The sequence below is a fragment of the Trachurus japonicus genome, chromosome 1 (genome assembly GCF_045865225.1).
Source record: "Trachurus japonicus isolate A0001 chromosome 1, Traja_1.0".
NCBI classification, from domain to species: Eukaryota; Metazoa; Chordata; class Actinopteri; order Carangiformes; family Carangidae; genus Trachurus; species Trachurus japonicus.
In genome coordinates, this window is record NC_140907.1 from 34,843,691 (window position 1) to 34,987,869 (window position 144,179).

At 41.1% G+C, this 144,179-nt stretch overlaps 4 protein-coding genes across 8 annotated transcripts in view; 2 read left to right on the forward strand and 2 right to left on the reverse strand.

The window, feature by feature from the left end:
• The window catches only part of dla (deltaA), a 9,780-nt gene extending 138 nt beyond the window's left edge, over positions 1-9,642 (forward strand). The window contains exons 1-11 of the mRNA XM_085785919.1: positions 1-3; positions 179-526; positions 893-953; positions 1,232-1,489; positions 3,199-3,259; positions 4,002-4,132; positions 5,198-5,367; positions 6,076-6,292; positions 7,130-8,009; positions 8,743-8,851; positions 9,412-9,642. The exon at positions 1-3 is cut by the window's left edge and continues 138 nt beyond it. Coding sequence (XP_085642045.1) covers positions 1-3; positions 179-526; positions 893-953; positions 1,232-1,489; positions 3,199-3,259; positions 4,002-4,132; positions 5,198-5,367; positions 6,076-6,292; positions 7,130-8,009; positions 8,743-8,851; positions 9,412-9,417 — 2,244 coding nt within the window. The 3' untranslated portion in view covers positions 9,418-9,642. The remainder of the gene's footprint in view (positions 4-178; positions 527-892; positions 954-1,231; positions 1,490-3,198; positions 3,260-4,001; positions 4,133-5,197; positions 5,368-6,075; positions 6,293-7,129; positions 8,010-8,742; positions 8,852-9,411) is intronic.
• A 7,374-nt stretch (positions 9,643-17,016) lies between these two features.
• Positions 17,017-50,281, reverse strand: zbtb45 (zinc finger and BTB domain containing 45). 2 transcript variants are annotated; one of them, XM_085785940.1, is made up of 7 exons: positions 50,137-50,281; positions 47,309-48,702; positions 46,641-46,775; positions 34,174-34,314; positions 26,401-26,683; positions 21,735-22,106; positions 17,017-19,507 (listed from the first exon to the last, which is right to left on the reverse strand). In XM_085785940.1, exons 2-7 carry the CDS (start codon positions 48,377-48,379, stop codon positions 19,500-19,502), a joined length of 2,010 nt encoding a protein of 669 aa, XP_085642066.1. In that variant the 5' UTR covers positions 48,380-48,702; positions 50,137-50,281; the 3' UTR covers positions 17,017-19,499. The 2 variants fall into 2 exon arrangements, with proteins under 2 accessions (XP_085642066.1, XP_085642058.1); XM_085785932.1 differs by lacking the exon at positions 17,017-19,507 and having other exon boundaries at positions 21,521-22,106.
• Positions 50,282-60,069: 9,788 nt separating this feature from the next.
• LOC146992390 (hexokinase-1-like) lies at positions 60,070-106,301 on the reverse strand. The gene is made up of 18 exons (XM_085785990.1): positions 105,844-106,301; positions 101,339-101,501; positions 91,139-91,287; positions 88,168-88,287; positions 87,839-87,934; positions 87,271-87,370; positions 86,263-86,446; positions 85,424-85,579; positions 84,407-84,640; positions 82,728-83,032; positions 77,022-77,170; positions 76,800-76,919; positions 75,019-75,114; positions 69,995-70,094; positions 68,807-68,990; positions 66,477-66,632; positions 63,015-63,248; positions 60,070-60,497 (listed from the first exon to the last, which is right to left on the reverse strand). Exons 1-18 carry the CDS (start codon positions 105,904-105,906, stop codon positions 60,347-60,349), a joined length of 2,760 nt encoding a protein of 919 aa, XP_085642116.1. The 5' UTR covers positions 105,907-106,301; the 3' UTR covers positions 60,070-60,346.
• Positions 106,302-117,505: 11,204 nt separating this feature from the next.
• The window catches only part of myom2a (myomesin 2a), an 83,827-nt gene continuing 57,153 nt past the window's right edge, over positions 117,506-144,179 (forward strand). For 3 of the 4 annotated variants that reach the window (XM_085785979.1, XM_085785970.1, XM_085785960.1), the window contains exons 1-9: positions 117,833-117,907; positions 119,291-119,416; positions 122,227-122,319; positions 123,359-123,494; positions 130,910-131,064; positions 132,457-132,549; positions 138,505-138,593; positions 138,702-138,740; positions 140,268-140,432. In XM_085785979.1, coding sequence (XP_085642105.1) covers positions 119,313-119,416; positions 122,227-122,319; positions 123,359-123,494; positions 130,910-131,064; positions 132,457-132,549; positions 138,505-138,593; positions 138,702-138,740; positions 140,268-140,432 — 874 coding nt within the window. In that variant the 5' untranslated portion in view covers positions 117,833-117,907; positions 119,291-119,312. Of the gene's footprint in view, positions 117,908-119,290; positions 119,417-122,226; positions 122,320-123,358; positions 123,495-130,909; positions 131,065-132,456; positions 132,550-138,504; positions 138,594-138,701; positions 138,741-140,267; positions 140,433-144,179 lie in introns of all 4 variants that reach the window. The other variant, XM_085785952.1, reaches the window with a different exon arrangement.

Here is a 144,179-nt window from a genome sequence, read left to right on the forward strand (position 1 = left end):
CAGGTAAGAAAAACTCCCAACTCTTACTACTACTAGTTTCTTTCTTCCAAACAATGAACCATCACCTCCTCCTCCTCCTCCTCCTCCTCCTCCTCCTCCTCCTCCATCACTCCATCACAACACGCTCAGTCAGCTCCATCATGTGTGTGTGTCTGTGTGTGTCTGTGTGTGTGTTCAGGGTTCCTGCTCCGGAGTGTTTGAGCTGAAGCTGCAGGAGTTCCTCAACAAGAAGGGCGTGCAGGGCAACAAGAACTGCTGCCGGGGCGGGGGGGGCGGTGGTGGTGGTGGTGGTGGTCTGGGTCAGCAGCAGCAGCAGCAGCAGCAGCAGCAGCAGCAGTGTGAGTGTCAGACTTTCTTCCGCATCTGTCTGAAGCACTACCAGCCCAACGCGTCGCCCGAGCCGCCCTGCACCTACGGCGGCGCCGCGACGCCGGTGCTCGGGTCCAACTCCTTCCAGGTGCCGGACGTCATCCCGGAGAGCGGCTTCACCAACCCCGTCAGGATCAACTTCGGCTTCACGTGGCCGGTGAGTTAGGACCCCCAACGCCTAATGGACAGTATGAATGAATGAACATGAATGAATGAATGAATGAAAGGCAGAGAGAGAGAAAGAGAGAGAAAGATCGCGCCATTTTCTTGGGTATAAACTCGTGCGTAAAGACGCGCAGCTCCAAGCAGCAGCAGAGCGCGCAGACAGTTTGAGTGCAGGTGTAAAGTTTCAGCTTTGTGAGTCAGTGTGTGTGTGTGTGTGTGTGTGTGTGTGTGTGTGTGTGTGTGTGTGTGTGTGTGTAAAGGGCTCCTCACGCGCCTCGGGCCCCAGCTTGATGTTATCTCCGCTGGCCACCTGTCCCCTGTCTCTGTCTCTGTCTCATGAAGCCATTTGTCTTCCCAGGGGACGTTCTCCCTGATCATCGAGGCCTTACACGCAGACTCCAAAGACGACCTCTCCACAGGTAGGACACACACACACACACACACACACACACACACACACACACACGGACACACACACTCAATATAACACACACACACACACATTTACACACACACACAACCACACACTTTTTCCTAGACAAATAACAAATAAGTCCAGTTGCTTTCGATTGAACCTCCTTAGAGATACTATGACCTGGACAAATGAGAATATTCACACAACCACACACACTTTCTCTCCATCTCCATCCATTAACCCCTTCCCTCGCTCCCTCCCTCCCTCCCTCCCTCCCTGCAGAGAACCCGGACCGTGTGATCAGCACCATGACGACGCAGCGGCACCTGACCGTGGGGGAGGAGTGGTCCCAGGACCTGCACACGGGGGGCAAGACCGAGCTCAAGTACTCGTACCGGTTCGTGTGCGACGAGCACTACTACGGCGACGGCTGCTCGGTCTTCTGCCGGCCCCGGGACGACGCCTTCGGCCACTTCACCTGCGGAGAGCGCGGAGAGATCGTGTGCGACGCCGGATGGAAGGGACAGTACTGCACCGAGCGTGAGTTAGGAAGGAAGGAATGAATGAATGAATGAATGAATGAGTCTGTGTATGTGTGTGTGTGTGTGTGTGTGTGTGTGTGTGTGTGTGTGTGTGTGCTTGTATATTATACATGTGAGCACCAGTTTGAGTTTTAACCATCAAAGTGGGGACATTTTGGCCGGTTCTGTTTGAAGGTTAAGACTTTATAATAACTAGGTTATTATTATAATTAGGTTTAAGTGAGGTTAAGAGTGATGGTTAAGGTTATAGGCATCTGTTTTGGATGGTTAAGGTTAGGTTGAGGGTAATAGCGGCTAAAGGAAATACATTATGTCAATGAGTTTCCTCACAATTAGCCATACAAACATGTGTATGTGTATGTGTGTGTGTTTGGGTAAGGAAAAACAATATCTTTATCTATTATTATATTATTATCTATTATTTTAGTGAGAGTAGTGAGAGAGTAGGAAGGTCCATGTGTGTGTGTGTGTGTGTGTGTGTGTGTGTGTTGGGTTTATATTCAGACCCTGTGAGTACCGTTAGAAGGAAACTTACGCGCCTCCTCCCCCCCATGCTTTTCCCTCTCTCTCTCTCACACACACACACACACACACACACACACACACACACACACACACACACACACACACACACACACACACACACACACACACACACACACACACACACACACACACGACCACTTGATTTATTCTAAGGAAAGTTTTTTGGGGGAATAATCTCACGCGTGCCATAAATTTACATGCTACCTTCCAATTCGTTACTGTGGGAGTGGGCCGGCCGCTGATTGGTCGAGGCGGGGGAGGTATTGTTTGAAGTGGGCAGCTGCCGGCAGAGAGGAGACAATGGAGCAGCTGTCGCGCGCTGGCAACACACTCGCCAGCTGTCCACTCTTATCTGCCCCAATCCGAGACATTAAGGGGAGTGTGTGTGTGTGTGTGTGTGTGTGTGTGAGTGTGTGTGTGAGCGCACAGAATGAATAAAAGAGTTTTGACCCGCAGCGAAGAAGGAGAAGAAAAAAAAAGAGGGTGGTGGTGTGTGGTGGGGTCTCTCTCTGCAGCACACACACATTCACACACTCCCTCCTTTGTCTCTAAACTATGTTAAGCAGAAAATTCTTCCATGGTGATTTGATTGAGTTTTAGGGAACAGCCAACGTCTTCACTGCAAAAACTCTAAATCTTACCAAGAATATTTGTCTTATTTCTAGTCAAAATGTCATTTCTAGTCAAAACTAATCTCATTCTACTTAAAATAAGACTCATCACATTAAAAAAGTAGCTTGTTTTCAGACACTTTTTACTTTCTTCAAGCATATTTTCACTTGAAATAAGTAGAAAAATCTGACAGTGGATCAAGTTTTTCTTTCTTATTATAAGCACAAACAACTTGCTTTCACTGGCATTGGATTTTTCTACTTATTTCAATTGAAAATTAGTTTGAAACAAGTAAAAAATATCTAAAAACAAATTCATTTTTAGGTGATGAGTCTTATTTTAAGTGCAGTTTTGACTAAAATTGAGACATTTTGACAAGAAATAAGACAAATATTCTTGGAAAGACTTTGAGTTTTTGCAGTGCTCCATCCCTTTTTCTGTTATTTATTTTTTTGGAGTTTGTAAGAAGTTGAACTTGTTGAAACAAAAGACTTCCTGTTGTGTTTCTTCAGTCTCACTAACAACAACATGTTTTCTCTCTCTGTGCAGCGATCTGTCTGCCCGGCTGCGACGACGAACACGGCTTCTGCGAGAAACCAGGAGAGTGCAAGTGAGTTTTCGATTGATTCAATTTATTGTCATTTCACATGTTAAAAAACAAGGCGATGAAATGCAGTTTGCATCCGACCAGAGTGCATGTGCAGTATGATGAAAAAAAACATACATACAAAGTGCATGGGGGATTATAAATATATGTAAGTTACTATACAGATGTGCTATATGAATGTACAGTAGTGCATTGAGGTGGATGTGGTTGGTTCAGTGAAATGAGTGCACTGCAAAAACTCAAAATCATACCAAGAATATTTGTCTTATTTCTAGTCAAAACAAATCAAATTATACTCGCCACATAAAAAGTAGCTTGTTTTTAGACACTTTTTACTTCTTTCAAGCCTATTTTCACTTAAAATTAGTAGAAAAATCTGATAGTGGAGCAAGTTTTTCTTTCTTATTAGAAGCACAAACAACTTGCTTTCACTGGCATTGGATTTTCCTACTTATTTCAAGTGAAAGTTTATCTGAAACAAGTGAAAATGACCTAAAAACAAGTACATTTTTAGGTGATGAGTCTTATTTTAAGTAGAAAAAAGATTAGTTTTGACTAGAAATGCGACATTTTGACAAGAAATAAGACAAATATTCTTGGAAAGATTTTGCAGTGTGTACTGTATGTGTGAGGGGAGTTAACCCCCTCGTTAACTCATTAGTTCATTCATTAATTAGTGTGATGCACAAGTTCTGACCGGTGCTCTTTCTCTCTCTCTCCCTCTCAATAACAACAACAACAACAGGTGCAGAGTGGGGTTCAAAGGACGCTACTGCGACGAGTGCATCCGCTACCCGGGCTGCCTGCACGGGACCTGCCAGCAGCCGTGGCAGTGCAACTGTCAGGAGGGCTGGGGGGGGCTCTTCTGCAACCAAGGTGAGAGACTAGAGTCTACATCTACATCTAGAGCTGGTTTAAGGTGTTTTGTTTTGTAGAACTTAATCTGGTGCCAGCAGCTGGACTGGTTTGAGATCCAGCTGGTCGAAGTCGAAGCAGCTGCAGATGTTTAATGGGCTCTATGCACACAGCTCCACTACTTCCTGAACTTAATGCTTAGATTATTGGATTATTGTCACAATGGCCAGACACACTTGGATTAATCAGTTTGTCCAATAATCTAAGACAGGAAACAAAGGAGCAGCATTAAGTTCAGGAAGTAGTGGAGCTGTGTGCATGGAGCCCATTGGTCTCAGTGAAAAGTTAAATAGAAACGTAGAGCGGCATCATGCAAAACGTTTGGACACCCCTGGTCCAAAATGTCTGTTGATGTGAACAGTCGAGCAGCAAGATGATCTCCAAAAGACTTGAAGTTACAGATGATACATTCCCTTCACATTTTAAACTATATTATATTATATATTCATCAAAATGACAGAAAAGGAAAAGGTTTGTCCACCCTGCATAGTCTGATACCTTGGTCAAAGTTATCTGAGAGCTCCAGTCTCCTGGGTTTCCCATTCTTTTGCAGGCTGCTGCTTTGTTTCTCTTTTTTCACTCTAAAACTGTAGAAAACTAAAATAATTCACTGATATTGATTGAAATATTGAAGAAGAGTGTTTCATGTTTAACTTTCTGCCTTTGGGAGATCGTTTCTTCTTCCACTTACTTGGCTGCTGAGCTGTTCACATTAACAGACATTTGGACAAAGGGGTGCATGGCCAAACTTTTAGCATGATGCCACTGTATGATGATGATGATGTGTGTGAGAGGAAGAAAGAGAGAGAGAGAAAGAGTTACCAAGACGCCAAAATAAAAGCATCAACACTCCAGAGCAGCAGCTGTTTCCAGATAAACAGCAAGAAGAGAGAGGGAGAGAGGAGGGAGGGAGGGGAGGAGGACACAAAGACATCCTGTCGCTGCTGCTGCTGCTGTCGTCCATTCGCCATGTGTTGTTGTTGAGCTGTAGCTAATCCACATGTGCCGCCACATGTGTCTCTCCAGATCTCAACTACTGCACCCACCACAAGCCCTGCATGAATGGAGCCACTTGTAGCAACACTGGCCAGGGCAGCTACACCTGTTCCTGCCGGCCCGGCTTCACCGGCGCCAGCTGTGAGATCCAGGTCAACGAATGCGCTGGAAACCCCTGTCGCAACGGAGGAAGCTGCACCGTGAGTGTTTTCATTACGCATTTCGCTCTCCTTTTTTTTTTTTTGCACAAATTTCCAAATTCCAGACTTTTCCCAGACCCTAATCTCCAGACTTCTCGGTAAAAGAAGTAAATAGATGTGCATAATATAAAAAAAAAGCATGCAATTTATCTTGTTTTCATCATTCTGAATGTGTATGCCATTATGCAACCAAATAATTTCCAGGATATTGTAGACAAAATAGTTAACCCAAATAACCAAGATAAGATAAATAAAATAAATATATTTCCATTATCACTTTTATGTTATGTGTAGGGACTACAGATGGAAATTAGCTGGGAGCTAAATCTGGTGCAACCATCTTTTCATTTTTTTCCTTTAAATGATTAATGTAATTGCACATTGTCCCTTATTAAACTAATAAACTAAACTAAACTAAACTAAACATACAATAGTTTCCATTTTCCATACTTACCAGACCTGGAAATGTATAAAATCAAATTCCATACTTTTCCTATACTTGCGTAGGAAACCTGTTTATATATAGATGCTTGGAAGTAGAGATGAGCCGTGTCCAGATGTTGTTTTGGGGGCAGATGTTTGATGTTTGAGCCACAGATTTCAACAAACCTCTGTCACATCACATCATGTTCAGCTCAGACTGAGAGAAAAGACAGAAAGAAAAAAGAAAAAACGCCAACGCTTGTTCTATTTCCCTCCCCTCCCAAGGATTTGGAGAACACATATACCTGCACTTGCCCTCACGGTTTCTATGGCAACAACTGCGAGCTGAGCGCCATGACGTGCGCCGACGGGCCCTGCTCCAACGGCGGCCGCTGCGCTGACAACCCCGAGGGAGGCTACTTCTGCCAGTGCCCGACCGGCTACGCAGGGTTCAACTGCGAGAAGAAGATCGACCACTGCACCTCCGCCCCCTGCTCCAACGGTAACACACACACACACACACACACACACACACACACACACACACACACACACACACACACACACACACACACACACACACACACACACACACAGACCGAATCTCCTTGTTGTTTACAACTACTTCCGGGTAGAAAACCAGCACGTAATTTGAATGAGAACAGTAGTAACGAACGAGAGTTTAGCTATATATATCATATTTTTCACGCCCTATCACCGTTTAGACAAATCTGAAATGATCTAAGAAACATTACTATTTCTGTGTGTGTGTTTTGTGTTGCTATGTGTTGTATTTATTCAGTTTGGGGGAATCACGGTGTCTAGAAAGCATCGGTGGCTCAGCTGACAGGGACAGCTAACGGTAGCTAAGCTAACGGCAGTAGCTAAGCTAACACCAGGACGTCAGCTGTTAAAACCCTCCCGTTGTCGGACACGACATGAAACTACTCCAGTTAGCTCAGTCATGTTGTAACTCAGATATCCGCTGGAAAAAAATGTTTTTCTCATGGACCATTTATTGAGTCAGTGAGTTATTAAAGTTAAACAGGAAGCTAACGGTTAGCCCGGCTAATCTATGATAACAAAAATGTGCACACAGAAATAGTAACGTCTGTCCAATCGTTGGTTTTATAAACTTTACAAACATCAGATTAGTCTAAACGGTGATATAGTGACATGAAAAATGAGATATAGAACGAAACTCTTGTCCGCTACTATTGTTCTCATGCTAGTTTTCTACCCGAAAGTAGTTGTAAACAAGTTGGCGATTTGTTCTTTACACACACACACACACACACTGAGCTGTTGGACCAATCACGAGCCTCCCTCTGTCCTTCAGGCGCTCGCTGCGTGGACCTGGTCAACTCCTACCTGTGCCAGTGTCCGGACGGCTTCAGCGGGATGAACTGCGACCAACGCGCCGGCGACGACGAGTGCTCCCTCTACCCGTGTCAGAACGGCGGCACATGTCAGCAGGGAGGCGGCGGCGGTGTTGGCGTCGGCGGCGTCGCCACCGGCTACACCTGCACCTGCCCGCCCGGCTACACCGGCCGCAACTGCAGCTCGCCGATCAGCCGCTGCGAACACAACCCGTGCCACAACGGCGCCACGTGCCACGAGAGGAACAGCCGCTACGTGTGCGCCTGCGTGCCGGGCTACGGCGGCAGAAACTGCCAGTTCCTGCTGCCCGAGCACGCCGCCATCCGGGGGACGGAGGTGCCGTGGATGGCGGTGGGCTCGGGCGTGGCGCTGGTGCTCCTCTTGCTAGCGGGCTGCGCCGTGCTGGTCGGGTTTTTCCGCTCCAAAGCCGGCCAGCGCGGCGGCGGCGGCCCGATCGACGCGGCCGGCGGCGAGGGAGAGACGATAAACAACCTGACGAACAACTGTCACCGCGGCGGCGACAGAGACCGAGACCTGGCGGTGAGCGTGATGATGCCGCCGCCGATGACGCCGGGCGTGAAAAACATCAACAAGAAGATGGACTTGTGCAGCAGCATCATTGGCGGCGGCCTTGGCGACCACGATGAAGGGTCGTCACCGGGGAGAAGCAGCAGCTACAAGAGCCACCGCCGCCACGCGCCCGCGGACTACAACCTCGTACAGGAGGTGAACTACGAGCAGGCGGCGAAGGAGGCCATGCTAGAGGCGGCGTGCGAGGACAAGTGCCAGTCGCTGGACTCGTTTGAGTTCGAGGAGAAACGCAGCAAACGTTTAAAATGGTGAATATTTAAAAAAAAAAAACAGAAAAAAAAAACAGTAACACTTTACTTGAGTAGGTATTCATTCATAAGATTGACATAAAACTGTCATAACCATGACATAATAACATCTGTCATAAACATCAATGAATACTTATGACAAAGTTAAAGTTTGGCAATTAGGTCTGCTATGATAGGTTATGTCGTCTTTATGTCAAGTTGTCAGAACAAAAACATCTCAAACAATGTCAGCTTTGCATTAAAAGGCAAGGCAAGGCAATTTTATTTGTATAGCCCATTTTTACAAACAGTTTGTCTCAAAGGGCTTTACATGGCATCGTAACAACATCCTCTGTCCTTAGACCCTCACATCCACTGAGGAAAAACTCCATGGAAAACCCTTTTAACAGGGAAAAATCTGAGAAACCTCAGGGTGAGCAACAGAGGAGGGATCCCTCACCCAGGACGGACAGACGTGCAATAGATGTTGTTACAGACAAGACAGTTTACAGTTTAAAAAGTTTTAAAAGTGACATAACTTACCGAATGACACGTAACGACAGCTGTCATAAGTATTCATTGATGTTTATGACAGCTGTCATGTCATGGTTTTATGTCAATCTTATGAATACCTATTCAAGTAAAGTGTTACCAAAAAAACATAAGAAAAAACAAAAGTTGAGGTTGAGTTTTGCGACGTGTGAGCGATGTCACTGACGTTTCTCTGTTTCTGTTTCTGTTTCTCTCCTTGAAGCGACGCGTCAGAAAAGAAAGCTCCAGAAATGTCTGCATGTGCGGACACAAAGTACAAATCTGTGTTTGTGATGTCAGAAGAGAAGGACGAATGTATAATTGCAACTGAGGTGAGTTCACTGACCTCTGGAAAACCCCACACTGCAAAATCTCAAAATCCTTCCAAGTATATTTGTCGTATTTCTTGTCAAAATGTCTCATTTCTAGTCAAAACTAATCTCTTTTCACTTAAAATAAGACTCATCACCTAAAAATTTACTTGTTTTTAGATAATTTCCATTTGTTTCAAAGAAATTTTCACTTGAAATAAGTAGAAAAATCTGCCAGTGAAACAAGTTTTTTCTGCTTGTAATAAGAAAGAAAAACTTGATCCACTATCAGATTTGTCTACTTACGTATTTCAAGTGAAAATAGGCTTGAAAGAAGTAAAAACTGTTAGTCTTAAGTCTTAAAACAAGCTACTTTTTAATGTGATTAGTCTTATTTTAATTATAATGAGATTTGTTTTGACTAGAAATGACATTTTGACTAGAAATAAGACAAATATTCCTGGTAAGATTTTGAGTTTTTGCAGTGCACTCTCGGTCTCTTTCTTAATAATAATAATGTGACGAAGAAAAAAAACCACACTCTAACCTGTTGTTTCTCTCTCTCTGTGTGTGTGTTGCAGGTGTAACGAGCAGCGCTGGGCTGCCCGTTGCTCATTTGCTCTATGGGAGAGTTTTTATGCTCCTTCAGATGCTGCTCTAACCCTGGGGGGGAGGTGTCCCGCCTTGAGACTGCTGCTGATACTGAGACGTTTAACTGATATTCAGAGTGAGCTGGTTCTCTACTGGAAACTTAAAAAAGGCGCAAGGCAGCGGCGGCCTGTGGGATGAGAAGAACTGGCGGGTTTTTTATATTGTTTTTTTTATGATTATTTTATTAAAAAAAAGAGGAAACGGTTTAAAGTAAACCGGCCACTTAGCTTTCTGTTCTGCCTTCTGTCGGGGAAAAATGAAATAAAAGTATATGATGAAAGGAAGGAACGTGGTCGTCGGTGACACACGATGCTACGATTTCAAGTTGTTGGTTTTTTTGTTTGTTTTTTTTTGCAACATTTGCACCCGGGCCTTTTCTCTAACCCACACGCCGTTGCTGAGCGCAGGAACTGCATCAAACGGTGGATGTTTGGCCATACTGGCCTGTTCACATGGGCGACATGTGGAGACTGTATGTATACTTGATCACTGTGTTTAAACTGAAGTGCGTTTTCTTCTTCCCCCCTAAAGCCCTCCAAAACCATTTATAAATGATGATGATGATGATGATGATGATGATGACATAGTATTGTTCATTATTTTATTATTTTTTCCGTTTTCTTTAATGTTTTTTTTTTTTTTTTTAATTAGGACATATATTTTTGTCTTGATTTAAAAAAAGAAAGAAAAAAAAACACATTGGTTTTTGATACGGATTGTCCTTTTTGTAAAATAAAGAAAAAAGAAAAACAAGAAAAAAGTTATGATTTAAAATTATGATTTAATTTAAGTTAATTTAATGACTTTGTGTTATTTTTATTTCGTATTGTATATTTGTGATTGTTTGTTATTATGATTATTTAAGTTGCTTTTTTTATATGATATTTGCAAAGGCACTTCAGGTCGATGGGACTTTTTTTTTGTTTTTGTTCTGTTTTTTTTTTTTTATAAGAAAATGTTATTTAAGAGGGATTGTACTGTACAAATTGTTATGTTACTGTCTCCTTTACCATTTTTGAATGAAGGAATTAGCCAAGACTATTTTTCCAAATAAAAATATTGCTAAACATGAACTTTTAATCTCGTCCAACTTTTTTTTTTTTTTTACATTGTTGTTGTTGTGTGGAAACCCCGTCTCTTTCCTTTTCGGGGTCCGTGAGCAAAGTTAATCAGTAACATCTGTTGTCTTCCCCTGGCGACCCCATAGTGGGGCTTTTTCTATGCCCACACTGTTGGCTACTGCCAGAAGTTGAAAGTGTCTCCCTGGAGACGAGAAAGAGAGGGATGAGGGAGGAGGATTGGGGGTTGGGGGGGGGCGAGGGGTCTCTCTCCATTCAGAAAAACAACAATGTCCCTTTGCTAGATTTACCACCAACACCACCTCCTATTTTTTCCTTCCTAAAGAACGAGTCAGGTAATTCATGGCTCTGTGGATTTTCACTTCCTGTTTTCACAAGTAGAAGAGGCGACGACGTCTTTAGTGGCTTTTTTTTGCTAATAAACCGAAGCAACTGGAGCTTTTTTTATCTTCTTACAAACAAAACAAACTTTACATTAGTGGATTTACATCTCACTATTATCATCGCCTCTTTAAATCCCCCTCAGCTTTTATTCTTCTTCTTTTTTTTACCTCCTTAATTGCCCCCCCAACAAAGACGCCGATTGTGTTTTTAGACGACAAATAACTGTAAATCATCAGTCGGCCTCTGTGCTCGCCTGCTTGGGGTTTATAACCCCGTGGCATTATGGGAACAGACTTCGGCAGGGCAGACAATGATGGAATTGACAATGGGGCACACAAAAGGGCCACCCTTGGGAGAAGCCTGCGTGTCCCTCGGCATGCTGGGAGAAAAAAGAGAGTAACAGGAACAGATGTTGTTGAGTAACAGATGCCTTCTGGCCAGAGTTCAGCCACGAAGCAGCAGCCAGACCTTCAAAGGCTCAGGGGCTGCAGGACAAAACAAAACATTAAAAAAGATTATCAATGGGCTTTCAGGAAAATACAGCTTTTATATGTATGTATATATATTGTCCTTCTGATGAATCTGTGGTGGAGTTTGAGAAATGGCGAGGAGATACAAGAGAGAGACATGAATACAGACAAAGAAGCTACAGTGAGAAGGAGAAGAGTTCAATCAATCTGAGGGAATAAAAGATGGAGGAAGTACAAGCAGCGTCTCAGGGATCAATAAAAAACATTGTTCAACATGACATCACTCAGCGTCTGTGTTGCAGCTGCCACAACAACACAGTGCTGCTAACACAAAGGCTGTGTCACAACACACACACAGTCTGGTCTCTATGACTTCAGGGGACATTATATTGATTTACGTTTCCATATGTTACACCTTGTGAGAGCGTTGATCCATGAGACGATCTATTTGAGGTTTTATGAATTAAAAACCCATCTCAGTGTAGTTTGCCATCTCCTCTCTCGGCTTCTCTCTGGAGCTCTAGTAACAACAGGTTGGTGTCAGCCAATCGGAATAAAAAATAAATAAAAAAGCAAAAAAGTTCAGATAAAAACACTCTGAGAAACCAGATTGTTCAAGTTGTTGTTGGATGGTGGGTCCAGGTGGTGAGGGGGCGGGGCTTTGGGTGACTGCTTTGTTGTAACATCACAAAGTGACAGGAAGTCCTAGGCCCAGTTTCTGAATACAGGCTGTGTGCATTTCTCTGTGGACTGAGGCTTTGATACTTTCACAGTATTAATATAGAACCTAGAGCTGCTTTATAATCACACTACACATGGACATCTACCTTTATACTGTATGGAGCTTTAACACAAACATCTACCTTTATACTGTATGGAGCTTTAATACAAACATCTACCTTTATACTGTATGGAGCTTTAATACAAACATCTACCTTTATACTGTATGGAGCTTTAATACAAACATCTACCTTTATACTGTATGGAGCTTTAACACAAACATCTACCTTTAAACTGTATGGAGCTTTAATACAAACATCTACCTTTATACTGTATGGAGCTTTAACACAAACATCTACCTTTATACTGTATGGAGCTTTAACACAAACATCTACCTTTATACTGTATGGAGCTCCACCAGGGATGCCCAGACTTCCCTCTCACCGGACACTTCCTCCAGCTCTTCCGGGAGCATCCCAAGGCGTTCCCAGGCCAGCCGAGTTTCTCGTCCAGGAGGCATCTGATAGAGATGCCCAAGTCACCTCAACTGGCTCCTTTTGATGTGGACGAGCAGCGGCTCTCCTCCGAGCTCCTCCCGAGTGACAGAGCTCCTCACCCTATCTCTAAGGGAACGTCTCACCACCCCGCAGAGGAAACCCATTTCGGCCACTCGTGTCCGAGGTGTAGTTCTTTCGGTCATGACCCGAAGTTCATGACCATAGGTGAAGGTATAGGAACATAGGCTGACCAGTAAATCGAGAGCTTCGCCTTTTGGCTCAGCTCCTTCTTCACCACGACAGACCAGTGCACTGACCGAATTACTGCGGCCTCAGCACTGATCCATCTGCCAATCTCTCGCTCCTCCTTCCCTCACTCGTGAACAAGACTTCCTCTACTTGAGGCAAGAGCTCTCCTCCGACCTGGAGGGGGTAAGCCACCTTTTTTCGGTCGAGAACCATGGCCTCAACCTTGGAGGTGCTGATTCTCATTCCAGCTGCCTCACGCCCCAAGTACATGCTGAAGGTCCTAGCTGGATGGAGCCAAGAGGGCGACATCATCTGCAAAAAGCAGAGATGAAATCCTGAACCGGACCCCCTCTGGCCCCTGGCTGCGCCCTGAAATTCTGTACATAAAGATAATGAACAGAACTGGTGACAAAGGGCAGCTATTCCAGGGTCCAACATGCACTGGGAACAGGTCTTACTTACTGCCGGCAATGTGAACCAAGCTCCTGCTCCTGTCGTACAGGGACCGTACAGCCCTTAGCAGAGAGTCTCGGACCCCATACTTCAGAATACCACGAAGGACACGGTCGAATGCCCTCTCCAGGTCCACAAAACACATGTGGACTAGTTGGGCAAACTCCCACAAACCCTCAAGTACCCTGTGGAGGGTACAGAGCTGGTCCAGTGGACAGTGGAAGTAAGGGATGCTGTCGAGCTGAAGGAGGAGTCCTACTGAGCCTGGTTGGCTCATGGGACCCCTGAGGCAGCTGGCGGTTGTAGAAGCCACAGAGGAGGACTACCGCTCAGCCTCTAAGAAATTCTGGCTAACCGTCCGGCGCCTCAGAAGGGCAAGACAAGACAAGGCAAGGCAATTTTATTTGTATAGCCCGTTTTTACAAACAGTTTGTCTCAGGGCAGGGGGGAATCGGGAAGCAGTTCTCCGCCAACACCATTTACTGTATCAAATCAAATCAAATCAAATCAATCTTTATTTATAGAGCACCTTTCATACATGGAAAATGCAACACAAAGTGCTTTACACACATAGAAAATAAAACAATTACAAGTAAAAACCCCTCCCTCCCACACTCCATACTACACACACACACACACACACACACACACACACACACACACTCTCTCACTACTGACGCTAGGGAGACATGGCATGACACTGAAGATTGAGGAAGCGCTATCTTTGGGGCCGTCCACACTGGGAGGAGTCGCAGGCCGTGCCACAGGGGGCACCAGTGCCCAGGCCCCCCGACCCCGGCAGACCACAGCCAGCCGAGCCGAAGGGACCCAGGGACAGCAGCGCCCCCAGCAGCAGCCCAGACACAGCTCCCAGCGTGGAAGACCCCCCTGAGGAAACACTGGAGTTAAAAACTAAAAACATAAGATAGGATAAAAACCCTGAAAAAATAAGTTAACAGGGTAAACAGTTTAAAAAGATAAAAAGTAAATAAACAAATAAATAAATAAAAATATGTAAGATAATAAATAAAATAAGTAAAACAAGTAAAATTATTTAAGGTTAATAACAACTTTAAAAGCCAGATGGAAGCAGAAACATAAAATAAGATAGAACCATGAGAAGAATTTAAAATCTAGTTAAAAGCCTGACTAAAAAGGTGTGTTTTTAACCTTCCCTTAAAAATATCAACTGTCTCTGCGGCCCTGAGGCTCTCCGGCAGGCTGTTCCACAGGTGGGGGCCATAATAGCTAAATGCCGCCTCACCATGGGTTTTGGTTCTGGGTTTTGGTATGGATAAAAGGCCGGTGCCGGAGGACCTCAGGGTCCGCGAGGGTTGATATGGTAAAAGCAGGTCAGATAAATAAGAGGGCGCAAGGCCGTTAAGACATTTAAAAACTAGTAAAAGAACCTTAAAATCGATCCTGAAGCGTACGGGGAGCCAATGCAGCGACTCTAAAACTGGTGTAATATGCTCCCGCCCTCTGGTCCTCGTCAGCACTCGTGCGGCTGAGTTCTGTAATAATTGGAGATTAAAAATACTCTTTTTGGGAAGACCAGAGAGCAGGGCATTGCAATAATCTAATCGACAGGTGATAAAAGCATGCATCAGCACCTCCGTACTGGCCTGAGAGAGAAACGGGCGGACTCTGGCTATGTTTTTAAGATGATAAAAACCTATTTTTGTCATATTTTTGATATGTGGAAGAAAATTCAGCTCAGAGTCAAAAATCACGCCCAGATTTTTTACTGACTGTGTTGGCTTAAGATCCTGTAGTTTTGGTAAAAGTTTCTCTCTCTGGCCTTCAGGACCAATGACTAAAACCTCAGTTTTGTCCTGGTTGAGCTGTAGGAAATTCACTGCCATCCATGACTTGATGTCTAAAATGCAGTTAAAAAGGGCATCAATTGGCCCTGTGTCATCAGGAGACACGGCGATGTACAGTTGCGTATCGTCAGCATAACTATGGAAGCTGATGCCGTGCCTCCTGATGACGTCCCCAAGGGGCAGCATGTACAGATTAAAAAGAAGTGGACCTAAAATTGACCCTTGGGGAACCCCACATCCAATTTCATGGATTTCCGAGGAACATGTATCCATACTTACATAAAAGCATCGGTCTGTGAGATAAGAACAAAACCAGTTAAAAACAGTACCAGAGAGGCCCACCAGGTGTCTAAGCCTATTTAATAAAATGTGATGGTCTACTGTATCAAAAGCAGCGCTTAGATCCAGTAGAACCAACACTGTGAGCTTTTTATTATCTAAATTCCACCTGATGTCGTTTAAAATCTTTAAAAGTGCTGTCTCGGTACTGTGGTATTTCCTAAAACCAGACTGATGCTTTTCTGAAATGTTCTTTCTGTTTAAAAAGTCATTAACTTGGTTAAAAACCAGTTTTTCTAAAACTTTACTTAAAAATGGTAAGTTGGATACAGGTCGGTAGTTATTAAAAATACTTGGATCTAAATTGCTCTTCTTCAGAAGGGGCTTCACCACCGCCGTTTTAAAGGCGGTGGGGAAGACACCCGTTTGAAGAGAGCAATTCATGATGTTTAAAAACTGTTCCTCAAAGAATCCATAAAATGATTTTAAGAGTGATGTGGGAATGGGATCTAAAAGGCAGGTTGTTGGGTTTACTTGGGAGAAAACTCGACCAAGCGTCCTTGCATCAACCAGGGCAAAACTCTCCAGTGTTTCCTCAGGCAAGGACAACAGTTCAGTGTCAACAGATAAAACCTGATGGGATAAAAGGCAGGATCTGATGTCCTTGATTTTGGTTCTGAAGTGGTCTGCAAAGTTCTCACAAAGATCATCTGTATGACAGAGTCGGGGAGCTGTTGACTTCAACTGGGGAACTAGTGGTGGAAGGAATACTTCAAGGAACTCCTCAATCCCACTGACATGACTTCCACAGAGGAAGCAGAGGCTGAGGACCCAGAGGCTGATTCATCCACCACCCAGGCTGAAGTCACTGAGGTAGTTTGGAAGCTCCTCAGTGGCAAGGCTCTGGGGGGTGGTGGTCTCTGGACCGGCAGACCGGGGTGGTAGTCCCTCTATTCAAGAAGGGGGACCCAAGGGTGTGTTCTACCATCTATCTATCCTCAGCCTCCCTGGGACAGTCTATTCAAGGGTACTGGAGAGGTGAAATCAACTGATAGTCGACCCTCGGATTCAGGAGGAACAATGCGGTTTTCGTCCCAGTCGTGGAGCACTGCCCCTTATGGGGTCTTTTCTGGGCAAATTGAATCGTAGGCAACTGGACTTGTATTTGTCTGGGTGGGAAGACGTTTCGCCTCATATCCAAGGGGCTTCATCAGTTCGTACGCAACAAGTCTCACTAGTTGGTCCAACTAGTGCGGACTAGTGAAACATCTTTCCAGACAAATAGTCAAGTCAAGTCAAGTCAAGCAGTTTATTTGTCCCAACTTGGGCAATTCGGTTGCAGTCTAGGTGTTAAAAACATAAAAACATACATTCCAACATATACATACATACATACAACACCTCAAAATACAATACAAGTCCAGTTGCCTACAATTCAATTTGCCCAGAAAAGAACGATGACCTGGATGAATGAGAATATCCATAGACCTTATGGGGTCTTCTATTATAAAAAACAGTAATCACACACTCGCTCTCACGCACACGGTCAATGAAAAAATGAGATCAGGGACAAGAAGCTGGCCTGGTGCCATAGAAGACTTTTTATTTGGAGAAAGAAATCTTTGAAATCACTCATTTTTAAAATTCAATTAATTCATTGAGTACGACATCTAAGTTCTCAGAAAAAAGTTAAAATCATGCCTTTTAGTCTTTTTTGTTTGTTTTTTTTATACATAAAAGATGCGGTTTTACGATGACAAGTGATTTTTTTTCTAAATTTTTTTTTTATAAAATGACAGTTTTTTTTTTTATTCTTCTGACATATTTAACATCTGTTAAAGAAATATTAATGTAGAAAAAACAATTATCAACTTCCCTCCCAGTAAAACAACAGGAAACAAAAAACAAAAAAACAAAAAAAGCATAACACAGTACGTTACAATGCGCTGACATGGCTTCAAAGCACACATATTACAGTACTGTACAAGGGTCCGCCTCAGACAAAATGCACCAAAACCACTTCCACTTTCTGAGGATAGATCAAACCTCTGAAACAGCTCAACACCGCTTATTTACCAAAACAAAAAACACACAGGCCGCAGCGCGTCGTCGTTGTTGGCAACTGGCAACATGAGGTAAAGATTTCCATAAAAGCACCAAAGGTTTGGCGTTAACACTTTTTTTTTTGTTGTTTTTTCTTTTTTTTTTTATTATAATATAGCTTATAACCAACCAACCAACCGACCGACCGACTGCCGGTGAGTTGGAGAAGTTTCTGTCCACTTCCTCCTGGACAGAAAACAAAAACTACTGAGTCAGCAAATCTGTGTGTGTGTGTTGTGTGTGTGATGTTCAGAGGCCAACGGACTGAACGCGCTGGCGGACCTGCTGCTCCTGTGTAAATAAGCAGTTTTTTTTTAATTCCACATTTTAAAAATGGGACATTTATAATGTCAATATTTATAGTGAAGTCCGGACTGAAGGGGATGTGAATCCATCCTACACCTTTTTTTTCCTGGATTCACTCTTTTTTTAAAAGAAAAAGAAAAAAGAAAGTCTTGATTAAAGTGATTTTTCCTCCTCATTTTGTTATATCTAATTATCTCATCACTCGCAAAGTTCTCAAGCTCATTAAAAATTATCTCTGGCTCCTTTTTAAGGGGGACGTCCACTTCTGAAGTCATGTCAATTTGAGAAGGCTCTTTACAAAAAGCTCAATAAGTAGCTACACTGCTTTGATAATAATAATAATCATTTAATGCTTTCGACTGACAAACAGTTTAAAAGGAGAATGAGCAGAAAGCTGGGGACACAAAACGTCTTTTTTAAAGATCACCTTTTAGGCGCTGACGTGAAAAGAAAGAAAGAAAAGAAACACAAAAAAACAGTAGAACATAAACAATCTTAGGCCAAATACTCGAGGGGGGGACGACAACATCTAGGTCTAAGTAACAGGATGTGCAAACTTAATTGTGCATAGAGATCAAATTGTAATAAATATTATTGTGATAAATCAACATTATCACGAGTTTGACTTGGTCAAAACTTGTAGTAGGGGTGATTGTACGTTTTCTTGATTAATTTAGTTTTACTAAAATGTTAAAAAGTTTTTCTTTTTTCTTCAATAGTGCTGCGAGAAAAGCTTTTTTTTTTGTTTTTTTTAAGCAACAAACACTTTTTTTTTTTTTACCCACTTATTGTTATATAACCAGATCCCCGAAAAAGACAAACACAACCAAACACTCAATAATAAAAATCCTGATAAAAGTTACTGATTTGTCATAGTTATTCCAACCAAGTTTAACTTCCTGTGAATGGCTCTTTCACTTTAAAAGTTTTTTTTTTATCGTTTTTTTTTTAATGTTCTGCCGTAATTTCTGCATCAAAGAATCACATGAGCAACAAATAACAAACTGAGCGTCATAGCGATGTACAGGAACTTTACATAGAAGTACTTTAGTAAGCTTTCAAAAAAGTAAATGGATCTATCGTAGCTTTTTAGTTTTTCACTGTTTCTTCGTTTGATGTAGCTTAAAAGATGTGAAGCATAATGCCTGTCTTTGGACCACCGAGGTAATTGTAGGTGTGTGTGTTTGTGTATATATATATGTGTGCGAGGGTTTTTTTTTTTCTTGTTGTTGTTTTTGTATATATACATATATATATTTAAATATATATATAGTATATTTGTGTGCGTGTGTTTGTGTGTATGTGTGTAAAACATGCTGAAACATTTTCCAATGAGTAAAGAGTAATAGTGTCCCTCCGAGCCGCCGGGGGCTCGTCCTGGTTCGAGGTATATATGATCCTGGGGCCGAGCGGTGGCGCCTGTGGAAAATGTTACAAAGCTGTCTGATGGATGATGGTGAAATTCATTCACACTGCTGTGCGTCGCGCCTCCTCTTCCTCCTCCTCCTCCTCCTCCTCTTCCTCCCTCTGTAGTAGTCCCACTCTGCTCTGACTACTCTTCTTCATCGAATCGTTCATCATCATCATCAACAACAACAACAACAACCCTCTGCTCTGCTCTCTCCTGAATGGCTCTGGGCTCCGTTCACTCGTCAATTCACTTAATTCAGAAAAAAAGACTTTATAATCATCTTTGTTATCATTATTATTATTATTATGATTATCATAATTATTCAACAACAAACAAAGTGGGAGGGAGTGAGAAGCTGAAGGAATCTCCTCTCGTGCCGTCGTCAAAACTACGACTTTAATAATGAGAACTTATTTATTCATAGTTTTGAATATTAACGAGTTGTTACTTCATTTTTATCAACATTAATATTCATATTAATATCAACACTTTGGATTTGAAGCACTGAACTGAACTCATGGAGCTGAATTCAGTGAACTGACGGTGAATCCGACCCTTCAAACTTCCCCCACCCCATACCCCCCCATTTCCACTCATTTATTTCCCTAACTTGCATCTCCATAAAACCCCACCCCCCCTCCCCTCCGCCTTGCAGCCCCCCTCCCCTCTCTCCTCTTGTCTTCCTAACCTCTTTGGTGACTCTTTGAACAGGGTTCCTCCTCCTCCTCCTTCTACACCTTCTTGGATTTAAACTCTTTTAAAAAAAAGAAATGGCCGCTCATCGACGTGAATTGATGTTGTCGCTCTGTCGGCTTGTGATTGGTTGTCATGGCAAACCCATAGATATACGTATATACTGACTAGATGCCGCCTTCTGCTTCTCAGCGCACGTCAATAGCGCCGCCATCTTGATACGGGGTTTCTGACCGTAGACATAGTGTATATACGTCTGACAAGCAGTCAGACCCGGTCAGACCCTTGTAGAACAAATGTCAGTGTATTTATGCATGTGGGTGTGTGTCTGAGTATCTAAGTGTATGTTTAATACATAAAAAAAATTGTTGTTGTATCATCAAATATCATGTATCATGTCTGACATTTATAATAAAAAGCAGGGTAGTTGTGCGCACATCCAATGCCTATTTTAGGCCAGGTGCCGGACAGTCAGGATAATTGCAAAGAAAAAATTCTTTGACATTTATAATAAACCAAACGGCTTGAAAATCGGTTGAATATTCAGCGAGTTATAGACGTATTCCACTCAATAGAGCTGTCTGGGAATGCGGCATCTAGTCAGTATATATTATAAATCTATGTGGCAAACCATGCGATGACAGGAAGGGTCTGTGGCTCACGGCCACAGTAAAAAAAAAAGAGTTAAAGGTCCCATATTATACTCTTTTTAATCAATTTCACACAGCTGTCAGACGTCCAACTAAACTGTATTCGAAATGTATTGCCCCAAACTGATCCGTGGTCCTGAAAGTCGCTCAAATGAGCTCTACTGAGAACAAGCTGTTTCTGTACCTGCACCTTTAAGTAACATGGTGACTGTACACGGCAAAGATTATTACCACTTTATGATTTAAAATTGGTCTGTATTTCATCAATTTATAGCTCAGGAGTTTCTTGCTGTGCACTGCAGCCATAGAAACAGACGTGGTAGGCGTTTTATCGCGCTGAGGGGCCGGCCTCGCTCCCGTCGTGACATCACCACAGGAGCTGAGTCTGAACAGCCTGTTTTAGCACCGTTTTACCAGTCGCTGGGCTGCAGAGTTAGCCTGACAAGCCAGACTATATCACTAAAATGTCTAGTCTGGAAACGACCGGTCGACCTCGGCTCAATCCAGGGGGCGGGATGAAGGCTGTCTTTCAAACTGCCTCTGCAGCGCTATGACCAGATCAGAGCAAAGAGCAGGATGTCCTTAGCCTGACAAACCAATTAAAATGTCATCGCGTTAAGCCGCCCAACGACTCTCTAAACAGATAGAGCGCTGTGATTGGTGAACACAAACGGTGTTCGAGACTCAAAAAGTTCCTATGGCTCGTTTCTAGACCCACCTACGGAGCAAATATATTTGCTGCCGCTAGGGTGCAGCTAGATTTCTAGGCTACTGCAGAGTGGATGCAGGACCCGTTTGCTTTCCCTATTCTAGGAGTTGGTCGGCTCAGGGAGGACCAGTTTATGTGTGTAGAGACCAGAAAAAACCTGTTTTTCATAATATGGGACCTTTAAAAAAAAAGGTAAAACCACTTTTCTTTTTGTGTAGGAACCCTGGTTAAAGGCTGAATCGCTGTTCCCTTGATAACTAAAAACATCAACAAGGCTGTTAGGAGGACCGCCTGCCTGAGGAGTGGGCTCTCCCCCCTCCCCCTCCCCTCTCCCCCCCCCCCCCTCTCTCTCTCTAGTTGGAGGAGGCCCCGTGGCTGGGCATGTTGGCCATGCTGCCCACCATGCCAGCCGCGGCGGCCATACCTGAGGGTCCTCCCAGCGCCGGAGGACTGTGCTTGGTAGGTGAGGTCATGTCGGCTCCGCGCCCCTGGCCCGGGCCCGGGGTCGGGGGGGCGTGGGGGTGGGGGTGGGGGTGGGGGTGGTGGGCGTGCTGCAGGGCGTGGCGCTCCAGCAAGGTGCGGTGCGTGAAGGCCCGGTGGCACACGTTGCACTGGAAGGTGCGCTCGGCCCGGTGGGTGCGCATGTGCACGTTGAGCGAGCTCTTCTGCGTGAAGCGCTTGCCGCACATGGAGCACTGGAAGGCCCTGACGCCGGTGTGCACCACCATGTGTTTGAGGAGGTAGTCGCGCAGGGAGAAGGAGCGCCAGCAGATGGAGCACTGATGAGGTTTCTGACCTGCAGAGACACAGACACACACGGGTTAGTACATGACCTTTACTTTCATGTAGGGATGTCACGATTATACATTTTCTTGGTACGATTATTGTCAGAGAAACAATCACGATTATTACGATTATTATGCATTAATTAATTTCACAACACTATGAATTAGGGCTGTTCGATTAATTGATTTAAAATCGTAATCGCGATTATTTGGAATTGTAAAAATCGATTTTTTGAAATCGTAAAAATCGATTTTAAGAACGAAAGTTTTTATTTTTTATTTTTGTTTTTTACTGATCTTTTATTCCCTGAAATACATTTAACCCTCCTGTCGTCCTTCTGGGTCAAATGTGACCCAATCTGTTCCCTTCCTCCATCCTTCCTTCTTTCCTTCCTTCTCTCCACAACCCTTTTCCCCTTCCTTCCTTCCTTCCTTCCTTCCTTCCCTTCGTCTTTACTTCTTCTTCCTTCCTCTTTTGATCCAATTGACCTGATCTGTTCCCTATCCCTCCATCTTTCCAGTCCTTTTCCCTTCCTTCTTACTTTCTTCATTCCTTGAACGAATCTGTTCCCTCCCTCCACTTTTCTTTCCTTCCTTCTTTCCACAATTTTCCCTTCCTTCATCCTCACTTCTTCCTTCCTTTTCGACCCAGTTGACCCAATCTGTTCTCTCCCTCCCTCCATCTATCTTTCCTTCTTTTTTCCCTTCCTTCTCTCCTCACATCTTCCCCTTTGTCCTTCCTTCCTTCCTTTCCTTCGTCCTTACTTCTTCTTCCTTCCTCTTTTGATCCAATTGACCTGATCTGTTCCCTATCCCTCCATCTTTCCCTTCCTTCTTTCCAGTCCTTTTCCCCTTCCTTCTTTCTTTCTTCCTTCCTCTTCCGTCCTTGAACAAATCTGTTCCCTCCCTCCACTTTTCTTTCCTTCCTTTTTCCCTTCCTTCTTTCCACAATTTTTCCTTCCTTCCTTCCTTCCCTTCATCCTTACTTCTTCCTTCCTTTTCGACCCAGTTGACCCAATCTGTTCCCTCCATCTATCTATCTTTCCTTCCCTTTTCCCTTCCTTCTCTCCTCACATCTTCCCCTTCGTCCGTCCGTCTGTCCGTCCTTCCTTCCCTCCTTCCTTCCTTCCTTCTTTAACTGTTTAAGACATCTTTAACTGACGGTGACAGTTTGTACAATACAATACAAAAACAAAACAATACACATAAAAAAGATTCACCATTTGTGTGAAATCTTGTCATAATGAGTTTTGATTAATGACGAAAGAAAAAAGTGTTTTGTCACGTCAAACACACACACATTGACCTTTGACCTTTAACCTGTGACCTTCACAATCTAACCTGCTCCTGTTTGAGACTGAAAACTGCTGACGAACGATGTGAATCCTCCACAACGAGCCGACACAGACAGACAGACCCCTAATTACACATTATTACACATTTCACACCTGAGGCTGAACACAACTCTGGTATTTTAGTACAAGTATTTACTGACCATGTTTCTTTTTTTTTTTCCTTCTCTGCAGCTCGTTTTGCTGTTCTTCATTTTTAGAATTTTTTTTTTAATTGCCAGTAATCATCACACTTATTATGTCTGTGTGTGTGAGTGACAGTCTAGACAGAGGTTGAAATGAAAATGTAGTCAAACCACATCACATGATCCCCTGTTTCTATTAATAACGGCATCTGGAGCCTGGAGACGATCAATTGTGTCAATCTTCCCCCCAAACCAGATTTGAATTTCTAACGCTTCTTATATTAAAGGTACATTGTGTAGGAATTCCTCCCATCTAGCGTTGTGGTTGTGTATCGCAAGCAACTCAATCATTTTTCTTTTTTCATGCTGCATTCACGTGAAATCGGGCAGACGGCAGACGGACAACGGCATAAACAAGCCTCTATGTAAACAAGTGGTCCGTCAGCACGAGGCAAAACAATACACGTGACGATATGTTGTCATGGCGATGTCGTATTGTTTACCCGACCCACGTTTTACCGGCTTTCTCTGGACTTCTGTGACTAAAATGACTAAAATCTGGTTTGTTAGCGACGGCCGTCTGCCCGACTGCAGGTGAATGCAGCGTCAGTGTAACGCTCCGTTCCTCCTCACTGCACCGAGCTTACCCGCTCCATGTAGATATGAATGATATGGACGGCTCATTCAGAGCTGAAAGGAACACTTCAGTTTGTTGATGGGGGGGATTACTGGTGAATGAAAAACAGACTTTTGAACCAAATTATCGATTTTCGTGAATAGATAACAGGAGAAGTTACACAATGTCCCTTTAAATATTCAAATTATAATCAAAATTTTAATGTTTTTTGTTTTTTTTAGCTCATAATATACACCTATACCAGTTTATTATTACGTCCCGCGTCCACTAAAGGGCATTCCAACTAAATCTGTTATGTAATATTTGCACACACACTTAGTTTTTACCAACTCAATATAAAACGCCAAGAAGGGAAATCAAAATATTATAAGTAGTGGTGCAACGGATCACAGTTGATCTGGTCTGATCGCTCTCCACGGATCGGCACGCAAGGGGTGTGCAGATCGATTGATAGATTTAAAAAAAAAAGAAAAAAGGTGGTGTGTGTGTCGTGTGGGAATAAACAGGCAATTAAAAAAAAAACTCTGCTCGTAAATTTGAAGCTGCAGCTCTTCGGGGGTTAAAATTGTTTACATCTCGATGCACGATAAATCCACTTCTCTTCGAATAGCGAAGTTCATTATGACAGCCCTAATCTAAGAAGTCATCTAGCAACAATGGCGGACTACAGCCTTGTGTTCGTGCTGCAGAAGCTACTGCAGCAAAAACTTCAGTAACCCTTTAATTTACAGGCTGCTAATTACGTGACAATGTCAAGAATCGTAATAGATCTTGTCTGTCAATGGAATGTAGAGAAGAACTTGTTCAGGCCATTTTCTTATCTGCACTTGATTACGGTGAAGTCATTTACATGCTGCTCCTCTCTCTACATTGAAACCCCTGGATGCACTTTATCACTCTGCTCTTCGTTTTATTACTGGAGATGTTCCGAACCCATCACTGTGTTCTTTATAACAAGGTTGGCTGGCCATCCTTAAGTGTAAGGAGGGAACAACATTGCATGGTTTTTATTTACAAAGCTTTACTTGAAATTTTTACCTGTTTATCTTACCAGCTTAATCTCACTTAGAATCTGTAACTTACACACTCGTTCACAGGACACCTTGGTTTTACAAATTCCCAGTATCAGGACAGAATTGGGGAAGACTGCCTTTCAGTTTTATGCCCCCCAAAAGTGGAATAACCTACAAAACTGTCTGAAACTGGATCATCTTATTTCTTTAGATAGTTTTAAAAACGTATTATCGAATGTTTTACAACCTGTATGTAATTGTGAATCATGACCTTGTATATTGTATAATTGTGTTTTTTGTAATCAGGGCGTCATTGAAAAAGAGAGCTCGCTCTCAATTGACCTTCCCTGAATAAATAAAGGAGAAATGAAAATGAAAATGAAATGAAGAAATAGCAAAAATAACAATTAATTGCGTCATAATGCCTAGAAATAACCTTCGATTTCAGGCCCTAATACTCCGTCGCAGCTCTCAGAGTCGTTTTCATTTCTGGAGACGATGCTGTAAAAACAAAGAGGATGGCAGCAGAGGGAAGCACGTCACGGTCCGGGGTCACGGGTCACACCGGCAGACAACCGGAACTGTTGATACACTGCAAAAACTCAAAATCTTACCAAGACTATTTATCTTATTTCTAGTCAAAACAAATCTCATTATACCTAAAATAAGTATATTTATACATATACATACATAAAAAGTAGCTTGTTTTTAGATACTTTTTACTTATTTCAAGCATATTTTCACTTGAAATAGTGGAGCAAGTTTTTCTTTCTTATTTTTTCTACTTATTTCAAGTGAGAATTTGTTTGAAACAAGTGAGAATGATCTAAAAATAAGTTAATTTTTAGGTGATGAGTCTTATTTAAAGTGGAAAGAGATTAGTTTTGACTAGAAATGAGACATTTTGACAAGAAATAAGACAAATATTCTTGGAAAGATTTTGAGTTTTTGCAGTGTACGAGTCAGTTTGCTGCTAATTACATGACAATGTCAAGAAATAGCAAAAATAACAATTAATTGCGTCATTATGCCTAGAAATAACGGTCGATTCCAGGCCCTAATACTCCGTCGCAGCTCTCAGAGTCGTTTTCATTTCTGGAAACGATGCTGTGTTGTAGGTAAAACTTTTCAGGAAGTAAAAACAAAGAGGATGGCAGCGGAGGGAAGCGGCATCTTACCGGAGTGGATGAACATGTGCTTGCTGTAGTTCTTCCTGGAACGTAAAGATTTGCCACAGTGCGTGCAGTCGAACGAGGTCTCGGATCCCTGGGAGGAGGGGGAGGGGCCGGCGGAGCAGGAGGAGGAGGGGGGCGGCGGCGGCGGGGCCGGGGTCATCGGCGCCGGGGGCGGCTGCTGCTGCTGCTGCTGCTGCTGACTGGGCTCCGTCCCCGCCATGCTGTCGATCCCGCCCATGTAGAACGGCGCCGGCTGCGACTGGCTCACCGGGTACTGGAACAGGAGCTGAGGACGGAGGAGGAGAAGGAGAAGGAGAAGGAGAAGGAGAAGAAAAATAATTATTGTTGAAGTCAAGAAATAAACGGCTCAGCTCATCAGCAAATGTTCACTGGCCTCATCTATTGGTTTTGTCTGGATATTTATGGAGATGGATAGGGTAACAGTTTTAAATAACAGATATCACCATGAAACTTCCTAAGTTTATCACTGACATTAAGACAAATATTTTTTGTATTAGAAGTCTTGTCAAATTTTATTTTTAAATATGTAAATGAGGCAATATCTGATGAAATATGCGCTAATTTGCATACATTTCCAGAACCGAAATCTGAAAAATGGATAAAGCCACATGTTAGAGTCAGAAGTTTTTACAGAGGAGGGTTTTGGATATCTCTTTTTATTACTTTGTAAATGAGAAAATACTGTCACCAGCCCTAAAAAATCCAATTCAGCCCTGTTTTTAGGAATAAAATGTTGTATAAATGAGGCTGTGAATGATATATCAACAATCCCCTCTGTAAAAACATTCAGAATATAGACAGGGATCAAACTGGAAGGTTTGGTGTCTGTAAGTGCTGCTGAAGTGGAGATTTCGGGTTCAGAGTCTGAGGAAAAACTCATTTTGAGAAAACGGCCTTTAAAGACTTGTACTGTAAAATTCCATAGATTGTTAATGTAAATCACACGTTTACGATTGGTTGCGGATACGGAGGAAATGACCATTTTTGAAGCCTACATCATTGTTCAGGAGAGAGAGCTTTACAATGAGACCTGACATGACATGGGTCAGACAACAAGCACAGCACAGTATGTCACAATAGCATGTTAACTTTTGGCAAATTTAGGAGAAATCTACCAACAAAAGAGACAGAATTATGTAAAATAAAAACCTTAATGTGGATTTTCTACCATTTCGTTTGACTTTTATGAAAGAATACATGTTAAGGAAGAAAAATAGCCAAAAATCTCAAAATTGACCAGTGCATGAAAAAACAGTGTTTTTGCCTGTTGGTGTCTCGCCTTATATCTTGAAAAAATAAATTTCTTCAAACTCTTAAAGGGATAGTTCAACATTTTGGCACAGTGGCCCATTGCCATAATCCCTATAATCTTAGCAGTAGGTTTGTTACCTTTAATTGTCGGTGCAAGCTATTTTTAGAGCGGTTTACTGTGGCCTCAAGGCAACATTGCAATTGTCTATAATGGTACGTTGTTGCCTTCTGATAACAGGTGCATTTTAACACGTTTCCATTATTTAAAAAGGGATACTTCACCCAAAATCAATAATAATTCACCAATTTTCTATTCACCATCATGCCAAGGAAGGGTTGGGAGAAGTGGCTCTGGTGATGTTTGTGTGCATGCTGCAAGATGTTTGTTTGTCGTTTGTAAACCATTGGATGTTGGATGTAAACATGGAGGAAGCCACTGGGAGCTACTGCTACAACAGTAGTCAGTACAGACGAGCAGTATGGAGGTATCTGGATGTTTCATAGTGTGTGTTTTGGACGATTGAGTTCCCCCTGGAAGTCCTAACGCGTCTGACTTCTCCAAACACTTCTCTGGCATGACGGTGAGTAGAAAACTGGTGAATTATTGATTTTGGGTGAAGTATCCCTTTAATAACCAGATAAATTGCATAGAATTATTAAAAATTAAACTTTACCAATCTATTAGTGCAAATATATTTATAGGAAGTTATGTTTTTAGACTGTTTTAGTGGAGCAAAATGGCAAACCTGTTTCTTTACCCGTTTCAGTATGGCTTCCTGGAAGTCATGTGATAAATTAAATCATTGTTATTAGTGCATTGTTATTAGTTCCCTATGGTAAAGTATTACAGCATTAAAAGAAATGCATTGTGGAGATGTGACAGGCCACAAACTGGTATGTTGCTGCCTGAGGGCAACACTGTACCATAGCCAGATAAATGCGAACATACTTGCTGCACAACAGTTGTCATTTAGTTTCAAATTAACAGGTTTCCTTTGTCTCTGCTGACAAACTGAGTGATATGACGACTCTCTGACACATTTCTTACATACAGCTCCTCGACGTTTTAGACTTGCTAGCATAACTCAGCAGCAAGCAAACAATGAACACTGATTATATGTCAATAAAATTATTTTTGTTTTATTATTTCCAAACTAAAATATCTAAATCAGGCCTGCATGATTTCAGCAAACGTCCGATGTGCGAAGTGTGCGGTGTGACAACTGAATAAAAATATGAAAAAAAAAAAAAATATATATATATATATATATACAACTCAAGAGACCACTGCCAAAATGATCAGTTTCTCTGGTTTTACTATTTATAGGTATGTGTTTGAGTAAATTTTTTGTTTTATTCTATCAACTACCGACAACATTTCTCCCAAAATTGAAAAAAAAAAAAAAATTGTCATTTAGAGCTTTTATTGGCTAATGACTAAACTAGTCTAAATAACAAAAATATCAAGTCTTTTCAGACCTTGAATAATAATAATAATGCAAAGAAAACATGTTCATGTTTATTCCTAAAGAACACAGCAAGAATATTTTAACTCAGGAAGAGTTTATAAATCAGTTTTTGTGGGATAATGTCGATGTTTAATCCCAGCAGTGGTTTTTATAATCTTCCTATAAAACCAGATGTGGTCCAGGTGATCATCTCATCAGTGTCTCATTAAGTAGAATGAGTTGTGTTTGTGTTGGTATTTAAAAAAGAAAAGAAAAGAATGACTGTCATACATGTAGAGATGCTTTTTTCTTTTTTTCTTTTCTTTATTAGGATCCCCATTAGCACCTGCCACAGCATCGGCTATTCTTCCTGGGGTCCGAAGAAACTGGGGTCCGAAGAAACATTTTGTGAAAGTGGTCTCTTATTTTTTTCCGAAAAATATGAGTTAAAATATTCTTGCTGTGTTGTTTAGGAATAAACATGAACATGTTTTCTTTGCATTATTATTATTATTCAAGGTCTGAAAAGACTTGATATTTTGTTATTTAGACTAGTTTAGTCATTAGCCAATAAAAGCTCTAAATGACAATATTTGTATAAATGTTGTCGGTAGTTGATAGAATAGAACAAAAACAAATTAATTTAATTTTACTCAAACACATACCTATAAAAAGTAAAACCAGAGAAACTGATCATTTTGGGAGTGGTCTCTTAATTTTTTCCATATATATATGTATATGAATTTTTCAATATGTTTTGAACATTACAACTCCGCCCCAACAAACACAATAACTGTTTTTTTCCCCCTGAAAAATACTTTGTCTTGAAAATTCACCCTAGGGACAGAAAAACCATGGACACAAAAGTCAAGTTAACATGGTCATTAATACACGTATCCATCCATCCATCCATCTATTACTATTTCATTTATTTTTATTGTCTTTTAAATATCTTTTCTCCGATTTCATCATGTTCTCTCTCATTTTTTTTGTTTTAGAAAAAGGTAAATTGCTACACCTGTTTCTATATATAAATAAAATACATAGTTTATTTTCCCTGTCCAGTCCATTTTGAAGTGAAAACATAACTCACAGTCGAATGTACGGTAAATTAACTCATCACATGAGTCCGATGTGACACTTTAAGTTCCTCAGGTGTTGTCAAACAAGGGCAGGACTGTGTGTTCGTGGCTCAGGGTCACACAAACCTTCAAACAAATCACGCACCTGTCATTCAATCACCCTGGTTAAGTGGTAGTTAGAGACTCGTCAGGTACGACTCGTCACGCAACATCATGTGTTAACAGATTTATTGGATCGGTTAAGTGAACGCCTAGAAGTGTGTGTGGGTGTGTGTTGTGTGTGTGTGTGTGGGCGTCAGAAACTCATGATTTAATTCAAATAAAACGTATAAAATGTTCACATTTGTGAAGCCGAAATCAGAAAATGTGTGGTTTTTTTCTCATGTCCCCGCTCTTTGTCATCAAACGAGAGTGAAATGAATTTTTAAAAAAATCCTTTATAATCCTATACACATAAATATACACATGTGGGAGGCTAATTAGATAAATAACCAGATTTAATATTAATAATAACAAAAAAAAGCAATAAACATGTCTGTCTATCTATCTATCTATCTATCTATCTATCTATCTATCTATCTATCTATCTATCTATCTATCTATCTATCTATAGGGTTTCCCGCAGCAGAAAGGGTGCGTTTGATTTCAGCTTCGGGCCATAAGATGACGTTGGCACGCTGCTTGTGTGCCCGCGGGCCTCATAGGCTCTAAATGACAATATTTTTATTTCAATTTTGGGAGAAATGTTGTCGGTAGTTGATAGAATAAAACAATTTTTTTTTTTTAATTCAGGGTTCCTACAGCTTAAGCCAACTTAAATTTAAGACTTTTTAAGACGTTTTTAATGCCACTTGAAATGAAATTTAAGACCGACTTCACAATAAACACAAATGCAAAAAAAAAACAAAAAAAAAAAAAACGTCACCACATCTATTACATAGGGTTAGGGACAATTTTACCCACTTTCCTATGTGGTCCAAGGTAAAGTGACTGCTACATGAATGATTGGGGGGGAAAAAAAACTGATTTGGGAGCTGGTGGCGGTGAGAAATGTAGCCTTGACGACCGCCACTAACTTCTCTATGTCAGAATGTTAACAATTATTTTGAGATTTGAGACTAATTATAATCATAAAACCCCACTTACCAAGTGTTAACATTTTCAAGACCTTTGAAAAATGTATTTAAAGGGATAGTAGCATTTTTTTAAAGTGTGGTTGTATGATCTACAAATAGCCCCTAAGTACTTTAATTGCAGTAGAAGACTCTCTGCACTCCTCCCGTTAGCAACGCCAGCCCATAATAGCCCTGCCCAGGATTTACAACATACAGTGTTATGAACAGACCCAAAGAAACGGCCTATTTTCGCAGCCTAAAAGAGGTTTTACCTGAAAAAAAATACACAGTTCCATTGTTCGCTATAATATAATTTTTTCAATCCCCTCAAAGTGCAGGAAAAACACAGTTTTTATTTGGACCTAACCACTGCTGATCGGCGGGCGCTAACCCTGGGCGGAGGGATACGTGAGTTGGTTAGGTCCAAATAAAAACTGTGTTTTTCCTGCACTTTGAAGGGCTGGAAAAAATTATATTATAGTGAACAATGGAACTGTGTATTTTTTTTCAGGTAAAACCTCTTTTAGGCCGCGAAAATAGGCTGTTTCTTTGGGTCCATTCACAACACTGTATGTTGTAAATCTCTGGGCAGGGCTATTATGGGCTGGCGTTGCTAACGGGAGGAGTGCAGAGAGTCTTCTACTGCAATTAAAGTACTTAGGGGCTATTTGTAGATCATACAACCCCACTTTAAAAAAATGATACTATCCCTTTAAGACATTTTAATGCCAATTAAGGCCTTGTTTTTAGATGAATGAATTCAATGCCTTTCCGTAAGGATCCGTAAGAACCCTTTAACTCAAACACATACCTATAAATAGTAAAACCAGAAAAACTGATCATTTTGGGAGTGGTCTCTTAATTTTTTCCAGAGCTGTATATATATAAATATATATATATATATATATACACTGTATATATATATATACACACTATATACACACATACACACATACACACCTATACATCTGTCCTCCTTTCCCTCACATATACACATGACCTATATGTTGTATTGTTTGGAGCTGTATTGTATATATATTATGCAAATAGGTTATATATTCTGTTGGCATGATGCCATGTAGGCATCGCTCAAAGCACCGACTGTGACGCTGTGACGAATGACGATCATTCCGCCCTTTGTCTCTTTTCACCGTCCTTATAAAGGCATAATAAACATGTACCGTAAATAATAATTACAATATAATGAGATAAATGAAAACCTGCTCGGTGCGTGTGTGTAACTCTGTCTGGAAACTCCTAGAAACAAAGACAGAACCAGAACCAGTGGAGTCAAACCAGAAAGTCCAGTTAACAGTTTCTTGTCCACATGTTTTCATCCAAACGTTGCCAACTCATCTCACTCAAGAACTAAGAAGAGATGTCAGAGTAAAAACAACGTATTGTCTCTATTGTCTTCCGCCTTTGAACCCTTCGCCAATTAAAAAGATGTCAAACAGAATCTGAACTACTGTCACAACTTTCTCCAGTTTGATTTCCTCCTGACGGTCCGTACCATCCTGAAACACATCGATGGAAACTTCTGATACACAAAAGTCACATAAAACTCTCTCCAAAGTAGAGACGATGCATTTTTCTATTGCTCTAAATTCAGTTTTTTTTGTTTTTTTTTTGCCCCACCTCTACCTGGACTGTGATGTTTCTCTCTCTTTCCCATTCCTGCTTCATATAAACGTACAGTACATCATCGGATTGTGAATATCCCTCACAATAATGTGGCTGCTTGATTGCAATGCTTTTACAGTAAATGAGTTAAAAAGACTAACTTTTTTTGTTTTTTTTTACTACAGGCACAGTTTTAGAAGCACAAGTAGAAAATGTAAGGGTGTGTGTACACTGTAAATCGACTTTTCGCAAGGAAATATTCACATTTACTTTTTCATTCATGATCCTCACACACACACAGGTCACAGACACCTGTAACGACAGATGCCAGATTCTTCTGAGTCGCCCCTTACATGTTTAAAATAAACAAAGAAACCCCCCCCCCCACAGCAAAGTTACTGGTTGCACATGCACAAGTAGATGAAAAATGTACTTGCACTGTCGATCGATCACTTCTGATGATTTAAAACAGAAACGTTTGGAGACAAAAACAGCAGAGAAACTGAAGACCTACTTTTTTTAGCCTGGCTTTTAACTGATTCTTATTATTTTTATCGTTATAAAACATTCAATTTAATTTATTATTATTATTATCTTTTTTATTCTATTTTAATTCATCCATTTTTATTCTATTCTATATTCTATCCTACTCCACCTGTCTATTTGACTTCATTTTATCTAGTGTCTTTCTCATCTTCTCATTTTATCTATTTTACTTCATTTTATCTGGTGTGTTCCCCTTTGCAAATGATTAAGTGTAAAATAGAGTTTCCTCGATGTCTCTAAAATACAATGTTATAAAATGATTGTGTATGTGAATGTGAATGTATGTGTGTCTCCAAATATGTTCCTTGTTTTTATCATGTTTTATCATGTGACACACTGCCGTGGGCATGAAAAATGCTCTACAAATAAAGCCTGATTGATTGATTGACTGATTGAAAAATACACAAACTGCCAGGAATAATGATTGTCCATACGCTTTATATTCTTGCTCCCCCATTGATCCACCTCTGTCAGTGTCTAATCATACATTACATTACAGCCCTGCGTGAGCTGCACACATCAGCCCACATCTGGCTGTGAACCAGCGCCGACAGACACCTCTCTGCCTGTCGGTACAGGCTCTCAGCTCTCGGAGATAAACTGTGCACATGAATGAATCACTTCTCCACCTCCACAGTCTGAAGTGAACCCCCAATAATGACGATAGCGAAGGGGGAAGAGGAAACCCACCTGGTTGTTGATGGACTGCGTGGTCGGCGGCGGCGTCAGGGGCTTGTTGACGCGTCCTCTGGGGTTGAACGCCATGGCTCTGGGGGGTTCGCTCTGGGGCCAGAAGTTCTCAGTGAAAACCCCTTGCTCATCGTAGAAATCCTGCAAACAAAAACACACAAACACACAAATAGAGGCTCGGTTAAGAAATCTAGAAACACAAGAAGTCGAACCCTGCAGCGCTTCTCTCCCGCCGCTCACCTGCTGCACGGTTCTGAACCCCCCCTGCGCCTGCTGAAGCACACTGAACGGCCGCAGCTCGGTGAGCGTGCGCATGTTAGAGGAGCTGTAGTCCAACTGTGCGTTCATCCTTTTCTCTCTCTCTCTCTCTATCTCTCTCTCCGCTGCGTCTCGCTTCGTTTCATGTGCTGATACGAAACAAACCACGTCTCCCTCATTATATGAAGCATCACAACTGGATATGCAAATATCTCATAACACACACCTATACATGACAGCAAAGACATAACGCACAGAGGCGTCCAACCGGTCCGACTACATCATGTCTGCGCTGCACACGATCGACGGCGCTGTTTGAAGTGCGATGGGAAGTTAAAAGCAGCTCTCTGTAACCTCGGTAACCTCTGTTATGCACCTCGCAGACACGAAACCAGACGGAGTGGTTTGAAGTATCTCTTTGTAAAAAAAAAGTTCTGCAAATCAAAATGAAAAGTCTCTACTTTTTTATTTTTATTTTTTTATTGACTGTATCAAATAACTGAATAATCAAAAGGTTACCTCTTGTCACAACACTACACAGATGTGATCGACATCTGGGCACAGTTGTTCAAAAGGTAATTTAATTGGATTTTGGATAATGGATAGGAGCAAATCTTGAAAATGGGTGGTTTCAAAACCAAAAAACGGATTCTGAGATTGGATTGGATCACGTAATCCAATCTTGGTTTTAATCTGGATCAGAATCTCAATTTTTTAGTGGGATCGGGAAAACTTTGATCCAAAAAAAAACAACCAAAACAGCAGTTTGATGAATTTCAGGAACAAAATGTCATTTGAATTCAATTCAAATTGGTCAAATAAGCAATGTAGTATATAAACATAGATATTGTGCATCTGAAAATGTTAGTGTCAAAGTAAATAAAGTTATCTTTTGGTTATTTAGAAAAAAATAACTTTTCTCCAACTACTGGATAATTAAATTTTAAAAAAATGAAATTGGTATTTTGAATTTTTAAGTTTGACTTTTGAAAAACATCGAAAAATATTCACAATGTATTTGACTAATGTACTGCAAATTTGTTTTTTTTTAAATTCATTTGTTGTGGGTCAGATCAGGTCTGGCTGTTTAAAAGACCAGATTTGGTAATCTTGAAAAGTTTGGATCAGGATCAGACTGATCCAATCCAACAACTGGGATAAAAGTAAAGACGGATTACGTGATCCTGGATAACAAAAAAAAAAAAAAAAGGGATTTCAAAATCTGGATAATTTTGATCCAGATTACACCTTTACTGGGCCCTGACCTTACAGTAACAAAGCTGCAGCGCTTTCACAGTCTACAAGAAAAATGTGTTGGATTTATATACATTAATTACTTATGTTTTAGTATTTAATGATAAAAGTGCTTTAAAATCTGTACTATAACTGTGTAGTTACTGGCATGTCATATTCATTTTATTGATGTGTCTTTTTAAAAAGAGACAGAGCATGTTAATGAACATTCATTTAGTAAAGATTGGTAGCACTTCTGGACTTCAATCTTTATCTTTCATTTTCTATGTAAATTGTTTATTTCTCCAATTTTTTGATGTTATGAATTTCTGTATTATCTTTTTTTTTTTTACTATGAAGACCACCGCTGTTGTTTAATTTCATTAATTTCATTGTTTTTATGTAGGCTATATAATATGCAAATAAACTAAACTAAACTAAACTAAATGTCAGATTTAGCCCCTATTTATTTTTGTTAATTATTCATATATCCACTTTTACCAGATGACATGCAGGTGTGCCGTACATATTGTAGCCATAGCGATATATGTGTAGTGTATATAAGATATTTTCTTTTATTTTCAGTTTCCAAAGTATCAAAGTATCATTGTTTTCTTAGACCGATGGCTCTGAGTTTTGGGTTGGGTGGATGGAGGGAAGTTGTTGAGAGATTTGAAAGATGTGACAAATCATTTTGGACCAAGTATGAAAATCAATAAAATATATGTGTTCAAAAAAGAGAAAGAAAAAAAGTCAGATTTAGCACAAAAGACTAGTTTTTATATCCGTTGTCCCTGTCCAGGTCTTACAAAGGCTTCCGAAAATGAAACCCACATCCATATCTCTCCGAGAACATTAATCAACAGGCTCTGGTAATTAAAATGATGACGATCCTACACCAACCAACAATTTCCCTAACTTTTTCTTCCTTAAAGGTTGACTATGTAGAATTACAAGAACAACAACAGAAAAAGAATTCCAGCAGTCGATTGCCAGACCGTTGCTAGGGACTCCGCCCTGATCAGAGGACAGCAGAGGAGGAGAACTAAGCAGGATATTTACCTTATGTTTCATTTTTACCGTCTTTAACAGCATAATAAATGACTTGTAGCTTGTTACAGGGACAGTGGAGGCTCTCTGCTTCCACACCGCTGCTGCTCAGAGCATCAGAGCCTCCGCTGTCACTGCTCTCGTCAAGTTGGAAAAAAAAAAAAAAAAAGGAGCTCCGTGGCACCGAAAGTCCGTGACGATAAACGTGTTTATGACAGATAAGACTACACAAATACACCCATCCTAACAAGTATATGATAATCCATTGATCCACCGATTGATTATTAAAAAGGCTTGGTTGAAAACAAACGCGTAGGACCGGGAGGAGGCAGGAAAACAGCGGAGAACTGAGCCACATGTCGGCTACAGGCAGGTACGAATGTAAACAGAACGTTGACAGATAGTCAGTTGTCGAGCCCGTCAGAAAAATTAAAAATAATAATTCAGACTAAAGATTTTTTTTTTTGTGGAAAAGCAATACTTTCATTCTGTACCCCTCTAAAGGCCCCATGGATGTATTATTTTTGAAAAAATATAGCTTTTAATAAATATTCTACATATTCAACCTTTAAGTTATTGTCGTGACTCATGTGCTGTGACATTTAAACAATGGTTTAACATTGGCATCGACTGTGCGACCTCTCTGGTACGCTGCCGCTGTCAACAGCCAAAACTAAGAAAGGTTAATGGGCGTTAATGCACAGCTCTACGACTTCCTGAAATAAGCCAGCTCCTTTATTTCCTGTTTTACATCATTGGACTAATAGATTAATCCAGGTGTACCGAGAATTAACGCGCCGGGTCCGGGTGTCGGACCGCATCTGTCAGGGTCCGCGGTCCCATGCAAACCAATCACCGGACATATTCATGATTTCATTAAAAAAAAAAAAAAAAACGGACGCGTCGGGGACACCCCGGCCAGGACGTGAAAAGTGGACGTGTCTGGGCAAAAGAGGACGTTTGTCCACCTGCCTGATAACGTTGTTAAAGTTATAACGTCGGCTTTTAACCGCTAGCTGCGGCTAACGGCTAATAATAAGACAGTAGTGATGAGGGAGAGGGTGTGTAAGTTAGTGACCTGCCTGCTGCTGTGTGCGTGAAGGGAGAGGGAGAGAGAGAGTGGCGGCAGGGGGGTAACGGCTTTCAGTTGTTCTGGGTGGTTTGCTGGCAGTAACAGTAATTTGGATCCACCGTGGTGCGATTGATATAACAGGGAGTGTCGCCACTCTGTTACTGTATCAATGGCTCTGCCGCGGTTGCCCTCTTCATGTCTTCATTCCATTGATCCATTCGAAGGCAGTCGTGGACGCGCTGACGTCAGGTCCGCCGGCCAGCGCGCAAAATTCACTCCCTGAATTGCAGCGCATTTTGCAGCACAGACCCCGTTCAGGGCAATGGAGAGATACGCGGATGGGCTCGTTCTTTTTGGTTTTGAACGCTTCCTCACCCATTATTATTTAAAATACGTAAAACGCATGGGTATTTTCTCACAAATCCTGCCCTATGATCCTTTAATGGGTCCATTTTCGATAAATACTGTATATCGTTTTGTTTCTATCGTTATTATGTTATTATTAGTGGTGACGGAAATGCTGGGGGAGCCGACCAGCGTTTCCTTACTTTCGGTTTCGCAGCGAGTCATGAGAATAACGCAGTCGAATCTACGACGGTATGTGATCGTCTTCGAACCTCTGACTTTAATTCTTGATGAATGAAAACATGAGTCTGTCTTGCGCCGGTCAAAGAATTTCACGGTGCGCGCGGAGGCTCATAAATGTAGTGTGAAAACGCTTTGCTTTTCCAAAACTCCTTGTTGTACCTTTAAATGTATTCAAAGCAAGTTTATTATTGTAGTTTAGTTTTTATTTATCTTCATTTCTGTTCAGTTTTAGTTAGTTCAACAAGTGATGAAGCAGTTTTAGTTGAGTTTCTATTTTGAGGTCTATTCTGAAGTCTCTTTTTGCGAGTCCAAGTCAAGTTTCAAGTCTCTAAAAAATAAGTCTCCTGTCTCTCATCTGCTGCGATCCAGTCTACTAACTAAGAATACTGCACAGCTATATTTAAGAAATTCAAAGCATTTACTGTATTATTATCACTCCTTTATCTATTAGCATACAGTACTGATTAGTTGTTTATTTTATATGATCACTTTAAACAGGCTATTGCAATGCAATATGAAGGCTGCTCTGTCCCTCTGCACTGCCCTCGTGTTGTTTTTTTGCTTTGTTGAATTCAGAAAACCCTTAGCTCAACAACATGGAAAATGACTTAGGCTGTTTATTATGGTAGGTAATAAGATCTTCACGGTATAGCTTATCATGAGGGCGTGTTGACAGGTGCAGATTTCCACTCGACTCGTGCCTTCAGTCATATTTCACAGCAAAACAATTCAACAGCAGCACTTAGCCTATAGTAGCCTGATATGTGCCAGTTATGTAGCTGCAGTCCTCGTGAAGGAAGGGCTGACAACAAGCGGTCTACATGTGCCTCACCTGTTGGGATGGTGCCGCTATAAAAAATTTTTTTAAAAAGCTCCGCTGCTCCTCTCTCTTTAGCCTGGTGTTTGGCTGCACTTTGTTTTATAAAAAGAGTTCAATATGAAGATCTTACCTCCATCTGAAACCGATATTACTTGCAAGTAATATCTCATCTGACCCCTCTCATGTGTTATTCGAGGAATATCAGCTTCTGCCATCAAACAGAAGGTTTAGAGTTCCACAAGCTCGACTGAACAGGCTGAGGAACTCGTTTGTCCCTCAGGGCGCATTCACACTGTCCTCCTTTGGTCCGCTTTAAACGGACCAGAGTTCGTTTGCTCGGATAGTCCGGTTCGTTTGGGCAGGTGTGAAAGCTCATACGAACTCTGGTGCGGATCAAACAAACGAACTCTGGTCCGCTTGAAAACGGGGGTCTCGGTCCGTTTGCAAGTGAACCCTGGTTCGGTTCGTATGCAGTGTGAAAGCTCAGCGGACTAAACACCATAGGCGGCCTTACCTATGTTTCAACCGTTATCATACACACACACAGGCCTACATCCACCACACACACAAACAGCTCTGTCCACCGTGCGGTCACACACTCGACCCCTGATCCGCTCTACAACCACTGATGCGCGTATCATGCCACACCGCGACTGTAGCCTACTAGTCGCTCCTAATTAATAATACGACAGGAAATATCAATAACAACGTAGGCTTACCTTTGAAAACGGCCCGCAAACTATCAATAGACCCTCGTTTTCCTTCTCCCAGTATTATTCCTTTTCTCTTAGCGTTTCTAATGTTCTTTTGTTTTTCCTGCTTTCCTCCTGACGTGCGCCCATTTGCGTAACCTGATGATTGACGTCTGTCAATCACTTTCCTCCTCTTTTCTTTTTTTCCTCGGGTTAAAATGCCTCCAAACAGGCGATCTATGAGTACGTCCTAACTTAACAGAGAAATAAAACACAGCGAGAGCACAACTAAAATGTGATATTATTGGCAGCTTATTTACAGATTTTACTAATGGAGGAGACAGCTGTCTGTCTGCTGCTCCAGCACCGCAGCACCGACAGGACCAGCACCTGTACGTCTGTCTGTCTGTCTGTCTGTCCGCATGTCTCGTCCTTTCCTTGTCCGTGGTGCTGAAATAACATGGAGCACTTTGCTCTCATTACTTTTGTTGCCAATTTAAATTCAGAATATTGTTAAAGCCTGTAGTTTGTCTGAAAATGTACATGATTTTGCTTTTTGATGAAAGTCCTCGTTTTTTCTGCTAAGTCCTGGTTTCTTGCCCTGATAGTGATTTTAACACTCAATGTGTTGTGCGTACCTGGGATGCATGGATAGTGTGTTTACTGCGTCCTTTCAGGGTTTAAAGCATCAGCGACACATGGGCACATAGCTGGCAAATAATTTTATGTTTAACAGGGCAGGGCCTCATATGAAATATTGAAACGGGCCCCCAGCTGTCTAAGGCCGCCACTGCTAAACACATACGTAATGCATAGGTTATTTTATTGTTAGGTTACATATCTTGTCCGCCGTCTGTGTAGCAACAACGCCAACAACTCGACATCTCTCATCAGTCTCCGTCTTTTCCTCTGGTACCGTTTCTCCGTCCTCAGTGCAGTAGTAAGAGCGAAATGCGCTCTGCTTCGCTGCCTTACATGGTGGTCGTACTGCACGGCTTGCTGAGCCAAGTGCAATTGGTACATAAAAAAAAGAAACAACATCCCCCAAACAGCCAACTTCACATGCTGCTCCATGTTTACTGTTACCCAGCAGGTCTGTCAGTCGCGAGCGGAGTGACGTCGACTTTTGACGCTCAGAATGTTTGGTGCGCTTGGGGCGCAAGTTTGGTGCGGTTCAGAAGTTGCAGTGTGAACGCGGAACCGAACCAAGTGATAATGCAACAATGTTGCAACTTTCAGCCCCCCAAGCGAACTCGAGTCCACTTGGTTAGGTGTGAAAGCAACCTCAGTCTGTCAAACTGTTAAACCAGAGTTTGGGCTCTAAGTCGACTAGACCCTAGGGTTCATGTACAGACTGAGCACTGGGTGTTGCACCAAAGACACATTGTAATGTTGGATTTATGTTGTGAATGGAGTTAGGAGGTAGTTTGTGTTTTTCTTTAAATATAACATTTGAGGGTAACATTTATGCTTTTTTGTAAATGTATGTTTTTGGTATTTTGTTATCATTTGTGTGAAACCTGGGGGATGGAGGATCGGGCTGCCGATCGGAATAAGCCAAGAAAATAATGATTGTTCACGAGTCCTAAAACACGAGTCCAAGTCGAGTCTGAAGTCTCTAGGCGCGTTTCCACTGCAGGAACCTCCCCCACAGGGCCGCTTACAGGAACCTTTACGGGGCCGAACGGAGTCCCTGCCTGAAGAAGTCCTGGTGGGGCTTGAGATTTACTCAGGATGTGACGCTAAGAGAAAGCCCAAAATAAGCGGCATTTTAAAAACCCAACGGTACTAAAAACGTGAGACGGACGGAAAAAAGAGAGAATAACTCAGAAAAAGATGAGAGTAGCAGTAGGCCTAGTAAAAAAAAGTGATAAATACGCGATTGCGGGATTATGTGACGATCGAGAAGGCGATTAAAAACCCCATCTTTTAAAAAAAAACAACAACTACAAGAGCAGTAAAAAAAACCCAGACCGTGCGATGATCGAAACTGTCGCACGTCGCCACAAGACCCCGGTGGGTGCCATCTGCAGTGGAGAATCGACCACAGAGAGAGCCGAGTGAGAGGACGGTTCCTGTAAAGGTTCCTACCCCCTCCTTTTACCAGGAACTCCTGCAGTAGAAACGCGCCTTAACTGTGTGTGCGACTTAAGCGAGACTCAAGTTCGAGTCGCAAACTCGAGTCCCCATCCCTAGTTGTTCCAGGTATCAGGAGGAAAACTTGGTGTAGAAGCTCAGTCCCATATCGGCCTTATCGGCGTTTTCTTTACTGCAACTTTCACCATTTCTACCAAATCATAAAATGCATGCTAAGCTAATCTTCTCCTCGCCACATTGCAGCAGCCGATATCTGCTCTGCTGCCCCTGAGTGGAAGCAGCCCGTCATCTCAATCGGCTGGTTTAGGTGTAGTTAGTTAGTGTGAATGCTTTCAGCTATTGCTAATTCTGCAATAGCGTCCAGCTGCTTTCAGCATTCACACGCATTTCCAGCAGGAAATGCTACTTTATCTAGTTTTGCATTGTTGTTCATTGTTGTTTTTGTCTCGTTTTCATTTTGAACAATTTTTTTTTTCTTCCACTAGTTACCTTCAGTTTTAGTCTTAGTTTTCGGTAACCATAATAATCCTGATTCAAAGCGGGATGGAGAAGGAAAGACATGGCGTCACCACGTTTCCGTAGCAACAAGAGGAAACGACACGCTTGGCCGTGCGTGTATAAAAATAAAACAGGATGCAATACAGAAGATCTCAGACCACGCCTGCATTATATTGGTCTCTGCCATTAAGTACCACCCAACCAGACATCACGGCCGAAGTCCAACTCATTTCGAGAGAGCACATTTTACCAAACTCCCTCCACCCGCCTTTGGCCATGTGCATTTGTTTTCAACAAAGCCGGCAAGAAGAAAATCCATGGATCGATGCCTACTGAGGTTGGTAGACCGCATACTATGCTGCTAGTGTGCAGTGTGTAGTATACAGTATGCAAACAAAAGCTAAATCTGCAGTATGTGAAAAATCCCTGGATGTCGTACTGATTCAGAAAATATCTCCAGTGTGCATCTGACCCATGGATCTATTAGATCCGTGATCTAACCAGTCTACATTGTGTACTGTATCCCACAATGCAATGCACCCCTGACCTCTAACTCCAACCAAAGACGGTTTAGAGTTGTGAAGTATCTTTGTGTACCATAACCATGTTATATAACTTAATAAAATACAATAAATGTTGCTGCTGCAATTGTTAGACTTCATCAATGAAACCAAAATTATCTCCTAAAAAGAATTTAACCAGCCGGCGGTAAACCTCTAAAAGCCTGTGGGTAAGTTACTTGGCTCGTTTTCTCCCCCGGGATGACGACGCAGGTTGGCCGGCCGATGAGCTCAGCTCCCCGGCTGCTGCTGCTTCTGTGGCGGCTGGTGCCGCTCGGCTGCTCCCACAGTGGCTCTGCAGTTCTCCAAAAACGTCGGAGCGAATCTCCTTACAGGCGTTATTTGGATAAACTGACCACAGATTGGCTGAAATGTCACTTTCTCGCATGGAAAAATATTGAAACTTAATAAAGTGACGTTATTTCTTTATTCGCTGTTAACATAGCTGTTTACTGCAAGACCTCCATCGCCGGTCGCAAACCAAAGCCGTCGAGGACTTCACATCCGCAGGACAGCGTGGGAAATTTGGGCCATGAATTGCAGCGTATTGTGCAGCACACAGCCTGGTTAAGCCAACGGAGAGATACGTGGGTGGGTTCATTTTTTTGTTTTGAACGCCTCATCACCCATTAGCATTAAAAAAACGTAAAATGCATGTGTATTTTTTCACAAATTCTGCCCCAAGTTCCTTTAAAGAGGAACTATGCTACATCTGTACTTGTCCAGAGTCCTAGTGCTGGTTAAATCAATGACTTGTAACTAGTTCCAGGGAGAATGGAGGCTCTCTGCCTTCCACCTAGCGTCTCTTGGCTGAAAACCAACCTTGTAAGATCAGAGCCTCGTCTCTACAAACATAACCCGTAATCTACTTGTTTAAATGACAGATAAGACTACACAAATATACACATGGTAACATGATAGAAGATAAGTAACGTTATCCATCACCGCTCCATGGATTGATTTCTCACCGGCTTAGTTGTTGGAAACAAATGCACGTGGAGGAGAGGAGGGTTAGAGACACAGAGGAGGAGGAGGAGAGGAGAGACCAGACGGGTTGAATAGTTCAGCTTTTAACAAGTGATACAGATTACGGGGCGTGTTTGTGTGGTAGCGCTGTAAAAGATCCACGTTTCTCTGGGCTGATGTCACCAGGTTGGTTTTCAGCCAAGAGACGCTATAGATGGAACGTAGAGAGCTATTTAACCATGACAACTGCTCCAAAACACTTTAATTAAAGTTAAAATCTTGGCATAGTTTCTCTTTGACTGATCCCTCCACTGTGGACGGCATGTCTTCTTGCATTCAACTTGTCACTTCATTGCTCTGCTGTGGGAAACATCTGTGTTCTTTACATGTGAAAGCAGAAATGTAGGTACGGAAGCGTATTGCATTCACTTGAATAATAATTAAAAAATCCTGTTTTTCTGAGTAATTTATTTCCTGTTCTTCGGGGTAATTTTTTTCTGACTTAGCTATTGAGATTTCAAAATCTCATGAGAAGCTCCCACCTGCAAGTAACTTAAAGGGATAGTTCACTCACAATTGAAATTTCACTCATTATCTACTCCTCCCCCTCATGTGGACTAAGGGCTGGGAGAAGTTTCAGAGTCCTCCGTGGCTTCTCTGAGTTAGGCTACAGGGGGTCTCGGCGTAGCAGTGCATGTCCATATAATGGTTGCAAATGGATACCAACTGTCTTCGTCCAAAAAGACACACCAAAAAACATCCAAATACCTCCATGCTGCTCGTCTGTAATGTCCCTCTTGTACTGAAGCCCCAACATGAGAAATTGTTCCGGAAAAAATTAAATAAGTCTATTTTTTAAGCTTGTTTGTAGCGGAAGCTCCCAGTGTTGCTCTTCCTGGTTCGTCCAAATCTTGCGCGATTTGCGCCGGCGTCAGTGCAAATCGCGCAAGATTTCTCATTTCGGGGCTTCAGTACAAGACGGACATTACAGACGAGCAGTATGGAGGTATTTGGATGTTTTTTGGTGTGTCTTTTTGGACGAAGAAAAGTGAGCCCCGTTCTCAACCGTCATATGGACATGCAGTGCTGCACGGAGCCCCGCTGTAACTCAGAGAAGGCACGGAGGACTCTGAGGGCGTATTCACACCAGGAAAGTCCGATAGTTCACTTGCTTTGGTGCGGACTAAATTTTTTTTTACTTGGTGCGGTTTGTATTCACAATGCATTTTTTCACAAGCGGATCAACTTTGTAAACAACAGCACGTGTGTCCCACGGTCGCTCAATCATTGGATAAAAATGATCAGCGGGATCTTCCACGAAAAGAGGTCATCAATGCGTTTCTTGCTGCCCTTTCAATTTGGTAGTATTTCCAGTTGCACCTGCCTTGTGCTTATTCATCTCTGGTGCGGACCAAACAAATGAACAGAGTCCCAGCTGCAGAGGTGGTCTCCTCTTCCCGGTTCGTCAAATTTGGACGAACCGGGAAGAGGAGCTTCCGCTACAAAACAAGCTTGAAATATAGACTTATTTAAATTTTTTGTAACAATATTGTGTTGGTCATAATATACCTAGAACAAGTTCCTGCTTGTGTCTGTTGATTTAAAAAAAAAAAGTTGAAAAGTTGAAATATTTCCATGTTTGCCACCTTGGTCTCAAAAAAACCCAGGGAAAACCCTGAAGTAGATGAAAAATTTACTTGCACCGTCTCAAATTTTAGGGGTAAAATGCCCCCATGTAGGGGCAGTCTGGAGCCCTGACAGAAAATAGTTAGTCAGAAAAACAGGGAAAAAAATGACTCATTACCCCGAAAAACAAATTACTTAATTGAATGCAATACGCTTCTGTAGAAATGAACCTGATGAACCTCGAACTTTAAAACGCAGCAGCAGCAGCAGCAGCAGCAGCAGAGGAGGAACCTGCCCACAGACTGACAGACAAACAGAGCCGCTTTAATTCTGACAATTACTTTTTTCATGTTGATGACATGAGAAACATAAACATTTGAAACCTGCCAGACTGACGACGACAGACGGGATCATCCACCTTTGTTTTGTTTTTTTTTGTTTTGTGTGTGTGTCTGTGTGTCCCTCCCTCAATCACAATCACAATCACAAACCTGACGAACTCTGCAGCAGCAGCAGCAGCAGTTTGGAGGAAACTGACAGGCGCTGGTGCTGGATTTTCTTTTTGACTGTGTGGCAGATGTTCCCTGTGTAGTCTGCAGGGTACAGCAGGCTGCGGCATAAATCTGCTCCACCACGTTTCTTCCTTTACCCCCCCCCCCCCCCCCCGCACCACCCCACCACCACTCCTCCTTCTCCTTCTCCACCTCCACCTCCACCTCCACCACCAACCTCCCTCTCTCTCTCTCTCTCTCTCTACTTACTTTAGGAATTGTGACAGAGATGCAGTGGATCTTCAAAAGCTTGTCTTTCTAAAAGTTTCCATAAAAAAAAACAGAAACTGAATAAAGCAGAGCGCCTGTGTGTGTTACCTTGAAATCAAAACCTCAACGCAACCGTCGTCCTGCTGCAAACAAGTGGTGGTTGAAGAATTACTGAATTATTAAAATAAAAAAGAAAAGAAAACGTTCAAGCTGCAGGTATAAAAACAAAAAACCACAAAATCCCACCTGTCCAAAGCTGGCCATGGACTCCTGGTTGCCCTCCTGCTCTCCGTCTCGCCTCCCGTCCTCCATGGTGTAGACGGTCCCATCGGCGTCCTGAACCCCTTCGTCTTTCACCACCACCCCCTCGCCCCCCAGCACCTGAGGAGGAAACGACAGACAGAAAGACAAACAAAAAAAGGGTCAATTTCAATTAAAAAACATTAAAAAAGCACATTTAAAACAGGAGAAATAAGAAAACACAGCAGATAGTCGGTGCATCGAGGCGGCCGCAGCTCCTCGAAGCTGCTGCAGCTGCTGATAAGTTGCAGCGACGACGACGACGAAGACGACGACGTACGGTGAATATGCAGAAGTCCATCGAGTATCATCAACAACGCTGAAGCTGATGAAAAAAATGAAGACGAGGGCTTCTGTTCTTCTTCGATTGTGCGGAAAAGTGCAGAAACATCTCAGCGATATCTCCTCTCTACGCCAATGCAGTCAGCAGTGTGTGGTGGTGGTGGAGGAGAGTGTGTCTGTGTCTGTGTGTGTGTGTGAGGAGAGAGAAGAGGGAGAAAAGCAGAAAAAGAAAGAAAAAACAAACCGTTGCAGCTCTGCATGCCTGAAAGCTGTAACCATGGCAACACTTCCCCTTATTTTATTTTTTTTATCCCCCCCCGTCGTCTCTCTACCTGGAGTCGGAGCGGCTGCCTCTGCTTGCGGCTGTGGCTCGCCACGCGGTCTCTGTCCCCGTCTCGGCCTCGCTCCCGTCCGTCCAGGTCTTCCTCCTCGCTGTACCGGTCCATCGCCACCAGCTCGTCCGAGAGGTCAGTTGTGTTGCCGCCGCGGAGGCCGCCGTCCCTGCCGATGCCGCCGTCGACCACCACCACGCCGCCGCCGACGCCTCCGCCGGCGACGAGGTTCCCTGTGCTACTAGTGTTGGCTCCGTTGGCCGTCTGCGCCAACAGGTCTCGGAGCTTGTACCTGACGTCCTGAGTGCAGCTGCCGCTCTGCTTCATGAGGATGGAGGCGCCGCCGTCGCCGCCGCCGCCGCCACACATGGCGCCGGCGCCCATGTCGCCCAGCGCCAACAGGCTGACGGTGTTGGCCTGCTCCATGGGGCCGGGGCCGCCCTCGCTGACGCCCACGCCGCCGCCGCCGAGCCCCGCCGCCATGTTGCCTCCGCCGCACTCGGCCATGAAGTTGGAGAAGTTTGCGTAGCCGCCGCCGCCGCCCGCTCCGCCGACGGAGCAGCTCCCGCTGCCGCCGCTCTCCCGCCCTTTGCCCCCGCCGCGCTCCTCCTGTTTAGGCAGGACTCCTCCCAGCATCCCTCCTCCCGCCGCCGCCGCAGCGGCCGCGGCCGCCGCCGCCCCCGCCGCCGCCTTCCTCTGAGAGATGATCTGCGTGCATTCGTCGATGACGGTCTTGATCTGCAGGATGCTGGCGGCCGTGAGGATGCAGAGCGCCTGCGACTGCAGCACCACCAGCGAGCCGCTGTACATGAAGTCCACCAGCTGCTTCACCGTCTCGGCCGGCACCAGCGGCGGCACCGAGATCTCCGAGTGGCCCAGCAGCAGCTTGTCCTGGAAGAAGGGGCTGCCGGCCGCCAGCACGCAGGCGTGCGCGCGCAGCGAGGCGTCGTGGATCCGCACCGTCACGTCGCAGAACAGACCCTCGCGCCGCTGCGTGCGCAGGGCCTCCAGCACCGACTGGCTGGAGTTGTGCAGGTGGATGTAGTGCACGGTCTCGGTGCCGGACGCCATGTGGGGGGGAGGGGGCGAGTCGCCGGGGACGGGGTGGGGGTGGGAGTGGGGGTGGGGGTGGGGGAGGGGGGGCAGGTGTCTGGGGTTCTGCGTCAGCTTGAGGGACAAGGAGGACAGGGAGGGAAACGGGTACAGTGCATGGGCCACGGTGGGGCCGTGTCCCTTCAAACAGTCATGAGTCCGGCGGCGGGAAGCGTTTTCAAACGGCCGGGAGCGAGACGAGCTGCCTTTGTTGTGTCCTGAGGGTGGGGGGGCGGTGGGGAGGGGACGTCAGGGGGGGAGGAGGAGGCTCCCACCAGCTGCACTGCCTCTGATACACAAACCTGTTGAATGCACCAAAACCACTGGTTATTAAAAACGCTGCACTGCTGGATTTAGACATTCAGTCTAATCAATCAATCAATAAATCAATCAATCAATCAGCATTGAGCAATAAATTCAACAATGTGAATCTTTTATAAAAGGCACAAAGGCAAAAATGGCTGACGTCTCCTGGTTCCAGCTCCTTCAGATGGATCTGAGGATCTGCAACAACAACATTTCTTTGTTTTGAAAATGTCTGCACATTAAACATCAGCTGGTTCAGGATCATACATCGTACAATCACACAAATCACATGACAGCCACTTTCCACAGGTTTTTTTTATATAACGAATTACACAGTGCAGAATTAACCAGTTAGCCAAAAAATAATAAATAATCAATAGAATGCTAACAATCAATACAATAGTTGCAGCTCTGGATTGGATTTAACCCCCCCACCCCCACCACCTCCTCCGGTCTTCACGCCTTGTCGCTGAGCTGAGGCTGCTGGAGGTGACAGAGGTGGTGGGCAGCACCTGCTAATTAAGTCGCGTGCAGCATCTGGAATGGAACGTCTGTGTTGTCCCGGAGACAAATGACAGCACGTGCTGCCGAGTGCACTGTCTGCCTGCGCGAGCCCCACAATACTGCTCCCCGGCCGTTAGTTCGCTCGTTCGTTCGCTCGCTCGTTCGATTCAGTTAATTTTAATTTTTCTGCCAACTGCCATCCCCGCTCCGCCGCCGTGGGTGGCCGGTTACCGCAACAAACAACCAACAGACAGCCCCCCCACTCCCACTCCCACCCCAACCCCCCCCACTCCGTTAGTTGACGCTTTGACACTTCGTTGAGTGAAACAATTAGTGAATAAAATGTGAATAAAAACACACACACACAATGTGGCTGTCGAGCTCCGGTGAAGCAGGTAACTGACAAACCAACCAACCAACCAACCAACCAGCCGTTAACGTTAGCTCGGCTGTTAGCTTAGCTGTTAGCTTCTTAGCTGTTGACATTCCCGCACGGGGGGATTTTTTTTTTTGCACGAAATGCGCAGATTTTTCCACATGCACACCGAGCTCCGCCGTCGACTAAAACACCGACGTGACCCGGTGCCCGTCGACAGCCCACTGGCAGCGGCTCTGTCGTGACATAAAAGCAAGATTTTACGGACGGAGCTCACTCACTTCACTCACCCCCACTCTGCTCCCGAACCGATCCGAGGAGGCGATGCGATGCGATGCTAACACCCTAGCTAGGTTTGCTAACTAGCTAACGCGAATCGCCATAGGCACAACTAGTAAAGTTAGCATGCTAAGCTAAGCTAAAAGCTAAGCTACCACCCATTTCCCCCCTCTTTCTGTCTCTCCCTCTCTCTCTCTCCCGTTACGACACCCAGGTGGCTCGGTTGGCTGGTGTCACCGGCAGGTCGGTGAACCGTGACCACGTAGCCTACCTGCTGCAGTCAGTGTGCGGTGACAGACGGTCAGTCAGTCCGGGCGGAGCTGCTGGTGAGTTTAGTGGATGCAGCAGGAAGCCCTCAGTGTAACGCACCCAACCTGGTGAGAGCTGGAGACAAACACACACACACATGCATGCACACACACACAAACACACACACACAGACTCACACATGCATGCACACTAACACATACACACACATATGCACTGACGGACGAAAGAAAGAGAGGCTATTCCATAAAGTAACTAGCTACAGCACTTATTTGTCACATTGATTCAGCAAGGAAGAAGGAGAAATACCTGCACATGCATTTGCACACATGCACAGACTCGGATATGCATGGCACGCACAAATACACACTTAGTATACACACACATGCACGGACACAAAAATAAAGAAAGAAAGAAAAGAAAAAGAAAGAGATTGTGGACACAGCTAAGCTATTCTATAAAATAGCTGCAGAACAAGAAGAAGTAAGACACATTCCTGCACATGCATTTGCACACACACACACACACACACACACACACACACACACACACACACACACACACACACACACACACACACACACACACAGACTCACACATGCATGCACACAAACACATACACACACATATGCACTGACGGACGTGGACGCAAAAAGAAAGAAAGAGATAGGCTGTATTCCATAAAGTAACTAGCTACACTACAGCACTTATTTGTCACATTAATTCAGCAGGGAAGAGGAAGGAGAAATACCTGCACATGCATTTGCTCGGATATGCATGCGCACGCACAAATACACACTTAGTATACACACACATGCACGGACACAAAAATAAAGAAAGAAAGAAAAGAAAAAGAAAGAGATTGTGGACACAGCTAAGCTATTCTATAAAGTAGCTGCAGAACAAGAAGAAGTAAGACACATTCCTGCACATGCATTTGCACACACACACACACACACACACACACATGCACGCAGGAGAAAACACGCACAACAACAACAGCCACAGCTCGTCTTGTGCATTTGATTAAAGCTCTTAACTTAACTCGCGTGAGTTTTGGCCCCGAGGCCTCAACATGAAGGAACAGGAAGGAAGAAACAGACACACACGACTGGCTGAACTGTGTTACAAAGACAAAGATTCACCATTGATCAATCATCTGTGTGGGCCCAGATGTTGCCAGATGTTGCATGTTGTACTACTAGGCCCATAAATAATGTGTTATCACAGTGCTGACAGTGACTTGTCCTTCTCCTGCAGCCTCCAGTCCAGGTGGATCAAACCTCACAACCTGTGGATGAGCCCAGACTCAGAGGGGTAACGAGTGAAAGTGAGTATGATTTAGTATCCATGAGGGATGTGCAGAGAAGTAGGAAGAACTCGGTCATATCAGAAAGAAAATGAACAGTTTTAATTAACAGTTATTATAAATATTTTAATAATCGTCAAAAGCAGGCAGCTGTGTTTGTTTCCGGGTGGAGGAGGAGGAGTAATCCTGGTGAAATTCTGCAGCTCCATTGCATCTTAAAGGATAAAACTAAGCATTTCCAATAGGTCTTATGTTTTTTAAAGGGATAGCTCAACATTTTGGCAAATTGGCCCATTGCCATAATCCCTATAGTCACAGCAGTACTCGGTTCGTTACCTTTATTTGTCGGTGCAAGCTATTTTTTAGAACGGCGGAGCAGAGCCGCGAGCTGCTCAGAGCTACGCTACGGAGGCTCATGGGATTTCTTGGTTTCCCTCATCAAACTCATCAAATACACAATTCAACAACTCCACAACGCTCTGGTGGACAAGTTGTGACCTGCACATTCACCACACTAATGAGACTATAATGAAACGTTACGAGACTAAGGGCCTGTCCCAATATGCACACTCGATCACACACACTTACACACTTGGGCACTTGGTGTGTGTGTTCATGGGCTTAGGGCCTGTCCCATTTCTCCACATTTGGCTCAGTGCGCTTGGTTACGCACACACTTTGGTGACGTTTTGCCGGCGGAGCGTATATATTTGCATATACTGTAGTGTGCAAGCATGGATTAAGTGGCCAGGCGTGTGGGGGGAGATTTAAAAGCAATCGGGACAAACTTGACAAGTGCAGCCTGTGCCATTGCGCACAATAGCACAACTACGACACACACACACACACACACACACACACACACACACAGCAACAGTTTTAATAACCAGTGCTGCTGGATCACAGTCTCATCTACTCCTAAAGTGTCTCTATGCGCAAGATTCAAATCATAAATGTGTAAGCCCAACTCCGTAAGTAAATAAAACAAACAAGAAAAACGAAAAACATGAAATAAAAACATGAACAGAGCATGATGAATATAAAATATGACATTAAAAAGTCATAATTATGAGACAGAAAGTGAATTTCATTTTATTGAGATTAATTCAATCGCGTTTCCTAAACGTGGCTTGTGGCTCTGGGTGACGGCGGACTTCACCGTGGTGCATTGTGGGATTTATACTTGGCCAAATACCGCTTGGATGCGGTCTTACCTTAATAGTGTGGGTAAAGTGCAAATCAAGCGCGCTGCACTTTCGGTTGTCGGAGAAATGGGACACACTTGCGCACTGACACTACAGTAAGGCCATGAACGCGCACGCCAAGCGCCCAAGTGTGTAAGTGTGATCGAGTGTGCACATTGGGACAGGCCCACAGTGTGTCAGAGCGCAGTGTGTCCCATTTCTCCAACGACCAAAAGTGCAGCGCGCTTGCTTTGCACTCTACTCAAACGTACGGTATTTGGCCAAGTATAAATCCCACAATGCACTGCTGGTGAAGTCTGCCGTCACCGGGAGCCACAAGCCACGCTTGGGAAATGCGAGTGAATTAATTTCAATAAAATGAAATTAACTTTCTGTCTCATAATTATGACTTTTTTTTAAAGGGATAGTTCAACATTTTGGCAAATTGGCCCATTGCCATAATCGCTATAGTCATAGCAGTAGGTTCATTACCTTTAATTGTAGGTGTAAGCTATTTTCAGTACGGCGGAGCGCAGCAGCTGGCTGCTCAGAGCTACGCTATGGAGGCTAAGGGAATTTCTTGGTTTCCCTCATTAAACTCATCAAATTCAACATCCCAAAACTCCACAGCGCTTTTGTAGACAAGTTGTGACCTGCACAACCACCACGCTATGAGATAATGACGGAACGATACGAAACGGAGCCGTTTTCGAGGTAAATACAGGGTAAATACGGAGACTGCTTGCTGAAAAACTGTCCCTGAACGCAACGCGCATCAGCGGTTTTGTATGAATTTACCTCGAAAACGGCTCAGTTTCGTATCGTTCCGTCATTATCTCATAGCGTGGTGGTTGTGCAGCTCACAACTTGTCTACAAAAGCGCTGTGGAGTTTTGGGATTTTGTATTTGATGAGTTTAATGAGAGAAACCAAGAAATTCCCTTAGCCTCCATAGCGTAGCTCTGAGCAGCCTGCTGCTGCGCTCCGCTGTACTAAAAATAGCTTACACCTACAATTAAAGGTAACGAACCTACTGCTATGACTATAGCAATTATGGCAATGGGCCAATTTGCCAAAATGTTGAACTATCCCTTTAAAGTATATTTTTTTGGCTTTTTGCCTTTATTCGATAGTCCACAGGAGAGATAGACAGGAAAGGGGGAAGCAGAGAGAGGGGGAATGACATGCAGGAAAGGTCTGCCCGACGCGGGACTCGAACCGGGGATGCCTACGGTGAGGACTGTAGCCTCTACATGGGACGGCCGCTTTAAAGGTGTACAGAAATGGCCGTTTCTCCTGTTTGTCGCGCCGAGTTGTCACAAGCTGCAACACAAGTTTACCCGAGTAAGTAAAACGAATTTGATTGGTCGTTATCGAGTGGGCGGGATATTCAAAGCTTGGGGCGAGACCGAGCTCCGTGTGTGTGTGTGTGTCTCAGACGTTTGAATGACGGATGACGGATCCAATATCAGTGGCTGATGAATCGTGTGCAGGCTGACGTATAATCCGTGCGCCTGCATTATCCAATTCGGAAAAAAAAATACACACTTTCATCCCGGATTTACTCAAAAATAGAATTTTGCACAAAGTTTGGGCTACATCGTCTGATAGATGAGTTATTACACTAATTTTATGACCCAGAGTGGGCTTAAATTCAATTTTATTTTCTGTACAGCTTTAACCACTACGCCACGCACCGCCCCATAATTATGACTTTTTAATGTCATATTTCATATTCATCATGCTCTGTTCATGTTTTTATTTTATGTTTTTCATTTTTCTTGTTTGTTTTATTTACTTACGGAGTTGGGCTTGTACATTTATGATTTGAATCCTGCGCATAGAGACACTTTAGGAGTAGATGAGACTGATCCAGCAGCACTGTTTATTAAAACTGTTGCTGTGTGTGTGTGTGTCGTAGTTGTGCTACTGTGCGCAATGGCACTAAGATGACAGGCTTCACTTGTCAAGTTTGTCCCGATTGTTTATAAATATCCCCACGCGCTTGGCCACTTAATAAATGTTTGCACGCTATATGCAAATATATACGTTCCGCCAGCAAAATGTCACCAAAGTGCGTGCGTAACCAATCGCACGGAGCCAAGTGTGGAGAAATGGGACTGGCCCTAAGAAATCCCATGAGCAGCTCACGGCTCTGCTCCGCCGTTCTAAAAACAGCTTGCACCGACAATTAAAGATGAAACGATGGGCCAATTTGCCAAAACGCTGAACTATCCCTTTAAGAAGAAAAACATTTATATTGAATAGACGTCACAGCCAGGTTAACTCAACAGCGTTGACATTAAGGGCAAATAAGGATGAACGCCACCACCCATGTCAACTTAAAAAATGCCCTCAAACAACTTCCTTGCACGTACGTCTTGAGGAATGATGTACTGTATGTTATGTATGTATGTGTGTGTGTCTGTGTGTGTGTGTGTGTGTGTGTGTGTGTGTGTGTGTGTGTGTGTGTTTGCACAGTTTACAGGTTTGATCTCTTAAATGTCATGGGAAATCCTATCATCACAGTGTTTCATGACTCACTTCAGTAATAGACCAGAGCAACATCTTTATGCAAATGAGAGTGACTGAGGCATCCGGGGTAATTTAGGGGCAGCGCCTGACATTTTTAAATTCCCGGCTCAACAAAATAACTAACTAACTAACTAACAAAAAGTTGGCTATTAAAAGAATAGTTCACTCAAAATTAAAATTTCACTCATTATCTACTCACCCTCATGTCGACTAAGGGCTGGGAGAAGTTTCAGAGAGCAAATGGATACCAACTGTCTTCGTAACAAAAAGACACACTAAAATACATCTATGCTGCTCGTATGTAATGTCCGTCTTGTATTGAAGCCCCGAAATGCAAAATTGTTCCGAAAAAAATTAAATAAGTCTATTTTTCAAGCTTGTTTGCAGCGGAAGCTTCTCTTCCCGGTCCGTCCAAATCTCGCGCGATTTGCGCCGGCGTCAGTAATCGCACTGACGCCGGCGCAAGACCAGGAAGAGAAGCTTCCGCTACAAACAAGCTTGAAAAATAGACGTATTTCATTTTTTTTCGGGGCTTCAATACAAGACGGACATTACATACGAGCAGCATGGAGGTATCTGGATGTTTTTTGGTGTGTCTTTTTGTTACGAAGACAGTTGGTATCCATTTGCAACCGTTATATGGACATGCACTGCTACGCCGAGACCCCCTGTAACTCAGAGAAGCCACGGAGGACTCTGAGACTTCTCCCAGCCCTTATTAGTCGACATGAGGGTGAGTAGATAATGAGAAAGAAATTTCAATTTTGAGTTAACTATTCCTTTAACATGCTATTTACAGACAACACTTAGCCAAAACCTACCTGGTGATTCCACCAAATACGTGTAGCTGTCTGGGTAAGACATTCCTGGCCACTGTGTGGGGTCATTGATCATTGTGCATACCGGTAGATTAATTAATTGTAATTTTTCAAGATGGCGTGAACGGTCGGTTTCAACACTGCAAAAACTCAAAATCTTTCCGAGAATATTTGTCTTATTTCTTGTCAAAATGTCTCATTTCTAGTCAAAACTAATCTCTTTCCACTTAAAATAAGACTCATCACCTAAAAATTAACTTGTTTTTAGATCATTTTCACTTGTTTCAAACTAATTTTCACTTGAAATAAGTAGAAAAATCTGCCAATGAAAGCAGGTTTTTTGTGCTTGTAATAAGAAAGAAAAACTTGCTCCACTATCAGATTTTTCTACTTATTTCAAGCGAAAATTTGCTTGAAAGAAGTAAAAAGTGTCTAAAAATTAGCTGCTTTTTATGTGATGAGTCTTATTTTAAGTAGAATGAGATTGTTTTGACTAGAAATGAGACAAATATTATTGGTAAGAGTTTGAGTTTTTGCAGTGAAGGAAGGTGTCAAAATAATAATGAGACATAGTGCTACAAAAGAAACAAAAAATAAAACATTCAAATTGATTGATAGTGAGTAGTTAGTCTACGCTCCATCAAAACACAAAAAGCCATTGAGTGCAATTTAAAAATGCCGGGCACTGCCCCTACTGTAAATTACCCAGGATGCCTCAGTCGTTCTCATTTGCATATACAGTATGCCGCTCTGGTCTATTGAGTAGAAGTCACAGCCAAGGGCATCAAGGGCAAATAAGGATGAACTCCATCACCCATGTCAACTAAAAAATGCCCTCAAACTACTTTTCTTTTACGTACGTCTTGAGGAATGTTGTACTGTATGTTATGTAGGTATTTACTGTATGTACAGTATGTGTGTATGTATCTACTGTATGTATGTATGTATGTATGTGTGTGTTTTTTTGCACAGTTTACAGGTTTGATCTCTTAAATGTCATGGGAAATCCTCTCATCACAGTGTTTCATGACTCACTGCAGTAATAGTGTCTTAATAAAGTAATTTCTGCAAAAAAAAAAAAAGCAACGCAACAAAGAAACACCAAAGGTCTTCAGTTCCCTGCAGCGTAAAGCTGTCAAAAAACACCCTTGACAGTATTTAAATGTTTCAAAAACTGGCACTAGTGAAGTTTTCTCATTCGCATATACGTCAACAACACCCCATAATGTAAGCTTATCAAGTTCCCCGTCTGGCATCACAGGTTTAGGCACGCTGCTGCTTCTTCTGCTTCTGCTTCTGCTTCTGCTTCTGTGCGGTTGGTTTGTTGTGTGTTTTTTTTTTTTTAAAAGAAAGAGACACCAGGGTTTTTTACTCCACAACAAAATATAATTTAATGCATTCACTTTTCACTGTGTCGATCACAAATCTATATTGATTTAGAAAATAAAAAAAAGAAAAAGAAAAGAAAAAGAAAAAGAAATGAAGGAAAATGATCCAGTACTGTCCTTTTTGTCTTAATGTAAGGCATGCAGTCTTGACAGAGCTTTGGACATTGAAAGCTACAGGTCGTCACAGAAGACACACACACGCACGCACGCACACGCACACACACACACACACACACACAGACAGTCAGCCACAAATACACACACAAAAGCGCTCGTAGTAGTAGTATCCACTCTTTTCTTCGTGGTGGTGGTGGTGGTGGCGGTGTGGGGTGAGGAGGAGGAGGGGCGGCCCGATAAAACATTTAATCTCTGCACATACGATGAGTAAGAAGTGGAATTCAATCACAACACCAAAAGTATAGTAGTTCACAAATAGCAACAGGATACGCTGGCTAACACTTCCGCTGACCCGGGGCCTCCCTTTTCTCTCTTTTTTTTTTATATATATCTACCGTCTCAGCTCTGGAGGAGTAAATAATGGTGCTGGAGTACATTAATATGTGAGTTACATTGAGTTACACGAAGAAGTTGAAGTAGAAGTAGAGGAGGAAGAGGAAGGAGTGTGGGGGGTTGGTGGTGGTGGTGGTTAGTAGCTTAGCACGTCGTGTGAGCATGTCGGTACATAAAATGAGGATGAGTTTGAACAGCCGTGACTCTTGCATTCAACCCTTTTTGTTGTTGTTTTGTATTTTTTTCTATAGACCGAATCTCCTTGTTGTTTACATTCTACTTCCGGGTAGAAAACCAGCACGTAATTTGAATGAGAACAATAACGAACGAGAGTTTAGCTATATATCATATTTTTCACGCCCTATCACCGTTTAAATGATTGAAGAAACATTACTATTTCTGTGTGTGTGTGTGTGTTTTGTGTTGCTATGTGTTGTATTTATTCAGTTTGGGGGAATCACGGTGTCTAGAAAGCATCAGTGGCTGCAGCTGACAGGGACAGCTAACAGCGGTAGCTAAGCTGACAGCGGTAGCTAAGCTAACAGCGGTAGCTAAGCCAACATCAAGACGTCAGCTGTTAAAACCCTCACATTGTCGGATGCAACATGAAACTACTCCAGTTAGCTCAGTCATCATGTTGTAACTCAGATATCCGCTGGAGAAAATATTTTTTCATGGACCGTTTATTGAGTCACTGAGTTATTAAAGTTAAACAGGTAGCTAACCGTTAGCTTGGCTAATCTATGATAACCATGACTAATTACAAAAATGTGCACACAGAAATAGTCATGTTTGTCCAATCATTGGTTTTATAGACTTTACAAACATCAGATTAGTCTAAACGGTGATATAATGACATGAAAAATGAGATATAGCGAAACTCTCGTCCGTCACTATTGTTCGAATGCTGGTTTTCTACCCGGAAGTAGTTGTAAACAACAAGGCGATTCGTCCTATAGCGAGCCCTTTTGGGAACTGGTCGCGTGAACCAGCGACGCCTGTAAAACTGAGCTTCCTCATCATTCAGTAGTGAGAAGGACGAAAGACGTCGCCCTTTTTTTTTAGCTTTTGGAAAGTTTACATTGAAATGCTGCTCATGTAACTTTATATATATATATAGTATATAAAAGTGCAGACATTTTTCCTTGTGTCTTATGGTGCAAAATCCCTAATGACCTCTGGGGGTTCAAAGTGGCCTCAGTTAGTTATATAAATACAGTTATATATTTGCCTCCATATAAAAATAAAATTAGCACTAGCAATACACAAATATTGCACACCTAAGGAGTTTAGAGTTATCAGATTATTGACAAGCTATTGAGGAAAATGTACAAACATGGAAATAATAATAATAAATCCTCCGGTGCTGTATAAATAAATATTCAGATACTCAGTTTTAAAGGGGACATATTATGCTAATTTCTGCTTCTTGACATGGTACCTTGATGTCTGAAAGTAATGTTAGTAACGTGCTTTGGTTTAGAAAAACCAAAAGATTGAGCACAGCTGGGTTCTCTACACACCAGTTTCAAAGCCCTGCTCTAAACGGTCGGCTTCGCTCTGGTAGCCGAGGTAACCATGGTAACCATGGGAGCGAGGGCTTGAATATTCAAATCACCCGGCTTGTGATGTAATAAGCCAGGTGAAATTAAAACGGCTAGTTAAAGGGACAACAAGGAGTTTTGGAAAAGCGAAGTGTTTTCACACCACATTTATGAGCCTCCACGCACCGTGAAATTCTTTGACCGGCGCAAGACAGACTCATGTTTTCATTCATCAAGAATTAAAGTCAGAGGTTGGAAGACGATCACATACCGTCGTAGTTCCGACCATAAACGGAGATTCGGCGGCGTTATTCTCATGACTCGCCATGAAACCGAAAGTAAGGAAATGCTGGTCGGCTCGCCCAGCATTTCCGCCACCACTAATAATAACAAAATAACGATAGAGACAAAACGATATATTTATCGAAAATGGGCCCATTAACAAGTGTGGGTAGCGGAGATTCATCCACATTAATGTGAGACTTTTAAATAACCAAATAGAAACTCCTCGTTGTCCCTTTAAGAGACACATTTCCTGACTATGGCAGTTGACGTAGTTGTCAAAACTGACGTTTAAGGGGGTGAGGAGGCACTCCGGATACGCAGATACACATACTAAAGCAATGGAAAAAGTGAGTTTTGCATAATATGTCCCCTTTAATTCCCTATGCATGCAGCATGTCTCTCTGGCTGTGTAGGGTGGAGTCGGGGTCGGGGTAGGTAGAGGGGGGGGGGGGGGGTCTAGGTCGGGCAGAGGTGGAGTCACGGCTGCCAAGAGGGGGAGTAGATGGAGTCGGGCGGTGCGGCGGGTGAAGGTCGGGGTGGAGCAGCAGGTAGTTTGTCCAGGACGAACGAACTAACCCCCCGGGGGGGAGTGGGAGGGGGAGTGGGGAGGGGGGTGGGGGGTGTTGGAGGGGGGTGGGGTCCTTAGTGCTGCTGCGCCTCCAGCTCTCTCTGGCGGCAGCCGACGGCGGTGATGAGGGCGGCCCCCTTGCCGCTGCCGTCCTCGGACAACAGGAAGTTGACTTCGCATTTGGGGGCGAGATCCTTCACAGTCTGCTGGAAGATCCTGGAGAAGCTGCAGAGGGGAGGAGAGGATGTATCAGATTATTAGGGCTGTTTTTAAAGGGATAGTTCAACATTTTTGGCAAATTGGCCCATTGCCATAATCCCTATAGTCATAGCAGTAGGTTCGTTACCTTTAATTGTCGGTGCAAGCTATTTTTTAGAAAGGCGGAGCAGAGCCGCGAGCTGCTCAGAGCTACGCTACGGAGGCTCATTATGGGATTTCTTGGTTTCCCTTCATCAAACTCATCAAATACACAATCCAACAACTCCAAAACGCTCTGGTGGACAAGTTGTGACCTGCACATTCACCACGCTATGAGATAATAACACAACGTTACCAGACAGAGTTGTTTTAGAGGTAAATACATAGACTGCTTGATGAAAAACTGACCCTGAAGGCAATGCGCATCAGCGGTTTTGCATGAATTTCCCTCTAAAACAACTCTGTCTGGTAACGTTGTGTTATTATCTCATAGCGTGGTGAATGTGCAGGTCACAACTTGTCCACCAGAGCGTTGTGGAGTTGTTGGATTGTGTATTTGATGAGGGAAACCAAGAAATCTAATAACGCTCCGTTATAATTTACAGAAACAATAAAGTTGCAGAATATCATTTGCCAACAGAACACCTGTTGCTATTTGGGGAAATTGAAGGGTTTGAGGCTATTCTAGGGAAATTTTAGAGCTTTGAATAAGCATGATGTTATTTTGAAATGCCCAATATTTTGTTTAAAAAAAGATATTTGCCTCACAATTTATAAAAAATGTCTTCATGTTGAGTTAGAAACTGAATCGTTTTAGCCTTCAAATGTTCAGTTCTTCATCTTGTTGAACAAATCCCTCCCTGGTCAATCGCATGTTTCTCTGTGAAACGTTTGCCTCCAAAATTGTACATTCTTGCTTTTAATCCTTCAGATATTTTCTTTTCTGTTCATCTACTATGGCCATTGACACTGAACTGACAAAGACATTTAATCAGAAGTCTCTTGAGATTTCCGAGGTCCACTTCATGCAAGAAAAGGAAGAAAGGACTATAAGCCTCTGCAGCCTCAAAAAGTGTGTTTGAATGAATGAATGAACTTTCTACGGTGGCCCTGAGGTGCAAAATACAACGGCAAATCAGAAAACACGACGGCAAATTACTAAACACAATGGCAAATTACCGTTGTGTTTTCTGTTTTGTTGTTATGTTTTCTCTTTTTGTGTGTTTGTTGAATGAATGAATGAACTTTCTACGGTGGCCCTGAGGTGCAAAATACCGTTATTATCAGAAAACCGTTGTGTTTTCTCTTTTTGTGTTGTGTTTTCTCTTTTTGTGTTGTGTTTTCTCTTTTACCGTTGTGTTTTCTCTTTTTGTGTTATGTTTTCTCTTTTACCGTTGTGTTTTCTCTTTTTGTGTTGTGTTTTCTCTTTTACCGTTGTGTTTTCTCTTTTTGTGTTGTGTTTTCTCTTTTACCGTTGTGTTTTCTCTTTTACCGTTGTGTTTTCTCTTTTTGTGTTATGTTTTCTCTTTTACCGTTGTGTTTTCTCTTTTTGTGTTGTGTTTTCTCTTTTACCGTTGTGTTTTCTCTTTTACCGTTGTGTTTTCTCTTTTACCGTTGTGTTTTCTCTTTTTTCGTTGTGTTTTCTCTTTTACCGTTGTGTTTTCTCTTTTTGTGTTGTGTTTTCTCTTTTTACCGTTATTTTCTCTTTTTTTCGTTGTGTTTTCTCTTTTACCGTTATTTTCTCTTTTTGTGTTGTGTTTTCTCTTTTACCGTTATTTTCTCTTTTTTTCGTTGTGTTTTCTCTTTTACCGTTGTGTTTTCTCTTCCTGTGTTGTGTTTTCTCTTTTACCGTTATTTTCTCTTTTTTTCGTTGTGTTTTCTCTTTTACCGTTGTGTTTTCTCTTCCTGTGTTGTGTTTTCTCTTTTTTTCGTTGTGTTTTCTCTTTTACCGTTGTGTTTTCTCTTTTACCGTTGTGTTTTCTCTTTTACCGTTGTGTTTTCTCTTTTTGTGTTGTGTTTTCTCTTTTACGGTTATTTTCTCTTTTACCGTTGTGTTTTCTCTTTTTGTGTTGTGTTTCCTGTTTTTTTGTTGTGTTTTCTGTTTTACCGTTGTGTTTTCCGTTTTGTTGTTGTATTTTCTCTTTTTGTGTCAAGAAACATAGTGTTGCATTGTAAAAGTGTTTTCTCTTTTTGTGTTTTCTCTTTTACCGTTGTATTTTCTAATTTGCCGTTGTGTTTTCTCTTTTTGTGTTATGTTTTCTCTTTTACCATTATTTTCTCTTTTTGTGTTGTGTTTTCTGTTTTGTTGTTGTGTTTTCTCTTTTTGTGTTGTGTTTTCTGTTTTGTTGTTGTGTTTTCTCTTTTTGTGTCAAGAAACATAGTGTTGCATTGTAAAAGTGTTTTCTCTTTTTGTGTTGTGTTTTCTCTTTTACCATTATTTTCTCTTTTTGTGTTGTGATTTCTGTTTCCCGTTGTGTTTTCTGATTTGCCGTTGTGACCCCCCCCCCGTAGGGCCACACCGTGTAAACCCCCTGTGTGACTTACTGCGGGTGCAGCTTGTAGAGCGTGCCGTCCACGCCCACCGTGACGTCCAGGTGGTCCAGTCCCCGGTTCTCGCGGATCTTGTCCACCACGGCGGCCATTCCGGCTCCGCAGATCTGCGCGGCGCGGCGGGACACGGTGCCGCACACCTCCTTGACGATGATGCTGTCGTCACAGGTGCTGTCGAGCCCCAGCTGCTGCAGGATGGCCCTGACCTGCAGCAGCGCCAGGCGGTCGCTGTGGAGACGGAGCGAGGAGGGAAGAGGTCAGAGGTCAACCAACAGCAGGAGGAGAGTCACCGGATACCACACAGCTGTTCCCAGAGGCTAAGGTAGGCTTAGACAGAGCAGAAACTCACCAAGTCGTCACATCGCGTTTACCCCCCCTTAGAAGCAACTTCTCTGTGAACAATGACGCCTCAAGTGCACGTTTTCATACAGCTACTCTAAACCAGGGGTCAGGGCCGGCCCTAGGATTTTGGTGGCCCCTAAACAAGATTTTTGTTTGTGGCCCTGCACTCTAAGCGCAAACACCAAATCACTGGTTAAAACTGAATACAGACGTGTTTATGCCCTCTGAGGTTTGAGGCCATTTTCTCGACTTTTACATATTTTCTTAAATTTATCTTTTTAAGATACTTGCAGATGTAACAATACTCAAGTGTTTTATGTCTAAATATTAGAACCTCCGCTGTAAGCACACTGAGGCCAGTTTGTCCTAGAACACTGTATAAAGAAATAATTTAGGCCAAATGCTGGAAATTTGAGGTCTGCTTTTTGAAAAATTTCAAATCCCTTGTGAAAACACACCTTCAGTCATGAGAATGAACTGTTTTGGTGCTTGAAATAGGATATGAATACAGTAATAGATAAGTGTGGAAAACAAGTCATGTTGTCATTCTGCCGTTCTATTTTCACCAAATGTCTCAAATGTGAGATAAAGAAGCTGAATACTGACTTCACATTACATAAAGCTTGTAACGCGCGTGCAGACCTCAGGATGTTTAAATGACTTGATGAACCCCGGTACCTTTCTGATCATGTGGCCCCCCCACCTAACGGCTGTGGCCCTAAACAACCGCATAGTGTGTTTATGCCAGTGGCCGGCCCTGCCAGGGGTTCTCAACTTCTCACTCTGGGCTCCACATTTTCCCATGGTCATTAAGTCGCGACCCACTTTTATAGAATTCAAACCAAGAATTTTTTTTTTTTTTAAGCCTTTAAAAACTCATTTTGCTCTTTGTTGAGCAAAGTGCATAAATTTCAGAGCACATGAATGAAACTGAGGAGGACCATGACAACTGCATGTACGGAAGTGAATAAAAAAATATCAAACTGCACAAAATGGAGACCAACAAAACGATATATTTGACTTCCAATGCATCTCTGCATTCAGAGCATATTCACAAAAGTGAATAAATATCAAATTGCACAAAATAAAGACCCACAAAACAAAACAAGATTCACTGCATTCAGGCCACATTAATAAGAAACTGATATCTTTGCATTCAGAGCAAATGGAGCAAATAATAAGAAACTGAGGAGGAGCATTACTGTACAACTGCATGTGTGCCTTTCAAAATAAGTTACTTTTCAAAATAAAAGACATGTCCAACATCAGATGTGCATTAAATATTATTTTCTTTTTTGACCAGCTGTCCGCGACCCATCCAGAACGGGTCCGCGACCCACTTTCGGGTCCCGACCCACCAGTTGAGAACCACTGCTCTAAACCACACCAGTGGGTTTGCAGGTTTTGTTGTGTATAAGCAGAGTCAGCTGCCGGTTTTCATTCACTTCAAACACTGTTTCAGCTGTTTTGATTTGCCGCTGTAGCTGCAGATTAAATAATATCCAGCTCCAAGTTACCACACACAAAAAAATATTTGTCTGCAACCAAAGCAGGAGTGGCTTTTACTGTGATGAATTAGAAATCAATGTTAATCAATGTCTGCTGGGAGATGTATAATTCAAACTAGATTTAATGAAATTTAATGAAAATACATCTGATACAGGATATAAATCCTCTACATCAGACTCAAAATAATGACTACATACAGAAAATAAACACAAATATACATACATACATATAACAGAATAATCCGAAAATAATCTCCACATTACCTCAAAGAAAAACAACGAAAAAAAAAAAAAGGCTACAATTTCATAACCTTGCTTTATAATTATATTAAAAAATCCTTATTTGACCAGAAATGATCAAGTCTAGTTTTCATTGAGCTCACTGACGGAGTTGCACTACATCCTCAGGAAGCTCATTCCATACTTTTACAGCCCTAAGTGCAAAATTTGTCACAACGACATTTCCGACCTGCGATAAATTTGGTTACTCTTCTCTGAACTGCTTCAATTTAAATTTTTTCAATATATTTTACTTCATACATCAACTTAGATATTTTAAAAGTCAACCAAAGGAGACGGGGTTAAATCAATACATTCCTCCCTGACTGTTTAAACCTTGAGGCACCTTAAAAATGAACTTCCACTTTTTACCCTCAAGTCCTAAAATGGTGCCGCTCATAAAAGTGTAATAAATCTTTTTCACTTTCACCACAGGACATCTTTTCAACAACTTAAGACATAACCTACAGTAGGTTTGCATTTTAAAAAAACCAGCTAAAACTATTTGTTTAACGACCCAAAAACTTGTTTGGTTTCTACCCTGAAATAAGACGGAGTAGTTTGCAGCAGTGCTCCTCCGGGTACACTGCAAAACTCAAAATCTTACCAAGAATATTTGTCTTATTTCTCGTCTAGATAGATAGATAGATAGATAGATAGATAGATAGATAGATAGATAGATAGATAGATAGATAGTCATTGCGCAAGTGCAACAAAATTGGAGGTGCAAATCGCAATCCCAGGTGCAAAAGTATAAATACAGCAGCAATAGAGAATAGATTAAAAACAATAATTTAAAAACTCTAGAAATTTTTTTTATCCCACACACATACACACACACACACACACACACACACACACACACACACACACACACACACACACACACACACACACACACACACACCATACATATTGCACATTTCTAGTCAAAATAAATGTTATTATATTTAAAATAAGACTCACATAAAAAGTAGCTTGTTTTTAGACACTTCTTAACTTCTTTCAAGCATATTTTCCCTTGAAATAAGAAATAAGTAGAAAAATCTGATAGCGGGGCAAGTTTTTCTTCCTTACTACAAGCACAAAAAACCTTGCTTTCACTGGCAGACTTTTTTAAAACTCATTTTAAGTAAAAATTTGTTTGATTCAAGTGAAAATTATCTACAAACGAATTCATTTTTAGGTGATGAGTCTCATTTTAAATGGAAAGAGATTAATTTTGACTGGAAATGAGACATTTTGACAAGAAATAAGACAAATATTCTTGGAAAGATTTAGAGTTTTTGCAGTGTAGGTAAAGTGTGGAGGCGTTTGGTTCTCTCACCTCTCTATCTGCGACAGGAACTTCGTCTCGAAGATGCCCCTGGTCTTCAGCGTCTCGGAGATTTGTCCCCGGAAGAGGAAGCCGCGCTTGGTCAGGTCGATCAGGATCTGCCTGACGATCTCTCCCAGGTACATGCCGCTGCACATCTTCTCGTACCTGAGCACACGAGAGAGTCTCAGTCTTAGATCGCAGCCAGAAGAAGAGTTATGTTCTTATTACATCTCTTATATCTGAAATAGGGATTTCACGATCATAGATTTTCTTGGTACGATTATTGTGTATTGAAATAATCACGGTGTTACAATTATTAAGCATTAATTAATTTCACAACACTATTAATGTGTAAAATCAAATAGTCAAAATATAATTACATTGCTATTTATTTACACAAAATATAATATTTTAAGTATCTATTAAAGGGACAACGAGGAGTTTCTATTTGGTTATAAAAAAGTCTCACGTTAATGTGGATGAATCTACGTTACCCACACTTGTTAATGGGCCCATTTTCGATAAATATATTGTTTTGAAATGCTGGTTGAGCCGACCAGCATTTCTTTACTTTCGGTTTCGTGGCGAGTCATGAGAATAACGCCGCTGAATCGCCGTTTATGGTCGGAACTACGACGGTATGTGATCGTCTTCCAACCTCTGACTTTAATTCTTGATGAATGAAAACATGAGTCTGTCTTGCGCCGGTCAAAGAATTTCACGGTGCGCGGAGGCTCATAAATGTAGTGAGAAAACACTTCGCTTTTCCAAAACTCCTCGTTGTCCCTTTAAAATATGACCAATTATTAATCCCCTAGGGGAAGTGTTTGAAGCACTCCTCCCATTAGCAACGCCAGCCCATAGCCCTGCCCAGAGATTTACAACATACAGTGTTGTGAATGGACCCAAAGAAACGGCCTATTTTCGCAGCCTAAAAGAGGTTTTACCTGAAAAAAAAATACACAGTTCCATTGTTCACTATAATATAATTTTTTCCAGCCCCTCAAAGTGCAGGAAAAACACAGTTTTTATTTGGACCTAACCAACTTAGGCGTTAGCGCCCGCCGATCAGCAGTTGGTTAGGTCCAAATAAAAACTGTGTTTTTCCTGCACTTTGAACGGCTGGAAAAAATTATATTATAGCGAACAATGGAACTGTGTATTTTTTTTTCAGGTAAAACCTCTTTTAGGCCGTGAAAATAGGCCGTTTCTTTGGGTCTGTTCACAACACTGTATGTTGTAAATCTCTGGGCAGGGCTATTATGGGCTGGCGTTGCTAACGGGAGGAGTGCAGAGAGTCTCCTACTGCAATTAAAGGGATAGTTCAACATTTTGGCAAATTGGCCCATTGCCATAATTGCTATAGTCATAGCAGTAGGTTCGTTACCTTTAATTGTAGGTGTAAGCTATTTTTAGTACAGCGGAGCGCAGCAGCTGGCTGCTCAGAGCTACGCTATGGAGGCTAAGGGAATTTCTTGGTTTCCCTCATTAAACTCATCAAATACAAAATCCCAAAACTCCACAGCGCTTTTGTAGACAAGTTGTGAGCTGCACAACCACCACGCTATGAGATAATGACGGAACGATATGAAACGGAGCCGTTTTCGAGGTAAATTCATACAAAACCGCTGATGCGCGTTGCGTTCAGGGACAGTTTTTCAGCAAGCAGTCTCCGTATTTACCCTGTATTTACCTCGAAAACGGCTCCGTTTCGTATCGTTCCGTCATTATCTCATAGCGTGGTGGTTGTGCAGGTCACAACTTGTCTACAAAAGCGCTGTGGAGTTTTGGGATGTTGAATTTGATGAGTTTAATGAGGGAAACCAAGAAATTCCCTTAGCCTCCATAGCGTAGCTCTGAGCAGCCAGCTGCTGCGCTCCGCCGTACTGAAAATAGCTTACACCTACAATTAAAGGTAATGAACCTACTGCTATGACTATAGCGATTATGGCAATGGGCCAATTTGCCAAAATGTTGAACTATCCCTTTAAAGTACTTAGGGGCTATTTGTAGATCATACAACCCCACTTTAAAAAAATGCTACTATCCCTTTAATCGTGGTATTTAACGCCACAATTAATTAATCGTAAAGATTCCTAAATACCGTCACTTTCCAAAAAGGATTATGTCGGGAAAAGGTGAATACGCAGATACTGGTCCATTTACCTAACGTGATATTGAATTGGTAGGCGTTTAAATGCTAGAGTGCAACCCCACTTTAAAAAAATGCTACTATCCCTTTAATGGTGAAAACAAGTAATTCCCTAATCTGAAAGTTTGCTGCGGCAGTGACATGGCCTGGATACTTTGGTGTTGTTTGAGACTAGAAGCCTCTTGACCTTTGTTTGCCTTCGTTGAGCGAGTTCTCGTCCACCGCCTGGTCGTACTGCGTCCTGATGTCGTCCAGGCAGCCGTTGTCGCCGAACGCGCCCCACTCCATGTTGACGCACATCCGGCCCTCGTTTCCCTCCACGATCTCGATGTTCCTCATCTCCTCCATGTAGCAGGCGTTGCTGCCCGTCCCTGTCAGGACGGACGGACGCCACAGCGTGAGACCACATGTGCATCGCATCGTCCAGCTGCTTCACAAATACACTGCTCAAAACAATAAAGGGAACGCTTAAAGGGATAGTAGCATTTTTTAAAAGTGGGGTTGTATGATCTCCAAATAGCCCCTAAGTACTTTAATTGCAGTAGAAGACTCTCTGCACTCCTCCCGTTAGCAACGCCAGCCCATAATAGCCCTGCCCAGAGATTTACAACATACAGTGTTGTGAATGGACCCAAAGAAACGGCCTATTTTCATGGCCTAAAAGAGGTTTTACCTGAAAAAAAAATACACAGTTCCATTGTTCGCTATAATATAATTTTTTCCAGCCCTTCAAAGTGCAGGAAAAACGCAGTTTTTATTTGGACCTAACCAACTGCTGATCGGCGGGCGCTAACCCTGGGCGGAGGGATATGTGATTACGTGAATTTGAAACTGAATTTTTCCTGCACTTTGAAGGGCTGGAAAAAATTATATTATAGTGAACAATGGAACTGTGTATTTTTTTTCAGGTAAAACCTCTTTTAGGCCGTGAAAATAGGCCGTTTCTTTGGGTCCATTCACAACAATGTATGTTGTAAATCTCTGGGCAGGGCTATTATGGGCTGGCGTTGCTAACGGGAGGAGTGCAGAGAGTCTGCTACTGCAATTAAAGTACTTAAGGGCTATTTGTAGATCATACAACCCCACTTTAAAAAAATGATACTATCCCTTTAAACAACACATTGTAACTCCAAGTATATCACACCCGTGTGAAATCAACCTGGGATGATAATTTTGATTTACATTCATCATTTTTATGTTATTTTGTTCTCAACACACTCTACTATATATTGAATAACGATTTTAAACTGTAATATTTAATTAATTGAGATCTAAGATGTGTTGTTTAAGTGTTCCCTTTATTTTTTTGAGCAGTTGTATTATGTTTTTTTTTTGTTTTTTTGTAAGAATTTTTTTTTTTTTTTTTTGAGCCTACCTGCGATCAGTCCCACCTCACAGCTGGGTTCCTCATACGCACAAGTCATCATTGTTCCCACGGTGTCGTTCACTATGGCAACCACATCCAGCTCAAACTCCTACAGAGGAAACGACACAAAAGGAAAATTAGTCACAGGCCTCTAAGATACACTCCTATAAGTCCTATAAATACCAATAAGGCTCCCTATGCATTCGCTGCCACGCTCCAATCTCACGATTCAAGACTCATGCTTGGTTGTAATCCAATAAATCCAAATATATAGGGAGAAGCTGAAATGAATTACAAGTTTATTATCAAAATGCTCATGCGAGAGAATTATTTCTCTACATCTGCAACGCCCAAAATGTCAGATTATAATTTGATTGGAAGATTTTTACATCCAACTGTTGCTTACAGAGATTAATATCAGGCCTGGCAACTTTTCAAACGCCACACTGAACTTAATATGCACTTCACTCACATTCCTAGACAAAATGCACAGCGAGGCCAAGAAACGAACACTCCCACGCACACACACACACACACACCCACACACACACACACACGCACGCACAATACTGATGATCATCCTTGTCATCACTGAACAATAAGGTCCCACACTGCAGCCCCAGAGGGCAATGCCTACAATTCCAGGCGTTATTATAACATGCTGTTACGACAACACCCACACACTGCTGCGGTTACCCTCCCACCCCACCCATCCGCCACTGCTTTACCTCTCCGTCAATCATTTACAGTCACTTAATACTTACTGGATCCTCCATCTAAAAGGGTGAAATCAATATATGAAACTCAAAAGTGATGACATTGGAATATCTTCAATAAACTTCATCAATACAAAAACAGATGCAAAAATAGGCTCAAAATGATGTAAAACGTATAGAAGGAGTTACAGTACACTGCAAAACTCAAAATCTTACCAAGAATATTTCTCGTCTAGATCAGATAGATAGATAGATAGATAGATAGATAGATAGATAGATAGATAGATAGATAGATAGATAGATAGATAGATAGATAGATAGATAGATAGTCAATATAGATAGATTAGACAATAGATTAAAACAATAATTTAAAAACTCTAGACATTTTTTTTTATCCCACACACATACTGTACACATACCATACATATTGCACATTTTAATAGGCATTTAGGGCAGTAACGGCTGCGGTCATTTCTAGTCAAAACAAATCTCATTATATTTAAAATAAGACTCATCACATAAAAAGTAGCTTGTTTTTAGACACTTCTTAACTTCTTTCAAGCAGATTTTCCCTTGAAATAAGTAGAAAAATCTGATAGCGGGGCAAGTTTTTCTTCCTTACTACAAGCACAAAAAACCTTGCTTTCACTGGCAGATTTTTTTAAAACTTATTTTAAGTAAAAATTTCTTTGATTCAAGAGAAAATTATCTACAAACGAATTCATTTTTAGCTGATGAGTCTCATTTTAAATGGAAAGAGATTAATTTTGACTGGAAATGAGACATTTTGACAAGAAATAAGACAAATATTCTTGGAAAGATTTTGAGTTTTTGCAGTGTAGCATCTCAGCTCTGTGTGGGTGGGGTGGGGGGTAATTATGTTGAAACTGCAAACTTAAAAGCTTCAAAGGTGTCTTATGTCAGCATGTGAAATGCATCCTGTAGGTTTTAATTCCTAGGCATCATTAACCTATGACAACGAGGAAACAAAACAAAGGCCCATGGACCTGCCACCTGATCAACCAGAGGTTTGCGTGTGTGAAAACCTGTTTAAGCCTGGTAAAGTGGGTACGTATAGAAAACAAGTTTATCTGACTCATCTTGTTCTTGCATCTCTTCATTCCCTCACATCTGGGTCATTCCAGCTACTGTCGGGGGTCCCTATAGCTGTCTTAAAGCTATCTTAAAGCTGTCTTAGCTCTTCAGTTATAATAATACTGTTTAACATAGCTTCTTCTCTCTGTCTGTCTCTTTCTTGCCTTCTCTCTCCCTCTGTCTATCTCTCACTCACACACACCCACACCCACACACACACACCACACAAACTCAGAATAAAAAAAATGTCATTTTAACAGGTAAATGAAGCATTCTGGAGTGTATGAAACTGGTCTAGTGGGGAGCTGTGGCTGGTCTTTCTTTTAATATTTTGACCTGGAGTGGCCTTTAAAGAGCCTGTTTCCTCTGCTTCACCTTCACATTCAGGCCACACTTTCCTCATCCACCACTTATATTCAAATTTCTTTATTAGGATTAACCCCTTGAGGTGTATCACCTCGTTTTCGAGGGGGTCCCAAGTAAGAAAGAAGGATAAGGAAAAGAGAATAGAAACGCATAACAAATACAACATACAGTACATACAACATTCACACACAAACACTGGAAAGAGTAATCCAGACATTACAAACATTACAGCCTAAGCATACAAGAAATAGTGAGCTATTACAAGCAGTTAACTTGAATGCATAATATCATATTATGGGGTATAGTAGCTGTACATAGCATCAAGGACTCAGAAATGGGCAGTAGGTGGGTCCATCTCATGGGGAGATGGTGAAATAAAATAGGACCTCAACAACCCATGAACAGTCAGATGTTTCAGGTCATACATGAACATTCAACCTTAAAGTGAGATGACAATGCACGCTTGAACAAACTAAGAGTAGGGGGGGATCTGATGTTGGCAGGTAAATTATTCCCTATGCCCTATTCTCATTTCTATCTTGATAGCTGTGATGTCAGATATTAATTATGAAAGGAGGCTCCCACATGCCGAATAATAAGAACTGACATGTCCTGCCTATAGGCTGCCCTTCCCTTTCCTACAGCATCTGATCTATCTGATGACACAAGTCAGGGTCCTGGAATTTGTCTTTCTCTTCTATACAAACATTACACATCTCCGAGTTTGCAGGTATCACACACACACACACACACACACCTGTTGTTGTGCTATCTCTCCCTCCTCTGCCTCTGGACTCACACACAGCCAGTATCACAACTAAGCATAAAGTCTTCTAGCTTAATGCTAACGTATAATGTAAAATCTCATAGACGGGCTAACAAATTAGCCGTTCAGCAGCTGCTAAAAGTTTTAATTTTTTTTCATGCGAGAAAGTCACTGTTAAATCCCCAGTCTGTGGTCAGTTTATCCAGATATCGCCTGTTAGGAAATTTGCTGGTTAAACTCTTTTTAGGAGATTATCTCATTGATGAAATCTAACAACTGTGGCAGTCACATTAGTTTGTTTGAATGAAAAGTGAAGCTTCAGGTGCGTATTGCTGGACAGAAGAGCAGTGCACAGATATCATCACATTTATATAAATAAATCAACGATTTCCAATGAACCGATCAGTCTACATTGAAACTTATTTTGTTAAGTTAACATTACGGTATGATAACCACTTGCACTTTTAAGAAGAAAATGGACATTACTAGGCTACTATATCTAGAGGAAAAAAAACAAGAGTGTCGTAACTCTAAAATCAATAATGCCACATTAGTTATTTTTATACAACTCCTTCTGTTCCGTCATCTTGCTGGTGAACGAGGCATATTATGGGAAATCCGTTGTACCCCTTTGTTTTAAGTGAGCTCCCAGATAATCTTGATTTCTAGGGCTATGTAGCCCTTCCCCTTAGCCCTAGCTCTTGACCAGAAGTAGAATTGGGACACCACTACCCCTCACATGAACGCGCAAAATTAAGGGGAAGGGCTAAGGGGGAGAATTGAGATTGGGCCTTTGTAAGAAGTAAGCGATCCGGTGGTTTTGGTTAACTTCCTGTCAGCCGATGCAGTTAGCAGTCCCCGCCCTCGTCCCTACGTCACCACATTCACGCGCATCCCTTGGCTGCACACACAGAGAGGACCGCCCCTTTATGCCGTTCTCTCTCCTCATTGGATAAAGGTTGTAGGATACAAGGAAAGTTTTCTCCTCGGCTTACAGCAGAGCAGAGTGACTGACAGACCCGTGTTTCAGACCAAACACTCTATATATAAGTGATTGCTGTCGGAAGATAGAACTATTTAAGACTTATATTATTAACACAAATATTCTGCTTACTTCTGCTTTAACGCAAATTCAACCAATCTCAGTGAATAATGTGCGATCTTGCTATTTTGTCCAATCACCACAACTTTTCCGCAAATTGGACCAATCATCTGGGCTTTCCGTGAGTTCCACCAATCATAGCAGTCCTTGCGCAAACGTAACACCAACGTAGCCACCAAATTCACTTTCTTGTCTTTGATGTGAAGATGCAGGCATGTGCGACTCAAACGTCTCACAAGAACTGCTGACGCTGGGGATTGGTGGGGAGGACGCACACTGTCGTCCTGTTAACTGATTGAAGCTTTACTAGGCAAGGCAAGGCAAGGTAATTTTATTTGTATAGCCCGTTTTTACAAACAGTTTGTCTCAAAGGGCTTCACATGTCATCACAACAACATCCTCTGTCCTTAGACCCTCACATCCACTGAGGAAAAACTCCATGGAAAACCCTTTTAACAGGGAAAAATTGGAGAAACCTCAGGGTGAGCAACAGAGGAGGGATCCCTGACCCAGGACGGACAGACGGGACATATGTTGTTACAGACAAAAAAACAGTTTATAGTTTATGACAGAATGTGGGAAACATGGAAATCAGCCAGTTTTTTCATTTCTCTTGCCCTCTGTTCAGACTCGCTCGTCATTTATGCAACTACCCTTATTATGTAGATCACCCGTAAAGTGTATGCCGACCAAATACTCAAAATGTTATTACTCAAGAACGAGGATCTTTGCAACGCCTTCAGGAGTTGGTTGCATGACTTTTATACTGGCAAATAAAAATACCTGCCAATCAATTAAAGGTCAGCATTGTTGACACAGCATCTTTGCAAATGTGCCCATTTGCCTACCCATTATTACATAGGCGTGCCAGTCTAAGGTTAAATTTTTCAAAACAGGTTCCCATCAAACGCAGCATGGCAGCAGACCTCTGTAGTTCTAGTATCAGAGGAGCTGATGATGTGCTGCGATCGGACTTATTTCCTGTTACCTCTTTCCTCTTGATCGCGTCTCGAAGAAGCTCCACCACGTCTTCGCCCTCGCAGTCCGTGGCCTTGAAGCCTTTAGTCCAGGTCACGAGAATACCCTGCAGAGAACATACAGACGTGGTTTACACATCTTATTTGCATTTTAAGGTACAGACACAGACATCTTATTTGCATTTTAAGGTACAAACACAGACATCTTATTTGCATTTTAAGGTACAGACAAAGAAACGGCTCACTCTCTGGAGAGCCACTGTTAGATTGCTGAGATCTAGAGCTGCAGATTGATTTGGGGGGCAATACGCTACGAATACAATGTGGTTGGACAACTACTACATGTATAGCTGTGCATGCCGGGTACTCGGGTTAACCGTGCACATCACTAGTTCTCAACGGGCGTGAAAATGAAAACCCAACCTTTCCGGAACCATAGTTGAAGCCTGGGCCCGACCCAATCTGAATCATTTGTATATATTCTCGACCCAAACCCGGCCAAAAAAAGGAAGAAGACCTGATTCATGCTATCTATTGGTTGGGTAGGCCCAACCAGACGTGCTGGTTGTTGAGAACCATGGGCCAGCAGCAGTGTGTGTGGAGCTAGTTCGTTTTTTTGAGTCAGTTGTGTTGGTTACGTTCACACTGCAAACGAACCACTCCAGGGCTTGAATGGAAGCGGGCAGAGATGAGACCACTCCGTCTCGGGGATCTCGGTCTGCTTTTTTTTATCCTGCATCTGAGCGCGATTGCTGTGTTCGAAATCATCCACTCACTCACTCACTCCCTATCCACTACATCATGTATATGATATAGTGGACTACATCATGTAGGCCTACACGATGTAGGGAATGACGGGAGGAGAATTCGGACACTAGACGGTAATTTTCTGGACGTGGTTGCGTCAGTTGATGCGCCAGGTGTTGCCGTGACGGAAGCAGACGCGCCGAGAATCATGTAAACAAACCATGGATGTATGAAACAAACCGGACACATAAAAATAAAATAATAAAAACCGGACACTTGCGGGAACATTTGAGGATGTGATTCTGTGTGGTTGTGTTACTCGGACAATAAACTGTTGAAATATCGGAAGTTTGGTTTGGTCAACTACTGTTGTGTGTCCCAATCGTGAGTCGTTAACGGCTCTGTGGTTATTAGCTTAGCTCGTTAGCTCGTATTTCCTCCATATTCTACTACAGTTTCTTAATTAGATTGATTTAATGCTGCCTGTTAATGTTCGGATGCTGCTGCCCAACCCCTGCTCCTCGGGCGAGACAAACGGAGCGAAGGCAAATACGTCTGAGGAGTTTTTTTGGTAAATTGCCTAAATAAATCGTAGCTAACATGCTAATTAGCTTCCTCTTCTTCTCTGGCAAAACACGACCGCATTGCATTGTGGGATACGGGAGTACAAAGTAGTGTTCATCACTTGTTCACTCAATTTTGCGGTGCATTGTGAGTGTTTTGTCATCCACTACATAGTGAATGAAATTAATCGCATAGAATTCGAACAACACTACAAAATGGCGAACACACTATATAGTTAGTGCACTACATCCGTGATAGGGGGCGATTTACAACACAGCCCAGGTCCGAACGAACCGAATTTTGGGGTTAAACGCTTCCTGTCTGAATACAGCCCTAAATTTCTTCAACTTATTGTACCTTTTAAATTTATTTTTTTCTACTCCACCTGCACAGCCAGGTACACTTTCCTTGTTTTGTTTTTTCTTGATAAAGAAATATGCATTTTAATCTTTTGAGGTAGCTTGTAGAGAAGAGAACATACCGCGTCAAGGCTGGTCTGATGGCAGGGGAAGGAGAAGGTGAAACCCAGCGGCAGTCGAGCACTTTTCATTCCCATGTAATCGAGGAAGTCGGAGATGCAGTGCACAATGTGGTCAAAGAGCTGGAAGAGACATTTAGTAGTTAGATTATACACTGGGAGGTTAATAAAAGATAAAAAAATATTTGGGATAAATCTATTTCTAAGCAGTAGATACATCTGTACCTCTTCTCCAGTGCCCTGCATGACTTCTATGGGGATAGCGTAGATTTTGTTATGCATCTCCACCGATCGCCTCTTCCCGCTGCGAATCTTGACCAGAAGAACACGGAAGTTTGTCCCTCCGAGGTCCAGAGCCAGGAAATCTCCGTTCTCTGTATCGCAAGAAAAGGCCTTGTTAGAACCTTAGACTTGATAAGGTTTTGTCTGTTCAATTGCAGAACAAATATTCCTGCCTAGAGTCTCATTTGACGTCTTGTACAATGAAGTTATTAAATCTCAGTTTCTCGTATCAGCAGTAAAGGGTTTACTTCGAGTTTCAGAGATGCAAACATAATTTGCACCTCGTCTTGTGTTTATATCTTCATAGACTTGTCTAAGACAGTTTCTCATGATTGGTGTCAGTTTTATGGCATGACTAATTGCAGTTTCTGATGATGGATCACTTGTAAATAATGCAGAATAACCTGACTACCTGACCCAGCCTCACTCATTTAGTCTTGACAGTGAGCCTCTTGTGGAAAATTGCCAAGTGTTTGATGCTTTGCGTTTTTATAAGCCTCGATGCAGTGCCTCAGAGATGACAACCCTACTTCAGTTAGTTTTAGGTGTGTAATACAAGGACAACATTGTCTCATTTAGAGCGATACGATGCGATTCAATGTCTAGAAGTAACATTTATTTTGCCAAAATTTAAATCTGTGAGACGAATGCTGGATGTTGTTCTTCTAAGGGGTTGAACTAATTATTGATAGAAAGTAGATAAATAGTAAACACGACAATTACAGTGCAGTAATAATATCATTTAACCAAAAAACATTTAAAAAATACAGTATTTACAATATTAGTTGCATTGTTCTGGATCAAAAAAGTGCAATTTCAGGTTAATCGAGTATCTGCTTCAGTTCTCAGAGTGAAAAATATCAAGGCTGGAGAAAAGATTTCAGATATATCACCTAGTCCATATGATCTGACTGCAGAACACCTCAATCTGCATTCACTATATATACTTTCATTAATTTCTTTTATTTAGAAGGCACAGTGTCACACAGTAACGCACCAACGTTTCACCAGTACGAGTTTCGTGCAAAGCTGTTCATAATCATAAATTAATCATACTTACAGTACAATAAAAAGCTTCATAATGTTTATAGGTTTCCTTTTAGATTTTTTACGACTTCGTTGAATAAAACCTGTCCAACTTGTCCAGTTATGAAACATTTTTTTCTTTTTGCCTCCCCTACCTTGTTTGACAATTCAACATGTGATTGGGACCTTTTCTAAGTTAACACACAATGGGCGCAGCATACATTCACCCATCAATATGCAAAGCTTTAAGCCTAAGGGGAAATTTTCTTATTGAGTTGTATAATTTCACCCCGGTCTCAGTCTTTAATTAGCCATAGAGATCAACACTATTTGAGTAGCAGGCTGTAAAGATTTCTGCTGATAAGTTGGACATTTTAACACAGGAGTGTGTAGTAGGGATTGCTTCGTTTTGGAGCCAGTTGGGATGTCGTATTTGTTACGTTAAGTGTTGGTTGCCACCTGCACACAAAAAGCTGCTTTCTTTGACTGGTAATTACCTCCGTGTACTGTACTGTATGTGATTAGTCAATTGACGCATCTCGTTTCATGATCAGTTTTGATACTAGTTGATCGTACCAATTAAAATCGATGCACCGATGCAGGGACTGAATCGTTACACCCCTAGTTGGTCTCCCACCTCTTTGAAGCTTGGTGACATGAGGCCCTGTGTTGTGCATCAACAGAAACAATGCTCACCAGGAAATGTGCAACCTTAACAACAGTAATAAACTTCTTGACATTTATAGGTTTCCTTTTAGGTTTTTTTTCAGACTTCATTGGGTAGAACTCGTCCAACTTGTCTAGTTAGTAGTAACTACATTTTTCTTTGCCTTCCTTACCTTGTTTGACACTTCAACATGTCATTGTGACCTTTTCTAAAATAACACACCATCATTATCAATAGAGATGGGTGCAGCATCTGTGTATGCAATGCATACATTCACCCATCAACTATATGCCGGTGGTTCCCAACCTTTTTTGGCTCGTGACCCCATTTTGACATAAAAAAATTCTGGCGACCCACTCAGTTATTTTTATATGCTGCATTTAAAAGAACAGTTCACCCAAAATTGAAATTTCACTCATTATCTACTCACCCTCATGTGGACTAAGGGCTGGGAGAAGTTTCAGAGTCCTCCGTGGCTTCTCTGAGTTACAGGGGGTCTCGGCGTAGCAGTGCATGTCCATATAACGGTTGCAAATGGATACCAACTGTCTTCGTAACAAAAAGACACACCAAAAAACATCCAAATACCTCCATGCTGCTCGTATGTAATGTCCGTCATGTATTGAAGCCCCGAAATGCGAAATTGTTCCGAAAAAAATTAAATAAGTCTATATTTCAAGCTTGTTTGCAGCGGAAGCTCCTCTTCCTGGTCCGTCCAAATCTTGCGTGATTTGCACCGGCGCAAATCGCGTGGTGTGTCTTTTTGTTACGAAGACAGTTGGTATCCATTTGCAACCGTTATATGGACATGCACTGCTACCCCGAGACCCCCTGTAACTCAGAGAAGCCACGGAGGACTCTGAAACTTCTCCCAGCCCTTAGTCCACATGAGGGTGTGGAGTAGATAATAAGTGAAATTTCAATTGTGAGTTAACTATTCCTTTAATTAGAACTCGAATAAAATTTGAGAAGGTGAAAGTAAAGAATAAAGTTGTTTATGATTGTGTGTGGTGTTTTTAATCATAATTTTTTTTTAAATAATGATAATTAGTTAAAAGAATATTTTCATCAGTAATTTAATACCGTAAAACACCAATTAAAGGCCCGGGCGTTTATTTGCTTAAATCGCTCAAATCAACCGGCGTTTATTAGGGACCTGCGTTTATTTGGGACCTGCATTTATTAATAGTGTTCAACCTGGACCTCCTTCTGGGGAAAGAGGCTTCACTCTGTGGCGGCAGGCGGCGGTGGAACGATACGTGCGTTTCTCAAGGCATTACTGTAAATACGGCCAGGGCGGACTCGTTCTCTGTCTCGCTGACCTCCGTGGTCCTGGCCCGCACAGGTACCACGGTCCTCTGCCCTCTCTGATCCGCCGCAAGTTGCAAAAACCCCGCGGACGCCCAGTCTCTCCACCCCTCTCCCACACTTCAGCACCTGTGTTGGCTCGCACCACCGTCCTTTTTTTTTTTTTTTATTGAATGAAGTAGGCCTATAACTAATAATAATGCAACGTATAGCCTAACTAAATACGTGCATGAGTAATCAGAGAACAGTAGGCTGTTTACGCTACTTTTAAAAGGAGTAAAGTCATTTAAAACGAGGAGCGAGCCGAGCCGAGCCGACACTAGAGCGGATGAGAGGAGTGGACAGACCGGGCAGGAGCAACCGGCCGATGTCTCGTCGGTCCTCGGCCGTCTTTAATGTCTAGAGACACCCGCTATATTTGCAGAGAATATTTTTTGACAACCAGAAAAACAATGTTTGACCCGGCGTTTATTTGGGATGGGCGTTTAATATAAAAAATATTTTGCTACACCCGGCGGTTAATTGGGACCGGCGGCAATTTGGGACTCGGCCATTATTTGAAGTTTTACGGTAAGCTTCTTGATGTTTTTAGGTTTCCTTTTAGATTTTTTACGACTTTGTTGAATAAAACCTGTCCAACTTGTCCAGTTATGAAACTAAAATTTTTCATTGCCTCCCTTACCTTGTTTGATAGCCTGGTTGGCACGACTTTCCAATGTTGATACTCAGCATTGGGTCTGGCCAAGACGTTAAGAGAATCCATTTCTCAAAGCGCATCCTTCAAACCTGGTTTACCCGCCCCCCTCAAATGCCTCAGTCTGCTATTGGTCGAAGCCAGAATAGGCGGTGTCGAAGCTTAAACCAATCACACCGCTCTTTCCTCTACTGCGTCACGTACTTGAACACGCCTCTACCCAGAGCCGTTGGAGAGGCTCAACGTTGATTGGCTCTCGAAAAAGAGGGTGGAGTTCCCGAAAATTCGGGAGACAGAAATCCAGTTAATAGCACGGTTGGCCAGACTAGCAGTCAGCAGCGCTTTTGCGAGGCATGACGTCACTAGTGTGGGCGCGACCAGGCTACTTGTTTGACACTTCAACGTGTGATTGTGACCTTTCCTAAGATAAAACACCATCATTATCAATGGGTGCAGCATCTATGCATTCACCCATATGCAAAGCTTCAAGCCTAAAGGAAAACTTTATTTTTGAGTTGTATAATTTCACCCCGGTCTTAGTCTTTAATTAGCCATAGAGATCAACACTATTTGAGTATATAATAAGGCTGTAAAGATTCCTGCTGATAAGTTGGACATTTTAACACAGGAGTGTGTAGGGATTGCTTTCGTTTTGGAGCCAGTTGGGATGTCGTATTTGTTACGCTAAGTGTTGGTTGCCATTGCCACCTGCACAAAAAGCTGCTTTGACTAATTACCTCCGTGTACTGTACTGTATGAGACTAGTCAACTGATGCATCTTGTTTTTTGATTTTGATTCTAGTTGATGAGAGACCGATCCCAAAATGATCAGTTTCTTTGGTTTTACTATTTATAGGTATGTGTTAGAGTAAAATTCAGTATTTTTTTTGTTTTGTTTTATTTTACCAACTACCGACAACATTTCTCCCAAAAGTTTATAAATCGGTTTTTGTGGAGCCCAGAGTGAGACTAGTTGAGAACCCCTGCTCTAAATGACAATTTTTTTTTTTTTCAATTTTGGGAGAAATGTTGTCGGTAGTTGATAGAATAAAACAAAAAAAAAAGTATTGAATTTTACTCAAACCCATACCTATAAATAGTAAAACCAGAGAAACTGATCATTTTGGGTGTGGTCTCTTAAAGGACAATTCCAGGCGAATTCAACTCGGGGGTGTATTTTCCTATCATTTTAGGTCTAAAAGAAGGAATCTGAAGATTTTCAGTGTAATTGCTCTTGTTTTGCGGTGGTTGTGTCTGTCCCCGCATCGCCATGGCAGCAATGAATGGGAGTGGATGTAAGTTCTGCTGTTTAGGCTGTTTACAGCCGTCAAAGCCGCATTTTTTTTCCACAGACAGCGTGAGATGGCTATGCAAACATGCACCGAGAAGTTTATTTACTTCAAGCAAGCCGACATGTTTGTAAAACTAGATCTAATTCAAAGTCTCCCGGAGTCTCGCGCGAGACCCAAGTTGCCGTGCTCGGTGTGTTCAGGTGCAGTGGGAAAAGATTAGATTAGATTAGAAAACTTTATTGATCCCCAAGGGGAAACTGCTTTGCCATGCAATAAAAAGCTACCGTTTGTGTCATAAACACAGGAATATCAACTCTTGACTTGCTTCAAGTGTACATATTTTTCCACAGACAGCGTCAGGTGGCTACTCAAACATGCGCCTAGAAGTTTTTTTTACTTGAAGCAAGTCAAGAGTTGATATTCCTGTGTTTATGACACAAACGGGAGCTTTTCCCACTGCTCATGAACATACCGAGCACGGCAACTGGGTCTCGCGCCAGACATTAAACTGAAAATCTTCAGATTCCTTCTTTTAGACCTAAAATGATAGGAAAATACACCCCTGAGTTGAATTCGCCTGGAATTGTCCTTTAATATAATCCTTTGTTATGCAACCTTTGCTGCTGTGTGACATGAAGCCAATAGAATCTCATGTCAATCACCTGATCCGTCTGGTGTGCTCCGGACGAAGGTGGGCAACATTTTGACTGCAGCTTCTTTGTGGCTGTCCTTCTTGAGGCCTCGTTCGATCTCCATCCTCATGCGTTTCTTCACTTCCAACAGTTGGCTTTTGCTCAGCCGGAACTCTGCCAGGGTCTGCTGAATCTGGCGCGCCTGCTCCGTCAGCCGGTACGCCACCGCCGTCACCATGGCAGCACCTTTCGCACTCCCACTCTCAGACAGCAGGAAGCGGACATCTGAGTCTGGGACCAAGCGCCGCACTGTCTTGTGCAGACGGCGAGCGTATCTGTGGAGAAAGCAGTAGATTCAAGACTTCTTAAAGGGATAGTTCAAACATTTTTGGCAAATTGGCCCATTGCCATAATCCCTGCAGTTTTAGCAGTAGGTTCATTACCTTTGTTGGTGTGAGCCCATTTTAGAACGGAGCTAAGCTACGGAGGCTAATGGGATTTCTTGGTTTCCCTCATCAAACTCATCAAATACACAATCCAACAACTCCAAAACGCTCTCATGGACAAGTTGTGAGTTGTTTTAGAGGTAAAATCATGCAAAACAGCTGATGCACGTTCCTGTTGGGGGCAGTTTTGTACAGGACAGAGTTGTTTTAGAGGTAAATACAGAGTCTGCTTGCTGAAAAACTGTCCCCGAAGGCAACGCGCATCAGCGGTTTTGCATGACTTTCCCTCTAAAACAACTCTGTCTGGTAACGTTGTGTTATTATCTCATAGCGTGGTGAATGTGCAGGTCACAACTTGTCCACCAGAGCGTTGTGGAGTCGTTGGATTGTGTATTTGATGAGTTTGATGAGGGAAACCAAGAAATCCCATTAGCCTCCATATAGCGTAGCTCTGAGCAGCTCGCGGCTCTGCTCCGCCGTTCTAAAAACAGCTTGCACCGACAATTAAAGGTAACGAACCTACTGCTATGACTATAGGGATTATGGCAATGGGCCAATTTGCCAAAATGTTGAACTATCCCTTTAAACGATTAGGTCTAAAAATGTTAATCTTCATAGGTGATCAAATTGTCTTGGGGGGAGAGAGGACATAGTGGAGGAGACTGGGGTAGACTAGAGGTATTTCACATGTACACAGTATCTCCTTTCACTGCGAAGTGAAAATATTTCAGAATATGGCACCTCTGCTTTAATTTTACGACCATTTATCTGGAGTATTTTTGAATCTCGTGGTGACGGTGATGATTTCCAGGTATTTAATCATATGCGTTTATCATCACGTATGAACAGTACTGTGTTTCAGGGTTATGCATTGTTGTTTCATCACCTATAAAAGGCTAGTAACTAACTGCGATAGCACCACAGAAACTTGGGAAAGAGAAAGGTCACACTGCCATTTCCCTGATTTAAGTATTGCAGTATTCAATAGACATTGTCTTAAACTAAATGTACAACAGAGGGAACTTGTGTGGGACTGATTGATTTATGGGCAACTGAATCTTCAGGTGTGGCATGTTCACACCCTCTTTATTTGTCAGAGGATCCTGTTTGAGGGTTTTGTAACTGTGGGATAGCCGTCATCTTTGCTTTGTTTAATTGGTCGTGTAAACATGAGGGCAAACAATAAAAAACTTAGCTGCCATTGTTTGAAGCCACTTATTGTCAAACACATTCCCTCAGCTGAGTGAGTAGTACTGTACTCACTGAGGGTGCATCTTGTAGAGCGACCCGTCGATGCCCACGGTGGTGCGGAGGCGTGCGACGCCTTTGTTTTCCTTTAGACGGGCGAGGATGCCTCCCAGCGTGGAAGCGATTAGATTCGCAGAGCGGAAAGACACGATGGTGCAGACGTGCTGCACGGCCAGACAGTCCTCGTCCGACGGCTCCACCCCGAGCCTCGTCAGGATCTCCATGCACTTCTTCAGTCCCTCCTTAGTCCTAAAACCAGAGGTATTCATTGTTAAAGCGATAGTTCACCCAAGATTGAAATCTCACTCATTATCTCCTCCCCTTCATGTGGACTAAGGGCTGGGAGAAGTTTCAGAGTCCTCCGTGGCTTCTCTGAGTTACAGGGGGTCTCGGCGTAGCAGTGCATGTCCATATGACGGTTGCAAATGGATACCAACTGTCTTCGTAACAAAAAGACACACCAAAAAACATCCAAATACCTCCATGCTGCTCGTATGTAATGTCCGTCTTGTATTGAAGCCCTGAAATGCGAAATTGTCCCGAAAAAAATGAAATAAGTCTATATTTCAAGCTTGTTTGTAGCGGAAGCTTCTTGAAGCTCCTCTTCCCGGTTCGTCAAATTTGGACGAACCGGTAAGAGGAGCTTCAAGCTTGAAATATTGAAATATAGACTTATTGAATTTTTTTCGGTACAATTTTGCATTTCGGGGCTTCAATACAAGACGGACATTACATACGAGCAGCATGGAGGTATTTGGATGTTTTTTGGTGTGTCTTTTTGTTACGAAGACAGTTGGTATCCATTTGCAACCATTATATTGACATGCACTGCTACGCCGAGACCCCCTGTAACTCAGAGAAGCCACGGAGGACTCTGAAACTTCTCACAGCCCTTAGTCCACATGAGGGTGAGTAGATAATGAGTGCGATTTCAATTTTGGGTGAACTATCCCTTTAAGAACCTGGAAACAACAAGAAGATCTAATTTTTTCTTTTAATGAACAAGATTGGTCACTCTCCACCACCACTCACTTTTCAATAGCCGAAACGTGCTTTGTCTCGATTTTCCCTTTCGTCAGGAGCTCGGGGGTTATCCGTCCCTCGAACAGCAGGCCCTCCTTGGCCATCTTGACCAGGATGAGTCGAACCAGTTCACCCATGTACATCCCACTGGCCATCTTTTCAAACCTGAGCAGAGCCAAAGCACAGCAGCACATTCACGCAAGGAGTCCTGGATACGGTTTTCATCAGCAGTCACTTCGGCTTCTCTTTTAAGCCCCTCGGTAGAACTGTGACATGCTGTTTTAGTTTGGCAGATGGAGTATCAGAGCCCTGCACTGAAAAAACGCAAAATCTTTCCAAGAATATTTGTCTTATTTCTTGTCAAAATGTCTCATTTCTAGTCAAAACTAATCTCTTTCCACTTAAAATAAGACTCATCACCTAAAAATGTATTTGTTTTTAGATCATTTTCACTTGTTTCAAACAGATTTTCACTTGAAATAAGTAGAAAAATCTGCCAGTGAAAACAAGTTTTTTGTGCTTGTAATAAGAAAGAAAAACTTGATCCACTATCAGATTTTTCTACTTATTTTAAGTGAAAATATGCTTGAAAGAAGTAAAAAGTGTCTAAAACAAGCTGGTTTAATGTAGCGAGTCTTATTTTGAGTATAATTTGATTTGTTTTGGCTAGAAATGACATTTTGACTAGAAATAAGACAAATATTCTTAATAACATTTTGAGTTTTTGCAGTGTGTCACCTCTTTTTCCATTACATAACATTGTGGTTGCACTTTAGAAACAAAGAGACTTTTTTTTGGTGAATTTCTGGTTTTAAAAATGTAATATTATTTCTAAAGGAAGAGCTTACAGCTGTTTTCCTGGGTTGACGGAGCCCCTGTCGATCTCACGGTCAAACTCTGTGCGAAGGTCCTCCAGGGACCCGTCGTCCCCGAAGGCGCCCCACTCGGTGTTGATGCACATCCGGCCTTCGTCCCCCTCCACCAGGTCGATGTGACGCAGCTCCTCCATGTAGCAGGCGTTTGTCCCCGTTCCTAGACGGATGCAGAGGTGAATGACTTGTCTGTACTGTCTATGCTCAGCAGGCGGCCTGAGTTTACAAAACCTTTGGCGCCCTCACATGTAGAACTGTGCTCATTGTCGTGTAATAAGGCACTACATAGGACATACAGCATATGGTGGTGCACTGCAAAAACTCAAAATCTTTCCAAGAATATTTGTCTTATTTCTTGTCAAAATGTCTGAATTTTAGTCAAAACTAATCTCTTTCCACTTAAAATAAGACTCATCACCTAAAAATTAACTTGTTTTTAGACAGTTTGCACTTGTTTCAAACTAATTTTCAATTGAAATAAGTAGAAAAATCTGACAGTGATAGCAAGTTTTTTGTGCTTGTAATAAAAAACAAAAACTTGCTCCACTATCAGATTTTTCTACTTATTTAAAGTGGAAAATTTGCTTGAAAAAAGTAAAAAAGTGTCTGAAAACAAGCTTTTTAATGTCTTATTTTAAGTATAATGAGATTTATTTTGACTAGAAACGACATTTTGACTAGAAATAAAAGCTTATTTTTTAGACACTTTTTACTACTTTCAAGCATATTTTCACTTAAAATAAGTAGAAAAATCTGATAGTGGAGCAAGTTTTTCTTTTTTATTACAAGCTCAAAAGATTTTTCTACTTACTTCAAGTGAAAATTATCTAAAAACAAGTACATTTTAAGGCAATGAGTCTCATTTTAGGTGGAAAGAGTTTAGTTTTGACTAGAAATGAGACATTTTGACAAGAAATAAGACAAATATTCTTGGAAAGATTTTGCATTTTTGCGGTGCGACTCAGTCTTGTGTCTTTTCTTTACCGATGATGATGCCGACTTCACAGCGCTGATCATCGAATCCGCAGGTCATCATGGTGCCAACTGTGTCATTCACCACAGCCATGATATCGGCCTCGTAGTCCTGCAAAAACAAAGGATACACCAGTTTACCATATTTCTTCTCATCACACTGCAAAAACTCAAAATCTTTCCAAGACTATTTGTCGTATTTCTTGTCAAAATGTCTAATTTCTAGTCAAAACTAATCTCTTTCCACTTAATAAGTAAATTACCTAAAAAATAACTTGTTTTTAGATAATTTTCACTTGTTTCAAACAAATTTTTAATTGAAATAAGTAGAAAAATCTGCCAGTGAAAGCAAGTTTATTGTGCTTTGTAATAAGAAACTTGCTCCACTATCAGATTTTTCTACTTGTTTCAAGTGAAAATATGCTTGAAAGAAGTGAAACATGTCTAAAAATAACTTAATTTTGACTAGAAATAAGACGAATATTCTTGGTAAGATTTTGAGTTTTTGCAGTGCATTGTGCTAATATCATGTTCTCATCATACATTTTCCCTTTTCCGTTAAAAAGCAGGAAAAACTTACCCCCCGTTTCTTAATCGCCCTGTTCAGAAGCTTCACAACATCCATCCCTTCAACTCCGCTGGCCTTAAACTTCTTTGTCCATGTCAACAGGACGGCCTATAAAAGAAGACATTTCACAACAAGGCCAGGCTTTAAGTTACAGTCAGACAGACTTGGCACATCTTTGAAATGTCTGTCCATTGCTATTCTAACCACGGCACCCGTCCCCGAAAAACCACATTCACAACACAAGAATGACCTTTTACTGCAATTTAAAAACCTGTTATACAGATTCTCTTCACTAAGTCAACATCTAGATAGTCTGAGACAGTTTCCCCTTAAATGTTTACCTCATCCAGTTTGGTTTGGGCGCAGGGAAAGGAGAACGTAAATCCCACAGGAAGCTTTTTATCCTTGATTTTTTGCTTCTCCATGAAATCGCCCAGGCAATCTGCGACATGGCCAAAGAGCTGCACACGGAAAGAAAACTTAAACACTTTAGGACAACAGGGAAACAGCAGCACATTTACAAACACCAGACACTTATTATATTATATATTGTACCAAAGTTACAACTCCGGCAGATAAGAGGCATAAATTTGTGGTTTTCTGTTTGGATTTTATACCCAGAACCATCATTATATACCAGATGTGCGAGTTTGTTTGTTGCCTAGTAACAGATTCACACGTCTGGACGGGGTTGATTTACAAGACGTAATGCAAACATCTATATAACATTATGTAAACAGCGTAATTTCTTTATCCGGTTTCTGGGGAGGCTCTGAAGGCACAAAGTCGCTCACACTGCAAAAACTCAAAATCTTATTTCTAGTCAAAACAAATCTCATTATGCTTAAAATAAGACTCATCACATAAAAAGTAGCTTGTTTTTAGACACTTTTTACTTCTTTCAAGCAGATTTTCACTTGAAATAAGTTGAAAAATCTGATAAGTTTTTCTTCCTTATTACAAGCACAAAAAAACTTGCTTTCACTGGCAGATTTTTCTACTTATTTCAAGTGAAAATTTGTTTGAAACAAGTGAAAATGATCTAAAAACAAGTACATTTTTAGGTGATGAGTCTTATTTAAAGTGGAAAGAGGTTAGTTTTGACTAGAAATTAGACATTTTGACAAAAAATAAGACAAATATTCTTGGAAAGATTTTGAGTTTTTGCAGTGCAGGATGCAAATTAAGTTCTTTGTGAACAAACCTGTTCGTTCGTATATCACGTTACATTTTTCGGCAGCTGTCCTTTTTTTTCCGAACATTTCATTAAACAGCATCTGTCCTGTTCTGTCTGTCTGTGTAAAAAAGCTGAGCTGTCGGCCAATAGCGTCACAGCCTCGCGTGTTTTTGGTTATCGTGTTACAGCAACGCGGCGGCCGCCAGCTGTTCTCTACGAGTCCATTATGGGTCAGCGCAGGTCCTGAGTCTGACGTCACTCTTGTTATACTCTCTCTGTGTGTGTTACTGACTGAAGAGGTCGTTTTACACAAACCGTTCCCCCGGCCTGACCTCAGACACTGCAGCGCTCTGTGTGGAGGCCAGACACACAAACACACTGGCTGTTGTGAGTGGAAACAATCGACTGTCTGACTCGGGTCATGCACTGTTTGTTGTCGACGGGGGATGACTGACGACCTCAGGACACTTCAGTATCTGAGAGGAAATGTCCTGAATGTAGATGTGCTGTAGATTAAGTTTATAGAAGACAGGGTACACTGCAAAAACTCAAAATCTTTCCAAGAATATTTGTCTTATTTCTTGTCAAAATGTCTCATTTCTAGTCTAAACTAATCTCTTTCCACCTAAAATAAGACTCATTGCCTAAAAATTAACTTGTTTTTAGATCATTTTCACTTGTTTCAAACGTATTTTCACTTGAAATAAGTAGAAAAATCTGCCAGTGAAAGCAGCAAGTTTTTTGTGCTTGTAATAAGAAAGAAAAACTTGCTCCACTATCAGATTTTTCTACTTATTTCAAGTGAAAATAGACTTGAAAGAAGTAAAAAGTGTCTAAAAACAAGCTACTTTTAATGCGATGAGTCTTATTTTAAGTAGAATGAGATTTGTTTTGTCTAGAAATAAGACAAATATCCTTGGTAAGATTTTGAGTTTTTGCAGTGTATGTATACAAAGATTGTGTGTATATTTGTTTTTGTACCATATAACCGATGTAATTAGTTTTTTTGTTTAAGTAGATATCTGTTTCTCATTTGCTTAATATTTAAAAAACTGTTCCTGCAGCTCATTAGTTGCCATTTTGACATCACACTGGTGTTTTCGTATCTAAGGCCTCTGGAAAGTTAAAGCAAAGAAAATAAAGAAATTGACCAATCACAGCCATACACAGGAGTTTCTCCTTGCTCAATTTTGCACTCTCTCGTATCCCAACCTCCTTTCGCATTTAAAACTACGAGCGGTTTGTAAGGCCCTTAAAGGGATAGTAGCATTTTTTTAAAGTGGGGTTGTATGATCTCCAAATAGCCCCTAAGTACTTTAATTGCAGTAGAAGACTCTCTGCACTCCTCCCGTTAGCAACGCCAGTCCATAATAGCCCTGCCCAGAGATTTACAACAAACAGTGTTGTGAACAGACCCAAAGAAACGGCCTATTTTCGTGGCCTAAAAGAGGTTTTACCTGAAAAAAAATACACAGTTCCATTGTTCGCTATAATATAATTTTTTCCAGCCCTTCAAAGTGCAGGAAAAACACAGTTTTTATTTGGACCTAACCAACTGCTGATCGGCGGGCGCTAACCCTGGGCGGAGGGATACGTGAGTTGGTTAGGTCCAAATAAAAACTGTGTTTTTCCTGCACTTTGAAGGGCTGGAAAAAATTATATTATAGCGAACAATGGAACTGCGTTTTTTTCCTGGTAAAACCTCTTTTAGGCTGCGAAAATAGGCCGTTTCTTTGGGTCTGTTCTCAACAATGTATGTTGTAAATCTCTGGGCAGGGCTATTATGGGCTGGCGTTGCTAACGGGAGGAGTGCAGAGAGTCTTCTACTGCAATTAAAGTACTTAGGGGCTATTTGTAGATCATACCACCCCACTTTTAAAAAAATGCTACTACCCCTTTAACAATTCAGCTATAGGTATGGAGAAGAAAGTGAGCTACAGTAGCAAGTCTGCCACCAGAAAGCCAGAGATGAAGAGGAGATGCGACAAACTGAGGGCTCAAAGCCGAGTAAACATCGGGTCATCGCTTGGCCGATGGAGAAACCTCCGCCAAGATATGGGCCCGAAAAGTACAGCGGAGTGCTTTTTTCAAATGTCTCTCACCGTCGATCATAGCTTTAAGATATCTGTGGTTACCTGCGTCCCACTCCCGTGGATGATGTCGTCGGGGGTCTCGTAGACCTGGCTCTCCATCTGAACCGGCTGCTTCTTGTCATGAGTCACTTTAACGCGCAGGATTCGGAAATTAGATCCTCCGAGGTCCAGAGCGATGAAGTCTCCCTTCTCTGTAAGAGATGAGAGTTAAAATGGTCAGATTCTTGTTTTTTATGATCGTCTGGATGCTCATTATTTGATTTTTTTTATCCCACCTTTATTAATTTAAACAACCATCAAGTTTAGCTAACATTCCTTTAAACCATTTAAAACAAAAGCTGATCATCATAACCTACAGTCGGACCCATTACAGGATTGTTGCATTAAACCACATGTGCAAAATCAAAATCTTTCCAAGTATATTTGTCTTATTTCTTGTCAAAATGTCTCATTTCTATTCAAACTAATCTCTTTCCACTTAAAACAAGACTCGTCACCTAAAAATTAACTTGTTTTTAGATCATTTTCACTTGTTTCAAACTAATTTTCACTTGAAATAAGTAGAAAAATCTGCCAGTGAAAGGAAGTTTTTTGTGCTTGTAATAAGTAAGAAAAACTTGCTCCACTGTCAGATTTTTCTACTTATTTCAAGTGAAAATATGTTTGAAAAAAGTAAAAAATGTCTTAAAAACAAGCTACTTTTTAATGTGATGAGTCTTATTTTAGGTATAATGTGATTTGTTTTGCCTAGAAATGACATTTTGACTAGAAATAAGACAAATATTCTTGGTAAGATATTTGAGTTTTTGCAGTGTGTTCTGGTTCAGTCTACCTGGGAACACATAACTCCTGTCAAAAGACCAGCCACTGCAGATGATCCAAAATGTAAAGGGTTAATTAAGAATGCAAAAGAGCAACAGGAAGTTCTACTGCCTAAAAAAAAAGTGTATGCTGTGTGTATGAAGGTTTTTGAAGGGGTTTATGAGCCAAATCATATTAGCTCAATCTCAAAATAAGATAAATGTGATAATGACTTTTTCCACTTGAGGGCAATGAAGCTCCAAGTTTTTATTAATTTACTGAAACGTCTCTTTAGGGCCCTGAAAAAAACGCTCAGGTCTGTTCTGATGTGAGGATTTTATTTGTTTTTGATGGAGTCTCGATCCCTGGACCATCATTACCAAAGTTGGTACGTTATTGAAAAAGACAAATAAGACCTTTGCACAACTACATCTACGAGGGAGCGCGTCCTGTGAGTAGATATAACAAGATTAATGTCAACACTAAAGAACAACACTGCAAAAACTCAAAATCTTTCCAAGAATATTTGTCTTACTTCTAGTCAAAACTAATCTCTTTTCTCTTAAAATAAGAATTATCACCGAAAAATTAACTTGTTTTTAGATCATTTTCATTTGTTTCAAACAAACTTTCACTTGAAATAAGTAGTAAAATCTGCCAGTGAAAGCAAGTTTTTTTTGTGCTTGTAATAAGGAAGAAAAACTTGCTCCACTATCAGATTTTTTCTACTTATTTCAAGTGAAAATCTGCTTGAAAGAAGTAAAAAAGTGTCTAAAAACAAGCTGCTTTTTAATGTGATGAGTCTTATTTTAAGTATAATGAGACGTTTTGACTAGAAATGAGACAAATATTCTTGGTAAGATTTTGAGTTTTTGCAGTGAAGTGGAAACAACCGCGACCTGAACCCTTCACAAACTCAAAAAAGAAAAGCACTCGAGCTACTTTTCTCCTTTAGAAGCCTAGTTGAGTGTGATGGGAGCTGCCATGCAGTCAGGTGCAGCGGTAGAGACGTCGCTCCAGGCAAAAAGCTCAAATGTAAATCCATCCTCCGTGGAGACAGCAGCTTCCTCGTCACATCAGATACAGAGCTGGTTTCATTTCACTCATTGAAAAATTAACACACAGACAGCACCGGTGCCTCTTTTCTTTTTTGTTGAAACAACCGGTCGTAACCTGCATGAAATATTACTTATAATGACTCGAGTGTCACTCCACTCCCTGACAGTACATTATTTACTGTGTGGAAGTTTGGTTGATCCTCCATATGGATCATCAGAAAAGACTTGTACATGTAAAAAAACAACAGTGCTAACTCGCCATTTTGTAGTGTTTATCCACTATGTAGTGGACGACAAAACACCCACAAGGCACCGCAAAATTGAGTGAACAAGCGATGTAGCCTACACTACTTTCTACTCCCGTATCTCACAATGCAATGCGGTCGTGTTTTGCCAGAGAAGAAGAGCAAGCTAATTAGCATGTTAGCTACGATTTCTTTAGGTTCTTTACCAATAAACTCCTCAGACGTATTTGCCTTCGTTTGCCTCGCCCGAGGAGCAGGAGTTGGGCAGCAGCATCCGAACAATAACAGGCAGCATTAAATCAGTCTAATTAAGAAACTGTAGTAGAAAATGTAGTAAATACGAGCTAACGAGCTAAGCTAATAGCCACAGAGCCGTTACGGCTCACGGTCGGGACACACAACAGTAGTTGACCAAACCAAACTAACGATATTTCAACAGTTTATTGTCCGAGAAACACAACCACACAGAATCACATCCTCAAATGTTCCCTGTTTTTCTTATTTTATCTTTATGTGTCCGGTTTGTTTCATACATCCATGGTTTGTTTACATGATTCTCAGCACGTCTGCTTCCGTCACAGCAATACCTGGCGCATCTGCTGACGCAACCACGTTCAGAAAATGACCGTGTAGTGTCTAAATTCTCCTCCCGTCATTCCCTACATCGCGTAGCCTACATGATGCAGTGCACTAGATCATATAGTACATGATGTAGTGGATAGGGAGTGAGTGAATGAGTGGATGATTTCGAACACAGCTCTTGTTACTTTAAAGCAGCTCAAATCATGAAGGAAGTCAGAAATCAGAGGGAAATGCAGAGACTGCTTGATGAAAAACTGTCCCTGAAGGTAACGCGCATCAGAGGTTTTGCATGAATTTCCCTCTAAAACAACTCTGTCTGGTAACGTTCTGTTATTATCTCATAGCGTGGTGAATGTGCAGGTCACAACTTGTCCACCAGAGCGTTGTGGAGTTGTTGGATTGTGTATTTGATGAGTTTGATGAGGGAAACCAAGAAATCCCATGAGCCTCCGTAGCATACACACTAAAAAATGTTGGGTTATCTCTGTAACCCAGTTTTTGGTGTTGAGTTAAATTTTGGGGTTATTTTTCCAGAGTGTAACCCATTTTCAGGGTTATAGGGGTATTCATTTGACCCAATTCCTGGGTTGTTCAAGTAATTGGGTTATTTTTCAGTTGGGTCAAAAAGAATAACGCAACCTGTTGGGTTAAAATTAACCCAAAAAGGGGGTTCGTCCTTATTTGAACCAGCAGTTGGGTTAAAATTGGGTTATTTTTTAACCCAACTGTTTTTAGTGTGTAGCTCTGAGCAGCTCACGGCTCTGCTCCGCCGTTCTAAAAATAGCTTGCACCGACAATTAAAGGTAACGAATCTACTGCTATGACTATAGGGATTATGGCAATGGGCCAATTTGCCAAAATGTTGAACTATCCCTTTAAAATATATATAGCTAAAGGAGTCAATAAATGGAACGGTTGGCGTCTTTTTGGAATCAAATATCTTTCTTTGATTTGATAAAAACTGACAGAAGTAGAAAGTTGACTTTCAAAGCATGCATCTTTGTAAAAGGTTTTTAACACATTCAAAATAAACGTATAAATTATATTAAACCTGTATTCCCCTGTTATGTAGGTATTCATCATTCATGTGGTGGCTCTTAACTTCAAACTAACTTTATATGTTCAGTCACTTCCTCTGGATCTGAACACATGATGTCGTGTTGTTAATGCACATCCACTCTTTCTCTTGATCTGACCTTTTCTGACCTTAGATGAAACCGGTTATCATGTGTCGCCGCCCAACACAACAATGTAGCTCCTTTTAATGCCTCCATGACTCTAGTGTTTGCTGCGTTATGCTATTTATCCCCTTGACCTGCCTGGAATGAGACGTGACATATAGAGGCGTCCCTGACGTGCTGCAGACCATGTGTCCACTTTACAGCCCGGGTGACCTCGGGCTGTAACTCGTACAGTACAAACTCCTCTTGGTTTGTACATGAGTGGATTGGAGCTAATTCCATCGGTAAACCCATTAAATCAAGTCCCGTCGATAATAAACTACTACAAGAACGGCTTAAAGTGAAGACACACGGCTGGACGAGGACTGGATAGGACCAGACAGGAGAAATGTGGCTGCTATTCTTAAATTTAATCCTGGCTTTAATTTTGGCAACAAACCGAACCTGAGGGTTTACTCAGTTTTCACCAGATCTAATCTCCACAAAAAAACAAAACAAAAAAGTCAGAGCCAGCTGCAGCAGGAGCAGCTGAAGGTGCTGTCACATTGAGAGTTTAGATCCACGTCGTCCTCACTGATTGAAGAGCATCAGCCACAGTAAATAGTGGATTCAGTATTGATTAGGTTTGGCTCAGTGTGAGTCTGAATGAACTCAACTGAACAGGACTTCTTGATGCTGATACACTGCAAAAAATCAAATATCTTACCAAGAATATTTGTCTTATTTTTAGTCAAAATGTCTCATTTCTAGTCAAAACAAATCTCATTCTACTTAAAATAAGACTCACCACATAAAAAGCAGCTTGTTTTTAGACACTTTTTACTTCTTTCAAGCAGATTTTCACTTGAAATAAGTAGAAAAATCTGATAGTGGAGCAAGTTTTTCTTCCTTATTACAATCACAAACACAACTGCTTTCACTGGCAGATTTTTCTACTTATTTCAAGTGAAAATGTGTTTGAAACAAGTGAAAATGATCTAAAAACAAGTTGATTTCTAGGTGATGAGTCTTATTTTAAGTAGAAAGAGATTAGTTTTGACGAGAAATGAGACATTTTGACAAGAAATAAGACAAATATTCTTGGTAAGATTTTGAGTTTTTGCAGTGTACCTGCTGACACCTACAAGTGAAATTGGCCAATACTGAACACAACAACATTTCTCTGAGTCACAGGGGATGATGGGTGACTAAGGGCATTAATCAAATCAAATCAAATCAAATTAACTTTATTTGTCCCGCAAGGGAAATTGCCAAACTACTGATTGCAGAGCGTTAAAGGGACAACAAGGAGTTTGTATTTGGTTATAAAAGAGTCTCATATTAATGTGGATGAATCTACGCTACCCACTTGTTAATGGGTCCATTTTAGATAAATATATTGTTTTGTTTTTATAGTTATTTTGTTATTATTATTACTGGTCGGCTCGCCCAGCATTTCCTACTTTCAGTTTCCTGGACGCTGCCCGGCGGCTCATGGGAATAACGCCACTGAATCGCCGTTTATGGTCGGAACTACGACTGTATCTGATCGTCTTCCAACCTCTGACTTTAATTCTTGATGAATGAAAACATTCTTGGCAAAGGTTTTCGCTTTCCGTCCGTCTTGCGCCGGAGGTGAGGTCACCATGCACGCAGAGGCTCATGGGAAATGTAGTGTGGTGACATGGCAGAAGAAAGCAGATATGTGTTGATAGTACTGTAGGTGAACTGCATTACCCACGATGCCATACAAGCAGTCACGTGTTTTGTGATGTCACTGTTCAAGATGTCTACCTGAAGTTGGTCAGTAAAGCTGCATGAAACCTATGCCGGTGTGTTCATCGAGAGCAACAAACATAACAAAAACAATTTGCTTTCCAAAACTCCTTGCTGTCCCTTTAATGCAAGTCACCCAATAATGATCAGTCGAGGTATCCTGTATCATTTAGTAACACTTTTTCACTTGGCTTGTTGCAGTCTGGGAAGTCGTGTTGGGTTTTTACATGGCTCGGACACGTATCAAAATTACTTTGCTATCAAGACTTGAAGCAGTGATGCATTAGTTTTGTTGAAGTATTATGGAAACTCAGCTTGGTGGAAGTTTTTCTTTGTTTTTTCTGGGTTATTGGACGAATAACTCCTCTTTTTGACCAGTCATCATCCTCTAACACAAACGCAGCTGAAAGCTCAAGAGAGCGGTTGTAAAAGGAAATGGACGAGATGTGGGGAAACGACATTAGATTTAATGGATCAGTGGGTTCTCAGTCGAGGTTTTTCAGAGTAAAAGCTCCGAGCTTAAGTTGAACTAATGAGATTTTTACTCTGGATCTGTGAGGCTATTAAGACCAGCTCCTCTTTATACAGTTTTATCTTGATTAGCTCCTTTACCCCCCTCCCCCTGCCCCCGCCCCCCCCCCCCCGGTGTAACGGTATCACACCGCCACGATGACTGTGAAGTGAGCTTGTCGGTCCCGTCCGAAGTGCTGAAACTGGAGCTTTCAGATGTTTATCAGTTTTAATTATCACCATGGCTGCAGCTCTGCTCTGCCCTTTGCCTGATCTCCCTCCCAGCTGCATGCAGGCGCATAAACCTGGAGCTATTTATAATGTGAGAGAAGGGAGAAGGCAAGAGACAGCACACACACACACACACACCCCCCCACTCCCCCCTCAGCGTCCCCGTCCGGGCCTCTGCATGTCTGTCTGACAGGCACTCTGTGTTATTTCTGTTTACCAACAGGGCAGCACACAGGCCGCTCTGTGCCGGAGAAGCTCTTGACTTTGACGAGTGTGACTTTAAGGAGGAAGAGGAGGAGGAGGAGGGGGGGGGGGCTGAATTCTCTAAAGGACATTGAGCACATTTTAAACCCTCTGCTTTGTCCAACTGTCTCAAACACAGAGTCGTACACAGCTTCACATCAGAGGATCAAAATTATCACACCGTAAATCCGACATGTCGACAGTTGATTTCTAATGGAAGTCCCTCACTAAACCTACCTACCACTGCACTAACTTCAGAATAAAACACACTTACGTACATCTGTTTTTCCTGTCATTTCCATATTGGGTAACACTTTTTTTGACGTCTATAGCCCCGTTACCGGACCGCGAGCCAGTGGCTAGTGTCCTAGCCTGCCCTACAGTAAAAATGCATGGCACATAAAATAAAAAGAGGAGTAAAGCAATATAGCAGCAATATTTAAGCATCAAAGATGTTCAATCAAACCCACATAGTTTGAAACAACGTTCAAAACACACACACAGCCAGTGTCACAACTAAGCATAAAGTCCGCTAGCTTAATGCTAACGTATAATGTAAAACACCATAGACGGGCTAACAGAAATGAGCTCCGTCCTCATCCCAGGGGAGAAAACGAGCCAAGTAACGTAGCCGCACGCTTTTAGAAGTTTATCGCTGGCTGGTTAAATTCTTTTTAGCAGATTAATGTTAGTCTCATTGATGAAATTTAACAACTGTGGCAGTCGCAACAGTTTGTTTGAATGAAAAGTGAGCAGGGCTGCCCCTGGGCTACGTAGCCTACTGAAATCACCACATTTACGTAAATAAATAAATGTTTTACAATGAACCGATCAGTCTAATCCATTTTATTTTGTTAAGTCAACATGGTTACTGTACATGGCAAAGATTATTACCACTTTATGACTTAAAATCGGTCTGTATTTAACCATACTTATAATGAGTTATAATGCAGTTATAGCACTGTATACGTTATAATTGTTAGTAACTTGCTGACAATGCCCACATCAATAATGCATTAAATATAGTTATAATGTGTTATAATTGTCTATAAGCATGTATAACTAATGGCTTATGAGGTCAAGTATTATAATAGAGTTATAATGCTCTATAATATAAAAAATAAAAACAGACGAACATGTGAAAAGGCAAATGAGGTAATATCCATACGCTGAGGGGTGGGGTTTTCTATCAGTTTTTATCTCAGAAATATTTATCTACACATCTCTTTGTTCTTTGTTGCTCTTATGTGTATTACTTTTCATTTGTTTTTGTTTTTCATTTTTCCATGTATTTTGTTGATTTCTGAGTCATTTTAAAGTTAAATTACACTGTAAAAGTAAAATATGTTGGATTTAATCAGAATATCAAACACTTTTCTACTTCAACACGCTTAAATGTTCAAGCTGCTGATCTTGAATCCAGCAGAATCAACATGGTACAGTCCGGATCGTACCATTAAACAGTTTTTATGTCACTATAAAGCTTCTGCAGATCGGCTCCCATTAACTTTTCCAAAAGGTTGTGAGCGGATGATGATGTTTGAGCCGGCCGGTGCCAGTCGTCAGTGATCAGATTGTGTTTTGATGAGACGGACGCGTCACGTGACGCTGTGATGCTGCTGCCGTTTGAACTGTTTGGCCCTGAGGCTAAAAACAATAGTGATCTACTGAGTCCAAATCCAGAGCACAAAGAGGCTTATGTCACATAACAGACCTGAGCATTTTAACTCATCAGCACATTTTTTTTAAACAGATAGATGGAGGAAACATGAGGTTGATGTGCTTTAACACACCTACAGTAACAGTAACAGCAGCGACAAAACACAGCGCCACATCATCGACCTTCATCCGTTGTTCAGTTTACAGCATCATGAGCTGACACGGATGGATTATAGTGTTTTTAATTCCTTTTAATCACCATTATTTATTTATTCATCGTCATTTTATCTGGTTTATCCATGTGGTTTGTTTTTTCTTTCCCTTTTTCCTTTTTTCCTCCCATCAACATTTGTAGCTGATGTTGGTGTAGTTTGGTGTAGCTACCCTTGAAAACGAGGCGGTGCATCTCAACAGGTTTAACCTCTAATTGCATTTTCATTTTCCAAATAATATAAATTATACTTTTTCTTTAGTTCAGTCAATAACATGTATTTCTATCCGGCTGGTAAGCGTGACGTCACCTGTGGCAAATATTCAATTTCCGGGTCCAAGCGCCGGCAGTTACAAGTTGTAAACAATGGCAGAACCGGTGAATCTATAACCTCTTTCTTCCATGACACATCTCTGGGAGTAAAAAAGGAATTGAATTCATTTAATTAAAAAAAAAGTAGGGAGTGTAGCCGTGCTTAACTGGTTCAACTCTGGTCCCTCCAAAGAAATCAAAGCCACGCTCTCCACACAGGAGCTGCTCCTGTCTTAAACGGACCTGAGAATTAAAACCCGGTCCGACCTGAGGGTGTTGAACACCGGACCCGACGCGGTCCGTCTAATTAGCGACAATTCTCAGTCCAAACTCGGCTGAAAAAAAACCTCCAATTACGTTTTGACGACGATATGTTTTGATATTAGCGTGTTAGCTGCTAATTAGATTGGCTAACAGCAGCTAACGCTAACAGCCTGTAGCCGAGCGGCTACTTAGCGCTAACTGTGTTGACAACGATTAGCAGAACACACATATACCAAGGGGGCAGTTGTCAGTCTGAGAAGTGAAGCTCACTTCCGCATTCAAAAAACTGCAATCCCCTCGGCTTCCTCTGCGGGCTGGCTCCAGAAGGGAGCAACTCCAATTGAGCCCCATGTTAAAATAGCCGACTTTACAGCTTAAAAAAACATATTTACAGCCTGGTACAGTTTATTTTTTTGGTCTCAACCGATAGTTTCTACCCCCGCACACACTCTGAGGGGGGTGAATTTTTTTTTAACTCTACCGTTTTACTATTATTAGGTTTAAAATTCTGGCCAATTAGGGCGCAGAAACGTTGAGTGACAGGTCCGGAGATCACTGCTTCGAGGCCAGTGGGCGGGCTCTCGGCCGGCCAACGGCCGCACCGCTCCAAATATGGCAAGTCAAATCCAACATGGCGCAGCTCAAACCCCCGTAGTAGCGGCACAAAACAGACTCCCCCAAACCAATGGTGACATCACGGGTGCTACGTCCATTCTTTTTACAGTCTATGACATATACGTATCGCTTAACGTCTCATACATTCATGAAAATGTCTGGTTTTCATTGTTTTTCATGGGACCATGACTATGCGGTACGGCTACTTTGTTGTGTTTGCGATGGACCCGATAACGCTGGTGGACCCGGAAGTAGAGTCGTGACGGAAACAAAGTCGTTTCCCTAATGAGCTCTGTTTTCTCTGTTCTTAATTCAAACTAGATAATCCAGGTGTAACAGTGGGATAGCCTATTTCTCTGACAGATCTGAGTTGCAGGGAATTCAGTATTTAACCTCCAGTGTAATGTTTCTAACAGAAAATGAATGAAGCTGCATCAACTGTCTGAGTTTGTCAGGTTTGATTTAGAAACTTGTCTGTGAGCTGCAGTGGGTTTTAAAGCAGAATAGTGTGATTAGTATTAAACTAATGATGTGATTGTGTGTGTGTGTGTGTGTGTGTGTGATCCGTCAGTTACCTGATCCGTCGGGGATGGACCTGACGAAGGTGGGCAGCATCTTGACGGTTGCCGTGGCGTTGGTGTCGCGGCCGAGCCCGTTCTCCATCTCCCGGCGGAACCGGTTCATGATGTCCTTCAGCGTCTCGTCCGAGAAGCGCATGGAGTAGAGGTACTTATCGATCTGGAGACACAAAGTCCACATTAATGTATCTTTATACAGTCAGTTTAAAGGGATAGTTCAACATTTTGGCAAATTCGACCATTGCCATAATCCCTACAGTTTTAGGAGTGGGTTCATTGCTTTTACAGTAGTTGTCAGTGCAAGCTATTTTGAGATCAGCGGGGCAGAGACGTGAACTCAAGCAAACTCACAATCCAACAACTCCAAAACGTTCTTGTGAACAAGTTGTGACCTGCACATTCACCACGCTATGAAATAATCATGTAAGTAGTTCTGAGTATTTGCTTCATTTGTCGTAATTTAACATAGTTATACGTTATTATCTCATAGCGTGGTGAATGTGCAGGTCACAACTTGTCCACCAGAGCGTTTTGGAGTTGTTGCATTGTGTATTTAGTTTGATGAGGGAAACATGAAAATACCAGGCAGCTCACGTCTCTGCCCCGCCGATCTCAAAATAGCTTGCACCACCGACAATTAAAGGTAACGAACCTACTGCTAACACTATAGGGATTATATGGCAATGGGCCAATTTGCCCAAAAATGTTTGAACTATCCCTTTAAAGGCAGAGGAGCAACAGGTCGAAGATCAATCAGTGTTAATTAAATCCACCTTCACACAGGACACACGTTGGGGGATCGGACACTGACGCTGAGTGGTGTTAAAAGAAAATCAATATATTGATCCATGAGGAAGCACAGAGCAGAACCAGAACCAGGTCACATCAGCTCCGTTAACTGTGTCACACGAACGAGCACTAGGTGATGTTACGACACCGGAGCAATAATCACTTTATTTAAAGGGATAGTTCAACATTTTGGCAAATTGGCCCATTGCCATAATCCCTATAGTCATAGCTGTAGGTTCGTTACCTTTAATTGTCGGTGCAAGCTGTTTTTAGAACGGTGGAGCAGAGCCGTGAGCTGCTCAGAGCTACACTACGGAGGCTAATGGGATTTCTTGGTTTCTCTCATCAAACTCATCAAATACACAATCTAACAACTCCAAAACGCTCTGGTGGACAAGTTGTGACCTGCACATTCACCACACTATGAGATAATAACACAACGTTACCACACAGAGTTGCACTTTTAATTTCGTTGTTGTGGAAATGACAATAACAATAAACGCATCTGTCTATCTATCTATCTATCTATCTATCTATCTATCTATCTATCTATCTATCTATCTATCTATCTATCTATCTATCTATCTATCTATCTATCTATCTATCTATCTATCTGTCTATCTGTCTATCTATCTATCTATCTATCTATCTATCTATCTATCTATCTATCTATCTATCTTTAGAGGGAAATGCAGAGACTGCTTGATGAAAAACTGTCCCTGAAGGCAATGCGCATCAGCGGTTTTGCATGAATTTACCTTGACACAGACACAGAACAGACCTACTGCTTACTCCCTACTGTACTGACTATAGAAATTATGGCAATGGACCAATATGCCAAAATGTTGAACTATCCCTTTGAAATATCTACCTATTGTTTACGCCACGGTATATCACATCTAATTAGTGTGATAGTAGAGTAGAGTAGAGGGGGTTTTACACTGTTGTTACATAACCACACAGAGCAGATGCCATGAGGCCGGCCCACGGTGAGACACAGTCCATGCATTTGTCTCCCATCAGGCGTCTCTGTGTAGCTCCACTATTATTAGACTCTCGTGTCACGTGAGGAACAATACCACTCCTCTTCCTCCTCCTCCTCTTCCTCCTCCTGCGTATAAATTTCATGTAACGGGAGGATTTCCAGTCAACGGTCACATCTCTGTTTCTATTCCTGGGCTTCTCCCTCAGCCATTTCAGACGCTGCTCAGTCACTGGGTTATTCTTTAATTATTCATTTCCTTCTTTAAATTTTTTACAAAAAGCTCAATGTCACTACAGGTGAATAGGGTAAACATTTTAACTAACAGATATCACCATGGAACTTCCCAAGTGTATCACTTTCATGAAGACAAATGTTTTTTGTATTACAAGTTTTGTCATTTGTTATGTTTAAATATGTAAATGAGGCAATATCTAATGAAATATGCGCTAATTTGCATTCATTTCCAGAACCAAAATCTGAACAATGGATAAAGCCCCTTTCAAAACACTTGTTTTATTTTGTTGACATATTAGAGTCAGAAGTTTTTACAGAGGGAGAATGAGAAAATACTGTCACCAGCCCTAAAAAATCTAATTTCTCCATATTTTTAGGAATAAAAATGTTGTATAAATGAGGCTGTGAATGATATATCAACAATCCCCTCTGTAAAAACCTTCAGAATATAGAAAGGGATCAAACTGGAAGGTTTGGTGTCTGTAAGTGCTGCTGAAGTGGAGATTTCAGGCTCAGAGTCTGAGTCTGAAAAACTCATTTTGAGAAAACGGCCTTTAAAGACTTGTACTGTAAAATTACATAAATTGTTAATGTCAATTATACTTTTACGATTGGTTGCGGATGTGAAGAAAACAACAGTTTCTGGAGCCTACATCACTGCTCAGGAGAGAGAGAGCTTTATAATGATACCTGACAGACAACAGTAGCATGTTAACTTTTGGTGAATTTAGGAGAAACCTACTGACGAAAAGAGACATAATGAAGTAAAATAAAAACCTTTATGTGGATTTCTTTGGACTTTTCTGAAAGAATACATGTTAAAGAAGAAAACTAGCTCAAAATTAAAAGTTGATCAGTGCATGAAAACAGTGTTTTTGTCTGTAGTACCGTGCCTTAACTGCCGCCAACAGCCTTTGTGGCTCCTCTGTCACCTCTTATGGACATTTTCCTTTTCATTATTGTTTTCTCGAGCATCCTTAAGACTTTATTTTATTTTTTATTATTATTATTTCTTTCTATTCCCACTTTCCTGTGTGTGAATGAAAGTAACTTCATCTGACTCTGTCTCTGAGTGAACCCGTCTCACTTGTGGATTTGTTTCGCGGTCGCTGAACTTTCATTCTTTCGAAGAATGTCTTCCTGCCCGGAGGGAGAGTCTCTCGCTCCATCAGTAAGGGAGGGGAGGGGGCACGTGCTAATACTGCGCCGTGACATCATGAATCTCCCACTCACATCCCGGCTGAGCCCCCTCCCTCTCTCCCTCCCTCCTCCACCTACAGTAGGAACATGTTGCTCCTGTGTCGTCTCATCTCCTGAACCCTGAAGGTCAGTTCTGTGAACCTCCGCCGGCTCAAATCCAGCTCTGATCTCACTGATGATGATGATGATGATGGCGATGAGTCGACACAGTCTGTGCTCTGACAACGAGTCACCGTCGTGTTGTGGCATAAAGAGGTGGAATAAAAAGAACTAGCTAGTAGAAAAAGATAGCATTTCCATCAGGAAATGCGTGTGAATGCTGAAAGCAGCTGAACGCTAATGCTTCAGCGGTAACACTTTACTTGAAGGTATCGTCATAAGACTGACACATGACACTGTCATGAACGTGTCATAAACATTATGCCAATGTCATAACGTTGTCATGAAGTGTCATTCGGTTTTTGTAGGGTTAGGTTTAGGTTTAACCGAATGACACTTAATGACAACGTTATGACATTGACATAATGTTTATAACACGTTGTCATGTCACTCTTATGACGAGTCGATACCTTCAAGTAAAGTGTTACCGCTGAAGCAATTTTTGCTGAATGAGCTGAAGAAATTGTTGAATCAATGCTAAATTAGCTGAAGAAACTGCTAAAGCAATGGTGAAACAGGCTAATGCTAAAGCTGAAACATATAACTTGTAGTAGGCTATGAGATGAATGTCTTTTAAAGGTACAAAGCAGTAGGCTACTATAACAGGAGTAACGGGGAGTATATAAAAGCAGGAGGAGGTGTGAAACAGGAGAGAGTGAAAAGTGAAGAGCTCACGACTTCCCCTCCCCTCCCCTCCCAACGGCCAGACACCTGTCTGCTTCAGACGCCCTAGCAACCGTCGCTCCCGGAAACAGCCGCCGGGAGCAGCGAGGGAGGGAGGGAGGGTCGTCCTGTTGCAGCAGCAGCAGCAGCAGCATCACGGCGGCTGACCACAGCCCCTCGTCAAGGACGTCGTCCATGTCTGACGGCTTTTAGCGCCCGGCCTTCTCCTCCTCCTCCTCGCTGCTGCTGCTGCTGCTGCTGCTGCTGCTGCTGCTGCTGCTGCTGCTGCTGCATCCTCTCCCATCCGCCCCACCGGCTAAACGCTGACATGCAGCTACCATCTCCCCCTGTCTCCCCCTGTCTCCCCCTCCCCGCTGCTGCCCGGCGTCCATGGCTGCACATTCACACACAAGAGACACGGGAGCAAAGCGTAAAGCTGCTTCCCTTCCCACTCACTCAGTCAGTCACTCACCTTTTTGAGCTGATCATCCTTCAGCTCGGTGAAGTAGTAGGCCAGGAGCTGAGCCGCTATCATCCTGCCTGCACGTCCGCCACCAGGAGCTGTCACAGACTAAACGATACGAGGTGGTCGGAGGAGGAGTGAGAGAAGAGAAGAGGAGGAGGAGGAGGGAAGAAGGCTGCTGTCCGGACTCTTTCCTGTCCTGTCTTTCCTTTCCCCCCCACGCTGATCTGATCCCTCTTTATCCCGAAGGCGAGGGTGAAGGGAGAAAAAGTCTGGTGAAACAGGAGTAGAGCCTACAGCAGCAGCAGCAGCAGCCGTGACTGCACACACTCACAGCCTCGCAACACACAAACACACACACATGTATGTACACACACACACAAATATACACACACACAGAGAGAGAGAGAGAAGCTGGGTTTGGTTTGTCCGTGTCTCCTCCCTCTCTGAGCTGCTAGCTCCCTGTTAGCTCTGTGGAGAAGCAGCAGCAGCTCTGCTCTGCTCTGGAGTGGTGGTTCAGCACCATGCCCTGCCCCCACCGAGCGCTCTGATTGGCCGAGAGCCGGGTGGATGTGAAGCCAAGGAAGCATGGGATGGGAGGGGGGGAGAGAGGGAGAGAGAGAGGGGAAAGGGGAGGGGGTGAGTGTGTGTGTGTGTGTGTGTGACTGGTGTGTGAGTGTGAGCTGAAGGAGGAAGCTGCATCTGCACCGTAACCTGCTGCTGCACTGCAAAAACTCAAAATCTTCCCAAGAATATTTGTCTTATTTCTAGTCAAAACAAATCTCATTATACTCAAAATAAGACTCATCACATTAAAAAGCAGCTTGTTTTTAGACACTTTTTACTTCTTTCAAGCATATTTTCACTTGAAATAAGTAGAACAATCTGACACTGGCAGATTTTTCTACTTATTTCAATTGAAAATTAGTTTGAAACAAGTAAAAAATATCTAAAAAAAAGTAAATTTTTAGGTGATGAGTGTTATTTTAAGTGGAAAGAGGTTAGTTTTGACTAAAATTGAGACATTTTGACAAGAAATAAGACAAATATTCTTGGTAAGACTTCTTTTTGCAGTGTGCTGCTCCCCCAGCATGCAGCTCACACACACAGACTTCCCCCGACCCGGCTGGCACGTCCCTCACGTTGCCACGGCACCCAGATGTGGACGTGCAGAGGGGCAGGGCAACCGCACAATGATGTCATCAGCTCCTTTCCTGCTGCATCACACACACACACACACACACACACACACACTGAGCATCAGCTACGAGGATGAAGGGCATCGCAGCATCCAACCGTCTCAGCTGCCGCTCATGTTACAGTTGGAGAAACACACTCATGACTCGTGACTCGTCTCTTATCTCCTGCACACACACACACACACACACACACACACACACACACACACACACACACACACACACACACACACACATATAACTACACATAACACACACACCCTCCCCCCCTCAGAGAGATACCAGAGCTGAGCTGGACACCTCAGACTTTAATTACAGCGTCCAAACCTCTCACCGACTGCACATGATTCAACATAGACACTCATTCCTGACCTCGCACTTATGCAAAGCATGAACTCTACAACCCACTGAGGTTTATTTATTTATTTTCACTAGTGGGATGAATAATAATAATAACATAACAAGTGGGGGGAAAAAAGAGGAAGTCCAGTGTTACAATCCCAAATGACAGAGTCTATACACTTACAGCAGCACTTTAGAGAGAAGTACATTTGTAAAAGACTCAATGTCTAATGGAGGAATTAGAAAAATGTGCTTTATTATGTCATTTAAAATGGAAATATACTTTAATTCTAGTTTTAAACTTGGTTCGGAAATAAAAGTATCTTCCAAACAAGTTGTCTGGGAGTAAAAGGAAAATCTAGGGGTATTAACCCTCATAACTTTAACAGCCAATGTCCCATTAGTGACTCTATCCAATGCACAAACCATCTGAAAAACTAAATAGATAACACTTTATAACAAGTACACATTATTAAGCATTAGTTAAGCATTAATAAATACTGAATTCTTCATTTATAACACATGAATACTCATCAGTATGTAGTTTATAAATACAGTTAGTGCTTATCAATGATGTAAAACGTGTTTAACTGTGTTTATAAACTACAAACTAATGAGTATTCATGTGTTATAAATGATGAATTCAGTATTTATTAAAGCTTAACTAATGCTTCATAGTGTGTAATTATTATAAAGTGTTACCACTTCTACACATAAAACAGGAACCACAATGCTGACAGAAGAGAAGAACAACAGTAAATGAACAGTTATTGACATTAGATTTAGGCTCTAGAGAAGAAAAACACATGAAGGGAAATGATCAATTATGACAAATTTCCTGTATTATTTCCATTAATGACGAAATGGCAAAGTAAATTAATTTCTTCTACACAATCTGCAAAAACAGTGGCACATGAAATATATTGTATTGTACTCTCTATATTTGGTTGTAGGAAAAGTAAGTAAAGTAAAGTCACAGTTCTGTTCAGCTGTTATTGGTGTTAACAAGTCACTTTATATGAAATATAATAATATAATACTGTATTATTAAGCTACTGGAGCTTTTGAGGCGGCACGGTGGTGCAGTGGTTAGCACTGTCGCCTCACAGCAAGAGGGTTCTGGGTTCGAACCCGCCGGCCGGCTGGGGCCCTTCTGTGTGGAGTTTGCATGTTCTCCCCGTGCATGCGTGGGTTCTCTCCGGGTACTCCGGCTTCCTCCCACAGTCCAAAGACATGCAGGTTAGGTTAATTGGCGACTCTAAATTGCCCATAGGTGTGAATGAGAGTGTGAATGGTTGTCTGTCTATATGTGTTAGCCCTGCGATAGACTGGCGACCTGTCCAGGGTGTACCCCGCCTCTCGCCCAAAAGTCAGCTGGGATAGGCTCCAGCTCACCCGTGACCCTAGTGCAGGATAAGCGGTATAGAAAATGAATGAATGAATGAATGAATGGAGCTTTTGATCTTGAGTAGAAGAGGACAGGTATTTTTTTTTATTCTTGACCTTCAATTCACATTAATCACCAATTAATATAAGTGATTTGTTTAAAGATCTGGATACATGAACAGTTTTATTTTTGTGTTTTTTTGCATGATTACTCATTCGTCAAACCTTTCATTGGAATAAATACATTTATTAAAACATTTAAAGCTCCGATTTGACCCGAAAAAGCCCTTTTAACCTACAATGAGACAATAAACCAAATAGTAATAATAAAAAGAATAGAATAATAAAAGAGGATAGAAGAAAACAAACTAAAAAAGCATCAAAAATCTGAAGCGACTGAAGATCAAACACTGACAAGGTCAAATACAAACTTTTTTCAAAACCCTGTAGAGGAAAATATCTGGAAGTTGAACATTAATGCAGGATTGATGTGATATTGATTATTGATTTTCCACTGCAACACACTCTTTTTTTAAAGTTTCGTCTACATAATACACACTGCAAAATCTCAAAATCCTTCCAAGAACATTTGTCTTATTTCTTGTCAAAATGTGTCATTTCTAGTCAAAACTAAACTCTTTTCACTTAAAATAAGACTCATCACTTAAAAATGAACTTGTTTTTAGATCATTTTCCATTTGTTTCAAACAAATTTTCACTTGAAATAAGTAGAAAAATCTGCCAGTGAAACAAGTTTTTTCTGCTTGTAATAAGAAAGAAAGAAAAGAAAACACTATCAGATTTGTCTACTTATTTCAAGTGAAAATAGGCTTGAAAGAAGTAAAAACTGTTAGTCTTAAGTCTTAAAACAAGCTACTTTTTAATGTGATGAGTCTTATTTTAAGTATAATGAGATTTGTTTTGACTAGAAATGACATTTTTGACTAGAAATAAGACAAATATTCTTGGTAAGATTTTGAGTTTTTGCAGTGCAGTTGTTGGAGGTTCCTCTTTAAATTGCTGCTGTGGCCTGATGCAACAGATCCCAGCATTGCTATACATAGTCACACAGGCGACCCCTCCTCTCCTCTCCTCCTCTCCTCCTCTTCCCCCTCTCCTCCCCCCTGCAGCCCGATCACGTCACCACGCTCTGCGTAAAACACTCCATGTCTGCTGACTCTGTGACGTACGAAGCCTCTGACGTTCCTCTTTTTCCCCCCTGATCTACTGGGATTTAGGACTTCCCTCCTCCTCCTCTTCCCTCCTCCCCCTCCTCCTTTTCCGCCCCATCCTCTGCAACCACGAGTCACTGAGTGCATGAATGAAAAGAACGGCCTCTCTGTGCTGCAAAAAAAAAAAAAAGCAGCTCAAAAAAAAAAAAAGGAAAGAGAGCGACAGAGAGAGAAAGAGGGAGAGAGGGAGGGCTGAGTGTTCATTCAGTCCCTCTGAGGCTGTAGTAGTATCCTTCCTGGTGTCATGGCTGCTTCAGGGTGACCTTCATCTGTCCCCGCTGACACACAAACACATACACACTCTAATTAAACAGTGTGTCAGTAAATCGATGCATCAGGGATTTAGAGAGAGGGAAAAAGAAACCACATCAATCAGAGGTGTAGACATAGTGGCAGGATTTCTACTTAGTTTGTGCATAAATTAACAAGTTTTATTGCAACAAGTTAATGTTTTATTTAAGTTAAAATGAAGAAAACTGAATGCAGAGTCATACATTTAAGCTCCTTTGTCCCATTAGTGACACAGTGTCTATACGTCGTCCCTGAGCAGCTGTGTAAAAAGAAAGAAATCCTCTCTTTGTTCACCTGAACATTGTTCACTGGGAACTTCCTGAAACTCTCTGGCTTGTGTTTTTTCCTGTTCCTACAGCAGCTCCAAACGGCTCAGAGATCTGAACCGGTTTCAGTGAATTTTGTGAGAACGCTTGATAATAACTTAACTCTATTTAGCTTAAAGTAAGTTTTAATCATATATATAAAGCATTCTTCCTTCATTGATATGGATTTAAATGTAATTTAAACAGTTATAAATGATCATCTCTCAATTAATAAACTCATCTATAATGAATTGAATTCTGTCTTTTATAAAATACCTAACAAACAAGTAGTAAACTACCTGAACTAATCATGAATTACATTAATAATTGTTGATAAAACTTCTATTAATACTCTAGTACCTGTCTAAATCATTGTAGAAGTGCAACATAAATGTTATGGCTCATAAATAACTGGTTTGTTATTGATATAGTACTTGATTGATGAAAATACAATAATTAAATACATTGTTGATAATCTTATTAAACTTAAATTATGTATATAAATGACAGTATCACTTTCCAGAATAATGCTTCATAGATGATATATTAAGTATTTAATGCTTAAAATTCACTAATGCTCAACAGTGTGCAGTTATTTGTTTTGTATTTGGGACTTTATAATAAGTACACATTATCAAGCATTAAATACTGAATTCTTCATTTATAACACATGAATACTCATTAGTATGTAGTTTATAAACACATGTTAAACATGTTTTACTTGTCATTGATCAGCACTAACTGTGTTTATAAACTACATACTAATGAGTATTCATGTATTATAAATGAAGAATTCAGTATTTATTAATGCAGAAGTAAGCAATATTTTTGTTTTAATATAAGTCTTAAATAGTTATATCTTCCGACAGCAATCACTTCTATAGAGTGTTTGGTCTGAAACACGGGTCTGTCAGTCGCTCTGCTCTGCTCTGAGCCGAGGAGAAAACTTTCCTTGTATCCTACAAGTTTTATCCAATGAGGAGAGAGAACGGCATAAAGGGGCGGTCCTCTCTGTGTGTGCAGCCAAGGGATGCGCGTGAATGTGGTGACGTAGGGACGAGGACCAATAGATCCATGACGAGGGTGGGGGCTGCTAACTCCGTCGGCTGACAAGGCGTTATGGTGCGTTCAAGGCAACCCGTAACTCGTGTTTTTCCGACCTGTGAAGTCGTACCAGTTCGATCTGGTACGAGTTCACGGGTCGGAAGTTAGGAGTGGCCGTTATAGTGACTTTCACAGGTAAAACAGGTCGGAAAAACACGAGTGGGTTGCCTGGAACGCTACAAAGTCGTAAGTTGTGACTTGAAGCTGTAATTTACGGTTTCAAAAGCCTGCCTGGAACGCAGCATTAGCGAAAACGACCGCATCGCTTACTTCTGCTTTAACTAATGCTTGATAGTGTGCACTTATTATAAAGTGTCACCCAACATTTTTTAATACAATTATACCAGTCGTTTTCAAGACGACTGACAGTGTTGTGCCGAATGCAAAGCAGAAAAATCATCCTCTTGAGGTAAATAACAAACACCATGAACATCCGGTCAGCAGCTGATGAAATATGTTGCTTTAATTTGAAAACATCAAACATTAAAGACCCAGTGATGATGACGCTGTGTTGGAATTTCTCCTCATTACTCAGGTCACAAACTAGTTACTGTAGAAAAACAAAACAAAAGGTATAAAACTTGAACATTTCAGCTGCTGGGCCGGGGCTCAGTCAGGAAGTCCACTGGTTTGTAGTTGGAGGTGAATGATGAATGTTGCCGAGCGGTGACGAGGCCCCGCAGACCTGTGAACTCCTCCACCATCATATTATCATGCTCCAATAATCTCCTTTATCCCCACTACCAACATGCTGAGTACTGCAGGGGCCAGGGAGAGGAATGAGGCAGCAGTCCAGACACACACACACACACACACACACACACACACACACACACACACACACACACACACACTACTTCTGTCTTTGTGAGGACACTTGTTGACCTAACACACATTCCTCAGACCTTTTCTCCTCACAGCTGAATGGCTAACCTCAGCTAACTCGCTAACCCAAACCTAAACCCAAACCTAAACCTGGCTCTAGTCTGAAGTTAAAACCAAATCAACCAACCAAAAAGTAGAAACAGGCTTGTTAGAAAGAGTCCTCACGCTGCTAGGAAAGTACACACACACACACACACACACACACACACACACACACACACACACACACACACACAACTGGCATAAATACAGTTGGAGGATTAATTGGAAGAAAAATCAGCTGAGCTCTTTATGTTTGGATTTTGTCACGACTCTCGGAAGAAGAAAGAAGAAAAAAAAAAGGAGCAATAATCTGTTTGTTTATTCATTTAAACACTGCAAAAACTGCAAAATCTTACCAAGAATATTTGTCTTATTTTTAGTCAAAATGTCTAATTTCTACTCAAAACTAATCTCATTATACAGACGACTCATTACATAAAATCACCTTTCTACTTTTTTCAAGCATATTTTCACTTGAAACAAGTAGAAGATAGTGGAGCAACATTTTCTTTCTTGTTACAAGCACAAAAGTCTTGCTTTCACTGGCAGATTTTCCTACTTATTTCAAGTGAAAATTAGTTTGAAACATGTAAAAATGATAAAAACAAGTAAATGTTTAGGTGATGAGTCTTATTTTAAGAGGAAAGAGATTTGTTTTGACTAGAAATGAGATATTTTGACAAGAAATGAGACAAATATTCTTGGAAAGATTTTGAGTTTTTGCAGTGAAGGTTTAATAATCAGGGACAGTGCACATTAATAAAACATTTTAACTAATGTAAAGATGCCAGAATCAGCCAAAACGCTATTTTACATCTGCTGTCCCTGGACTGATGTTAAGTAGTCACCCTAAAAGAGAATAAAATGATTTAGTTATAGACATGCAAATAATACATTAAAGGATTAGACGGCTTTTAAATCTGAATAGAGATTAAAAGGCAGAAAACTATATGCAAAAGTCCATACACACACAAGCTAACGTAAACAACAGCCAATTGCTACAGACAAAATGAAAACAACATTAAGCAGCAACACCAACATCAACAAAAATGAATTACACAAGACACAATAACACACTAGCAGAGCATAGACACTAAACATAGGAAAGCCACGCACAAAAAGCAGCAGTAGCCTAATACTAAACAATTAATAAACTGACAACAGACAACATGACGGAGGCAAATTAAGCTCTAAAATTTAATGTTGGCAGCTTTGAGCACTAATTAGCCACTTTAAAAAAAAAAAAAAAAATTAAAAAAAATCACGACCGAGGAGGTTAAAGTAAACATGAAGAGTCTTTTATGGAGAAAACAAAGAAAGACAGAGAAGAATCCAAGCAGAGAAAGTTTAATGGGTCAGGACGGGTCAGGTGTTAATGGAGGCAGGTGAAGAGCAGCAGAGTGTGAAGGTCCTTGGCACAGAAACAAGTGGTGTGATGGACGAGCTGGAGCTGGTGGAGGAATGTGGGAGGGAGGGGCCAGGCCAGGTGATCCTAGGCAGGTGGAGTCTGATACAACAGGTGAATTAGGATGTGTGGACTTGACAGTGAGGTTTCCGAACCAGGAAGTAATACTGTAACTAAGGATGCATTCAATGGCTGCACAGTAGAAGATAGACATTATATTACTGCTGTTTGTGTGGTTTATCCTCCTAAACAAACCAAGTTTTCCACACAGTCTATTCAACGTCCTTATACTTATGACCACACCGTGTTTATGAGCCCAAGAGAGAACCTCCTTATTACTGAGGTCGATTCTGAAGTACAGCTTAATCAAGGCATCTGTAGAGGCAGCCATGGCCACCGACTACAATACTTTGATATTTTCTCAATTTATTTATTTTTATACCTGGCCCGTTTTTTGTTTTTTTTCAGGGTTTTTTGCCAGATTTTTTGTTCTGAGGGATTTTTTTTTTTGCCAGATTTTTTTTCCCCTGCTGGATTCTTTTCTTTTTTTTTTTGCCAGAATTTTTTTTTTGGCTGGCCCTAATACTCCTTCGTACTTTTTACTTTTTACTTTTTAAAGAATGTAGTTGACGCGTGTCTTAAGCAAACAAAAGCCACAAAAACTCCACATTTCTTCTTTCTTTCGAGGGTTTATTGAAACCTTTCTTCAAGTTACAACAAAATAAAAACTGTGCAGCAATCTGAAAAAGGGCGATAATCATAATCATGAGCATGGTCAAAAACTAGTGTGTCCTCCTCGTCTCCCTAAACCAAAGTACGTACCGTATGTACATATCACGTTACACACGTCTCAGCCAATAAGAAGAGTGCAGTTATTATTAACTAATAGGCATTCTTATAACCTCAATATATGAAATCTGGATAAATGCAACAAATCTAAATGATCTATCACCTTATCCATAATATACAAAATGGCTCTAACATTGTTGTTGTGTCCTCTACAGATGACGTCCAACAAGTATCTGTCCCAGGGAAAAGGGCAAATCAACTGAATTTTCAAATTGACACATCTTGCTGAGAATTAACATTACTAATAATGACATAATTAACTTTATTATAAGACAAGATAAGACTTTATCCATCAGTGGGGGATATTACATGAAACAGCAGCCCAAGCATAAAAGGTAAATAAGAAAATATTTGTATTGAATAAAATGCACCTGAATAGTAAAAGTACTTAGAAGTGAAATAAAAATAGAATATGGCACCAGGTAAATATCCAACAATACATATACTGTAGATATTGGTGATAGTTCATCACAGTTACAGTAGCTAATCACTTTTTTTTTTTAAACAACAGCAAACATTTATTTTTATTTTAGAAAAAAAAGACTCAGTGTTTTATTCCTGTAATGATGCTGTAATAAATAAAGTTTACATTTTTTTTTATTATTATTAACTTGATTAAAAATAATTAGGTACAAGTAAATATCTCTGTCCTATCATTTTCATTAGTAAAAAAGTACCAAGTCAATTTTTCCCCATATGAACTTCCAGTGTTTGGACACTAGGTGGCAGCATTGAACAGAGATTAACACCCAACTGAGCCTGGCTTTAAAGGGCTACTCCACCAGTTTTATACAGGACAAACAGTTCATTAGTCATGTTCAATTCCCTGAACAAAGTGGTTATCAGTACTGTTGAAGATATGCACTGTGTATCTATGGTGGCCCTGAGGGTTCAACTCACTGCAGCTGAAGAAAACACAATGCAAAGACACACATGTGCTACAAATATAGAAAACAGCTTTGAATACCATTAGAGGAACGTGTCAGCAGAGTCTTTTTTTAATATTATATGTCTGGATGAACTTACTGTATCTTGGCCAATGACAAACAACAAAAACCATGAAAAGTCTCCTCAGTCGAGGCAACAAACTGTGATCTGTTGTTCCCTAAAGTTAGTTTGTTTCTTTGCATTTGTAGTTTGTGCTATTATTCCCCCAAATGCTCCTGTGGTCTGGAGGAAATTATTATATATTCAATTATACATGGATAAAATACATTTTCATGTTGGTTAAACTAACCTCAGTCACCTGACTCGTCCTCTTATGTCACATTTTGAGTGTATTGATGTGTAATAATAACATCTCTGTGACTAATGTCAGTGTCTTTCTTGATTCTTCCACCGGGGGTCGCTCCAATTTGAAATTTCTAAATCTTCCCTCTTATGAAAGGAGGTGTGATAACTTTTTGTGATTTTAACATGTTCATAACTGATCAGGGCCGTCGTATAGGGGAGAAAGAAATGATAATTCTAGGGGCCCAGTGCCCAGTGGGGCCCATAAAAAACCCCAGTAGTCTAATCTTTGTATGACTGATTTATTCTGCGTAAGACCCTGACTAATACTCATAGTACACTGTAAAAACTCAACATCTTTCCAAGAATATTTGTCTCATTTCTTGTCCAAATGTCTCATTTCTAGTCAAAAAATTTAACTTGTTTTTAGATCATTTTCACTTAAATTCACAATAAATAGAAAAATCTGCCAGTGAAAGTAAGTTTTTTGTGCTTGTAATAAGGAAGAAAAACTTGCTCCACTATCAGATTTTTTCTACTTATTCCAAGTGAAAATCTGCTTGAAAGAAGTAAAAAAGTGTCTGAAAACAAGCTACTTTTAATATGATGTGTCTTATTTTAAGTATAATGAGATTAGTTTTGACTAGAAATTACATTTTGACTAGAAATAAGACAAATATTCTTGCTAAGATACTTGAGTTTTTGCAGTGTAATGCTGCATTAGCATCAAAACAAAGAAGGCTAAATAAAAAACGATAATACATACATAGTCTAAGAAAAAAAAAGGAAAAGTTAGGGGGAGGGGCCCACTTTAGTATTCTTTAAGGGGGCCCAGAATTCCTAGCAACGGCCCTGTAACTGATTATGTGTTTATTTTCGTAAAGAAAATACATGTCGGGAAGGTTGAGGACCAAGTGTCCTCTGAACAGAGAAGCGACCTTTTTTAGTGAAGTTGAGTCAATAAACACAAGGCCGCAGGTTCACTGTGATGTTTCCTGTCGCCTCAGAGTTTCATTGGCTCTGCCCTCCTTATAAGAGGATCTCATTTTCTCTGTAGATATCAGTTATTTTATTTTTAAATAGACCCTTGTGGGTATAAATAGCAGTAGGGGCTCTTGTACAGTAAGAATTGGGGGGTATCACTGTAGCGGAGGAGCTGCTGTTAAAAATAGCCTCGACTGCTGCTCACAAGTGTCGAGCCAAGGAGGACGGACTGTCTCCAGAAACCTAAAAAGGTCTCATAAGGCTTCCAGTGTTGGGATCTGCCAGGAAAACATCTCAAAACATCTTTGTTGCTGCTGTATGAACTAATATTTGTGATATTTAAAGGTGAGATGCTTTCATTGTCCTCCTGTCCAAAATTTGAAACCTTGCAACGTGACATTTAACACTGGTTTGATCATTTCTGAAAAGAAATATCATCACATGAAAATTTCAAGCTCAAAAAAAAACTGAAGCTTCGTGAATGTTTCCAAACATTCAAGTTGTTTCCTTCATCTTTCACTCAAAATTTTTAAATTAATCGTTGAATTTGATAAATGCAGCGGATGAAACGTACCTCAAAACGCTTAAATAAAAATTTGCAGGTACAGATCATGCACACTCTTCATCTCCAAAGTGCAGAATGAGAGCAAAATTTGGGGGGTAAATGCTATATATAGTCTTAAGTGCCTCCATACATGGGGAGGAAGGGGGACAGCATTCCTCCAGTGAGAGGGTAATATTTTTGTTACCATCAGCAAGTGCTTCCCAAGCGGCATCAGGCTGGTTTGCTACCGCTTTGCGCTGTTTTAATCTCTCGGGGTAAGTCACTCTTCTTCTTATTTTCTCCCGGATTTTTTTTTTTACAGAGGAATAATTAGATAAATGAAGTTCAGAGCGTGAGAGAAGTGAAATGTGTTGGTGTAATAAATGGTTGTAGATAATCTGTCTCAGCCTGTTGTAATCTCCCTGAGCACTACTTCCTTACATACCAGGGGCATTAAGGGGTGGCTGACCTTCTTTTCCCAATTTGTGTCAAGAGAATAGACCCAGGTACAAATGTTGTTGTGGTGTTGAAATAACAGATTATACAGGAGGGAAGTGTGTAATTAGTCTGAGGTTTGGGTTTGACAGCTGGTTGTAGAAGTTATAGCCTTAGTTTAATTTAATTTAAAAACAGCCTGCAAAGTCCGACCAGTCCCATTTCCTACATGATGGGTTTTAATTGAATAGTGTGAAGTCTGTGCACTGCCGGTAATGACTTTGTTTCCTTCATTACTCCAATCATGGAATAGGCAGCAGGCTGCTGCTGCAAGCTATTCATAGCTGAGCTGTGTGAGGCTGTAAGGTGAAACATTTTGAAGTGCTGAGCTCTGGCAGTATGTTGGAGCCATCCTGGTGCCTCCTCGATGGTGGACTTTTAACATGTCACCCTGCAAGATAAAGACATTCATATGGGTTTTTAAAATACAAATTAATTAGAAATGGTTTTGTATCATCATTCATTGTTATTTAATATGAATACAACCAGGGCCGGCCCAAGCCTCCATGGGGCCCTAAGCTAAATCTTTATTTTGGTGCCCTCTATTACTGCCAAAAATACTATTTCATTTTTTACTCTGTCATTACGAATCATCATATCCTGGCAGGTTTTTACCCATCTATGGTTTTTATTCTGAAATGGCACAAAATGTACATTTAATCTTCAAATTGATATAGTACTGGGATACTGAATGTCACCTATAGGTCGACTAAAAGTAACAAAATAAACCAACAGACAATGCATTTACTGTAAACACATCATCTATAATGCAACAGAAAAGTGCAACAACAATTTGAAATGCAACAGTAATTAAAGTTTTTTGTAGTTACGCAGTGTTTCTCTAAGGATCGACAAAAGTTACGCACTACAATTTTAAAAAGTTAGTTGCCTTTTGGGGGCCCCCCAATAGTCACGGGGCCCCAAGCAGGTGCTTAGTTCGCTTATGCCTTGGGCCGGCTCTGAATACAACCACTATGTACTGATTGTACAGAGGTATGACTGCAGTGAAGACTTCCCAACAGCCGCAGTAGCTGTAATGGTAAAGGAAAGACTTATATTAGCATTGCTATCAGGGCTAACATACGTTTGGTGTCCCCCGCCCCACCCCAACCTTCCTCCCTACCTCCCTTCCTCCCTTCCTCCCCCCCGGTGCTCTCGGCCAGGTCTCCTTGAAGTGTTCCAGTCATGGCGTCCAAAGACATACACTGGCATATGAAGAAGCATGTGAGCCACGTGAAAACTGATTATGCTTATCATCATAAACATGCTGTGAAGCATCATTCGGAAAGGTACGGAGGTGCACCGTTCACCTGCTGCTTTGTGGAGGCTACAGCTTTTTGCCGCTTGGCCTTGTAGACGCCGTCGAGTATCGGGGCAGTAGGTGCTGAATGATCCATCATCCTGCTGCTTATGTGTTCGCTTCTATAGCTGGCTGTCCATCTGTCTTCTGATGTAACGTTCATGGCTTAGTAAAGCCAGACCTTCGTGATCCGATCGGCCCCGTAACGAAGTAAAACTCTGATTATTACATCAAATTCATTCAACTCCTAGAGGACTCTAAAGTTTGATGAGTAGTGAATCAAAACTTAACTCCAAAAACCCAACAAACTGTGAGATAGTATTCTGAGACACTTTCTTGCAGGTATCAGAACTGATGTGTCCAATTTATTCTTCATGGATGGTGGATTCACTGACATCTTTGACCATTACCACACTGTAAATTCTTTCAGCACTCATTTCCTTTTGCATCGGTCTGTCCACAGTCATCCACAGAAGTGAGAATGCAACCAGCCGTACAACTGTAAACTACCTCAATTTGAAGTGTAAGCAAACAAAGTTTGAGATGAGTTTGTGCTTAAAGAAAAAAGATCCAGACTCATGTGGAATATAACCTTGGTATCTGGGATATGGATGTCCTCCATATTTGGGATATCCGAGGTGGGCAGGAAATGTGATGAGCTCCTGCATGTTCAGCTGTTTGGAGAAGCTAGAAAATCCAAAATGGCTGAAGAACACATCCTCTGTGTGAGCAGTGTTGTCAATAATGGCCACCACTCAGTGTGTTGTAGGTTTAACAACTCATTTCAGGACTCCAGAAGGTGACATTGCTCTTCATGCTCCACAGCTTCAGCCAGCAGATTCTGCTTTGTGTTGTAGCTCAAGTCCCAACAGACAGTGATCTACTGTTTATTACTAATGTGTTTCCTGTAGCTCTTTTAAACACAACATTGCACCCTAACTGTCTCTCAGTCCAGCTCTGCCAAGCTACAGTTAGGCCTTTTTTTTCCCCCAATGTTTTTTTTTGTTTTGTTTTTGCCAGATTTTTTTCCCCCCCGCTGGATTCTTTTCTCTTTTTTTTGCCAGAATTTATTTATTTTTTGCCAGATTTTTTTAATTAATTTTTTTGGCTGGCCCTAATACTCCTTCATACTTTTTACTTTTTAAACGCACACTAAAACTATGGAGGGCGAGAATGTAGTTGACGCGTGTCTTAAGCCACAAAAACTCCACATTTCTTCTTTCTTACGAGGGTTTATTGAAACCTTTCTTCAAGTTACAACAAAATAAAAACTGTGCAGCAATCGGAAAAGGGGCAATAATCATGAGCATGGTCAGCTGTTTGGAGAAGCTAGAAAATCCAAAATGGCTGAAGAACACATCCTCTGTGTGAGCAGTGTTGTCAATAATGGCCACCACTCACCACTTCATGCTCCACAGCTTCAGCCAGCAGATTCTGCTTTGTGTTGTAGCTCAAGTCCCAACAGACAGTGATCTAGCAGTGATCTATCTAACATTGCACCCTAACTTTCTCTCAGTCCAGCTCTGCCAAGCTACAGTTAGGCCTTTTTGCTGACTCAGATATCCGGTAGCGTTATATCACCATTAGTGATGAGATGAAGGCAGAACCTAAAAGTGCCTCAAGTCCCAGAACTGAGCCCCCACAAGTTCTGATCACCAGGTGGGTCATCCTGTAGCAGGCGGCCATGTTGTCCTGATGTCAGAGGCCACATGCCGCTCCCATGAACCTGACCTACATCTGAGGCCAGTGGTCTCAGGTCTGTTTCTCTTCCAGTTTCCATCAGAAATCAAATGAAAGGGTTCAACTGGATCAAATCTTATGCTACGTTCAAGACAACTCGGAAGTCGGGAAATAACGAGCTCCGAGTTGTAAAAAATGAATTGAACAGCGTAGAACTCGGAAATTACAGGTCGGAAATTCGGGTATCATATCAGAGCTCCGACTTTCCGACTTGACGTCACGACAACATCAAAATATGGCGGCCCTCGTCTTAAACGGTTAGAGTTTAGACATTTTAAGTTCTTTGTTGAGGTTTGAATGCATATTTTTGTGTATTATTGCAGTAGCCTATATGAAATACGTTTATATTAAGCTGTGATGTTGTATGGTGTGAAATTGTGGTTCCTCGTATGTGACGGAAATAACGTTTAACTGTTATCAAGGCTGTAACATTATATGTGCACTCATCTGCAGCGTCTCCTCTCCTCCAAAATAAACATAATTTGCTGCTGCATTTATTTTCCGTATTCAGCTATGAGCCACAATACGCCAAACTTCCTTCTGGTATCCATGTTTTTTTTTGTTCCGAGTTCCTGCATCGTGAACGCAAAGATGTCGGAAGTCGGAAATTTCCGAGTTGGGAATTACGACCTCCGAGTTGTTTTGAACGCAGCATTTGTCCAAGTCCAATTCCAATTCCAATATTTGTATCAGACACGAACCACCATCAAAACTGTTCACAATAGTTTTGGCCACAGACCCATGGAAGCGTTTTTCTCTCTGGAAACCAAATGAGTTCATAGAGTAATGATTGATGATTTCACACACTGAACACACATGAATAGTACAGGATTGCATTATATTGAGAATTCAAAGGAGTGAAATGATTTAACAACAGGTAGGCTACAGAAGAATCTGCAAAACCTTTGTGTAAATAGTTTCAACCTCTGGTGAAATTTGGGAGATTTTAAAACAGCAGCTGCATCCGCAAGACTGAAACCCAGAAAAAAAAGTTATTTATTGTGGTTGGATTTTACATTTTAAGGCTATTTGATAACGATGGACTCAACCCCTCTGCAGGAAATCCAGCTCTAAATCGGCGAGCCAGGTACAGGCCCGGGCCACAGAGGTGATGGCGGAACCAGCCTATACCATACCGGTGTTCCGGCAGAGGTGAGTTCGACTGCTGTCATATGTCAGGCTATTTTAGGGCGTAAGGTAATACTGAACCACCACAGTGTCTGAAAGCTAAACTGCAGTCAAGACAGCACATTTCTCCAGTCCTATACTACTTAATTATTCATTGACAATTATTTTCAATTGTCAGGTGAATAGTAGGAGTTGTAGAGCCGATGTCAATTGGACGATCTCCAATTTGTTAAACAGACTGCTGAGCTTCTACATTAACACTCAGAAAGTGATAATTTAAACATTTGCCTTTGCAAAGGACCGCTAATCAGACACACAGGATTAATTCTCTGCCTCCATGTCTAGTAGTTTTATTCTAAGTGTCTGGCTCGGTTCACTCAGCATTAAACAGTGAGATGGAGAAGAAATAAAAATCCCAGAGTGCATCGGCCTCGTTAATTAAGTTAGTGCAGAGTAAAGACAAAGCAACAGTCAATTAAGCTCCACACTGCAAAAACTCCAAATCTTTCCAAGAATATTTGTCTTATTTCTTGTCAAAATGTCTCATTTCTAGTCAAAACTAATCTCTTTCCACTTAAAATAAGACTCATCACCTAAACATTTACTTGTTTTTAGATCATTTTCATTTGTTTCAAACTAATTTTCACTTGAAATAAGTAGAAAAATCTGCCAGTGAAAGCAAGATTTTTTTGCTTGTAATAAGAAAGAAAAACTTGATCCACTGTCAGATTTTTCTACTTATTTCAAGTGAAAATATGCTTGAAAGAAGTAAAAAGTGTCTAAAAACAAGCTACTTTTAATGTGATGAGTCTTATTTTAAGTAGAATTAGATTGGTTTTGACTAGAAATGACATTTTGACTAGAAATAAGACAAATATTCTTGGTAAGATTTTGAGTTTTTGCAGTGCAGAAGGAAAGTTCAGGTGGTTTCCACAATGAAATATTTATATAACTAACTTCTGGCTGACACCCTGCGACTCTGAAGTCAAGCTTCTTAATCCTGTCTGTTGAACTTTCTGATTCCAAGATTAGTTGCAGATTAATGTGGTTTATGTCTCATTAGGACTGCTGAGGAGACTGAGGAGTATCAGAGAGTGTCTACTAATGTTGGGAAAGGACTGGCTGTTATTCAGGAGGAGCTGCACAGGATGAGGATCGCTACTAAAGCTCAAGTGGACAGCCTGGAGATCCAGAGAGAGGTGAGAAGTCAAGTGGACAACACTTAACACTGTGGATGTTGTAGTTTTATTACTGATTATTTTATACAAACTGACACTAATCAAAGTCTATGTGGAAAATGAATTGAATTTTCCACATAAACTTTGATTAGTGTTCACTTTACATCATCAGTGCAGCATCACAGCAGGTCGGACATCATTCAATATTGTTATTTATTTATTTTATTTTAATGTTTATTTTGCAGGGACGATACATACAACATTGCCACAAAGAATGAAAAATGCGATGCATACAAGACGTCTAGCTTCAGCTAATTTGCAGTCTTTGTCCCTGGTCAGGCTAAAGAAGGATAAAAGATACTGAATACCGTTACAATAAGTGCAATAATACAAATACAGTGAATAATACAGTGAATAGTTATCATGAATAAATAAACACAGCTACAAAATTTACATTAAGAAATTGCACAAATTAAATACATTAAACATTAGTAGAATGCTGTATCGACAGTGACTTGAGAGAAGTTAATGTTCACATTTCTGCTGCTGCTTAAGCCAATGTTTAGCTTTAGCACTAAACATCTTTAATTCTGTTTGGGATTTGATATCTGGTGGTAAAGAATTCCATAGGTGTGTACCCAGCACTGAAAGGGATGATTGACCGAATGTTGTCCTGCATCTTCGAATTTTACAGTTTTGCTTGCTCATGCTCCTTGTCGTTGTCCCACAGTTGTCTGACTTAGTAAAAATCTGTGACATCGCTTGTGGGGCTAGTCCACTGACACACTTAAAAACAACTTTCAGAAAAGAGAATTTTATAAAATTTGAAAAAGATAACAAATTATACTTCTCAATGATTTTACAATGGTGCCACTTTTGTGGCTTCTGATCTAAAATTTTTAAAGCTTGTTTGTGGAGTGAGAATAAAGGTCTAGTTGCTGTGTCAGTGGCCTGGCCCCAAGCAGTGATGCAGTAGGACAAATGTGAAAGGACCATAGCATGCAGGTATAAATGAGCTGCCCTGAAAGAGAGACAGGACCTGATGAGTCTGAAACAATTCAGACTAGTTTTTACAGTTTTAGACAGCTTCTTTATATGTGCTTCAAACTTAAGTTGAGGATCTAGAGTTACACCTAAATATTTAAACTCATTTACCACTTCAATTTCTTTATTATCAATAGTGATGTGAAATTTCTCTAAGGCTTTCTTTCTTATTGAGAAGCACATTGATACAGTTTTTTTGTGATTAAGTGTTAAGTGATTCCTTTGTAGCCATTCTGAAACAGTAACCATCTGTCTGTTTAAGATATCTGAGGCTTGACAGGGATTCTTTGCTGAGACATAAAACACTGTGTCATCAGCATACATCTGACATTCAGTGTCTGTGCAAATGGTAGGTAAATCATTTATGTATAAGCAAAAAAGAATAGGACCTAAAACTGATCCCTGTGGCAGACCAGTCTTACTGTTCAGAGGAGATGTTTTCACATTCTGTAAACGAACACACTGTTGTCGATAAGTCAAATATGAGCTAAGCCAACTAACAGCAAGAGCAGAAAAGTTAAATTCATGTCTTAATTTACTGATAAGTATCTCATGACTTACAGTGTCAAAGGCTTTCTTTAAGTCCAAAAACACTGCTCCAACCACATTTCCATTGTCAAGGGAACATTTTATTCTCTCACTGAAATGGCACAATGCCATCTCAGTTGAACATTTTTTGCGAAATCCAAACTGTTTAGAATGGTAAAACCGATTGTTTTCAAGATAGGTCATTAATTGATTACCGATAACCTTTTCAAGTACTTTTGACATTGCTGGAAGAATTGATATCGGTCTATAATTGCTGGCCTCAGTTAATGCACCAGGGGCCGTATTCACAAAGAATCTTAAGGTTAAAAGTAGCTCCTAAGGGCCGAATTTAGGAGCAACTCCTAAAAAAAGTGGGCGTGTCAGTCTTAAATTTAGGACTCCTAGTTTTTTAAAATAAGAGTAATTCACAAAGTATTTTATGCCTAAAAGTAGCTCCTAAGTCTGGGAGAGCTTAAAAGTCCTCGTGAGGACTCCTAACTCAGTAAGACCTATTCACAAAGAATCGCAAATGGCTGCAGCCAGGCAAATGTATGGAGGACTGCGAATTGCTGCAGAGGGGGGTGCTGGAGCACCTGCCCCTTTGCCCTTTGATGCCCAACGTGCCTTTTTGTCGGTGTTTTTTTTTTTTTTTTGTCATCACCAACATTTTCGCTATAAAACGGGAGTAGTGACGGTGACGAACTGTCCAATATAGGCGTCACAACGGTCGGACCGAGGTAACTGCGACCGCTGCGATGCAGTCGTGCTGATGTGAGCCAAAAATATTTTTAAAAAGTTGCTGGGTGAGCTAGACTCATACATCTGTTAGTAGTAATAGCTCACGTGATAGGGTAGCTCCCTCAATAAACTAAACTTACTTGTCAGTGTGGGTTCAAATCCTGCTATAGGCCACAAATGTGGGTAATGCATTTTCTTTTCTCATCATTATTATGATCACCATATAATATTAGGGCTGTCAACGAATGTGAAAATTAATATTAAAATGTGGGAAGAAAAAAAACCAGCGGCTGCTTTGCGAGTGGACGCACTGACCCTCATTGCATTTGCACAGCGTCACAATGCTGAAAGTGAAAGTGAGACGCGACAAAAACTGTAGCAGAAAGATGCAGATGGCAGAGCGAAAGACAGAAAGTTCAGAGCCCAACTCGGCAGCAGAGACAGTGGTTTGGACTCGAAGCTGTCTAAAAAGCCCCGTCGGACCTGACAGCAAAAAAAAAGTGGAGCGGAGCGGCTGGCGGCGAGGAGGAGGAGGAGGAGGAGGGAGGGAGGGGGAGGGGGGCGCCGCCGGCACTCAACAACCAATCACCGTGTTGAGCGCCTCGAATTCGTGCACGAGAATTGACGTAATCCATAGCAACGGGGCGTCACCAGGGGCGTGACTCTTAGTTTGCTCTTAGTGATTTATCCTTAGTAAGAGTAGGTCTCAGCGGCTTTGTGAATAGCTTTTAAGAAAAAACTCCTACATAAAAACTTTTAGTGCGAGTTAGGAGCACTCCTAGCGGTAAGATAAAAGGCTTTGTGAATACGGCCCCAGATTTATAAATTGGGGTAATAATAGCCATTTTAAAACTTTGTGGAAATTTCCCTTCTTTAATGGACAAATTTATCAAATGGAGTAATGGGTTTATCAAAATAGCACTATGTTTTTTCAAAAATAACACATCGATCCCAAATGTATCTTTTGCCTTTGAGTTGTTTAGTTGCATTATAATTTTTTGAATTTTGGTACGGTCAGTTTCTTCGATGTTAAAGCAAGAAGCCCGACCATTGTTGTTAAAAATTTGAAATTGTTGAGAATTTAAGTTAAGTTCATCTCTGTTGGGAGTTTTTTGAAAATTCGATGTAAGTTCATCTACAGATTGTATGAAGTATGTATTTAATTCATTAGCTATTTCCTTGATATTAGTGGAAATCGTTCCTTTAATACTAAGTTCCTTTATTTCTCTATGATGCTTTGGTTTATGGTTTAGGAGTGTATTAATATGTCTCCAAAGATATGAGCTATTCCCACCCGAGTCATTTATTAGTTGCATGAAATAATTCGTTTTTGCCTTTCTTAATTCAGTAACAACCCGATTTCGTATCCCCTTATAGATAAGGGTATCTGTATGTAATTTTGTAGATAGTGATATTTTTAATGCATGATCCCGCTTCTTCATCAACTGAAAAATGTCATTATTTATCCATGGCAGAGTTGGTTTATGCTTCAACTTAAGGGGGCAAGTGAACTTTTGGATTACATCTACCACAGTGTTTGTGAGAATATCGCAACATATGTCTATATCACTAGTTTGCAGGACATTATCCCAGTTTAGATGTTTTAATTCATGTTCAAATTGATTGACTTTTTGTTTGGGGATTCCTGTTGGCACATAATTATGATTCTGTTTGAAAGAAAGTCTTTGTAGACGTTTTTTAGTAAGTTTCCTAATTATCAGGATCATATTATGATCTGATAAACCTGTTAACAAATTATATGTTTTTGACACTCTGTCAGGTTTGTTTGTAAAGATGAGGTCTATAAGAGTTTTGCTTGTCTTGGAGATTCTGGTCGGCTCTTTAATTATTTGATGTAGTTTATGTTTGGACATAACTGTTTTAAGTTTTTGCTTACAGTTTTTGTCCAACCAATTTATGTTGAAATCTCCAAGTACTATGTTTTCTGATCTATGATTTAGTGCTTTAAGCAAATCATCAAAATTTTGATAGAATGTTACATTGTGTTTAGGTGGATTATACAAGACAATTATATTAAAGTTCATTTTAGGTGACAAAACCACATTTAAAATTAAACATTCTAATCCATAAGTATCCAGGTTAACTTGAGTGCATTTAAAAATGTCCTTCATGTAAATTAATACTCCGCCTCCTTTTCCTGACAGTCTGTCTTTGCGGAAGCAGGTGTACCCAGGCACATCAATCATAGTTGTTGGGGTGTGATTCGTTAGCCAGGTTTCAGTCAAGGCCAAAAAGTCCAAGTTGGAGTCTGTTAACAGGTGCTGAATTTCATCTCTCTTTGGTATAATACTTCGTATGTTCAAAAGACCACCTGTAATGCCCTTCAGTTTTTTCTTTGAGTCCCAAATCACTGTTGCATGGTTTACTGTTTGAAAATATTTCACACCTTTTTGCTGGAAAGTTGCTCTGCTGTGGGCCATTTTTTCTTTGAATCTATCCTGCTGCGGGGGGAGGTGTGATGGTACAGGTACTTGAGTCTTGAGCAAAAGGGTTGGGCTTGAGTCCTTTTGTGGGGAGGAGCTCCTGCTCTGCTTGATTTCTTGGGGGATAATCAGGTTCCCTGCAGTGATTGAGTCCAGCTGAGGAACTAGATTGAAGCAGTCACTTGTACCTGCTGAGATCAGTGAAGGTTCCAGTGATCCAGCACTCATTGTGTTCAGCTGAGTGTCCACACCTTGGCAAGTGACAGTTCCTATTGTTACTGTGTGGCCAATGTTGTTAATTGATGGGCCAGGGTTCAGCTGGATATCACCACTTAGTAACAGCATGAATAATAAAAAATACAAAATGTATCTCTTATTTTTTCCTTTGGTGTGTTGCTGTTTAACCTTACTTGCTCCAAAAAGATGGTGATCTTTCTGCCAAAATAAGGCGTAAATGATCAAGTATCCGTGTCCAAAAAAGTTAAGTTTGGGAATGTCCAGTGTATATTGTAACTTAGCATCTGAAAAGGTGCCTGTAGGTGGCTCATTTGATATGAAACACTGACTAAGGGGGACACAGAGAAGCCATAAACAGAGCAGAAGCCAGAGATAAGCAGTCTTTTTGTCTCCATGCCATTGTTGGGAAGTGGGCAATGATGTAGTTGTGCAGCATACCTGGAGAGATCCCAGACAAAGTGCAAGTGCCCATAGACAAAGAAACCATGTGCAGCCATGTCCTCTGTAGCAGTTGTTTGGAGCAGGTTCCAGGAAGTTCTTGGAATATATCCTTGGTTGGCTGCAGACTTGGTTATCCTTTACCCTGGCATCTTGAATTGGAGAGTTAGAAGTTTGGAGAGCCAAAAATACAAAAAGAAAGAGGTTTTGCAGACGAAATGAGGAGAGAGGAGTGGAGCCTGACAAACCACCCCTGCTCTCGGCGGCCATCTTGCCCTTATAAGTTTACGGAACATTTTACATCTCAGAATATGCAGACGATACTCAACTGTATGGTTTAATTTCATCAGGACAGTTTGGTTCGGTTGACACATTAACCAGAGTTAATTGCTGCTAACGACTCTTTAATTACCTTTTGGATTACCTTCAGATTTGCAGAACATTAATCAAATGTGCATTGATCTTTGAATAGTTAAATTTCTAGTGCTTTTTAAAGATATGAAATCTCTGGACCTCTCAGATCGTCTGGATGCGTCTTAATTTCTTACCTTAATCAAAAAACGACTCCTAAAGGTTTTAGAATTGACTGCATTTTTATTGCCCAGACGTTGTGGAGAAAATCTGTGTATTTTGAAGGCCCTGTAGAACCCAATAATGTAATAAATCCCCGATAATGTAATAACCCCAATAATGTAATAAAAAAATTCACTTGAGTGGATTGAAAATGTAATAAAACCTGATAATGTAATAACTTCCCAATAATGTAATAAAGTGCATTTCCCAATAATGTAATACACTCTTAACCAATAATGTAATATTTATAAAATTTAACAGGAGATCACGGTGATCTCCTGTTAAATTATTACATTATTGGAGTATTATTTCATTATCAGGTCCCTTGAAATGAAGGCTAACCTGATAATGTAATAATGTAATACTTTATTACATTATTGGTTAAGAGTGTATTACATTATTGGGAAATGCACTTTATTGCATTATTGGGAAGTTATTACATTATCAGGTTTTATTACATTTTCAATCCACTCAAGTGAAATTTTTTATTACATTATTGGGGTTATTACATTATCAGGGATTTATTATATTATTGGGTTCTACAACAGGCCCTATATTCTGAATGGTGCTGTAAATATGAACGTCACTTGTGCAGTAGAAGATGCTGAGGTTAAAGTCTGACAGCTGCCTGCTGACCTCACCGCTCTGATCTGAGCCGACTGTTGACAGGATGTTTGCTGGAACGTGATGATGATGATGATGATGACAGAATGATGTTATAATGGTGTTGTCTTTTCATAGAAACTATTAGTCTGGGAATTAACCCTACATGGTAAACACTTTGAGGCCACTGCTTCATTACAGATAGCACCCTAAACTCTTCTTGTTGGGCTTATAGAAAGATCTAACTGCTTTATTGCCAGTTGTTTGTTATTTTTATCTCTACACTGCAAAAAATCAAATATCTTACCAAGAATATTTGTCTTATTTTTAGTCAAAATGTCTAATTTCTAGTCAAAACTAATTTCATTCTACTTAAAATAAGACTCATCACATAAAAAGTAGCTTGTTTTTAGACACTTTTATTTTTACTTCTTTCAAGCATATTTTCACTTGAAATAAGTAGAAAAATCTGACAGTGGAGCAAGTTTTTCTTCCTTATTACAAAAGCACAAAAAACTTGCTTTCACTGGCAGATTTTTCTACTTATTTCAAGTGAAAATGTGTTTGAAACAAGTGAAAATGATCTAAAAACAAGTTGATTTCTAGGTGATGAGTCTTATTTTAAGTGGAAAGAAATTAGTTTTGACTAGAAATGAGACATTTTGACAAGAAATAAGACAAATATTCTTGGAAAGATTTTGAGTTTTTGCAGTGTAAGTATGTTCAAGGTGAATACAGCTCTTAAATGCTGACATGCACAGGATAGTATGTGAATTCAAAAGACAAAAAAAAAACAAAAAATAACATGTTTCCATCCACTACTCTCTCCAGGTTAGGGGTATGATGAGCAGGAGGGGGGACTTGTTGGACGACATCCCCAAGATGCCGGACTTCCTGGTGGCCCTGAGGCCCCACACCGTGTGGGAGAAGACCCCCGTCAAACTCTTCTGCACCGTGCAGGGTCACCCCAGGCCCATCGTCAAATGGTCAGAACAATCACAGCTTATGGAGTTAGAGGTCATGCACCTGGCTCTAATGTCTGAGTCATATCTTCACTGCAAAAACTCAAAGTCTTTCCAAGAATATTTGTCTTATTTCTTGTCAAAATGTCTCAATTAAACTAATCTCTTTCCACTTAAAATAAGACTCATCACCTAAAAATTAACTTGTTTTTAGATATTTTTTACTTGTTTCAAACTAATTTTCAATTGAAATAAGTAGAAAAATCTGCCAGTGAAAGCAAGTTTTTTGTGCTTGTAATAAGAAAGAAAAACTTGCTCCACTATCAGATTTTTCTACTTATTTCAAGTGAAAATATGCTTGAAAAAAGTAAAAAGTGTCTAAAAACAAGCTACTTTTTAATGTGATAAGTCTTATTTTAAGTAGAATGAGATTTGTTTTGACTAGAAATTACATTTTGACTAGAAATAAGACAAATATTCTTGGTAAGATTTTGAGTTTTTGCAGTGTTAATAAGTATACTGCAGTTTTTACAACATAAACGCAGCAGCACATGCAAAGAGATGATGATTCATCTGCTTCTGCCTCCAATGATGTGTTGTAATGTTTAATTATAAAGCGGTTGAGGAGACCCATCCTCTTTATTAGTAAAACGCCAACAGACATGTCCAGCTAACTGCTTCTGCTTTATTTTTTTACTTAAAGGAGACATATCATGACCCCTTTACACAAATTAAAATAATTCCCAGGTGTCTTAAAGACATACTATCTGTGACGTGCTTTGGTCAAAATCCCCCAAGGATCAAACATCACAGCTCTTTTCATCCACTCAAAACAGCCCTGTTCAGAACGGCTGGTTTAAGCGCCTGCCCCTTTAAATGCAAATGAACCACTGCTAGCCCCTCCCCTTCTACTGGTACCAGGTAGGGGCGGTATTATGCAAATTCGAATCAAAGCTCATAAAACAACATGGACCACCTAGGGAGCCTGAACATTACAGATTTGTTTGTCAATTCTCACATTTTGGGGGCTGGAAGTCAAAACAAACACCCAAATATATGTTAAAGAGCCTTCAAAACGTGATATTTCCATAATGTGTCCCCTTTAAACTTTAAATTGACATCTCAAGCTTCAGTGTGTCTTTACATTTTCATGTTAATCTCAGTGGTGTTTGTACTAATGCAGGGAGCAAATTTAGAATTGATCCTTTATCTTCCCGAAAAACACTTGTTAGCATTGTGAGCATTCCTTTAATCCTTTGAATACCACTAGCCTATACAATGCTGAGCAAACCCCGCCAGCTGTTGGCACCTTGTAAATTTCTATAGCTGCCTATTTAAGTCCACAATGCATTTGTTTCCAGAGAGTCGTGTATCTCTGCACTAATAAATTACTTTGATGATTTTGTTTATCCACAGGTATAAAGGAGGAATGCCGGTCGACCCACTGAGCGCCCCTGGAAAGTACAAGATTGAAAACAAGTATGGAGTCCACAGTTTGATCATAAGCAGGTACGTCTGAGTCCGACACATCTGCCCTGACAGATGTTTGATGTGAAGGGTTTCTACAAAGGTCACAGGGAATAGATAGCTGCATGAAGTTTTTAATAAAGCTTACATAATGCTTGATTGTGTGCACTGCTGGTTGCAATTCTTTGCTACATCTTGTGGCAGCCTTGTTAAAGCATTATAAAGTTTAAAAATGAACTTTACACGTTGCCGTAGTTAATTAGCCAGTGGCAAGAAAATGTCAGCTGACTTCTTGGAACCATAAGTTCATTAAATAAAATAACCAGATACCAGACTGACAGATGGCTCGAGGCACCTGAGTGAAGATGAGTCAAGGAGAGAAAGTTTCTCACCTCTGGCGTTCATTCAACTTTCTGCTCTTTAGGGGGGAAATAACTTCCCATGCACATATCCAGCTCTGTTCATGCACCATGTCTGACTCTGCTGCCATGTGGAGCGACAGATGCACCGGTGCACAGAAAGTACAGAGTCTGAACATTTAGTAAAACGTGATGGAAAGTGTGGAGAAGAGAGGGAATTAATGCAAAGCTAAATGATCTTATTAACAGGGGCGGGTCTTCCATGGTGGCACAGGGAGGCACCTGCCCCCCCTGCAATGGTTATTGACTTGTGGCAATGTAAAGCTCTTAAACCACTGACTTTTTTATTTTTATTTTTTTTTTTAGACTTTATTTATTTGCACATAAAAAATAAAACAAAACATTTACTTATCTCTCCTACTAGTAAGAAAAGATATGAAAAAGAAATGTGCAAGTGAAGTCTGAAACCCGAAAGGCTTATAACATGACCTCACCTTGATCTAACAAATAATTGAAGCACAGTCAAGAAATAATAATCACATACCTTGTGCAAGGTATAGAAATAACAAAATTTAAAAAAAGAAGGGAAAAAAAGGAAAAAAACGGGGATGATGTTGGTAGTAAAAATAAAAGTAGTAGTAATGATAACAACACTAAATAAATAAACGAAAAGAGGTGAGAAAAGAAAGCGAGACAAAAGAAGAGAACTGGTACAGATGAATTAAGTTCAAGTAAACACTAAAAAGGGAAAAGAAAAGTAAAACTAAAAGAACATGGGGCGCTAGGAAAGCAGAATTAAATTAAACTGCTATGTTCACTGTAAAGAGCTACAGTATAAGCACAAACTTCTGACTAAGGCTCAACTCTTTGTGTAAGATTGTTATTGTTCTCAATTTCACCATTTGAGTGATGCTTGTTCTGGTTATTCTGCATATATTGACTGACTGTTACACAAAAACACTGTGATGTTTGTACAGAGCTGAGCGCTAACTACTGGGTAAGACTACACTGCAAAAACTCAAAATCTTAAAAATAAAATATTTGTCTTATTTGTCTTATTTCTAGTCAAAACAAATCTCATTATGCTTAAAATAAGACTCATCACATAAAAAGCAGCTTGTTTTTAGACACTTTTTTCTTTTACTTCTTTCAAGCAGATTTTCACTTGAAATAAGTTGAAAAATCTGATAAGTTTTTCTTTCTTATTACAAGCACAAAAAACTTGTTTTCACTGGCAGATTTTTCTACTTATTTCAAGTGAAAATTTGTTTGAAACAAGTGAAAATGATCTAAAAACAAGTTCTTTTTTAGGTGAGGAGTCTTATTTTAAGTGGAAAGAGATTAGTTTTGACTGGAAATGAGACATTTTGACAAGAAATAAGACAAATATTCTTGGAGAGATTTTGAGTTTTTGCAGTGTATAAGATATTGATGTCCGCTTTGAGAATTTATTGCGCTGCTTATTCTGCTAAGACTTCTTATTTACAAGATAGAGTTGATTACTGATTGGTTATAATTTTGATATTGACAAGTGGAAAGTGGAAAGGCCATAGCCATCTTCCTTACAAGGTGAAAGATTCAATGTGGCCAATAAAAGCAAGATGAAGACATGCTGTAAACAGTGTGTAATTGTACAGTGAATATTCAAGAAAGCGGTCAATGACAGCCTTCATTTTTGTTACTTTTGGGTGATCTTAAAGCAGAAGTAAGTGATCCGGTGGTTTTGGCTAACTTCCTGTCAGCAGATGGAGTTAGCAGTCCCCGCCCTCGTCCCTACGTCACCACATTCACGCGCATCCCTTGGCTGCACACACAGAGAGGACCGCCCCTTTATGCCGTTCTCTCTCCTCATTGGATAAAGGTTGTAGGATACAAGGAAAGTTTTCTCCTCGGCTCAGAGCAGAGCAGAGTGACTGACAGACCCGTGTTTCAGACCAAACACTCTATGTAAGTGATTGCTGTCGGAAGATAGAACTATTTAAGACTCATATTAAGACAAATATTCCGCTTACTTCTGCTTTAATTTTGACGTCAGATGAGGAAACAGGGTGGAGCAGAGGGAGGGAGAGCAGGGTCGTCTGGTCTGTTCGTCATCTTCAAGACTCCTCAGCTGTTCGTGTTGAAGCGCTGACCTTTGCGTCATTCGAGCCACAAATTCCTCCCTCTGCTCTCGCTCCTTTGCCCTGCTCTCTCTCTCGCTCTCTGTCTGTGAATATCCTCTGTCATCATTACATTACATTACATTACATTACAGAGCCGGTGACGTTAATGCTCCTCACTGCAAAAAACTCAAAATCTTACCAAGAATATTTGACCTATTTCGATAGGCATAATGTCATTTCCAGTCAAAACAAATCTCATTATACTTAAAATAAGACTCCTCACATTAAAAGCTTGTTTTTAGACACATTTTACTTATTTCAAGCATATTTTCACTTGACAGTGGAGCAAGTTTTTCTTTCTTATTACAAGCACAAAAAAAACTTGCTTTCACTGGCAGATTTTTCTACTTGTTTCAAGTGAAAATTAGTTTGAAACAAGTAAAATTATCTTAAAAACAAGTACATTTTTAGGTGATGAGTCTTATTTTAAGTGGAAAGAGATTAGTTTTGACTAGAAATGAAACATTTTGACAAGAAATAAGACAAATATTCTTTTTTTTGTTTTCTTTTGTTTTTGCAGATTTTTTGCAGTGCTATAACTTTGTCAAAATTATGGCTTTTCCCACTCCAAGTGCAGCAGAAGGAGACGCTCTGTTAGCAGCAGAGCTCAGACTGTAGAGTTCATGCCCCCCCTCATCTCCTCTCATCCCCTCCTCCCCCTCCTCACATACACACACCCACACAGCTGAGGAAATGCATCACAGTTAAAATAGTTCGGTCGAGGGTGAAGGTCACATTTCTTCCTTCTATTCTCACCCTGCGACTCACTCGGGCTCCTCTTCTTCGGTTCGAATGCCGTCTTGTCACTGAGGTCACTTCTTTAAAAAAAGATGAATGAGGAGGAGGAGGAGGCGTTCGCTGTCCTGACCTTGAAGAGACACCGTGGTGTTGTTGTTGAAAGAAAGAGCTCAGCTGCTCACACACCGACACCGGATTTTAAGATGATCTCTTTTTTTCTTTTTTTTGTCTGACAAGTTAAATGTGGATGTTACATAACGACCACCGGGCGACGCTGCAAAATCACTTCTCTCCTCCCAGCGTTCACACTGACAGATCGCCTCATTAACAGACTGAAAGGTTGTTTTTTTCAACCACATATTAAACCCCAGTCACTGGTTTTTTAACATTAACTCAACAAAGACGAATAATCCAGAAAATAAAGATACTAAAGCTGCTGATCCCTTTTTGTAAAAGTGAAAACACAGAATAAACAGTCATTATGTGTTTTTCTAGGTGCATAAAAAGTCGTAGTTTACATAATAATAATAACTTTATTTATATAGCACAAGTTTACAAAGTGCTTCACAAAACAATATAGAAGAGACAAGTCACAAATGCCATTAAACCTCAGGAGGTCGCCATAAGCCATACAGCAACACAGGCAATACAAGAACCCAACAACAGATTGAGACCAAGAGGAGTCAAATTATAAAAAATAAATAAATAAAATGGGGGTATACATGATACAAACAAATAAAATGATGAAATGATACAATAAGATAAGAAAAGATGGGATATAAGAGTTAAAACCAAAGAACGTTTTAAGTAAAACAAAGAGCATCTGAGTAAAACTGTGAGATAAAATAGATCATAGGATGACATCACATAAAAGCAAATCTGTAAAAGTGGGTTTTTATTTATGTTTTAATAACCTCCACTTTGGCGACAGTCAGAGTGATAGTTCTTGAAATTGGGCACAAACATTCACAAGGAATCGACAGGGACGAGTGATTAGACTTCCAAAGGTCAAAGGTCAAGGTTACACGTTGTGTTTTAGGTCTTGTGAACGTTATATCTCTGTAACTCCATGAGGGAACTCGTGGTTCATACTTTCAGCTGGACCTGATGGAGATTTCAGGTCGTCAAACATTAACGTGACCTGTTTTCCAACACGTACTCGATGTTCCATACTCTGTGAAACAAGATAAACTGATGTAACGTTAAACTACTGTATGATGGAGCGATACGATGACAAGGTGGAGATTCAAGTTTGTCTTCATTGTCTCTAAAACTAAACCTGAGATAATGATGGAGCTCGTTTCTGTTCAATTATCACAGTAATAACCCAGTTGTTTAAAACACTCCGTATACCCAGCCTCTAAAAAATCAAACTTTCCCTCCTGTATTGACCCTGAAGTACACTGTTGAGTTGAATTGAATGCTTTATTGTCATTGTACAATAAAACAGTCACATTCATATAGGAGACACAATCAATAAATACAATTTTCCAATCAAATAAAGTTGAAATACTAATAAATATTTAAAGTTAAACACTGTGTACTTAAAAGTGCAGAGGAATGTCTGTTTTTATGTCTGAAAAATCATTATATTCAGTCAAACTGATCAAATTATCCCCTAAAATGCTTTCTAACTTAAATGTTGTCGACACTGAACTCGTTGAACAATTTTCCAGTCATGGAAAACACATGGAAAATTAGACTTAAAAAGTCAGATGTCCTGGAAAATTATTTATCACATCAGCTTCCAGAGCTCTTTTTGACTTTTTCAGACCCCACCATGGATTTCTTTTCCAAACAAGTGCCTAGCGAGCACTTTGAGTTGATGAGTGTCGCCAGAATTGGACCGTGAGCATGAGGGTTTTCAGATAGAGGAGCAGCAGAGAGTTGTTTTGGGTGTGTTTTAAAATCAAAAACAACATGTTTGCATTGTAATATGATAAATGTGTCATAATTTCTAAGTATGTAAGACATTATTTCATAGAAAAGTTATAGAGCCATAGACTGCACATCTTTAAATCAGACTTCAGGGAGTTATAAAGGAATAAACATACTGTAGAAACAAACTGGTTAAATGTACACACTGCAAAAACTCAAAATCTTACCAAGAATATTTGTCTTATTTCTAGTCAAAATAAATCTAAATATATTTAAAATAAGTATCATCACATTTAAAAAGCAGCTTGTTTTTAGACACTATTTTCATTTTTCAAGCAAATTTTCCACTTTAAATAAGTAGAAAAATCTGATAGTGGAGCAAGTTTTTCTTTCTTATTACAAGCACAAAAAACTTCCTTCACTGGCAGATTTTTCTACTTATTTCAAGTGAAAATTTGTTTGAAACAAGTGAAAATGATCTAAAAACAAGTTCATTTTTAGGTGATGAGTCTTATTTTAAGTGGAAAGAGATTAGTTTTGACTAGAAATGAGACATTTTGACAAGAAATAAAACAAATATTCTTGGAAATAGTTTGAGTTTTTTGCAGTGCAATATAAGGTGCAACTGTGGAAAAGACTTCTCCAAAGCATGAATGGGACGGAGGATGTATTAGTAGTGTAATGGCGTAGTTACATTTCTGTCTGACTGTATCAGAGTTGGAAATATGGAAATCTGCAATTTTGAAATTCTGCTATCCATTTTTATTAAATATATATATATCTATCTTAAATAAGCATCTGTACCACATCTGGACTGTTGAAAGCTGTTTAACCCTATAGTGTCTGTTGTGCTGCTGCAGGTGTGTGGTGAGTGACACGGCCGAGTACAGCGCTGTGGCCACCAACCAGCACGGGACGGCCAGCAGCAAGGCCATGGTCACCGTGAAGAGTAAGTCGCTCCGTCGCTCCGTCAGTCACTGCTTCATCATCATCATCATCCTCATCCTCATCATCATCATGTTTCCCTCTGTGTGATCATGACTTGTTTTCTGCTCAGGACCTTCAGGAACCGGGGAGTCCTGCCAGCTCGGCCTAGGTGAGAGAAATATGTCATTGTATTTTTTGGTTGCACTGCAAAAACTCAAAATCTTACCAAGAATATTTGTCTTATTTCTAGTCAAAATGTTATTTCTAGTCAAAACAAATCTCATTATAATTAAAATAAGACTAATCACATTAAAAAGTAGCTTGTTTTAAGACTTAAGACTAACACTTTTTACTTCTTTCAAGCATATTTTCACTTGAAATAAGTAGACAAATCTGATAGTGGATCAAGTTTTTCTTTCTTATTACAAGCAGAAAAAACTTGTTTCACTGGCAGATTTTTCTACTTATTTCAAGTGAAAATTAGTGTGAAACAAATGGAAATTATGTAAAAACAAGTAGATTTTTAGGTGATGAGTCCTATTTTAAGTGAAAAGAGATTAGTTTTGACTAGAAATGAGACATTTTGACAAGAAATAAGACATATATTTTTGGAAGGATTTTGAGATTTTGCAGTGTGGAGTCAGGCCCAGTCAGTCAGTCACACACGAAGCAGCAGCAGCAGCAGCAGCAGCAGCAGCAGCATCACATGGGATCATTTGGCTGCTTTGGCTGCGGGCGTCGGTGCATGTGAGAGCCTGATGATAAGCAGTGGAAACTATTGTGAGGAGTTGTTCAAGAGCCAGACGGTGTAAAAAAACACCAGAAGCGTGTGACCACAGGGAGAGTTTCAACTCCTGGTTGTTGAGAGAGTGGGATAATAGGGTTAGGTTTAGGTTAAAGGGCATTTTTGAAACAAGTAAAATTATCTAAAAACAAGTTAATTTTTAGGTGATGAGTCTTATTTTAAGTGGAAAGAGATGAGTTTTGACTAGAAATGAAACATTTTGACAAGAAATAAGACAAATAGTTCAGCATTTTGGCAAAGTGGCCCATTGCCATAATCCCTATAGTCATAGCAGTAGGTTCGTTACCTTTAATTGTCGGTGCAAGCTATTTTTAGAACGGCGGGGCAGAGCCGCGAGCTGCTCAGAGCTACGCTACGGAGGCTTATTATGGGATTTCTTGGTTTCCCTCATCAAACTCATCAAATACACAATCCAACAACTCCACAACGCTCTGGTGGACAAGTTGTGACCTGCACATTCACCACGCTATGAGATAATAACACAACGTTACCAGACAGAGTTGTTTTAGAGGGAAATTCATGCAAAACAGCTGATGCACGTTGCCTTCAGGGACAGTTTTTCATCAAGCAGTCTCTGTATTTCCCTCTAAAACAACTCTGTCTGGTAACGTTGTGTTATTATCTCATAGCGTGGTGAATGTGCAGGTCACACAAGAGTGTTTTGGAGTTGTTGGATTGTGTATTTGATGAGGGAAAAGCGAAACTACAGCACGCCTCCGTTGCGTTGGCTCAAAACAAAACTGCTATGACTATAGGGATTATGGCGATAGGATGACTTACCAAAATATTCAACTATCCCTTTAAGAATCATGCAAAAATACAGAATTAACCTTGTAACATTGTCGATTTGTTAAGATTTTAAATAAATAAAGTTTCCTTGTTGTGGTCCAGTGCCCCACCTGACGGAGATCCACCCCAGTAAGCTGGAGGTCACGCTGCTCGACCGCTTCTCCGTGTCCTTCGGCGTGGAGGGCGGCGCCATCAGCCTGGTGGCCACCATGGTGGTGGTGCCCGACCTGCCCAACGTCCCGCCGCTCGCACAGTGGTACCGAGACGGTGAGTCGCCCGACCGTTCATCCTCTGTGTGTGTGGGTGTGTTTGATGCATCAGAGATAGGGTTGCAAAAGTCTGACAATTTTCACAGTTGGAAACTTTTCATGGGAATTAACGGGAATGTATGGGAATAAACAGGAAAAATCCTAAATTTACCAAATTGAAGGTTGGCACTTAACAGGGAACTTAAATATAGTTGGAGAAAATATATTGTTTTTGGAGGGAGGGGGGCTCCTTTTACTTTTTGATTGGGTGGGGGAGGTGGGAGGAGTAATATTTTACTCAACATTCATGTTTTTGTTGTTCAGTAAAAGAATTCATTGTTCATACAAGAATTAAAACTTGATAAAGTTCTACTCACAAATAAATCTGTAGAAATGTCATGTTTTTTAATTGTATTATTTTGCATAGATGTCTGCTTATGACAAAACTAAATATTTACATTTACGTTTGGATATGAAACAGTTTGTTTAAATTACTCCCAATTTCCAGTTAATTCCCATAAATTCCCATATTTCCCATGGAAAGTTTCCAATTTGGGATATTTCCAAAATTCCCCAGCTTAAAGGGATAGTAGCATTTTTTTAAAAAGTGGGGTTGTATGATCTACAAATAGCCCCTAAGTACTTTAATTGCAGTAGAAGACTCTCTGCACTCCTCCCGTTAGCAACGCCAGCCCATAATAGCCCTGCCCAGAGATTTACAACATACAGTGTTGTGAACAGACCCAAAGAAACGGCCTATTTTCACGGCCTAAAAGAGGTTTTACATGAAAAAAAAATACACAGTTCCATTGTTCACTATAATATAATTTTTTCCAGCCCCTCAAAGTGCAGGAAAAACACAGTTTTTATTTGGACCTAACCAACTGCTGATCGGCGGGCGCTAACCCTGGGCGGAGGGATACGTGAGTTGGTTAGGTCCAAATAAAAACTGGGTTTTTCCTGCACTTTGAGGGGCTGGAAAAAATTATATTATAGCGAACAATGGAACTGTGTATTTTTTTTCATGTAAAACCTCTTTTAGGCCACGAAAATAGGCCGTTTTTTTTGGGTCTGTTAACAACACTGTTGTAAATCTCTGGGCAGGGCTATTATGGGCTGGCGTTGCTAACGAGAGGAGTGTAGAGAGTCTGCTACTGCAATTAAAGTACTTAGGGGCTATTTGTAGATCATACAACCCCACTTTAAAAAATGCTACTATCCTTTAAAGTACAGTACTCAAGTAAAATTTACTCGTTACTGTCCACCACGTGACTACAAAACCACACCACCTGCGACCCCTCCTCTCTTCATCATCATCATGTCTCTCAGCTGTGTGAATCCAGTTTGATGCGTCGCTGTTTGAAGGTGCGAGCGATCTGGCTCCAGCTCGCTTCCAGGTCGTGGCTGTCCCCAATGTGGCCGGAGCTCAGCGAGGTTGCCATTTGCGCGGCCGGACGCCGACGTGGCGCCGGTCGGACGTCACGACACGACACCCGACCACCGCGCTTTACACACTGTGCCTGCTGCAGTCTATCAGTACCGCACCCGCCGCTGCTGCTTCCAACACGACTTCGAGTGCTCTTCTCCCTCTGGTGTGTGACGACGGAGGAATAGAATAATTTTGATTTTCAAGGGGATCATAATACCAGCAGAACTCTCTGTTTTGTCTTTATGTAATGCACATTGTGTTGCCTTGGGTTGAAAATTGTGCCTATATATTAAAGATGCCTTAACTTGCCTTTCTGTCTCAGGAGGAAGTGAAAAATGCAGGAAACCAAAACTTTATGTGACACGGGGAGTCTGACTAACGATGCAGATGTGACTAAACATTCAGGCGCTTAATTCAAACATGTCCGCCTTTTATTCTATTAAGCAGGTAAATCTTCTCACACACACACTCACAACCCACACACACAACACACACACACACAATCATAGAGCAGGTTGTGAACCTCAGGAGCTTCCGGAGAGAGAATCAATTACAACTAATTGTCTGAGCGTCATCAATGCATGAAATCTGCCGCAGTTACAATCCGCCGTCTCGGACTTCATCATCACAGCTTTATGAAAAAATACCCCCGCAGATCGCCCTTTACACGTGTGACGATGCATTCTGGCGCGTCAGTTACCGCCGAGGGAGACCGTGGAGACGTTTTCACTCTGATGCCGAAGCTCCTGAAGAAAATACAACTGGGGATTATTAATCCTACGTTCCACAAGTTTCTGTACGTCTTCTATGGTCAAATAGTAAGCCGGAAGCTGTTTTGCATTTCTGGGGGAATTTTTACGTTTTCACGTTTTCCTTGGTTTTCAATCGTTGTCATAGTTGCGTAAATGCATGGTTATATTTACGCATGGCTTTTAAAGGGATAGTTCATTAAACATATTGAAATTTGGCCCTTTGCCATAATCACCTTAGTCATAGCAGTAGGTTCGTTACCTTTTAATTGTCACGTGCAAGCTGTTTTTTGAACACGGCGGAGCAGGAGCCGTGGCTGCCCAGAGACTACAATACGGAGGCTCTTTTGGGATTTCCTTGGTTTCCACTATCATCAAACTCATCAAATACACTATCCAGCAACTCCTCAAACCGCATCTGGTGCGACAAGTTGTGAGTGCACATTCACCACGCTATGTGATAATAAACACATCGTTACTCACACAGAGGTGTTTTAGAGGGAATTCAGAGACTGTTGATGGAAAAACATTTGGTCCCTGAAGGGCAAACGGGCGCATTCAGCGGTTTTGCATGAATTTCCCTTCTACAACAACTCTGGTGTGGTAACGTTGTGTTATTATTCATAGGGTGGTGAATGTGCAGGTCACTCAACTCTGTCCACCAGAGGCGTTGTGGGATGTTTGTTGGATTGTAATGTATTTTTGGATGTGTTTGATGAGGGAAACCATAAGGATATCCCATATGAGCCTCCGTAGCGTAGCATCTAGAGCAGCTCGCGGCTTTGCTCCGCCGTTCTAAAATTAGCTTGCACCGTCAATTAAAGGTAACGAAACATACTGCTGCTATCACTCTAGGATTTTGGGCAATGGGCCAATGTGACCTAAATGTTGAACTTATCCCTTTAACTCGGATGTCAATTTGTGTGATGTCATGTTAAAATAGCTGCGTGTGTTGGATCCGTGCGTTTTACAGATGTTCATTGAAAGAAAAAAAAAATCCATGCATTTACGCGACTACCAGAAACCTTGGAATCGTAACATAAAATTCCACCGGAGAGCAAAACAGGCTTAAGTTTTTGACGTTCGGAAAAAGGTGGATAGACAGACGTTCGTGGTCCTTTACCTGTGCTTGGAGGCCGGAGCGAGTGTGGTGACGTCAGGAGTACACGGGGGCTCTGATGAGGTAGATGATATGATTTGTGTCGAGAGCTAACATGTGAAAAATCAGAAAGAAAAGGAAAAAAAAAATCTGTATAAAAATCAAACCGACCAATATGATTACCAGGGCAGCCAAGTCATTGGACCTCGGAAAGAAAAAGGTGATGATTAATTCTAGGGGCCCAGTCCCCAGGTTGGTCCCACATAAACACCCAGTAGTTAATCTGTGTATGTACTGAATTAATCTGCATAAGGATCCTGACTAATTCTCATAGTAATGCTGCATTAGCTTCAAAAACCAAAGTAGCTAATTAAGAAATGATAATACATATGTTAAGTTATGAAAAAAAGTGGTAATGTCAGGGGGCAGGGGCACTTTTAGTATTTAACTTTCAGGGGGCCCAGAATTCCTAGCAACGGCCCTGCCTCG

What these genes read in the sequence shown, in the direction of transcription:
- zbtb45 (XM_085785932.1), bottom strand. Translation starts at nt 48,379, where the DNA reads ATGGCGTCCGGCACCGAGACCGTGCACTACATCCACCTGCACAACTCC. An exon ending in CCATGGCCAGCTTTGGACAG is followed by an intron (nt 34,315 to 46,640) that starts GTGGGATTTTGT and finishes TTTTGTTTGCAG; the next exon opens with GATTTCTACGATGAGCAAGG. An exon ending in GCACATGTTCATCCACTCCG is followed by an intron (nt 22,107 to 26,400) that starts GTAAGATGCCGC and finishes GTGTCTCTGCAG; the next exon opens with GTCAGAAACCTCATCAGTGC.
- LOC146992390 (XM_085785990.1), bottom strand. Translation starts at nt 105,906, where the DNA reads ATGATAGCGGCTCAGCTCCTGGCCTACTACTTCACCGAGCTGAAGGAT. An exon ending in CCCAAACCAAACTGGATGAG is followed by an intron (nt 87,935 to 88,167) that starts GTAAACATTTAA and finishes CTTCTTTTATAG; the next exon opens with GCCGTCCTGTTGACATGGAC. An exon ending in GAGCACACCAGACGGATCAG is followed by an intron (nt 77,171 to 82,727) that starts GTGATTGACATG and finishes CTTGCGATACAG; the next exon opens with AGAACGGAGATTTCCTGGCT.